Source organism: Metopolophium dirhodum, chromosome 1 (genome assembly GCF_019925205.1).
Source record: "Metopolophium dirhodum isolate CAU chromosome 1, ASM1992520v1, whole genome shotgun sequence".
NCBI lineage: Eukaryota > Metazoa > Arthropoda > Insecta > Hemiptera > Aphididae > Metopolophium > Metopolophium dirhodum.
The window spans coordinates 61,566,696-61,699,250 of NC_083560.1; the positions used below are offsets into that span (position 1 = coordinate 61,566,696).

Genomic DNA, 132,555 nt, shown 5'->3' on the forward strand with positions numbered 1-132,555 from the left:
ACAGTCTTGAATGAATGTATTGTATGAAGATTTTGAAGCAAAGGCGTGCTCAGGAATTATTGATGGGGGGGAAGGGGGGGTAGATATTTTTTAAGCAAAATATTTGTTAAGTTTAGCGTTATAAATCTAGTTTAGAGCCCACACAAATTTTCAAAATTTTTTTTTACACCATGTTTTACATTTTTGAAGTCTCCTTCGAGAAAAAACATTTTTAAAGAGCAGCTATAATAATTACAAATTATGATACATGAATTATATAAAACGTACATTTTTAAAAATGTTAAGTCATTATAAAGTAATTTTTGTTATTTTTGTAGTCATTTTTTGATGTTTATAACTTTATAAGTAATTAAAAATTTTTTTTGTGTGTATTTTTAAAGATTTTTAGGTCAAGTCTTGGGCCCTAATAATAATAGTTGGATTGTTGAGAATTAGGTAAGTACTAAGTACAATATAATTATTTAAAAATAATTTATCATTTCACATTTTTCTTCCATTGGGTCATTGAATGTGCAAAAAAATGTTTTGTCCTTATGGAGTAGGAGTAACTCTTATCACAGTGGCTCGTATTCTATTTACGAGCACGGACTAAGATATGACTAATATACCTTAGTATATCTAAGTCCGTGTTAACGAGTGATCGATCCAGTTTATTTTTTATCTCATTGATTGTATCTTTCGTATATTTAGTATTTTCCTGGGTTTATTTCGTTATAATAATAAATAAATAAATGATAAAAAATTAAAGTATAATGAAAAGAATACTCAAAAGAATATGAATATCATACTACCCAATTATTAGTACAAATTAAGATTTTTTTTAAAAAAAGTACAGTAAAAACAAAATACATAAAAAATAAAAATTCATTAAATAAATGTAAAACATTAATTTTTTTTTAATGCATTTTTTAAACTAGTAAAATTATGTTTCAATACCACTTTTTGTTGAATTGATAAATATTTGTTCAATTTCCTTATAATTTCGTCCAAGCTGGGTAGCTTCTTGCATGATTCTATATTCAACAACATGTTTAGAATAGTACCCCACAGTTCCTTGTCTATGTATCTGTACAATGAAAATATCAATTTGATTAAAAGTTAATGGATGATTTTGGATCTGATTAAAGGGATATATACATTATGTGAGTACAGTGTGATGAGATATACCCATTAAAATGGTTATTGTGAATACAGTAACCTAATAATGTTAATGAAGTGATCATTGAGAAACTAAGTTAACAAACAAATATAATTAATACCTTGGGAATGGTTTCAATGGCACCCATAATTTACGTATTTTTTGTGTTTTCATGTAGTCTGACATGAGAACCATGTAAATAATTCCAGCCAATCCAAAATAATCGGTCTACAATAAAATAAATATATTTTATATTAAAACAAAAAAAAAATAAATGTTACAATAAAAATATATACCTGATATGTCCAAGGCAATTTTTCTCTCATTTCGTGGCAAATAAAATCAGCAGTTTTCACAGTGTGTGTGAAGGTAGTATCAGGAGGGAATAAAGTCATATCAATACTACGACCAAAATCGATTAACTGCACACAAGGTTGATCACATTCAGTAGGTCTAAAAAGTTTTTTTATTTAAATAATTTAAAATAATTCTATAAGGTACATAGATGAAACTCACAATGATTTCACAATGACATTATCCGGTTTTAAATCGGCATGAATGATTTGACATTGGTGAAGGTATTTGAGTGCTGATGTCACTTGTAAAACGAGCATCGCACCAACAGTTATAGGGATGGAGCGGTTCTGTAAATTATACAAACATTTTTGGTATTATAAAGAATCATCAAGAATTCAACAAGTGTAATGTTTGAGATTATACAAGCTATAGTTCAAAGAAATAAAACTCATTTGGGTTATAATACATATAATTTCTTTTTGGACTTACCATCGCCGTTTTGTAAGCTACAATCACAGATAATAATGTCCCATGAGTAGCAAATTCCATAGAAATTATTGATCCATTTTTAAAAACATACATCTGATCCATGTTTATGAAATAAGATACCTTAAACAAAACAATAATAATAAAAAAAAATACAAAATATACACAAAATATATGTGCATAAAATAATACAAGTCGTTTACTTTTTCAGAATCTTTAAGGCGATGCTGAACTTCTTTACTTATATACCATTCCCAAGCACACGCGGGTTTTTGAACTTTAAGCGCTTTATCTACAGCATTTTCATCATCTGGTCTAACTTTCACTACACGTGCATATGATCCTTTACCAATTTCACTGAGGAGCGTCATTTTATTATGACCTAGAAGATATGACATTGATGTTAATATTAATGTCTTAACTTTTTTATTTTTACAAGTAATACACAATCTGCACTTATTTAGTACAATAAGAATACGTGAGAGGAGAAAAAGAACAATATAGAAAGCACAGAGAAATCCACCCATTAGTAGTGATGGGAGTTTACATTACTTCCCGGAGTTACATTCGATACAGTTACAATAATGATACAATTCCAAAAATGTCATTACTTTTTTTTTTATACAAAATAACAATTTTAACTTAAATGTACTCTAAACTTACGGGTTGAAAAAAACTATTTAATAATAAAATAATACTAAATATTTTTATAATATAAAACTATTATTTGGTTTAATAATTAGGAATATAAGTAAAGGAAAGTAGGAAAACATTAGGCTAATAATACATTTTAACTTGTTGTTGACCAAGGAACTGTTGTAAAAACTGAACAAATTTGTCGGAGAGCATTTTGTGGTTTATAAATTGAACCAATGTAACGACTATAATAATATGACATACTGATTACATCTAAGGTATCGTTACTTTGTAACAAATACACCAGTAATGACCCATCACTACTAATTAGTGACACTTCTTAAAGTTTCTTAACATAATCATATAAATTGAACATACCCAATTTGAATTCCGATCGCATAATTGGCAAGTCTGATTCCTGTTCTACATAACCAGACTTATGATGTTCTTTAGGAAATTTAATTACTCTTTGTAATAATTTGGTTATTAATTCATCATCAAAAGGATTAATTGAATCACCTTAATAAAAATAATAATCAGCTATTATTTATTCAGAATATTATTTGCTGTTATTAAGAGCATTGTATATTATTATTTTAACACAACATCAAGATAACATTTAATCTCTATACTGTAGGTGTGTAAATAGTAAAATATTAAATAATATTTAAATATGAGTATTTAATAAACATAAATGGAGATAAAATTTTAAAATTTTATACAAAATATTATCATACCAAAATCAATTAAAGATTGTTCTACTTTAGTAACCGAAGAAGAAATAATTCCAGATGAAGTGCTGCTATTACGTTCTTTAGACGCTTCCAAAATCATACTCAAATTTTTTCCCAATTGAAATTCTTCAGTTTCATTGTTTTTATTAGGTTCAATTCGCCTATACCAATTAAAGTAAAAAATGATATTTTTGTAAATATTATATTAAGTCATTCTTAACATTTCTCTTAATTAATTTTACATACATTAGCGATTGTTGTTGATTTTCAATGACAGTATTAGATTTGGTTCTTCCTGGGGCCAATGGTGTTGAACTAGACAATAGAAAAGCAAATGCTTTTGTTGAGCAAGTTATGTCATCATCATTTACTTCAATCTAAAAAATGAATACAATATTTTAATAAATACAAATAAATTAATATCTATGAACTATTTGTTAGACATTGAAATATCATTGACTAAAAAAGAATGTGTACAATTTACATACGACGAATACATATTTATCTTTATCTTTAATTGGTTTGTGTTTAAAAAACTGAGTTTACTTATTATTAAAGCCGGTTACAACTTTAAATTATTTGTCGGATTTTTGTTATAAATTCATTTTCCTGATTCCTTAAAAATCATAAATTTTTTTTTAGCAATTTAAAAATATTATAAATGCACTGGTACACAATAATAGTCCTATGTGTTTGATGTTCAAATGTTGACAAAATGGAATATTCTAACTTACAATAACAAACTGCCCTCAATCAATTTTCAAGTATTTTGTAGCAACTTAAAAAAATATTAATTATAAACACATTTGTCATAATAATTTTTTATACAAAACGAAATATTCAAAATATTTAGAAAATTTTAAGTTATCTATTAAACTATTTTAACACTAAAAATGTATGAAGAATGTGCTATTATGTCTCAAAAATTTTTAGTTCAAAACACTAATAAAAATGAACATTTAATTATTGTTGTACGTACACTAAATTAATTTTATTTAAGGTCAGGAATGCAATCTCTGTTTTCACAAATTTTTTTTTTCAAGTTGTCATTTCTGTTTATGTGTAGTTCCCGCGAAGATGGTAGTAACTGTATTTTATTGTATAAAATGTTTTTGATTGTTTTATGCTACTATCAGTATCGCGGGATGTACACAAAAACAGTTTTGAAAACTTGAAAAAAATTGGTGAAAACATAAATATGACCTTCTTTGCTTTGGCGGGCGAAATGCAGATTATAGTTTATGTCCATAAATAAAACAATAATTAAAATAAAGGATATAATTTCCAATTTGATTAAAGAATATTACAGTCGTTGACAGATAAATTGAGACGGCGGCGGTGGCGCTTTTCAGTAAGTGTAGCCCTGGCAGTGTGGTGCAAACGTCACACAGTTGGCTACGACGCGCGCAGCCACCAGTTTGAACCCGGCTCAGTGCCAAAAATTTTATTTATTATTATTAATTAATTTATATTATTTTACAATTTCTTCTTTTTGTTCTTAAATAAAAAATTATTATCAGAATATTAGATTTTAAATTAATATCGTAAAATAATTTTTGTGACAATTGTTGGTTTATTGATGTATTTTGGGTAATAATATTCAAATACAGAGAACCACTGGTTTTGCGTTATCGTGCCGCCGCTGCCGTCTCAATTTATCTGACAACAACTGTACTACATTTTTATCTATCGACACATAGTTTATAATATTATAACATCCAAGTTCATCAACCACCGACAAGTAATCACATAATATGATGTCAATTTTTGCATTTATTATTAAATAAATAGCAAAACATATAAATATGTACTAAAAATGTTTGGTATTTAAGTCATTCTAGCATTAACAGTTTTACAAACATATACACTAATGTCATGTTTTGAGCCCTGTCAATTACTTTAAAAATCATTTTTTTTAGGTTTTGATAAGAAAAAAAGTATTTAGTAGAGGTTAAGAGTAAAGGTTTAATAACTTCTGTATGTATATAAAGCTAACTTACACTTTGAATTTTTTTCAGAGGAGACTTGCCTTCATTACTTGGATTAATAGAATTGTCATTAGTTTTGTTAACATGTTTTTCAGTATTTTTGGTATCATAACTTTCATCCTCATAGACTTTATAATTTTGAACTCTAATAGGCTGTTTAAAATTTTTATTATTTTTCAATTCTACTTTTGATTTTTTTTTGCTGAACACATTTTCATCATTATCAACATATACGTCTGGGATTTTGAAATCTTTTCCATTATTTTCATCATTATCAACATATACATCTGGTATTTTAAAACTTTTTCCATTATTTTCATCATTATCAACATATACGTCTGGTATTTTAAAACCTTTTCCATTATTTTCATCATTTTTATCAATATACACTTGAAATTTATTATTTTCTACTTGATTTTCATCATTGTGTTCAACAAATACAGTAGGTTCTATATGAGCGTTTGCTTGATCGTCATCATCTGTATAAACATTGAAATTTCCTGAAATTCTAGCCATCTCTTTTTGTTGTATTTTAAAGATTTTGTCATCAGCTGATGTTTTGTTATCTTCATAAACCATAAAATCTGAAGACAAGGGCTTGATATTATTATCTACTTCTTCAAACGCATCAAATGAAATTGGTTTTCGATTTCTTGAAATTAATTCTGGCTCTTCGTCTTTATCTAGGTATATCAAAAATAGTTAGCTCAATAATGGCTTTATAATTATAACTTAAATATGTTACCTGCACATGGACTATTCCACATTTGTTGAACTAAATCAATTGCGACTCTTGTGTTGACAGTGACAGACTGACTCAAATTATCAGGCTCATTGTTACGCAGCGGTAGTGGAACCTAAAAGTTTCATAGTAATTTAGTTTTCAATATAAATTAAATCAAGTCTTTAATAGTTAATAGTTTATAAATTTAACATCAATCTAAATATAAAAAAATAGTTTTAAGTTTTTATGAAATAAATATTCTAAAATTTGTGCTAGTTTTTAGTATTTATATACCGTGTGATTTTAAAAATAATGTTTCACATTTTTGTAACTTTAAGTTTTGATTTCTGAAAGATATTAATTTATGCAATTGGTATATCTATGTTTATTTAATTTCCGCAGTATTTAAAATCAGTGGCGTGCTAACATGGTAGGGGGAAATAAATGGGTGTAGCTGAGGCCAAGTTAATAGTCAAAATATATTATACATTATGTTTATAGACACCATACACTGATATTAGATATAATTCCATAAAAATGTCATCTAATCAAGGCTGGGCAAGTTAATGATTTTTTTAAACTCAGTTAAGTTAAGTTAATATGTACCAATAACAAAAAATTAAAAGTTGAAAGTTAATTTAACTATAGGTTAACTCAGTTAAGTTAATACCGAGGTTAATACACACTTTTTTTTTAACTTTTTATTAAGTTGAAAAAAAGTTAATTTGTTTATACAACACTAGCGTACTTAATTTTTCCCAACCCAAAACTAAATCATAGGATATAGTGTTTATATACTTCATACAGTATTTCCATATAAGGTAGATTCGAATAATATATAAATTTTTAACTTCAAACAATTTACGATACATATTTTTTGACATGAAAACGAAATAGACTGAAATAGTAAAATAATATAAAATTAAAAACAAAATAAATTAACTTAACTTACTTCTTAAAATGAAAAATTAACTCGTTAATTTCACGTTAATTAAGAAAGAACTTTAGTAAGTTAACAGTTAGGTTAATGAAAAGCCAAAAGTAACTAGTTAAGTTAAAAGTTAAAATTAAATTAACTTTTTAACTTAACCTTAACTTTTTAACTCGTTAATGCCCAGCCTTGCATCTAATATGCTGATGTATAAATACATAAATGTAATAATAATAAATATACACAAATATATATGCAAATTAAAACTATATTGTAGAAATAAAAAAACACAGTAATTATTAATTACCTTAAATTCATCATTATCTTCTGGCAAAATAACTTTTTTCAAAGGTTTCACAATTTTTTCTTTTAGTTGGGATTTTGCTGAACCATGTGATAGTTGTTTTCCTTTTAATGATTCTATATTATTTTTATCCACAATTTTAAATAATTAATTAGTCTCAATTTGTATTAAAATATTAAAAAGGTTTTAAATACTAACGCTTTTCTTTTTCTTGTTTTAAGTAGATCTCGTACCTGATTTCTTCAAGTTGCACATCTCTACCAGCCGCATACACCTAATAAATAGTAAGATTGAATAAAATGTACCTAACACTAATATAGGAATACATTTTCATAATTCTTAACCATATGGAAGATTATGATTTGTTAAAATTGTTTAGTTTCAAGCTTATCAAATAAATAAATATATATTGTTTTATTTTTTTACTTGGCAATTTTTATTCAAATAATTAATACATACATATATAACTCGAAACAGAAAATATTTTATTTATTTGATGCCAAATAATAGACAAAAAGCTAACAAGTGTAATGAATATACTATTATCAGATGAAGTATAAAACTAATTAATAATATTTACAGTATGTTATGCTTGTGCTCATACATGCTAACATAGACGAGGAAAGCGGTAATCAACAAAATTATGATGTGCTTGTATGTTCTAATTAAGACTGTTTATTATATTCAAGATGGCTATCGCGCTGTGCGTCGATACCGATAACATAATATTATAATGATATTATAATATATAATAATTAATTACATACGTACATGACACAGTGGTTTATCTGGTAATATCTGGATAGTTAAATAATCTATGCCATACTAAGGTTTGTTGTTATGTTAAACATAACAAAAAAATCTTTTGATAATATGTTTAATACATAACTCAATAAACATTTTTTTGCTATAGTAGCTCTTTAGTAAGATTTTTAACAAATAAATATTTAGAAAAATTACTACAATGCACACATAAAAATATTTTTACAATATTTTAGCACAAAATCGTTTAAAAATCATTTTTAACTGATTTTTGTGAATTTTCAATAAGTATTGCATGTGGAAGATAAATAAAATAAATATTTAAGTAGAATACACCAAATATAATATTTTCACTCACTTTATCTTTACAATACATTGGCCTCTTAGTAGGATCTGGTTCTTCAAATACAGCAACTTGACAGGAAATATTAGTATTTCCTTTTATACTACGTAATGCATTTGGAACTGTAATACCAGATAATTTTGTTACACATTCCGAATTATTATCCTGGTGAACTGTAATTTAAAACATTAGAAAAATTAATTTTTATAGTAATATCTTAAGAAAAATCAAATGTAAAATATTCTTTATATAAATTATCTTATTTTATCCAGGGTTGGGTATTTATGTACAAACATTTTTTTATATATCAACAATGTATAAAGGTTTTTTTCTGTGAATGTCAATAAAAATTTTTTCGTTGTGTCAAAAAGCTTGAAAATTTAATACAAAGTTCCTCTTAAGATTTTATAATAGCAGTTGCAAAATATTTAACACATATTATGCATGATTTTTATTATAAGCATTTAAAGTTGAAAATTGTACGAAATTCATCATTATCTTGAAAATTTGGTAGTTATTTTGTACTTAAAAATTTATACATTTCTATAACTAAGAATTAAAAACTTTAAACAAAATTTCTCATAAGTAGTAATGTCCATGTTTATATCAACAGTTTATATAGATATCATTCAATTCCAAATTTGGACGAAAATACATTTTTAATAGTGCTCGTTATTTCACGTGTACACGCTTTCACGTGAAATAAAGGTTTGATTTATGAAACCCGTTGCTTAAAATTGTCCGTGAATTTATAATATTATTCACGTGAATCCGTGAAATATTATATTCACGTGAATCCATGAATTAATATGTTCACGTGAATCCGTGAATTTGTGTATTCACGTATTTTACTGAGTTCTCTACTTTTATTCGTAAAACAAAGATGATCATATAACATAAATATAGATTAAATTATTTTAATCATCAATAACATAAAGTATAAATATTAACTAGATTAAGTATGCTCATCAAATAATAATAATTAATGTTTTACGTTAGAAAAACCTAACCTATGGACTAACTTAAGACAATTTGATATGAATTGACAATAATATATAAATAATAAGATAATAATAAATTATTATAAATAAACAAAAAAATGTAATAAACAAAATAAACCAATACCTAAATAACTTAATAATATTAAACTAATAATTTTTTATTTTGGAACAAAAATGTCAGCATATTAACATTTTTTGTCAATAAACAGCTTCTTTTAGATGTCACTATATTTCCAGTAGTGGAGAAACATCTCTCGGAGCTCACTGATGTAGCAGGAATAGCGAGATATTGTTTTGCTAATATTGCAAGAGTTGAATATTTATTTTCTCTCAATTTCCACCATTCATATGGATTTTGATCGAAACGTAATGGAGGTTCAGCAATGTAAATTTGAAGTTGATTAGTTAAATTATCATCAGCTGTTATTGTATTTCCGTATAAATACTCAAGATCACTTTGAACTGGTGGGATTTGTTCTAAATTAATTTCTTGTTCGTCAAATCTTTCTAGCAAATCTTCTACAGCCATACAAATTTTTTCTCTCATAAAATTGGGTTCAAACTCAAAATCTTTATATCGAGGATCTAGAAAGGATGCAATTTGTCTGACAGAGACAGAACTTGTTTCATTACGTTCAAAATTGAATCGTTCTTTAATTTCAAATATAATTGTATTTTTGAAATCAGTGATATATTGATCATCGGCTGCTTTATGCTTAAAATGGCAATCCAATAATTTTGATAATAATGGTATAACCATTGACGCTGGCGAATGGTTCTCCGAACAAAATAGATTTGTTACAACATATAACAGCTTGAGGAGACTTATGAGATTTTCTATTTTTATCCATTGGGATTCAGTTATTTCTAATTTTTGCGCAATGTAAAAAGACGTGACTGTTCTATCTGCCAATACATTTGAAACTGGACTTCTGTTTTTTAAAAGGCGGTCTAACATTAAATATACTGAGTTCCATCGTGTCTTACAGCATTTCACTAATGATTGATGTAGAAGTCCTAGCTGTTTTTGTTTGTTGAATAATGACTGTTTGGCTACATTTGAGTGTTTGAAATGTCCAACTACAGCACTACACTGTTTTATTATATCTGAAAATATTTCTTGTTTTATTGCAACATTAATGGCTAATTGTAAACTGTGAGCTGCACATGTCACATCCATATTTTCATTGTCTATTGTAATATTTAGTAATTTTACAGCATTTACTATGTTTTTTGCGTTATCTGTAATTACAGTACTGACTTTACCATTAATTTCCCAATTTTCCAAAATACAAGTTAAATTTTCGGCTAGATTTACTGCTGTGTGACGTTCTGTCATTTCTTGTGTGGCTAAAGTAAATGACTTTGGTGACCATTGGTTATCGATTATGTGAGCAGTTAACGATATATATGAGTTTTGAGCTATTGAAGACCAACCGTCTGTGGTGCAAACTACACTTTTCACATTTTGCAATTCATTTTTTATTTTGTCCGCAACGTTTGACTTCAATGCATGTAGTCTTTTTTTCATTGCTTGATCTCTACATATTTTATAATCAGGCTCCACAACAGCCATGAACTGACAAAATCCAGGGCTCGAGCAAAATGATAAAGGTAACTGATTCATTGCAATTAATATAGCCAGTGCTTGATGAATTTGTTCTGTTTTTTCATAATTACATTCACGATCACTATTAGACCCACATTTTATAGAAATACGACGACGCTTTCTAGATTTTGATTCCTCATTATTTTTTAATCTTGAGGAAGATGTAGTAGTATTATTAACTAGATTTGTGTCATCATCTTGATTGATGGAAGTTGTATTATTTTCATGTTCAGAACTACCAGACCTTATAACTTCTTGGGTATCATTATATGGATGATTAGACCCCAATTGAGACCTACAATATGTATTTATTGAATATTATATATTTATTAATAAATTACTTGCATCCTAGTCAAACAATAAAATAATAATTTTTTTTTAAAGTTAAAATTTTTTTTATTAAAAGTGTTAAATGCGAGAATTCTATAATATTACAAAACATGTTTTGTAACCTAACAATTATTTGATTTTAATGGCTTGAAAAATAAAACATAATTTATTACGAAATTGTACATTTATTAGAAAATTATATTATATTATATTGGAAATTTGTCTTGTATATAAATTATCAAACATTTCTGAAAATGTACCAAACTAAAAACTGTAAGGAGTATATAAAAATATATTTGTATTTCTGTATTTACACATTTATAAAAGAAAAAATCGGGAATTTGCTCTGCTGTACATTGGGGGTGAGTCGACCTCGGTCATAGAGTAGGTCACTATAATGGATGTGTTAAATTTGAATGCAATGATAGCGGTATCATTGTATACGAAAAACAATTCTGAACGGAGACGATTTGTCGGTTTCGGATATTTTATTTATTTATCTTATAAGTTATAACTAAAACCTTTTGATAGAAAATCGTGAATTTTTAAATTTTTAGTATCGTAAACGTTGAAAATTTAGACGCTTGTAATTTTTTTTTTATTGACTTACACTCGATTTTTTCATAATAATTGTGAGCAAAACTTATGGATAACCTAAATTAAATTTTAAATTCTTAGGTATGAATACAAAAAAATTTATGAATTTTGAGCTACAAAATAAATACAAATTTTCGCGATTTTAACATATTTCGTAAACATTTTTAACTTTCTACCTAACTTTTTAATTAATAAATAATTAAAAATATAATTTATTAATTACCTCTTTCTTATAGAATCTTCTGAAGGTTTAATACCATGAAAATGTTGTAAATGCCTTATTAAAGACCCAGTAGTGCCGCCTACACAAGAATATTCATTATTGCTTTTATCGTCACATAAATCGCAAAAGGCGCGATCACCTTCACGTTTAGCATAATCCCATACCCAACTTTTTCTTTTCGCCATTTTGTCAAGAAAACTTTTGGTGTTTAATGAATGCGATCACTTAATGGTTGAACGCAAACTAAACGCGTCGTATACTTGTATACTACCTTAGTATCTTTTTATCAACGACAATAACGTCGTAGTTACGTATATAATTTTAACGTCCAATAAAAAATATGCTATCAGTGTATGTGTGAATTCTATTTTTGCAACCGGACATCGTGCACAAAAAAATTTCCCGAAACACCACCAATCTTCGACCAGATAAGATAAGACACACGCAACGGGCACTACAGAGTTCAATACAAGATCATGAAGCTAATCAATAAAATTATAAATACATTTGTTCGCCTCTTCACGTGAATAAACTAATTCGCGTGTTCACGTGGATATGATTCAGATACGTGTTCACGTGATTAAGCTTTCGTTGATTCACGTGTATTAACCATACGTGATTTAATTTGTTTCATTCACGTGATCACGGTATACGTGAACACGTACAAAAACGAGACCACTAATTTTTAAGAGTTATTCGTAAAATATAAAATATTCCAGGCTGATAAACAGTCTCTGCTTAGAACCGTTGTTTGTATATAATGAGATATCATTGAATTCAAATTTAATACCTTCATTATAGTGACCTACTTATAACCTGCTGTACAGCAGAGCGACACCCACTTACCCGCTTTTTAATTTTTATACTAGAAATAAAATAATAGTTTAACTATAAAATGTTGGAAACAATAAGTACTATAGTACTATTCATACCCAAGATTATTTTCATCAAATTCAGTATTATAAGTTGATAAAATGATATATAAGTAAATGTAACTGACCTTCAAAGTCAACAGTTGATACAGGTTTAGGAGCTTTCGAGCGAGTCTTCTTAGGTTTGGTCCATGGTCCAGGGTTTACTGTATTTTCTTTGTTTACTCCTTTTTGAGCAAGATCATAATTGCTAGTTGCAATTCCATGCAATCCATTTTCATCATTATCCTATAGTTATTATACAAAATCATAAATTTGTTTTTCTAAGTTTTGTTTATAAAAACTTTACCTCAAAAATCCTAAGAACAGTGTTTTTTCCATTGACATTAGTTATTTGTGGTACTTTTCCAATAACTCCACCAAAACCGTGCCTAACACCACTATGCGTTTCAGACTTTTTTAATACATTAAATGCGTGTCTCTTTTCAGGTTCTTGGTTCTTATCGTCATCATTTGTTAACTGTCCATTAATCATTCGCCTAGCAACGCTTAATTGGAATTGGCTAAAAAATTATTTAAAGATATTAAATTTATTTTTTATTTAAATTAAATAAATGTAGCTTACAGATGAGCTTGTTCAAGTTCATCAACTGGTTCAGCCTTAGCTTTAATTCCCAGCAAAAATATTTGATCCACGCGTTTAAAATCATTGTATCTATCCAATAACTCTGCCCACGCGCGATAAAACAAAGCACACATCGTACCTATACCTTGGTTGTAAACCGTTTGATATAGTTCAATAGCGTTTGATTGGTTTTCAATCTAAAATATTGACAAATTATTTAATTACCTCAAATTTTGTTAATACATATTTTTTTACAAGCTTATTCTATGAAATAAAATGGATATTTACAAAATTAATTAGAATTGTAATAAATCTTGGATCCTGTTTGTACTTTTCATCATTTTTGAATTTCTGTACAGTTTCTTCAATAAGAGGCAACAAATTACTCTCCGGTCCATGTTTTAAATATATTTGTTCCAGCCACTTTATATACTCAAAATGTGGAGCTAAAGGATCATCGCCTTCATATGTACGAATGGCATGATCATATTTTCTTATAAAAAAAAATATTTATAATGAAATATTGTATTACATTTTTTTTTTGTTAATATATAATTGTTTGAAGCAAAAAATAAAATTGGTAATTTTTATGTTTTAAAAATAAACACTGTGTCTCAATAGTTTGGATGAATTCAGACAAGTGTCCAGGTTAATATAGGGTTTTCAAGAGTACTCAAATGATAATGAACATTAAATGTTGATTCTCCACTTTTATTTAATAGTTCTGATTAAAATATATCAAAAAAGAAAATATACATTGGTAGTATGATGTAAAAATTGGTAGTCCAAATATGGAGTAAGTTAATTTAAATAAATAATCTAGTTATTAATAACAAATTAGTATTATTTTTTTCTGTGGTAATCCCAACTTTTAATTTAAAAACATAGAATGTAAACATGAGATTCCAGATAATTCCAGATAATTCTTAGGTTAATTGAGTTTCTACTATATTATTATGTACTAAATATTAATATAAGATGTAACTGCATCTAAAACTTTTCATTATTTGAAGGCTCAAAAAATGAATTATTGGGAATCTATTAAAACGAATTAGAACAAAAAACATACTTAAATATAAATATTATATAGGCACATAATAAATAATAATTTAATATAAATATTACCAATATAAGTCTTTAGTAAAATATTTTCCTTTTATTAAACTTACTCTTTCTCTTTATTTAATTTTTGTTGAATTTCCGTATTAGATTGTGCTTGTAAAGCAGTTTCTAACTGAATAGGTTTTCTACCTTGTCTTAGTGGTCTAATATTTTCTTTAGTCAAATCCAATGCATCAGATGTATCTACAGTATTCATTGTTTTCTATAAACAATATTAAACTAAATTAAGTAAATCATACAGTCATACAGATAATAATATCTAACACTGTCATATGTATTAAATATATTATTGGAATAACAAATCAAAATTAATAACTGACAATAAACATGGCAAAATTAAATTTTTCTAATCAAAACATTTTTTTTTTTTGGGGGGGGGGGGGCACTTAAATTTTTCTCTAGTCTTTGAAATGCTAGAATACCTAATTATGACCCCTTTGTTCACTAAGTGTATCTACTCTTTTTATGACTATATATTTATGTTAACAACTATGGTGCCTACATTTAATATAACAATGTATTAATATTATTGTAAACCATAGGTTAATGTATTAATATAAGCAATAAGCATATTAATATATTTTTAATATATCAAAATGTGTTGTAAACAAAACATTCCATTTTTTGTTCGAATATTATTAAAATTTACTAACAAAAATAATATAAGACTATATTAGGGCTGTTGTAAGATGGTCGTTTTTTGTGCATTTAGACCAATAAGCGGAAAAAAAATATACTTCCAGAAGTTATTTTAATTTCGAAAAAATATAAGAATTTCTTTGTTTTTTTTGTCTGTGTTTTGTAGGAAGCAAATTTTTTTTTAGTAATATTAAAGTAAAAGTGAATTTTGAAAAAAAAAAGAAAATTAATTTGTTACTAGGTACATAGGTACTAATTAAATAATACTACAAATCAAAAATCCATTTCCTACATAACCTAGAAAAGAAATTAAGGAATACAAATATGTTTTCGAAATTAAAATAGGGCTTTTGGTACTGGATGAATTTTTCTTCCTCTTTTCGGGAGTTTTGAGGCACATGGGGGTTGAACATTTTTTTATCACAAAATATAGTGACGTGAATGCGCGTATGTACGTTACTGAGGTCCTAGAATCTTAGCCGTTGTTTATCTTTTATTACATAAAGCGTTTGGGGAACTCAGACACACTAATGATCAGTCACTACACACACAGTCATCCTGGCTACGGCACTGATGTTTAATATAATATAAATATTATCTTTGAATGAAAATATGTACACGCACTATAAAATGTCTACGTTAATGGCTGATTTTCTGTTAACTATCATAGACCTGGTCCTGATAGTGAAGGTCAATCAAGTTTCTACTGTATAAATTAAATATTAACAATTTTAAGAAATAAATTATGAGCATGCATTAACAAATAGTTAAACATCATATTATTAGTATAAAAATAATATTAACACCTATTATAGTAAAATTAAACAATTGTTAAACAATAGGTACTAAACAAAATAACCAATAGAATTGTTGCATTAATTGTGAGATATAAAGGTACATAATAATAATAGGTATTCCTATGTACTTAATAAAAAAAAAATTGAGTTAGGTATGGGTATTGAAAAATAAAAAGAGGGGCCGTGGCCTTCCCGCTTTTTTTTCCAATGTATGTATAGTATGTATGTGTAAGTGTTTATATAATATATATATATGTATAACATACACCTAAGCCCCCTTGAAAATTTCTGCAGGCGCCCTAGGCTCTCCGGCAAAGTCAATAGCAATTAATACAACTAATAAATTAGGAATAACAGTTTTATCAAAATAAAATTAATTTCAAACTATTCATTGACTTTTTATGTAAAGTAAATTTCATGATTAAAATGTAAAGGAAAATTATTTAAATACGATTCCTATATAAAAATAATGAAATAGAACAATCCGGATTTTTAGTTGAGGAATTTTTAATGACTTAAAATATAAGGATTTAAATTTTGATAAATCAATATACTTTATAAATTAACCAGAATGATCTTGTTTGATAATTATTTTTATTTTCTAGTGAAAATGAGGATATTAGTAAGTATTTGTTGTCCCTATATACAATTATAATTTTTTGTGAACGATTGTTCAGATAAGAGGAGCCACGGAAGAAGTCCCATTCCATATCAAATATCAACAAATCAGAAGTTGAATGTTGATGAAACTTTGAAGCAATAATTTGCAGGTTTATTTTATGCATGCGAGGAGAACTCACCAATGACTGCCAAGTTTTTTAGCAAAATATAAGCGATCAAAGTAAGGATCAACAAACTTGGTTTTAACCGAGCTTTGTTTGAGACTCAAACATCGTTCACTATTTCAATTTCAACACTAATAGACCCAGTGGCGAGACTGTTACATAGGTTAGGTCGTCAGCAAAGCCAATTATTATTTTAATAAATAACTTTTATTAAGATTCTTGATGTGTAATTAATTGAGATTTCGACCGTTGTGTTACAACATATCGTTGTTTTTGGCAATAGCCCCGGGGGGGGGGGGGGGGGGGAATTATTCTAAGCGCGCTTATTCCTAGGAATCGATAAGTTCGTAACAGTACGTTTGGTAGTAGAAGATTTAACTTGCTCAAGAACAATAGATCGCGCAATGTAGACTGTGCGTGTGTAGATCTTACCTCAGCGACGGGAAGAATTTCCGAGTCAGTGATCATCGTCAAAATGTCGCCGGCGGACAACGCGAACGAGTTTCCAATCGGCGGCGACGGTGAAATACGCGATACGAGAAAGATGACTTGGAAGTTGAATTCGGATAGCTACGTCTTGTGGTAGGACAATTTATTATATTATTCAAACGAAACGGATAACGGCGAATCGCCAACCGACGCCGACAAGAGCGCTCCGTTTGTACCGGACGACACGGCGGCGGCAGCGTCGACGACATTGTACCGCGGCGGCGTAACGTATTTTGACGTATTCGGCGTCGCGTCCCACTGTTGCTCACCGTTTCGTCCCGCCGGTTTTGGAGGCGTGAGTGGTGAGTCAGACACTGACGTAGTGACGTCCATCCGTCGAGGCCATCGTATTTATAATAATAATAATAATAATAATAATAATAATAATTAATAATTTAGTTGTAGACTCATCGCCCATCGGTCATGTTCATGCTGCCGCTGCACCGGCGCACCGCCTTCCCGCCTTCCTGCCATCTCGCACTCACTCACTAACCTACTAGCGGTGCATATTATTAATATTTATTAGTGTCATACTAACATTATGTTCTATGGCAATATGGCCACCCGGGTGACAATGGAAAATTCTCAGATCATAATATAAGATATGCAATATTAATGTTATATTACAATGCATACAATCTAAGGGCAAATCGGAATATTCGGAAAAGCCAAAAGGCCGTTTCCGAACATGGTCCGCCATTGCATTCGTTAGACCATGACTAAAATCTAAATAATTTAATCATCATTTAAGCGATCGTGTACAGCTCTACTCCCCGATTATGAATTATTAATTAATCGCATAATTATAATAATTATTGTTACGGGCTATGGCCGGGACCTGCGGGCGGCGATTACCGAAGAGTGTCCGCTAAGTCGACGTTACGTATTATAATTTATATTTAATATTAATTATTGGGAAAATAGGTACTTATACGATATACCAATCATAGATAATATTATATTATACAACAACTATGATACCACAGAATAAGACGATGATGATACCAATACCAATTTTTACGGCATTACAATTATACACAAATATATTATATACATATATACAAATATATCATTAAGAAATAATATCATCATGACGTCATCGTTATTATTACTATTATTATCATTATTATTATTATGCGATAATTTCCACCTCCACGATCACATTTTATTTCGTTGTACTGTTGTTGTAGGAAAAAAAAAAGTAAAATTTACGATAATCCGTGCTCGAAACGCTGTGTTATCTCGTCGAAAGTAAACAGCTTGCAGTCAGCAATTATAATAGTCGTCACTCATTGAACTATTGAAATATTCCTACCTATTGTATCTATTATAATATTATTGACATTCATTGGCGGCGTTCACTGATCGTATGAAACGACGAAACCAGTCGGGGAAACGTTCGACGTAATTATTATTTGCTCACACAATTGTAACTATTCTCGTCGCCGTGTTGCGTTAGCCGGCTGATCGTTTTTTTCCCACCTATACCTAGTTAGTGAAATAATAATTAGAGCGGCTATTACGTCGATTTATTTTTTTTTTTTTTTGCAGTTTTTTTGCATCTCGAAAATTGGATAGTTTTGTATCCTAGATACGATTACGGTTTTTTTCTGTCTTACTGCAATAATGTCATCAAACGTGGGCGATGGAGTGTCGGATGCCGTGGATGGAGTTTACGACTTGTACAGTGTGAGCTTCTGGCTTAAGGTGTTATTGAATGGCAGTCTGGTTGCCATTATTACGTTTCTGTTAATGAAAATATTCATGAAACGCAACGAGCCTCAAGTCGAAGAAGAGGACGATGTGACGCTACCAAAAATGAAAAAGAGAGATTTCACCATCCAAGAGCTGCGCGAATTTGATGGCACCAAAGGTGACGGACGCATTTTGGTAGCGATCAATGGCAAAGTGTTTGACGTTACTAAAGGAAAACATTTCTATGGACCCGGTATGATTGTTCAAACTTTACACTTTCTTAAATCCAGTTAATTTAAAACGGACAATAAAATTCTTATCTACTTCACAGGTGGTGTTTACTCAACATTTGGTGGACACGATGCTTCTCGTGGTTTAGCTACATTTTCAGTTAGTGGTAAAGACGAATATGATGATCTAAGTGATTTGAATTCATTAGAGATTGAGTCTATGTTGGAATGGGAGACACAATTTATGGGTAAATATAACATTTGATACTCGCTACCATTTTAGATAAATTATATTAAAATGGTGAATAATAATAATATTCATATTTAAAAATATACAACACTAAGTACCTAGACTTTCTTCACTTTGCTATGGATACATAGTTATGTAGTTAAAAGTTAAAACAAAATGATCATGATTTATATTAGATAAATTGTGTATTAGGCAGGTACCTACATGCTTTTTTTTTATTACCAATCAATATGTAGTTCGATATCAAGTAGGTACTCAACTAAAGGTAAATAGGTTACTATAATATTAGTTACCTACTTGCAATATTGTTCTTATAATTTTGATTTCAAAGTGTGTACTTATACTATACAATGTATTAAGATAAGTAAAAACTGTAGTATTGACTAATACTTGTTAATGATTATATTATAGGTGTTATATTATGAATACATAATATGTAATAATACATTACTGATTTTTAGTTTTGAATTTAATGAATACTTTTCCTTTTTATTAATGGTAGTGATACTTTATTATTATTACTTAAAATAATATTTCACTAGCAATTTCTAACTTTCTATCTTTTGTTTAGAATAGAATCATATTTTTAAATCGCATAAAAACAAAACTAACTAATACCTATTTCTATTACTGTACTCAAAACTTTTTTATATAATGATTTAAATGTAACTGTGTTTTTAATTTCCTACAACGGTTAGAATTACCTAGTATGCATTAATTCTGAAAGATGGAAAAAAAACCATGTGGGTACCCACCCAAATCCTTCCTTACCCACCGTTAAGCATTGTCTATGCATATTGTACCTCTAAAGTACAGTAAATATAATTTATTAAATGAATGAATACACAAAATATTAGCCTAATTGTTAACAATACCTTTTTAGTTTAGAACATGTATTGTATTTCTTTGGTTATTTATTCATTTTTTAATCTTAATCGAATCTCAATGATTTTTTGTTGTTAAGTTGTTTTAATTTAAAAAAAAGATTATACCTACATAAATTATATATATATAATACATTTTATATGTACTTACATACTATACAATATTTCATTTTAGGAAAGATATGTTAGGTATAGGAAATAATTCTTTTCACTGTGTTTAATATTTGTTATTCTGTAAAACTTTTTCTTATTGACATATTGAAAATACACAAGTAAAAACTTTTTAATAAAAAAACATAGGTCATCATGGGTCATACTGATAACTTATTCATTTTATGATAATTCATATATAATATAATAAACACAGTATTATTAATTGGCGCATACAAGTGTAAATATGATTTATATTATTTATTTTAAGACAACTCCTGTTCAGTATTATCGTGCTAATATTTGATAAAATATATTATACCTTTAAATATTTTATTTTGTAGTTCCTGCAGTATCATAAATTATGTATTGGCTTAACAAAAAAAAATGTTTACTTTAAATAATTGACCCACTTAAATAGTAATTATTAATCTACTTAATACAGTAACATCCTGAATTTATGTATTGAACCTCAGCCCCCTCCCCCTTTATATAATTTATTAGTTAACTTCTAATATCAAAATATTAAATTTAACAACAGGGAAACACATTTTTTACTATTCATATCATATTGTATAGCAACAGATTTTTATAAGCAACATATATATATTTTATTTTTTACATATCATCTTATGTAATTGCCCGTGCAGCCATAATATCCATACCTATAATTGAATGACTATTTCATGTCACAAGTTTTTATCTTACAAATTAATCAGGTTTAATTTATGATTATTATTACTGTAACTATTTTCTAAGATCACCATAAACTAAATTATATTAGGTAATAAAATGTATAGTGCCATACATTTCTTTTTCAATAGTTTAATTACAATATTACTATTTAAAATAATAAAAAAAAACTATGAAGTAGGTATCCGCTCTGCTGCACTTCGAGTATACCTCGTTATTGAGTAGGTCATTATAATGGATGTATTAAATTTGAAATTTAATGATTAGGTAGGTTGAGTTATTATTTGCTGAAAACATTGCATTTATTTTATTATTGATTAAGTATTATAATAGTATCTATAATTCGTTTCTATTATTTATTATTGTTTTAACTTTTGAGTAAAACCAGACTTACCGTACATAGTACAGTGTAAATACTAAATAGGTTTGTGATAAAAATTGGTAATAGCTTAAAATTAATCCAAATATTTTGTAAATGTTTTTGTGTATAGTACAATATGATAAGAAGCATAATATATAAAAGTATCAAGTCCCAAAAGTAATATTTTTGAAATTTAATAAATTAACTAAAACCATTTAAATAAATTAAATAGTTTAAATATCCAATTTTATTAAAATTTGAACTTCAAATTTTAAAAAGGATTGTACAAATACCTTTTTTGGGTTTCATTAAGATCTACTTAAGAGGAACCTTTTATTACATTTTTAAATTTTAGCTATAAATATTGATATTTTTTTTGGTATTTTCCTTTTATATGGAAAGATATCCCTTGTACTACGGCTGTTATTGCGACTTCCACCCAAGATTACCTCCGTTATCACGACTACCAAAATGGAACTTCCTGTTATACGAGACTACCTTCTTTGATATTTTTTTTAATAATATGTATTGTGGGGATGGCCAGAATGAAATAAAGAAAAAATTTAAATACATAGTAATTATTCGTAATGTATTTTACATGTTACACGCCAAAGTGCTAAATTTGCGTGGCGTACGGAAAACAATAAAATAATAATAATATTACAAAATGGTTAATCCAAAAATAAAATAAATATAATCGCAGCTTATGGATATCGTTTAGCTATAATATCAGCTAAATATGATAGGTAATCGCGATAACGGAGGTAGTCTTTGGTGGTAGTCGTGATAATAGCCATAGTCTTGTATAACAGGAAAGTATAATTTCGGTAGTCTTAGATAACAGGATTGTGATGTTGTCAAAAAACAGGGTAGTCTCGTATAACATGAACATTTAAATACTTTAGTGATTTTGTCGAATTTAGTCAATATTTGAACTTCAAACACTTAAACAAAATATCTTACCATGTATTTTTAAATTGGTATAGAAACAACTTCTAGTGGAATTTTGTTCTAAATTTTCAATACTGTTGACCAAGCCTACACATTTTTTTAATTATTAAGAAAAATACTTTAAATTTCTCACTTTTTACACCTCAAAGTACCAACTAGATTCACTTTGAAACCACAGGAAAATATCTAAGTTAAATTTGAAGCATTTTCGAAAAATAATGTTAAAAACAGAAAACATTTTAAAAAACTTCTTTGTAAATTCAGTACATACATATCACAGCTCTGTTAAAAACAAAAAAAAACTTTGCTGTTTAGTAGATGTTTAATGCATCTCATCATTGAGTAATAAGTCACAGAAATGTATGTGATAAATTTGAATTCAATGATGAAACATTAAATAGGAAAAACGATTCTGAGCAAAGACGGTTATAGATATACCTATAATTTATAATATATTTATGTTTCTGTTAAATTAATTTATTTACTATTAGTAAATTAAGTAAGTAAATAAGTTAGGTTAAAAAACACATATAAATATTGTTATTATGTGTATACAATTTTATTATATACTTTAAAAGTTTGAAATACCCATGAACAATATTTTTAAAATATTACAAAATAACTAAAATCGTTATTTATTGTTCCAATATCTAATTTTGTCAAAATTTTAACTTCATGTCTATATGTAAAAAAAACAATATTTAAATATTTTTTAGGTTTTTTTTGTTTATAGTAAGAAAACTTGTTTTAAATTGTCAAGCCTTAGCTATAAATATTTTATATTTTATAAATTTTTAATAACAAAATTGTCTATGAAAAGAATTTTAGTGTGTCAGTACTCACGCCAGAACGTAGAGAAAATTCTATAGTGGTAAACGTTGGTAATGTTTGATAACAGAAATTCGGACCCTCAGTTTGCCAAACAATTAAGTATTTCCAACGCCATGATCCGGCGTTTTGTTTGTTCAGTTCCAATACCCGTGGCTGAGTTTATTTTTACTTTTTCCACTTTCCGCTTTTTAATGCGAGTCTCATGGGCCCTTTAGTTTTTTATTATTATCAATACTTAATTTTACTTACTTAACTATGATTTTGACTTAGTTTATTAATCAAAAGTATCTATATTGATTTTATTTAAAATTAGAACTGTTACATAATATGTCTTGAAGTATATACCACAGTTAATTTACATACCGCACCAAGCGCTTACAAATTTCGTTTCAAATGAGTTTGTAGTGTTTGTACTGCAAAACGTTTTCCGTTATAGAATTTCCTCTAAAAAAATGTTTGATTAATTGTTGTTCGTAGTTCGTAGTGTTCGTACTCTTACGTACGGAGGATCAAATTACCGTAATCCCCGCCAAATATTGTACCATTGGCAACACTGCCGAGTCTGAACCCGGTAGCATGACAGTCGACAATCTACTTTTTGTACAGACTAGGTAATAGAAAAGTGGTATAAGGCAATGATTTCACGGCTACGTCGTGTGTCGTGTCGTTCGAGGGCTTGGTTATTATATATGGTTACGACTGATAACCATATTGGTTATAAGCCGGATTCAAAGCTGTGTCGTGTCGATCAAATCGTATCGTGATTGGACATTTTTTTTCTTGGTATCATGTTATAACAAAGTTGCAACCGAGTATACCAAGAATTAACTACAGCTCAACTTTTTAACCGGTTGTAACTTGTAATCGTATAATTACCATGACATTATGACACATGACGTAGCTGTGAATCCAGCTTTAAAAAAGGACTGCTGCAGCTGTCGCCTATGAAGTATTCACTTCAAAAATAATAACTGCTTATTATATAAGTATCTAAAATAATTTAAAATTGCTATAAAAACCATTAAAGGAACCTTGTATTACATTGTCAAGCTTTTTGAACCAGCAAAACAATTTTTATAGACATTTTTAGGTAAAGATATTGAAAATATCCTTAAATAGCTCAAAAAGAATAAAAATATTTCAATTATTTTATTTTGTATAGGAAACACTATTATAAAAATTTGATCTATCTAAGGTACTTTAGTTTTCTAAGTTACATCAAAAATACATAATTGATTTTGTCAAAAATTAGTTATGATTAAAAATTTCCGTTACTTGAAAGTAACTAACCTATTTTCAATTTTATTACTGACAATATGTGAACTATTACAACAAATATTTTGTATAAATTTTGTTTCTGTTATGGTAATATCCAGGGCTAGGAACTTTATGCGCTAAAAAACAATGAAATATGCGGTATAATATGCATTTATTATTTTAAAAAAGATGTATTTAAAAGCATAATTATAGAGAAAAAAAAGTTATTTTTGAATCATAAATATTTTATTTATATTTTTCTTTTGATAATACTGAATCTGTAAACCTGGCCGGTCATTACGGTCATTAAAGGCCAATTCTTATTTCTTAGTAAAAACACTATAAACCATACGGGCGAGCGTCGCCGACGGCAATAGTGATAGCTATTGGTAAAAATAAATATTTTATTCTTGAAAACATTTTAATTAAATAAGACGATTATAATTTATAATATTTATAAACATTTACACAATATTTCAACTATTACTCGGTATAGTATAATTCAAAATATAGACTAGGAAACCGTGTGCGGCGGCTATTTATTTTTAAATTATTTAATTTACAATATTCAACTATCAAAAACTTGTTTGTTGTAGATTTCTTATAAATTTTTACCATAAAATGCTTTTATATACTCAAAATCTTTAAATATGCATAATCATATAAATTTAGTAAAATATGCAACATAAATTGTTGTATTTCAACTGTATGGTTCATGAAACGAATTTGTATCGAATCAGATTTGAAATATGCAGCTTCCTGAGAAAGATGCAAATGCATAAAGTTCCGAGCCCTGGTAATATCCCTGTTAACATATTATATTAGGTATAGCTTTTATAAATATAGCTTATAATTAACAATATTATATATTATAAATAATTTACTCTTATTTCAATTTGATGAACTCGAAGTAGTTAATTTTTAAAAAGAATTTTCCCATCACTGTATTTTTGTATACTTAGTATTTATTTATTATAATATTCTATTTGATTTATGTGTATTTTTATTTTATTTAGAAAAATATGATTATGTTGGACGTCTATTGAAGCCTGGAGAATCTCACAGTTACTATACTGATGAAGAAGAAACCCCAACCAATAAACTCCATCTAGAAAATCCAAAACAATGTGAATCTGAAAAACCTAAAAACTATGCCGGAGGAGATTCTACAAATATAAATGAATTACCAAAAACTGAAACCATAGATAACAATAAGGAAACTGTCGACAACAATTGCAGTGGTAGTCTATCTTCAGATAGTAATGATGAGAAACCTGAGGCCACTAAAATATTGAATAATCCAACCAAAGAAGATGAAATTCATATTTTAGAAAAATAGTACAAATTATTTAAATTAACATCGGTATTTATTTTCAACTATTGGGGACTTTGAACGGTTACATCCGTTACGGTGATGGGATTCATTATATACTGTAAGGGTGTTAAAAGTTTTTTGTTTTTGTACTTAATAATATGACTGAAATCAACAATTTTATTATTATTGAATTTTAATTCTTTTTTTTTCGTTTTCTGAATCTTTATTATTTGAACAAAAATGAAGGTAAAATTATCTATTTAAGTTCAAAATAATCAGTGTTAGTGTTTAAAAATTTTGAATGAAGAATAATCTGGTTTTGTTCCTTTATTCAATTTTTGTTGAATACAATTGAAGGAATTACATTTTTATTTTTTATAACTATATAATAAGTATAATTAATATTGTAGTCGTTTTTATCTTTTAGTGTTACCTGATTAATTCAAAATGTACCATTATGTTACAGGGAACACAAAATATTTTTTTCTAAGAACCTAGGAACTAAGTTTAACTACATTAAATTTTATGCCAGAATTATTTTGATAGGAAATATTTTTTAAATTTTGCTAATTTACACATGGTATAATTGTACAGCCTGCACGTATTTTTTGTCTTACTTATAAAGTTTATATAAAAAAAAAATTACTGCCCATAATGGTGTAATAATATTTTAATACATAAAAGTAACCATTCCTTGAAACAATGTTGAAAAAAGTAGATACCTACATCATTTTTGTTTATTTTATAACAATTATGTTACCTTAATCCTAATGGAATTTTCTTATATGCATTCTTATGTTTTTGGTGTGTTTTAATTGATAAAATAATAATTATATATATACGTTTTCTTACTATTTTCCTAATAAGTCAACACTTCTGCAATGTCAAATTATTGTTTGTTACACAATATAAAGGTTTCTTACCAATAAATACTTCATTTGTTTTTTATATACTTATTCATTTCTTTATCTAAGTTTCAAATTATTATATAATCCAATTACAATAAATTTAATTGAACAAACATTTAAACAATAATTTCATATCATTTTTACACAATTATTAAAATTAAATAATTACATTTTTATTTTATTAGGTAATGTCATGATATTAGTTGTATTAATAGGTGAAACATAATTTGGTTTTTGGGAAAATACAAAAAAGAATATAAATTGACCAAGTTTTATACTTGGCGACACTAAAATTAAGAAAACTTAGTTTACAACAATCTATATTACCTATCATCATTGAAAGTTTAGAAAAAAAATAGTATGTCATTTTTTTTCTATCCGATAAACTAATAATATTAAATATTTTTAATAATGACTGATAATGAGAATACAACTCATGAGTAATGTTGAATTTGAGGGCCACATAATGTAAAGTATACAATTATGGATATTATCTAGACATTTAATTTAATATTTTAAACATGGAGACAAAACAATATATTTGTATTCCTATTTCCCTTAAAATTATATAGAAAATAATGTTTTTTAAGAAAACAGGAGTAAGGTTTACTTTACAAGTAGTCTTTGTAGTTACAGCTGTACAGTTAGAGTCAATTGTATCTCGTCATTGAGTAGGTCGCTGTTAAATACTATTGTATGTTAAATTCAATTCAATACTTAAGTCATTGTATACAAAAAAAAAAATCATTGAGTGTGGAGACTGTCTGACAGCCTATTCTTCTAAAGCAGTGGTTCACGTTACAAAAAATATAATGTGATGTAAATTTTTTTTAAATAGTAATTTGTGTTAAATTGTTACAGTTTTAAACTTTTACTTAAAATTGATCTATTATAAACATTATAAGCCTGCTATTTCATTATTTTTTATTTATTCATTCTAAATAATTAATGTTACCTACTAAACACGGGGCCTTCATATGGCCTTCTCATTGTTCATTGAATAAAAACCACTTCAAATTGAAATAGAAAACTGCATATTCTTATTTTGTATCTTAAGCACGCTTTTATTTGGTAGGTAATATACTAACATGTACATCATAAATAATTTTAAATATGTAAGCTTTTGGTAGATTATTATTTTACAACACTTAAGCTGAACAATGCAAGTTTTTCAAACATATATAGTTATGGTGATTTTAATAAATATTTTTAATATTCTTAATTATCTCAGTAATAAATGAAAACAATATCAATATTGTATTTACTTAATCTAGTGAAAGCTAAGAGATGAGTTATTTGAAAATAATATACTATATATTAATGATAGTTAAAAATAAAACTGGTATTTTTAGCGAGATTATGTATGTTTTATTGAAATTTAATTATATTTGAGGTGTAACTAATAATAATACTTTAAAAATCATTAGACTGAAAGATGTGGCACTAAATTATTGAAAAAAAATGCTCATACAAACAAAATTAATTAATAGTACTAACTAGTAAAAACCTATCACATGGATATTTATTATAAAATATGGCAGAGTTTATTGCAACTATTTATATTATAATAACATTAAACACTTACATGACGCTTAAAATCAAATTCAAAAACATTATAGGATTTTTGTAATTAGTTATTTAATAATATACATAATTCTTATATCTTTATTAAAATGTTATTACTTAAAATGTTTAAAAAATTCCAAAAGAAAAAAAATAAATGACAAATATTACTTATTATTAATTAACATACTTTCCTTAAATAATAGTTAAATTAGAATTTGATAAGTGTAAAAGAGTCAACTTAATAATGCTGTTAATGCATCAAAAAATTTTGGCCGGTCTTTAATCTGCATTTTAGCAATGGATGAATCAAAATAATCTAGTGAAATATCAATATTCGATTTATCGGCTCCTTGCTCAAATGCTTTTCCAAAAAAACTGAAACATTTAAAATCATTATAATAAGAACAACTTTTAAATTGTAAATTACATGAGTGATAAATAGTATTAAAACTAATATTTATAAATAAATTATATTCACTTTTAGTTTGTCAGGAAATAGTTAAATGTATTAATTTAAATATTTTTTTTTCAAATTAGCATTTAATTATCAATTAATTAAACAATTATGATACATACATTTTTTGGTAAATAAATAAAATTGTCACTACTGAATATATGGAAACAATCATTATTGAGATCATAAGTAATAATTGCAGGGACAACTATCTTATTACAGGCATTTAATATTTTGATATGGTTTACAGCTTACTTTAATGTTTTGTAATAATAAATACAAATATAAAATTGGATATCAAATAATATTAGTTATTTTTTATCATTTATCACTGCTGAAATTCAGAACTATAATGATACTTATTAAAAAAATACAATTTTTAAATGTTACCTTCTAGGCAATGATTCTGTAATAGGAGGAATACCAACTATAATACAAGTATCTTGGTCTGCATCAAGAACTGCTGAAGCAATTAATGGTAAATGAGTATTTCTATTTTTATGTAATGATGCAACTTGAGCCCTCAATGCAAATGATGCTAACATAATTAATAACTGGGGATCGGAATAATGCCGTGAATTTAATGTACCCTGCAACAAATAATAATTTAATTTTACTTAAAAATTAGACAAGTGAATACCGCTGTCCACTATGCTGTACAGTAGGTGTCAAGTAGTCACTGTACATTTTAATTCAATGATATATCATTGTATACGAAAAATGATTCTGAGCAGTCCCTCAGCTTTTATTAATTATATTTCATAGGTTTTGATATTGCTGTTAAATCAATTTATTTCAGTATTAAAGTAGGTTGATATAAATTTTATCGAAAACATTGCATTATATTACTAATATTTAGTTATTATAATAATATATTTATATCATATTATATTATTTAAAATTTAAATTAACTTTTGAGTAAATACCGCCTTACCCTAGATAAGTGTGAATTGTTCATGGTAAAAATTGGCAAAGCTTAAAATTAATCTAAATATTTTGAAAATGTAAACGTTTTTAATAACCAATTTTGATATCACACTATATACACTATACCTAGTCAAATATATAATATATAAAAGACCTTTTGAGTCCCTACAGTAATTTGAAATCACAATCAAATAACTAATATCATTATTCTTTGTTTAGATTTGTAATTTTGTCAACATTTGGACTTCACAAGCTTATGAAAAAGAAAACCGTGCCTATGTACCTTTAATATTTTTAACCCCATTAATACAAATAAATAAAACGATTCTATAAATATACATTTGTATTTTCTGACGCTTTTGAATACTACTTAAGATTTTTTTTTTATCTAAAACCCCCTAAAATACCAAATGGATTCACTTTCCTACCAGAAAAGATGCTGAAGCTGCAATAAAACATTTTTACTTCTTTCAAAAATAATAAAAGAAACCTACATCATTGTAATATCAATAAATTCATCCGCTCAGAATCTAAAGTTATAAAAAAAAAATTTAGAAATTATATTACTTAAGTTATTTTGCTACAGAAAATTTGTTACCTCTTGGACAATTAGGTAATAAAATGGACCAGCTAATATCACTTGTCTCATATCCAATGCTGCTTGTATATGCCTAAACATATTAGTCAATATCCATTTGGCTCTTTCGATTCCTTCGTCTAATAAATTTTTTTTGGAGCTACAATATTATATCATATTTAAATTTTAGTTTGTTATAATGTGCAAAATCGAAACTGTATTTATTACAAATACATACCGAGATAATGAATCCATTGTATTGTAAAAACACTCTGTAGATGATTTTCCGTGAATCTAAATTTTTTTTTAATGTTAATGTAGTTCAATAGTACAGTATTTATAACATTTCTTCATAACTTACATTACTTTCCAAAGTAGCAATCATTGAGTAAACATAATCAGCACTTTGGTATCGGGTTTTAAAGCCTTGATGTAATATGAATGAAGGATAAGTTAAGTTTAACAAATTATGAGTATTGGAAATTTTTTCCATCATCCCAAAAAATTGTTTTCGCAAATTTAAGTCCATAGAACGGTACATTTGACGACTTTCCGATAAAGGTAACCTATTATTATTAATTATAACATAAATTTTTTTATTTAACTGGAAATTAAAGTTACTATAGCTAATAATTTATTAAAATAAAACTACGACAATAGATTTTATTAAAATTATTTCAGTATACTAATTATAATCACCCCATCTCGGCTAAAATTTGTTTCAATCTTTTTTCTCCTTTTACGGTCCAAAGTTTTAAAGATACAGATGTAAACATTGAGTATCGAAGGCTTGATTCAATTGTCCAATGCCTGTATAAGGCTAATAACAAACTGTGAATTATATTATCATTATTTTAATATCTGTATTTAAGGATATTAATAGTTCAGTATTTCTCACTCTTTTCCAGATTCAATTCTTAAATTTGATGAATCGTTTGAACGTACTGTTTGTGACAGAGAATTCAACTTGTTATGATTAACAGTAGATTCACAAATACGACCAATGTGATCACCAATCAACTCAACTTCTTTTAAGTAAAGCATATTTTCAGTTTTACCGAAAATGAATTGCTCAGTTACACCAATAATACCCCACCTGAAAATTTTTATTTTAAATATTCATATTGATAAATACTCTAATTGACTAAAATTTAATAATTTTTTTGTTAATGGATAAATAATTTAAAAAATATTATTTCTTCTGATCCCACAAACTCTAAAAATGTTAAGCTTACCATAATACATCAACAGATTCTCTATGTAATTTCCAGGCGAGATCATACATTAATATAGCAGTCTAAAAAGCAAAATTGAATAATATATAGAATCTTAGTTGAACCTTTAGTAAAAAACAAAAATTATTAACAAACCGATCTTCCATAATATGAAAATTGAGTGTAATCAAATAAAATCTTTTTTCTTTTTTCTTCCCAATTTCTTCTTTCTTTTCTTTTTATGAATGCATTTTGTTGAAGCTTTCTCCTTTTATTTTGACGATTCTCAATAGCATCATTACCTGAGTCTTCATTTAGATCATCAGAATTAGAATCTTCTTCAGATGACTAGAATTATATATTTAAAAAAAAAATTAATATTACCTAGGTATGAGTTTAAGTTTTTTAAGAATACATTTTATTTTACCTCTTTATCAATAAATATATCATCATACATAGGTATTTTTTCATCCTCTTCAGGAGTAGCGAGAATTCTTATCTGAAATACAAATTTATAGGTACCTATTAAACTATTCGGTAAACATTAAGTAGTAATATTTACTTGTGAACTACTGTATACATTGCAGATGTCTGTTGGTCTATGACTATCGATAATAAAAAAAATTATATCTTCTTCTGGTTCTAAAATATCTATTATATCTAATGAACCACCACAGTTTATTAACACTATATGCTTAACCTATAAATTGGAAAAAATATATACAGTAATTAAATAGTTTTTATTTCCTGACTGAAAGTAAAGTAAATTAAAAAAGTATAATGAAATTGAATCACTTACATCTGCTTTCTGTTCTTTGTAAACTTTTTTCAATTCAGAAGTAGTTTTTACAGGCACAAGTACGTACATAACATTATCAAAACGTAATATATATTGAAATATTTTAGCAGCACATATTGCATCCACATCATAATTTACCAAAATTAAAATTTTCTAAACACAATAAATAAAAACAATTAAACAATAATAATAAATTTCTATTTTAAAAATTGACTTTTACCAAAAGTACAAAACCACATTCAAGGATCTTTTGATTTTTTATTCTTAATTTGTTTGTACTAGACACAGTAGATAATAATAATATAGTTTTTTATCAAAATATGTACAATAGCTTTATGTGTGTTAGACAATAGCATTAACCCTTACACTTCTCCAGACATACTATTTAGTCCAAAACATTTATACCATTCACTGCTCAACCCAGGGGCGTATATAGGATTTTCTTGAGGAGGGGGATATCAAAATTTTTTAGTGTTGATGCAACCTTTTGTTAGTTACTCCATGTAAGGCTAACAATAAAAACAATAATATTGATTTTAATTTTACTCTGTTTTATTAATTTATAAAATAAACTCTAGTTTTCTGTTTTTTAAGCACAACTCATCAATTACTTCATCTGTTGTAATTTCGACCTCTCTGTGACAAGAAAGCATGAATATTTATATTAGCATTTTCTATACACCATAAAATGTTGAAAATATTTTGACTCTTTTTGAGCTGTTTACGGACATTGTCAGTTTTCAATTTTTTTAGTTTTTTTTTCTATAAATATCAATAAATTTTTATTTGTTGGGTAAAAAAGCGTGAAAATTTAATATAAGGCTCCTGATATATCGTTCTAATAGCAGTTGAAAAATATTAAAAATACATAGGCACAATTTTTTTTTATAAGCATTTAAAGTTCAAATTTTGACAACATTTATCAAATTTATAATTTATTAATTATTTTGTGGTTAAAAATGTATAAATTTTTAACTTTTATGGCTAAGGATTGAAAATTTAAAACAAGGCTCCACGTAAATAGGTTATATATAAATTACTTTATTCACAATAATATCATCAAATATACTTGGTAAAATCATAGGCTGACTCGTTTTCCCTCAGAATCGTTTTTCTTATACAATGATATTATATCATTGAATTCAAATTTAACACCATCCATTACAGTGACCCACTTGTAACCTACTGTACAGCAGAGCGACATCCACTTATCCACCTTTTTTAATATTTATTTTAAAATTTACGAATTCCTTATCGTTTTCTGTCCGCTGTCGCAATTAGTTTCGTGTTCTACGTATATAACAGTATAATAGGTTAGGTACTAGCGGGTTTTACCCGACTTCTCTCGAATATAGTCCTATTTTAATTTTGTTGTTATTGTTGGGTAATATCACTCGCAGCCCACAGGATAACAAAATTATAAAATATAAATAGCAACAGTACTGCAGCTTAAACTTTATACCTAAACTAAAAAAAAAGGTCAAGGGAGGGGATCTATCCCCCATATCCCCCCCCATAAATACGTCACTGGCTCAACCCAAACTATTACGTCCCTGTATTTTAGCATAATCTCATTTTTCAGTAACCGTACAAGTTTTGGAAACAATGTTTTGCATTATTTTAAACTTAAATAATTAGATCATAGTATAATATATATATTAGATCTTAAAATTAAGTCTAAAAAAAAATTTATAAATTAAAAAAAAAACATTTAAGGGCGTTGGATTCAGTGGTTTTCTGTCTTTGTCTAACACATGTTCAACATAAGAATAACGACCTAAGCGACTGACAAAAATTAAGGTACTTCTTGTTGTTCAATTTAAAAAATGAAAAAATGGTTGAATTGGTTTACAAGTTTGCTTTGCAATGGTCGAAGTACTTTTTTAATTGTGGAAATATTTTGATGAGAATAGATATTTTTAATTTTTTATAAATTTTATTAAAAAATATTAAAAATAGGCATCGACCAATGCAAAGTAAACTTGTATACCAATTCAAACATCTTTACATTTTTTAAATCAAACAACTAGAAGTACCTTAATTTTTGTCAGTCACTTAGGTCGTTATTCCTATGTTCCACGTGTGTTAGACAAATACAGCAAATCACCGCATCCAGCACCCTTAATATTTTATTTTACGTACCATAAACAGGTTGAAGTGGATAAATAGTATAATTTTAATTAATTTGAATTCTAAATCCAAAATGTTTAACTGATAGAGCTAGTCATTAAACATCAAACTTTTGCCATATTATGCAAAATAAATAAAATTAATGTAGGTATTGTTAAAAAATATCATAAGCATTGAATATTTTAATTTAACTTTCCTTGATAGCAAAAATATTATTTTTTTAAATTGTCTGAATGTATCTATCTAATTAAATTTTATTATTTAAAATTAATAGATGATAATTTATTGTATAATACTTGACTTAAGTCAGATTGAAGAATTTTAATCATTATAGTGTTTAGAATTAAAAAGAACATAAATTTAGTTAAATCATTTTTTTTTTAACTGACAGGTAGGTTGATACATCAAAATGACTAAAAAAATAAGATAACTTCACATACCTAGAATCATTGGTTGAACAAATTATAAATTAGATTAAATGATGGTCGAGTAATCTAGTTTTATGTTCCTCAAAACCAAATTTAGATATAAGTACAAGGTACTGAGTATAATAGTGTTTCCTATTTCTATTAACACACAATATAATATGAATAATATGTGAAGAGTGAAGTTAATATCATATTATGCCCTGCAAATATATTATTAATTTTTTATAAAGTATAAATGTGTAATAATATAGGTATTAATATAATATTAAAATGTGTAAGTAATCTAACTATTCAAAACTACATGTTATATGTTAATTATCTTTACCAAATCAATATAGGTAGGTACCTAGTAGGTATATGCTAATGTAGTTATAGATAGCAAGTCAAACATATACAGATTTTAAAAATATCCACTAAAAGAAATTTGGAAAGAAATCAGTTAACTACCTCGTAATTACTAATGTGTATACTATTATAAATATGTCATATTTATTTTGATCTTTAAGAACTGATATTTGATGCTAAATCAAACTTACAAGCACTGGAAACTGCCTACAGGGACACAAGTACCTTTGCTTACAACTCAAATTGTATATACTATACAATATACTATACAATTGTCCTACTATTTTAGATATTAACACTCCTAACAAATCTATCCTCAATCTATTCACTCCCATCAATGAACTTGAAATCACAAATCAAATCTCAAAACTAAAAAATGGTTCTTCGCCCGGTTTAGTTGGTATTACGGTCAACTTATTAAAAGAAAATAAACTTGCACTAGCCTCTCCCTTAAAACATATTTATAATCTTAGTTTTTCAAATGCAACAGTACCAGATTTATTCAAAATGTCCATCGTCACTCCAATTTTCAAAAAAGGTGATACAAATGTAATCAATAACTACCGACCGATCTCAATGATTTCAAATATTGCAAAAATATTTGAAAAAATTACTAAAGATAGACTTGTTACATTTCTAGAATCAAACAACTATATACATAAATCTCAATATGGTTTCCAAAAAGGTAAAGGCACGGATCAAGCCATTGCTAAAGTGACTCAATTTGTTTATAAATCATTAGATGAAAGTAAAAAATGTGCTACGGTCTATTTAGACCTTGCTAAGGCTTTCGACACTATTGATCATAGCATACTTTTACACAAGATAGAACAACTAGGATTACGTGATAGAGCTTTACTACTACTCCGTTCATACTTAAGTGATAGAAAACAGTGTGTTAAAATAAATGAATCTATTAGTTCTTTAAATATTGTAAAGTGTGGTGTACCACAAGGTACAGTTATCTCCCCGATACTTTTCAACATACAGCTAAATGGTATTCACTCTCTCCCCTTAAAAAGTAAAATAATCTGTTATGCAGATGACACAGTTATGCTATGTTCAGGTGACTCATGGGACGAAATATTTAATATGATAAAACTCGATTTAAAATTGATAAAACAATGGTTAACTGAAAATAATCTATTTTTAAATTTAGAAAAAACATGTGTTGTACCTCATGCCTTAATAGATAATAGACTACCTACTGAAACAAAAATAAAAATTCATAATGACACCTGTACACAGTTAGAAAAAAATTGTTTTTGTGAATCAATAAAGATTGAACATAATTTTAAATATTTAGGTATTGAAATCAGTAGTAATATGAGATGGAAAACTCATATTGAACAATTACGAAAAAAGCTTCGAAAAATGATGTACATATTAAGAAACTTAAATAAAGTTCTTACAATACCAAAATTACGTCAAGTTTATATAGCGTTGGTGGAATCAATAATATCTTATGGTATAATAGGCTGGGATGGTGCTTTCGAAAATACTATAAGTCATCTGCAAATCTATCAAAATCAAATTATTAGGCTATTGTTAAATAAAGACCGTATGTACCCAACAAAAAATGTATATACTGAATTAAACGTCCTTCCTGTAAAAAAAATATATTTAAAAATAACCGCTATATATTTAAAAAAACCATAATCTATTGCAACCAATAATGCACGGAGTCAACACAAGATATGCGAAAAACCATTTTCTCATAGAAAAAAACAAAAAAACCACAACTAACAGATATTTTGAAATAGTTAGTACCAAACTGTATAACGAAATACCACCTTCTATAACAAACCTCCCAATAAATTTATTCAAAAAAAGCATTCTACAGTGGCTATTGAATTCTCCTTACAAATATAATGTGTAATGATATCACTGTACTTATTTAAACTGTTCAATTCTATTATTAAGTAACACAAATTGTCCACACTTTAGATCTTCATACGCTAATTTAATTTTGTAATTTGTAATCTTTTCTTTCCTGTAATCTGTATACGCAATTTATTTTTCGAACTCCTGGGCCCCCACACGAGTTTTCTCAGTGGGGCCCAGTATTTCATATGTATATGAAAATTAAAAATAAATAAATAAATAAATAAATAAAAATATAGATGGACCCAGGGTAGTTTAGGTTATCTAGAGTCTAGACTACCCATCTGGGCCGACTACAGCATGTTGTCATTTTTTTTTCACCAAATAGGCAGAAAAAACTTTAATTTGGCCCTGGGTAGTCCTTATGCCTATGGATTGAAAATGAAATCCAAAATGCCTTTGGTTTGTCGTTTAAAAGCTAGTAAAAACGTCGCATGTTTCCCTCCCATAAAAAAAAAATGATAAAACAATACGATCATGCGCGCATGGTGTTACCGTATTACCATGTGCTATCGTAAGCACGATTTAAGGTATATCTTAAATCGTGATCGTGCACAAGACTATATGAACGATTTAGGATAGATCCACTTACATTACTGGAAACGACGTCGTAAAACCCTTTCACAAGATCGTCGACAAACATAGTCACTAAACTGCTCGACACGCTGACGTCACGTTTAAAATTCAAAATAATATAATAATTATGATGCACAGCTTGCACAGTATCGCACGTCGCACGCTATGATTTAATTAATTCAAAAGTTTAAAGCGACAAATGAAAATAATAATTATAATAATAATTATTAATGAGTAGGTAACAAACCATCAGCGTGACCTAACCTAATAATATTATTCGAACGAATTATAGATAAACCGGTGCAGGCATATTATTGTGAACAACAATTGGTACGATGATATTATAACTTTTCGCGGTCAGATATTTCGGTAGGCGCGTGACGTTTGCGCGAGCTTGAACCAAATCCGGATTTTAACGACCATGTTGTTTACATCATGAAGTTGGGCGCGAAAAACGTATAGCGGGTGAAATACAAAAAACTATATAATTAAAATTTAAAAAACAAAATAAACGCCGTAAGCCCGTAATCGTAACCCGTAGTAAATTAATAACTAATAGCCAATAGGCACCTAAGTAATAATTAATAACACTTTAACAGTGTGGCGACGTCATCAAAGTTTATCGGTCTCCCGAAATAACTAATAAGTATAAGCATTATAAGCACCTGCGCCTCGTACCTACCTCGTATAAATTGCCATTTGACACACCACGTTACCACGATTACTTAAATACAATTAATAAATAATAATTGATATTAATGAACACGATTACACAAATATACGATTTTGACTAATATAAATCATAGATTGCTGACATGCTGTTGTAACGTTGTGTAAGTTGTTGTATATTATTACAATATTATAGTTGCTTAATATATTGACTAGATACCTACTGCTACAGTGAGTCTGTATTCAAACAATGTTACCTATTGCTATTTTAAAATATACCAATATAATAAATTTGTTTTCGATAGATATCACCATACATTTAGGTATATTATACATAGCTACAAATTCGCTAGATTAAACCGGTGTGAAAAATAATGCACCGGGATGTTTGGACCATACCGTTTACACGGTTCAGAATCCCGCACCGTTTAACGAATTTGTGGTAGACATTCGCTAAACTAGACCGGTTTAAAATTATCCCACATTATCCCGCGCCGGGATATTGAAACATGTAAATGATAATATGGTCCAAACATCCCGATTCCCGGTGCATTATTTTTCACACCGGTTTAGTCTAACGAATTTGTAAATATATGTGAGTAATGACACATTATAGCCATATGGGAAAATATAATAAAATCAATTTCATATTATCATTTTCTTGGCAGGTGGTGAAGACTGCGCATATTTATAACAAACAAACCCATTGAGCGAAGCCCAGCCCCCTTATTTTAGTTTAAGCAATTTTCTTTATTATTATTATAAATAATGGTTTTAAGTCAAAAATGTCATAAAAAAAATATTTAATCAACTAAATACAATTTGCAGAAAATGCTGATACAGTAGATCGGTTTTTCACTTGTTTAATAGTTTAATCGTTGTATAATATATATATATTAATATATTATGGAGAATTCAAATATTTTTTTTTAGTTTTAAAATTAAAATAAACATTGTAACAGTGGATTTTTTAAGGAATTATCACTGGGCGACATTAAAAAAAATTTCATGCTGACTATCAAAATCAACATATTATGAGCTTGTAAAAAACCATGTGGTACCTATATTATAATTTATATTATATTGAAATTTAAAGGAGGAGAAATTTACTATACCTATCACAAAAGTTTAACGTTTAGTACTTATAGATTTTAGTACATTATTATATTAGGTATTCATTATTGCATTATTGTGTTATAGGTTTAATAAAGTAATTTATATATAACCTATTTACGTGGGGCCTTGTTTATAATTTTCAATCCTTAGCTATATAAGTTGAACATTTTATAAATTTTTAACTACAAAATAATAATTAAATTTTAAATTTGATAAATTTTGTCAAAATTTGAACTTTAAATGCTTATAAAAAAAAATTGTGCCTATGTATTTTTGATATTTTTCAACTGCTATTAGAACGATATATCAGGAGCCTTATATTACATTTTCAAGCTTTTTTTACCCAACAAATAAAATTTTATTGATATTTATAGAAAAAATAACTAAAAAAATTGAAAACTGACAATGTCCGTAAACAGTCCATAAAAAAATACTAATAAAATTTGAAACTGAAAATGTTCCTAAACAGTTCAAAACAAATCAAAATATTTTTAAAATTTTATCATGTATAGAAAATGCAAATATAAACAATCGGTGAAAATTTCATGTATATACTTTCATTTATTTAAGAGTTACACTAAAAACCAAAATCGATTTTCTCGAAAAAATAAAAATAAAAAAAAACACATCATTATAAAATCAATACATTCGCTCAGAATCTAAAATGTTTTTTTTGGTGGTTTAAAAGACTATTATTATTTAATATGTATTACCTACCTGAAAATACTAAATAATTAAATAAAACTAGAATCGAAAAAAACCGAAATAAACCGAAAAATTCTCTTCCGACAAATATCGGTTCCGGTTCCGGTTTAGGTTCCTAAGAAAATCAAAAAAGGGTTTCTGTAAGATTCCTATTACCTATTACCTATACATATTATTCATTTGTATTCTGTGCCGATATTTTTCAATTATATGGGTACCTCTTTTAGTTCATAGAAGTTTATTATATTATAAAATGTATCGCTATTCACTATTCACCTGACTTGTTTTATAAATATTATAATATAAAGTTCTTTGTTTCTTATTGTTTGTTCTTTATAATATAGTTTTTAATTTTTTCTACACAACAAATATTAAATTAGTTAATAAGTAAATAACGATGTCTATATATTATTTTATATTTTTTTATTTATTGTTTATTGACAATATTTGTTAGTTTGTCTACGTTGTATAGTGTATAGTATACGTATACTTATTACCTATATGGGTTATATATAGTATACGTATATTATACAATTATACATATAATACGCTTCTTTATTGTACGTTTTATACGTTACAGTTTTTATTGATTAGTGTTGCGTTGAATGACTGTTGTCTAATTAAATGATGTAGCTGTTATTGAACTAATAATACCAGACATAATCCAATATTGTTATTTGGTTTATTGTTTTTCTGTCAACAGTAGGTATGTTGTACTATTTTGAATTATTGATATAATACTATGTAACTTGATGTAAAAGATTGTAATTTATATTAATTTTAATTCATTATAATTAATTTTTATTATAAATAATTTTAATTTCATAAGGTTAAGTAAGATTTATGTTAGTGCACTGTTTGTTTTCTCTCTTTAGCCCATTGAAACATACACAAAACGCATTCACGATTCACGCAAACTCATTTTTATTTTAGAATTCGTTTAGATTTTTAGGCATACAGTATATCCCACTGTTTGCCCCTGTCAGTAGAAAGTTAAGTTTTGAAAATTCATAATAATTGATTACCTAGCTATATATATTATAAGAACCATATAAGAAAATAGAAATAATAATGTCTTTAGAAAATATTCAGGCCTACAGGCTAAAAATCAGCTACACAGATTTGTTGATCATTAATAATTGTTTGCAAAATTCGTATTATGAATCTTAAAAAGGTGAGCAAGTCGCATAGGCGCAAATAGCGTTTGGTATTTGGAGGGGGGCTAAAACCTTACTTTGATAATATTGAATAAGCTTAAAACAAAATGTAGGAAATGTTTGGGGGGGCTATGGACATTTTTGGAGGGGCTTAGCCCCTAAAGCCCCCACCCCTATTTGCGCCTATGGCGCAAGTGGGTGTCGCTCTTTTGTACAGTAGGTTACAAGTGGGTCACTAGAATTGATGGTGTTAAATTTGAATTCAATGATATAATATCATTGTATAAGAAAAACGATTCTGAGCGAAAATATAATGATCAGTCAGCCTATGATATTATCAAGTATATTTGATGATATTATTGTGAATAAAGTAATTTATATATAACCTATTTACGCGGAGCCTTGTTTTAAATTTTCAATCCTTAGCTATAAAAGTTGAACATTTTATAAATTTTTAACTACAAAATAATTATTAAATTTTAAATTTTAAATTTGATAAATTTTGTCAAAAATTGTACTTTAAATACTTATAAAAAAAATTGTGCATATGTATTTTTAGTATTTTTTAACTGCTATTGTAACAATATATCAAGAGCTTTGTATTAAATTTTCAAGCTTTTTTAACTAACAAATATAATGTTATTGATATTTATAGAAAAAAAAATTAAAAACAATAGAAACTGAAAATGTACGTAAACAGCTCAAAATAAGTCAAAATATTTTGAAAATGTTATGGTGTATAGAAAATACTAATATAAACATTCAGTCAAAATTTCATGTATCTACTGTAATTTTTTTTGAGTTATACCAAAAACCAAAATTTAGTCAAAAATTCCCGTTTTTCCTTAGTTTTTCTTTTGTTTTTCACGGCACTTTTGAAAACTACTGGAAAATTTTTACTTTTGTCGGAGCCGATGCGTGTTTTACTACAAAAACATGTCTTACCTGTAAAACTCTCACGCTTTGTAGATTAGTATCGGGTTTCGTTAGTTTTTTTTGTTTAAAAAAAGAGAACATATTCAGGTCGGATTAAATCCCGATTTTAAAAATTATAATTATTCAAGCTAAAATATGCATTTGAATAATGTACAATATTTGTTCTTTTTCTAAACGTTTTTTCTACCATGACTTAAAGTAAAATGAAAATTCAGCGTTGATCGGACAGGAAAAATGTTCCCTTCTTTTAAATAAAAAAAAAATAATAACGAAATCCGTCTATTCTACCGGGTGGAGAGTTTTTCCTGTGAAATAATTTTCGTTAATTGTATATACACCTATCAACCCCCCCCCCCCCTAAATAGGTATATAGCTATAGATTAGTATAAAAGTATTATATTATATTATAATTAAGGTAATAACTAAAATATAAAATAGAATTTTCAAATTTTATAGGATTTCGGAAAATTGGAAAAACTAGCACCGACACCCTTATAACTACGAGATAATGATATAGTAATAGTATGATAATAAATAATAATATTATCTAGCTATAAAAAAATATAAATATAAAATGCATTTAAAGAAAACCAATATTTATTAAAAACCCAACAGGATAGTAACCTTCTACCGCGTTCGCTTCACTGCAGTTATAACATTCAAACTTATGTAGGTATCGTTACTAACAACTAACATAATAAAAATAATAATAATTTGGTAAAATAGGTTATTATTAATATTTAATAAGTCATAGCTAATAACCTATACCTATTTTCCTCGACACACCTAGTAAAGTTGTAACTTGTAATCATATAGGTACCTACCTATAATATATCATAATCCGCAGTCGACAGGTGTGTGTTAATTGTAACTTGTACTCTGTAGTCGTGTAGATCACATTGCATCATAAACTATTTAGAGTGAATATTGATATAGCCTCACAACTATAGTAACAAGTCACAATAATACAATATCATTCGATATAAATTATTGTGTAGGTATAATACATATATTGTGTAATATATTATTTGTACCTATAATATACCTATATAATATAATGTACATATCATATTTCACAATTGCATTGTGTGCAAGGTAGACTTATAAATTATAATTCTTAAAACTGCAAAGTGCATTATATACCTACCTATTTATTATATTTATAATTAAAATGATTTCAACCTAATTATAAATACTTATTATTAAAAATAATATAAAATATAGATAATAATATATACCTAGATGACTATCAGTGGCGTGCACCATAAAACAAATTGGTGTTGCTCAAATAATTTTAGGTGTCTTATTTACCCCTCATATTAATTAATATTGTTATACTGACCTATAAAATGTCCTATTTTTTCTATTAATATACCCAACCACACATAGGTATTAAGGTGTTGCCTGGAGGCTGGAATCCATTAAAAAATATAGTAATTACCATTCAAAAAAATAAAGTTGATTTTGCTATTGGCACACCTGCGTGTTTAAAAATTTTGAAACTTATAAAAAAATTGCCTGTTAAAAATAAAGAAACACATCTTTTTTCGTTTTAGCGAAATTCTATGTCATCGATCCATAACCGTTAAAAAAAACCCCGCGTACAATAACATAAGATACACGCCCTGTATATTATAGGTACTATATATATTATATATCAGACCATTAATAATATTTTTTTTCTGCATTACCTAATATAATTATAAACAATATTATTAATTGATAATTGACATTTAATACTTATAAAGTTATAATAAACTAACAGGAAAGCTTAAACCGAACCGGTCAATAGTTTAAACTAATTTTCTCTCAGATAGCTTAAACATAATATAGGTAGCCATTAATCACATTCTGATCACTCACATAGGAAGCAAAATATTGAGAGATATATTTAAAAATAAGTTCAAAATCAGGAAATACTTGACCCCGCATGCGGAATTCCGTCCCTTCAGAAATGTACTCTCAGTTAAGCCATTAACTATAATTTATTATTTAAAGGTACCTATACTTTAACAGTTGAACTTCGTTAATAGACAAGAGTCTAAACTAAGTCGCAAGGTTTTGCTTAGTAATGTACATTATATGGCTACGATTTTCATTTTTCGTTTTATGTCAGCTATTATAGACATTTGACATTTTCAATTTTTATTTTTTATTCTATACTATAATTGAGATCACGAGTGTTTACTGTTAAAATAACCACCAGACATCCAGTCAGGGATCGAAACCGTTTGAAATTTTAGTTTTTAAGAACGGCTTTCTAAATATTCTGGTTTTGGTTTAGGTTTTACGATCGGTTTTTGAAAATTTTCGGTTTTGATTTTTGGAACGGTTTTCGAGAATAGAGAAAGAGAATAGAGAATAGACTATTAAAAAGGTGGATAAGTGGATGTCGCTCTGCTGTACGGTAGGTTACAAGTGGGTCGCTGTAATGGATGGTGTTAAATTTGAATTCAATGATATAATATCATTGTATAAGAAAAACGATTCTGAGCGAAAACGGTCAGTCAGCCTATGATTTTACCAAGTATATTTGATGATATTATTGTGAATAAAGTAATTTAAATATAACCTATTTACGTGGAGCCTTGTTTCAAATTTTCAATCCTTAGCCATAAAAGTTAAAAATTTATAAATTTTTAACTACAAACTAATTAATAAATTATAAATTTGATAAATGTTGTCAAAATTTGAACTTTAAATGCTTATAAAAAAAAATTGTGCCTATGTATTTTTAATATTTTTTAACTGCTATTGTAACAATATATCAAGAGCTTTGTATTAAATTTTCAAGCTTTTTTAACTAACAAATATAATGTTATTGATATTTATAGAAAAAAAAATTAAAAACAATAGAAACTGAAAATGTCCGTAAACAGCTCAAAAAGAGTCAAAATATTTTCAACATTTTATGGTGTATAGAAAATGCTAATATAAACATTTAGTGAAATTTTCAAGTATCTACAGTCATTCGTTTTTTAATTACAATAAAATAAGAAAATCGTTACATGAGAAATCGAGTAAATATCAAATGTTGTAAAAATATAAATTTCAGACGCTCATAAAAATTTAATTTAAGTTTCTTCTAGACATTTTTTTTTTGATAAAGGTAGACAAACTTATGAGTAATCTTATATTACATTTTCAAATCTTAGATTTGAAAAGAAAAATTTTTATGAATTCTCATCAAAATAATTTGCTATTTTTCGTGATTTTTCCGTATTTTGTCAAAATTTGAACTTTAAATGCTTATAATTAAAAACTGTGACTAAGGATTTTTAATTTTTTTTCATCTGCCTTTGAAACAATAACCTAGGAGCCTTCTATTAAATTTTCAAGCTTTTTTACTCAACAGATAACATTTTATTGATATTTATAGAAAAAAAAACTAAGAAAATTGAAAACTGACAATGGCCGTAAACAGCTCAAAAAGAGTCAAAATATTTTGTAAATTTTATGGTGTATAGAAAATGCAAATATAAACAACCAGTGAAAATTTCATGCATCTACGGTCATTTGTTTTAGAGTTACACCAATAACCAAAATCGATTTTGTTAAAAATCGATTTTGCGTAAAAATTCCCGTTTTTCCTTAATTTTTCTTTTGTTTTTCACATCGCTTTTGAAAACTACTGGGAAATTAAAATTTTGACCTCCCCAATGCACCAACGATATTCACTTTCCCATCGAACAAGATACTGAAGTCGAAAATCGAAGCATTATTTCGACTACTTATCGTGTACACAGACACAAAAATAAAAAAAAAAAAATAAAAAAAAAATAAAAAAAAATAAAAAAAAAAACACACATCATTGTAAAATCAATACATTCATCGTTTCACTCAGAATCTAAAATAATAAATAATAAATGCTGGTATATGCCATATGGTATTTTCGGTAATATAACGAGGCACAGTATTTTCAGTAATTACCGAATCACGGTATACCAGTATTCTGAAATACCGAAAATACCGCCAGCCCTAGTGTCCCCTGATTCACAAATGCGTATACCAAATATTATAATGTGTATTTGAATCTTAACAGTAGTCAGTATTCAGGCAACCTTTTTAAATAACAATATTTTAGATTCTGAGTGAAACGATGAATGTATTGATTTTACAATGATGTGTGTTTTTTTTTTTATTTTTTTATTTTTGTGTCTGTGTACACGATAAGTAGTCGAAATAATGCTTTGATTTTCGACTTCAGTATCTTGTTCGATGGGAAAGTGAATATCGTTGGTGCATTGGGGAGGTCAAAATTTTAATTTCCCAGTAGTTTTCAAAAGCGATGTGAAAAACAAAAGAAAAATTAAGGAAAAACGGGAATTTTTACGCAAAATCGATTTTTAACAAAATCGATTTTGGTTATTGGTGTAACTCTAAAACAAATGACCGTAGATGCATGAAATTTTCACTGGTTGTTTATATTAGCATTTTCCATACACCATAAAATTTTCCAAATATTTTGACTCTTTTTGAGCTGTTTACAGCCATTGTCAGTTTTCAATTTTTTTAGTTTTTTTTTCTATAAATATCAATAAAATTTTATCTATTGAGTAAAAAAGCTTGAAAATTTAATAGAAGGCTCCTAGTTTATTGTTTCAAAGGCAGATGAAAAAAATTAAAAATCCTTAGTCACAGTTTTTAATTATAAGCATTTAAAGTTCAAATTTTGACAAAATACGGAAAAATCACGAAAAATAGAAAATTATTTTGATGAGAATTCATAAAAATTTTTCTTTTTAAATCTAAGATTTGAAAATGTAATATAAGATTACTCATAAGTTTGTCTACCTTTATCAAAAAAAAAATGTCTAGAAGAAACTTAAATTAAATTTTTATGAGCGTCTGAAATTTATATTTTTACAACATTTGATATTTACTCGATTTCTCATGTAACGATTTTTTTATTTTATTGTAATTAAAAAACGAATGACTGTAGATACTTGAAAATTTCACTGAATGTTTATATTAGCATTTTCTATACACCATACAATTTTGAAAATATTTTGACTCTATTTGAGCTGTTTACGGACATTGTCAGTTTTCAATTTTTTTAGTTTTTTTTTCTATAAATATCAATAAATTTTTATTTGTTGGGTAAAAAAGCGTGAAAATTTAATATTAGACTCCTGATATATCGTTTTAATAGCAGTTGAAAAATATTAAAAATACATTTGCACAATTTTTTTTTATAAGCATTTAAAGTTCAAATTTTGACAACATTTATCAAATTTATAATTTATTAATTATTTTGTGGTTAAAAATTTATAAAATGTTTAACTTTTATGGCTAAGGATTGAAAATTTAAAACAAGGCTCCACGTTAATAGGTTATATATAAATTACTTTATTCACAATAATATCATCAAATATACTTGGTAAAATCATAGGTTGACTGACCGTTTTTGCTCAGAATCGTTTTTCTTATACAATGATATTATATCATTGAATTCAAATTTAACACCATCCATTACAGTGACCCACTTGTAACCTACCGTACAGCAGAGCGACATCCACTTATCCACCTTTTTATATATTCATAATAACATAATATAAATAATATAATATTGTAATTTTTGTTATCTGTTAATTGATATCATATATTTCGGATTAAGATTATAAGAATGGCTAGGCCATGCCTATACTGGCTTCGCTTTCGCTGGATTCACTTTATTCTTAGTTGATAAGCCCGATGTCCTATCCATTATTATAATATTTATAACTTAGATAGAATGGACTAGAAGTCTGGAAACGATAGCCTAATCTAGGGCTGGTGGTATTTTTGGTATACCAATAATTACTGGTAATTTAAAAATACCGTATAACCAGTAATACCGTAGATACCGTAAGTAAACAAATACCGGATACCGGTATCAACATTTTAAATACCGCCAGCCCTAGGACACACTGAGGAGACTGATGATAATGACTTAAGCGATTGATGACTGCGAGATAGACGTGGATCAGTCGTATATGAAATAATTTTAATAACATTAATAAATAATAATATACAAATATACTTAAATATATTAATAGTACATATATTTATATGAATTTTGAATCATTAAGTATAGTAATAATATTATAAAATATAAATAGAATAATATTCGTATTACCTAATAATATTTCGTAATACTCAGTTATAGCATAAGACTTCAAACAAAATATTTTCTTCGCATAAAAATACTCGTTTTAACTATAGAATTATAAATTATATAGGTAATTAACTTTATAAAATTCGAAGAACCCGATATTAGTTTTACATTTTAAAAGAACGGTTTTTAAATTTTATGGTTTTGGTTTGGGTTTTCTAACTGGATTTTAGTTCTCAGTTAAGGTTTATTATCCGGTTTTGTAAAGCTTTTAGTTTCGGTTCCGGTTACTGTGTTCGAATATGAAAAAACCGCGGTTTTATCCGGTTTTTCAGAAAAGAGAGTAAGTAGAGCCTTAGAGGCAAGTATAGCCGTTTAGGTATAATTTAATAATTGTGAAACCAATATAGTAATAATAGGAATTCATTAATATAAATTATATTTTTATATCATTAGGTAAATATTAATAAATGGAAAATTAATGTATTTATAGGTAGGTAGATCTAAATTTTTTCCGGGTTAATCGAGGACGGAGGAGGAACTGCGTTAACATTACTTCTCCTTAGCTAGATCCACCTAAATACATAACAGAGTTTCAATTTTTAAAAAATGTTTAGTAATTTACATCGATTTTATATTTTTATCTATAAAACTAATTTTAATAGGTGTAAATTTACAATACTACTATATTATTATGAAGACTCAACAAAACGCTTTAAATAATTAAATTTGTTTAGTTAAAAAAATAGTCAATTATAAGTAGTGGCAATAAAACTATTTATCCATTTAGGTATCGAACTCTGGCCTCAGGGTAAATTGACGTGTTAGGTACGATGACGAATGGATAATATAAAAATAACTTTGATTATTTGACATTATGCCGATAGGTACTCAATAATTTTATAATACTAACATAATGATATTAGTAACATTTAATTTCTCGAGTTTCAAATTAGTTTGATAAGTGATACCAAATTTATTTACAAAAAACGAAATCAAGATTAGCCAATGTAATATTTTGAACTGTTGCCATAACGATTAACAGAAAGCAGTAGGTAAAAATATGTAATATTTTAACAGATACATTGAATAACACATACCTATTCTTAGGTGTCATTTGATATTATGATGTTTATTTGATTTTGATTTGTTTTTTTTATAATAGTTATTAATCAAAACACAAAACTTATGTAGTATGGGTAAGTTGGCGTTCGCCATGGACAAATGGTCAGGTATAGGAAACTCGTAATACGTATTATATTATCGAACAAGGTTTAAGTAACCACTACCCGCATTTCCAGTTAAATAATCTTAAATCGGTAAAATCGACGTCCTATTGTTCGACGTTCAGTACCTACGAGTTTTGTCGTCGTAAACACCGTTTGCATAATGCATTTTTTAAAATATTTTATCGTAATTCATATAATTTTATTTATATTCAAATTATTAAAAATAAAAATAGGTTTAGGTCATAAAAGCATTTTTTTAGGGCATTTTTCGGGGTTTTTTAGGGTATTAAAATCCTAGCCCTAATTATATGTATTTAAATGTATAATGTATTATAATATCTAGGCGCGTATTGTTACTACGTCAACTTCCCCCATCTAAATGTAAACTTACACAAGGGTTGGGCAAGTTGACGCCTTTTAAATTGAAAGTTCTTTTAAACTTTGACCACTTAAAGACTTAAAATTAAACTTCCGTATTAATTTTATATAATTATGTTTTATATTATTATATGTGTATAAGAAGATATTTTTAGCATAATTGCTGTTTTAGTATTCTTAAAAGTATTTTAAAAAATAGTTCACCTTATTAAGTGCGCCAACTTCCCCTGACTTCCCCTAGGTAGGTACTAAATATTATTTAATTTTGTGTACACAATAAATTGTTAGAAAGTATTTAAAATAGGTAGGTAGATGGGTATTTAATTTAATTTGGTAGAATCTAAATAGTTATATAATAGTTTAATAATACAATCGGAGCTCAGAGAGAATTGTCTTGAGGTGTCTACTTAAAAAATAATTATTGAGTGTCCTGCGGGATAACAGAGTAACAGACTATAGCTGTTATAACAATTATAACTTATAAAGGCTAATATGATATATAAATTAAAAGACGTAATAATATCAATATATTATGAGAAAAGTAGTGGATATTAAATTTAAATATCTTGTAATGGTACTTAACATTCGCCAACGACCATACCACGTTGAATACACCAGTTCTCGTCCGATCACTGAAGTTAAGCAACGTCGGGCGTAGTTAGTACTTGGATGGGTGACCGCTTGGGAACACTACGTGCCGTTGGCATTTTTTTTTTTTTATTAAATCCTATTTTTGATATTTTTAAAAATTTATTATAAACGTGAAACTTTGTGGATATAGTTAAATTTATGGTTATTGGGCTAGACCAACTTGTCTGCTTTTTTTAAACTAAAAAACACAATTTTCAAATTCGTTTATTGTAACTTCCAAAGAAGATTAGACCGGTTTTTTTAAATCACCATATAAAGCATGCAAAAACACACATTTTGAAAAAAAAATTTCACAAAATTTGCTTAGGAGCTAATATCTGCATCCGTTCCAATATTTAATATTTTCATCTAGTTATCTCACCAATTTCTATGAAAACAAATACGTAAAAGTAAAATAAACAAATAACAAATGTTGGTAAGTGGAAGTCGCTCTGCTGTACAGTAGGTTACAAGTGAGTAACTGTAATGGATGGTGTTAAATTTAAATTCAATGACATAAACGTATACAAAAAAACGATTCTGAACAAATACCAGTCAGCCCATATATGTGTAATAAGTATTAAACATTAGTACAACAGTAGGTATTAAATACATTTTTGCCAAAAAAAAACATTTTAAAATGTCATTGTGTGTATAAATTATAATAATATAATATACTATAAAAGATTCATATACCCGAATAATATTTTTAAATTAAAACAACAACAAACTATATTTCTTTTTTTGAATGACGAGATGCCTGATGCATTAAAATATGGAGTTCCGAACGAATAGTAGGTAGGTAGTTAATTTGCTTATAAGTATTATCAAAAGTAGGTATCTATGTAGATTAGCGGAGTAGTGGACCAACAATTGGCATGGTACATTGGTAGATGCCCCTTTGCCACCAAAATCCGCTCATCAAAACTTCAAATATTTATTTAGTTATAAGCTATAACTAATTAATAACTTGTTAAAAACTATAGATTTTACTTAATATAATATTATAATAACTTTCAAAAAGTTATTCTACTTTGGAATATTAACTTTAAAAAAGTGGATAAGTGGGTGTCACTCTGCTGTACAGCGTAGGTTACAAGTGTCAAGTGGGTCACTTTAATGGATGGTGGTAAATTTGAATTCAATGAAGTAGGTTAATTTGATGATATTATTGTGATTGAAGTAATTTATTTTACTATTAGACTTAGACGTTAGTAGGTATGGCAGTAGGTTAAAATCATTTTTTTTCGAAAAAATTGTATTTTAAAATGGCATTGTGTCTATTAATTATAAAAATATATTTAAAAAGTTTCAGATACCCGACAAATAATATTTTTAAATTACAACAAAATAACTGAAATTATAGTTATTCTTGATCTTAATATGTAGGCAATTTCGCCCAAATTTGTACTTAAAATGTCTAAATAGTTATATATAATAGTTAATAATAACTATAATAATTTATATATATTATTTAGATTTTTTGGTCACAGTATATGAACTATTTATGAGGATCGTTGTTTTAAATTGTCGATCCTATTTGTTTTAAAATAGCTTATACATGACACACAAGAAACATGGACACAGGAGGACCGGCCACACCAAAATTTATTTTAGTCACTACCTATTATAGTAAATCACCTAACCAAATTAAAACCGAGAATTGAGAATGTTTCTATATTATACCATATTATGTCTACATGGCAAACAAAGCAGAAAGTTCATAAAAAAAAGTGCCTATGGTAGCAGTACGTCATCTCCTCGTCTCTTGCCGTTAATACACTTTGATTGTAACCATAGGCTCTAATAACGTTTGAGATTTAGGGAAGGGGCTGAACCTTACTACAATAATATTATTATTGAATAATTAAAAAAAATGTAGGAAAAGTTTTGGGAGAGTTTAGCCCATCTAAAGCACCCATCAATCTCCGCCTATGGTTGTAACGCATATTAATATTTAGGTCGAGCGGTAAAGAGACTTAATCTCATTGCTATATATATATTTATATATTGTAATAATATAGGTACACCGCGCGGTCCGTATAGATTGATGCACTGATATGGAGTTTTGCAATGGCTATTATTGTTGTAGCTACTTGCTATAATAGTGCTATAGAATAATATTATAATAGGTAAATGCTTTTGAGTTTTGATTATTTTCGCGACGAATAGATATTATGTTAAATATTGTACGTATAGATCGTAGCGAACGCAGCAATTTAAAACGGTCCAATTCGTAATTGACTTCATAATAGAAGCTACCTTCTACAATATTACAATAATAATACATAATATAATGCCTAAGAATATAATAACGACAAAGATGGTATAGAGGGCAGAGGCAGACAGGCAGTGGTGCGTTTTTTTTTTTTTTTATAATAATATTATATTATATTAAAGAGACGGCAATAAACTGTACACAAACGGTACCGCCGGTAGGGTTATTTATAAGTGCGCGTATGACCGCGCTATAATATATAACACTGCGAGCGACGAAAAAAAATTCTCCTTACACGCGTATTATTATTATACGCATTGGTCGTCCGAGCGAAAACTGTGTTTCGTATTTGTATATTATTATTTTTATACACTCTCTCGAAATAATATACCGCCGGTATACGCGCCAACCGACCGGTCGGTGTAGAAACCTCTCGCTCGCTCTGTATGCCACTTGTGTGCCGTGTGCCAATGACACACACGGACTGCACGGCCAACGGTCATCCCTTCACCGCGACAGGCGACAGCGACGCCAAAAGGCCTGCGGGACCGTAGTCAGTCTGTATGGTCGCGACGTGCCAACGATATCAAGACTGCGTAAGGGGCGTCCCTAGACCCGTTTGTATGGAGGTTGGAGGGGGGGGGCAAAAATTAAAGGTTTGAACTATAGGTCTTTGTATAATATATAATATTAAATGGCTCATTATAAATTATATCAGGGTTTTTTTTAATGATTTTTTCTGACTTCAAACTTATTCCCACTCTTGGGTTGTATTTAATATTAGTTATAAGTATTTTAATTGTATAGATTGATTATTCAGTTCTTGACCGCTTTTCTTATTTATAATTAAATTGTTCATATTATGTTATATAACTCTTTACCACCACCACAAGCTTAATTTAAAAATGTTGTCATAATAGTAGGTATTGGTAATCAATGTGATAAATAAATTATTGGTTATTTAATATAATATAAAGCGACAATGTGAAAAGAAGTTTAGATTTTGTTTATTTATTATTTAATATATTGTAATATTTATATTTATAAAAAATATGTCTGAAGGGGGCCTGGGCCTCTAGGCCCCCCTGGATACGTCCCAGGCTTAAAGGTGGTAGATATTTATTTTTGTTTTAAAAAAAAAAAAATTTAAAAAATTGTATAATAATGAATAATATAAACAATTTTTAATTTTAATACAAACATTTTTTTTAATTTTGAAGTTTACTCAATTATTGTTTTATAATATACAAATGAAATTCGTTTTTTGCACTGCACAAAGTAACTGCACACTAAAAAAAACCTTGAATTATATGTTTGTACTTTGTTATAATTATAAGTATATTTTAAGAGGACGTCGTCGTACCCTCACGCGCTTTATCCGTCTTATACAAACTACGATCGTCAAATATTAGGTACGTTCAGAATCATTTATGATCAATTTTACTCTGTTTGTTTTTTAATGCTAAAGTTAAATTTATCTATTGACTATTATCAAATATAAAGCTAAGCATATTATTTAGAACTCCACGTATTTTAATTTTGAAGCAAGTCATGAGTATTTAAAAAAAAATTATAATTTTAAATGCTCATAGTCATAGCTATTTTTTGAATTAAAACATCAAAAAATATCTAACAGAGGGTCTTGTAAACGCCTATAGGCTGCTGAAATCCATATATGATTTTATTTCTTTCATCATGTGTGAAATCATCATGTGACCACAAAATGTAGTATACAATTTTTGGGAAATAAATTTTCGTAGAGTATTTCTTACGTATTTGCCTTTCTTGGTTCCCACTTCTCCGGACTAGAAAGAGGGGTGAATTTTCACACTTCAAAATATGCATTTTAAAAAATCACTCGACACTCACATACTTACCTGTTAAAATTATATAATATAATATTATAATGTTCTATAATAAATGTTAACGTGCGAGGGTTTGCTGGAAATTAGAATAGACCACGGCAGCTGTCCTTGTGCAGTTGTGCAAATTGAAAAATGCGAGGCCTCCGTGATCCCGGGTCATTGCTAAATTTACTAATTTTAAGAATACATCATCTTCACAAAGATCATGAATAGTTAGAATGAATTATTATTTCTTATAAATTATTATAAATTTCATTAATAAAGCTATAAGCCCTTTGCGAATGGATTAATAGCACATCACTGGGTTACGTCCACCGCCCGGAGCCCACCCACATTGCTACGAAACGTTTTAAATTTTATCACATGAATGCCGAATACCTTTATTATATAAAGTCTAAGTATTAAATGACGGAACATTTTTAATCTATAGTGTTGTATAGTCGATATCAGTGATATTGCATAAGACTGTAAGACCTAAGCAGTAAGCATTATAAAATAATAACGCCAATGCAACGACAAATCCATGTTCATCATGACAGTGTGCAGTGGCGTACTTGCCAGCGCCCTGCAGCGGATGATGAATGGATCACCCTTCTCCCACCACTTGAGGTCAAGGCTTGATATTTTTATTTGTAGGTAATATAGGTACCTTTATTTTATTATTGTATATTATAATTTTTATATTTATAACAAAAGGTATAAAATTGTTAGATTAGTATTATAGATAAAATAAAAATTAATCTAACTGCTGAATAAAAAAAATTTCAAAAAAGTTGATTCATGTTGGGCGTGGAGCGCTTCCCCTGTGTTGTAATGCGTAGGAACTAGGAGTTGTATTAAAAACTATATAAATCATCCCCTCTACCATTGGTCGTGCTTCAGATGGGCCAATGCGTCGTCCGCCATCAAGACGATCGAAACGATTATTATGGTCTGGGGATGTTTTCGGACAATCGATTTATCGTCCGCCGTTTCGTTGGCCCACGTACACCCACACAGACATTTTGTTATATAGTAATATATATAATATATAATATTATACACTTCACCCGTTTAACTATAGTGTCGAGAAGTAGCGAAATTGGGGCAACAGCTGATCGGATTTTATTCGCGTGGATTCGGCGCGCACGCGCCCAAGGGTTAGGGATCGCGCCTGCGTGACCGTGCCTGATAACCCGTCCGGCCGGGTGGAACCGAGGAAATAGGGAAACGAGTAGAAAAAAAAATCGCGCTCAAGGCACAATCAATGATCGTCACATCTGCCGTCTTCCAGACCGGCCGTCGAGCTACGCTTTCCGTTTCAACGTCCATACCGTGCCAACATAGTGCTGCTGGCCAGGTGCGGCGGTAATCGGTCGGCGTGTGAAACAATTTTAATAATAATATCATAATAACATAATCCGCCCGCCGAGTGCAATCTGACACCCGCGCGCGCGTGTCCGACGGCCAAAGCCGCCGCCGCCGCCGTGCCGACTACGCGATCGTCGACGCACGTCGTTAAGTCGCGCGCTCCGATCACGCAGTAACTAACGACGCGACGATACGGACGGACGGGTCGATCAATACCACCGGGCGCCTAGGCAGCGTAGTAGCGTCGCGTCGTACATCACAACAACCGCGGTCGTCGTCGTCGTCCGTTGTTTTTCACCGTGTAACGTTGCGTACCGCCGCCCGCCAACCCGCTCCACCCTTGCCTAGCAACTCCCCAACAACGCTCCCGACGATATATAATAATAATAATAATAATAATATTATCGATATTATATTCGTTCCGCCGCCGCCGAGGGTGTTCCGTCGGCCCGCCACCGTATCTCTTCCACGTCTTATCATGACGGCTGTTACGTCGGCGACGACGTTACTCAGCCGTATCGATACCGTCACTGTTGTCATTATTACCAACGAAGTTGGTCGTACGTCGGTCGTGGCTGCCCAACGGCCGTCTCGCTGAAACTGTCTCCGTGCCGGTCGGACCCGCAGACCGACAGCAGCTGCCCGCGGTCGCGGTGACCGGTCAGTCCCGGTCGTAGTCGCTGTCCACTGTTCCCCTGTAAGTATTAATATTTCATAATACATGGTATAATGTTTATCTAACCCGCCCTGATCCGTCTTCGCCTCCCGTCCTACCGATCCGTACTATGCCCACCGACGATCATACGTTATCAATTTATCATTTCGCCGATCGTGTCGTGTCGCACGACAAAGACCATAGTCCGATCTATAATACTATTGTACGTACCTAGTTTGGATTTCAAAATAGTTTGACTTGTCAGTTGTCGTGTGTACGCCGGTGGAAAAATTGTGTGCTGTGTAGTTGGATTAATAGGCAGTTAAGCCCATAATATTATGTAGCCTGCTGCTGTGGGTTGAGAATAGTGATGCCGCATTCCATTCTACCCGAGCGCTGAACAATACCTTGTGCTACGGGTTCGGGTTCCATAGGATTGGTGTTGTTACCACCGAAGACAATAAACAAACATCTATAATATGTTTGTTTGCTGACTCCAGGAGGATTTCTGATAAAATCTTCCTAGAAGTATAATAGGTACCTATTTATGTACCTGTGTATATTTTTTAATTTAGGTAGCAATTATGATAATAATTTGATGTTACTTAAGAATTTATAGATGCAATTTTTTAATCGCACTTTTAGTTTAAAACTTTAATTAGGTACTTAGTTTTTTGTGTAATTGATGTAATTAATGGTTTTCTACCTACCTACATATTATACATAATATTATGGGTTAGGTGCCCTTATACAATATAAATATATTTTTTTTTATTACATTTTGGTTTTGTTCAGGCAAAGTTTTGCATTAGTTTTATAGGTGCCAAAAAAAAAAATCTCAGAAAGTTATGATATTATGTTTAATTGTGTAGGCCAGATGGAAAGATAATAACCCATTAACATATGAATTGGTTTTTCTGCTACATAATTTGTATAATACATTATACATATAGGAGGTACCTTCATTATTATTGATTCTTTTTTTTCCAAATATCCATTAGGTACAACTCATACTTACAGACGAAGGAATTCATTTGAGGCACGTGCCTCAGTTTAAAGGGTGGTAGGTAAGTGTCCTGGAGATTCGGGGCATTTCACATGTAATAAATATTTTATTAACTACACACCAAGACTAAGCCAATCTTTCTCAGTTACCATTTACGTAAATACGTAATTACTAATTTAAGTATTTATAATCTCTAATATAAATTATTGTGCCTCATAAGTTAATGAAGTTTGCCACACCACTGCTTACAGTTATACTGCATTTTTTAATCCAGTTTAAGGCTGAGCCACATTACTTTTAATAGCTCTATTCGATTTTTTTAGATATTGGCTGGTAAATGCAATCGAGTTATGGAGGAGTCTATTGCTAGTAGGACCTCACTAATACAACTCTCGTTAATCTAACAACCTCAGTAATCCGACACTTTATTTAATCTTAAATAGGTATTCTTTAAAAAGTTAAAAAATATAAATTGACAAGTTTATCCAATAAAACATACATACCTACATTACATATTATATTACCATACATTTTCACTGTTACATTTATAAATTATAAATTTAATATTCATACATTGATGTAGGTATACATTTTGCATTAATAATATGTTGATTTTTTTTTGGTCAAACACTCTATAATCCAACAACTCCGGGTCCTTTATAAGTCTGCCTAGTGAGGTACTACTGTTTATAATATAGAATATTAGATAACATAAGTGTACTGAGACAAGTGACTGACAAGTCATGGTTCAGGTAAATGCAGTCACAAATCACAATTTCTAAGATTCTTAAAAAATAGTAATTGTTTATGGATTAAGGATCTAAATTACACATTATTTCAGTACTAATAACACTTCATTTAATTTATGTATATATTTATTGATTATATATTTACAGTTATAAGTAAAGAATAACTAATGTAATTTTCTTTTAGAAAATATATTTAATTTACCGTTTACGGGTAAAACTACGCCTATAATATATATTTAATATGTACCTACACAGGTATATTTTACATACAAATTATGAAATACAATAAGTAGGTTAGGTTAGGTTAGGTAAACCTAATCTATAAAGTTATAGAATGATGCAACTCAAAGTTATAATTTAAAAAAGTCATGAAATTAAATTCTTTATTACTAAGCATATGATATACCTATTAAAAGGAACCTTTTATATAAAGGCCATGCCAAAGTTACTGAACAATTTTTCTTTAAAATTTAAATCACTTTTTTAATTTTAAATTAGTGCAAAATGTATGCATATAATATTTATTATTTATATGGAAATAAAATACATACAATATAGTTATAAAATATTGAACTGTGTAACTACCTACCTTATAGGTTAAATACTACAATAATAGGTATAACATAAATATCAAATTATATTATTGTAACTAATGCATAACAGCAACGGTTTTAATTCATTTAAACTCAATTAAGTATTTACTTAATTGAGTTTAAATTCGTTGGTAGATTAGGTAATTACGGTTAGGTAGGTAATACATTTTATAAAAAATTTAATTTATTTTCACACCAAGTATTTTGTTGTTAATTTTATCTAGTCATATTATGTATTAATTTAAAAGGTTTTTTGTTACTTAGGTAGTCAATTCAAATAAATTATCTTTATTAAACTTAAGTAATCAATGGCAATACATTTTTGACAGTTAAGATAAATATTATATTATACGTACCTACCTATCGAAGATCATCTACAAACAAATTATTAAATTTAACTAAATAATTTGTATTGAAAATAAGTTCTAACTTTGTGAATCTGTTCAAGCATTTAATTATATTTTAGGTCTGTCGTATATATTTTTAAATGATAGTTTTATTTTTGGTTGAACTAAAATTCAATACATTTGTCCTATTGACCCCACAATGTCGCCAATCGACTTCTACAGGTATCTATTCTTTTTTTTATGACATTCTTTACGGCATAGTGATGCTTCAACTAGTACTTATACCAATAAATTATTATATTTCTCTAAGCTCAATATCATAGAAATCCTAGAAATTTTGTGAAACTAATCTTAAGAAATAACATTTTTTTTTGCAATATTTGCCTTTTCAAAGTTATTAAATATCATATTTATCTGTCATAATATTAATGACAATAATATTATTATAGACATCTTATATTTCACAGCAATAAAAATATTTGTGAGATGAATCCGGTATTAATGTGTATCAATATCAGGCAGTTATATTAGCATTATTAAATTACCTACTATTATGTAATACATTATTTTAGGTACATAATATATGATTACAATTGTTTTCTCTCTTATGAAGTTATAATCTAATAGTTAAATTTAATAACACATTAAATATCAATTAAAATTAAAAAAAACAAAAATTCAATTCAAATTTAATTATTTGTAAATAGTTAAAACTGTATTAGTATATCTACTATATTATCATGATCTAGATATATCATATGAACATGCTCTGTGTACCTAATTATTTTCTCCATTCTTATTTTCGGGTAGGTATGTTATTTTTAAAGAGGTCATTCTTACAGGATACTTGTAAGTATACTTTATATTAATACTTAAGTATACAATAGTGTAAACTACCTTAGACACTTATAGAATTTCTTACTTCAGTTATTTTTATACTAATAGATTTACCTACCTATGTTAAAAATAAAACTATTTCATTCTTCAATAATTATCTAGAAAATTTACTTTTATTCTGATACATCTAGAGTCATAATATACCATGATAATTTAAGTTTCCTCATAATAATGGCGATTAAATTAAATTAATAAATAATATAAATTAATTACCTATCCTTCCCGTATTGGGTTTGAGGTTAGACAAGTATGTAGGTAAGTAATAAACAATAAATTTAAAATTGATTATTTTTGTATCCTAAAAAAATTTAAATGGAGGTTTTTAAATGTTTTAAACCATACATTATCTCAGATTTTAGCTAAATAAAAAAGTACAACACACTTTTTCATCTTTACATATAAATTTTAAATATAAATGCTTTGTATTTTATTTTTAGTTATTGACAGTTATTTAAAGAAATAATATAGTCAATAGGTTATAAATTCATAATACTATTAAACTGAGAATATCTGAGAATACATTTTTTTAAAGATATATTGAGAATGAAGAAAAACATTTAGTTATTATTATATTCATATTCATATTCAAGAAAAAAATATTCATATAATTTAGAAGCATTATAAAAATATTCTTTACAGCTAAAGGTTATTTAAAAATTAAAATAAATTAGGTATTATATAGGTATCTATTTTATTAAATTAATTAATTTTTAGATAACATTTAATTTGAAAGGAAAAAAAATAATGTTAGAAAATTTAAAATTTAATTTAATATTCTAAAAGTCTATTAGAACCATAATTAATTGTATATTTGTGTATTTTTTTGTGGAATCATACACCAATTATTTGTATTTTTAGACAAATGTAACTTGATACCATTTTTTAACCTTGTGTAATTATTATATTTCTGTCTCTTTCAGTAATGACCAAATATCATTGGTAAAAAACGGCGAGTAACAAATCATAGTGTAACTTGAGCATATATAAGTTAAGATGTCTTCCGAAGATCTGTTACAACCAGGACATATAGTTAAAGAAAGGTGGAAAGTTGTAAGTAAACATTTTGTCTCCCACTTATTTTCTGTCTCTATTTATAATTTTCATTGTCCATCTTGTCAACACTACTCTATTATTTTTTTTTCTAAATAATGTTGGTATTATTATTATTATTTTTTTAATAATTCAAACTAGAAATTTATTTTAACTCACTTATATAAAACAAACTTATAGTATAAATTGTAGACTATAGTGCAATGATGTTAATTTTATCGAAATAAATGTTAAGGAATGTATAGAATGTAAATGTTTTTATTTTAAATACAAGAATATACAATTACAAAATAATTTAAAAATATATTTGTTTTTTCATGGTAATTAAAAACAGTTAATATATATTAATTTTTAATGTTGGTACATCATTGATATTTTTTTATATCTTGATTAATTTTCTAATTACATAAAAATAACAACTACCTAATGTAATATAATGTAAAAATAATGAAACTCAACTATATTTCAATTTGACATACTTAATATATAAATAAAATATATCCATGCATTAAGTATACTTATAAAAAAATTAATTACCTAACGTAATAAATAAAAAAAAGTCTAAGAATTATATAGAATTGTTGATAAAATTATTACCATTTAAACATTTAACCAATACTGATGTATTTAAATTTTGGACAAGGTCCAAATTATTGTTATAGCTCTCCTTCATTACAGAAAACATTATATGAAGATAGTATAATAGCCTGTTAGTGTAAATAACACTTATTTTGTAATAATTTAAGTATTATTTATTTTTAAGATATTTATTTTGTTATATAGTCTTCAGTAATTGAGTATCATAAATTATAATAATTTATTTTATTGTTAAAAAAAATGCCATACACTCATACCAGTGGCGTAACCAGGAATTTTGTATGGAGGGGGGGGGGGCTAAGCCTCACAAAAAAATACAAAAAATACAAATACAATATGTCTTTTCTTTACACTTTTTTTTTTTTTTTATTAATCTTGTTAAAATTCTAAGGTCAGCACAGTCAATGATAGAGAGGGGGTGACCATATTTAAAAAATTAAAATACAGGACTAAAATATTATAATATTATTATTATATAATGCAACAATAATAATGGTAAAAACCTCAGTAAAAACAAAAATCCAAAAATACAATTGAAAAGTATAGATTTTTATATTAATCTAATCAATTTATTTCATTTGTCATTTCAAAAATTTCAAAAATTATAAATTAACAGTAAGGCAAAAAATGGGATTAATATGGGACAGACTTGAAATTACGAGACAAAAGGCGTCGTGAGAAAATTTTGTGAGGACAACAAGACACAAAGCCGAAATAAAGAACAATCCTGTATAAAACAGAACGTATGGTCACTCTATTATAGCCCCCTTAGCCACCCCCCTGGCTACACCACCCATAAGAAATTTGATAATTTAGAATATAAATTATTACATCTTGTTTTAATAAGGTAAATATTTTTAAGATTATTGACATTCCTAAATTATATCAACTACTCCTATTAAAATATTTCTAGTTGAAATATAACTATTTGTTGAATAAATTAACCATTGTACCTATACCTACATTTTTTTAGGTTTAACAACTTGATTCTGTATCTAATTTTTTTTTATTACTATTGTACTTACCAATTAATTATACATGTTTAGGCAAGAAAAATTGGCGGTGGTGGATTTGGAGAAATATATGAAGGTCAAGATCTTATAACAAAAGAACTTATAGCTTTGAAAGTAGAATCAGCTCGTCAACCTAAACAAGTCTTAAAAATGGAAGTAGCTGTATTAAAAAAATTACAAGGTAGATAACTTATTTAAGTATATATACCTACATGTCTTCCAAATTATTGATTCCAAAATATTAAGGTTAATAATAAAAATAATGATCTATTTGTAGGCAAATAAAAATAATAAGTAACAGTGAATTTTACATATTCAATATTTTTGTATATATAAAACAAAAATAATTATACCATTTAATGAACAGCAAAATTTATTAATTACTATCAATTTTGCTATATTTCTTTTCAAACTAATAATTAAATTATATTGTAGTAAAAATTGTCATAGTTTTGTATTTTATTTATATTATGACAATGTTTTTATAATTGCCTATACTGTAACAGCTAACAATAATAATGTTGAGCTGTTGATGTCTTCAAATTTTATAATAACCAGTACTAGGGACTTGAAGAACCATAAACAGCAACTAAATATGCTTAAAAAAAACTGTAAATAATATGTTTTGACATGCAATAAAAAAGATAAAATATTTGAAAAAACAATTTATTGAAAAAGTGTATAATGTATGATTTTTTTTAAGTATTTAAATATGTTTCTGAAAAATATAATCAAATAATCAAATTATTTGTAATTTAATTAAACAATTTGTACTTTCACAATTCCTCATTATATAATTATTAATTATATATTAGTTAATATTTTCAAATTTGATCGATCTTCTGTTACTGCTTAATATTTCATTGTATTTAGAAAATTAACGTTCTACGTCAACTAATGCGATGGGAGCATACTTATAATTCATTATATTGTCTTCACTGGAAATGTATTCTGGGAAGCCATTATAGTTTTTATTTTCTATGTTACTCAGTAAGATATTAAATATCTTTTTCAGAATTGATAGACCAACATTTATTTCCAAAACTGTTTTCAACTTTGTATTTCTTTTTTGACTAAACTTGTTGTGGTTTAAATGTTATTTCAACTTTCTCAATTATTTGAATTGAGTCAGATAGTAGCTAACCCTGCCTTAGAGTGGACCCCATTGAAATTTCTTTTCCTTTATAGGTAGTTAAAAAATTATTAAATCTATCATGTGAAACTTTTTTAAGGGTATATTAGAAGATATTAAAGCATTGCAAAATATCTTAATTGAAAATAGATTTGTTACCTACTTAAATTTTTAAGAAGCTGCTGCCGTGTTTTTTTTTGTTGACAATAATTGCTTTTTCGTTGTTGGATGTTTGGTCACATTAAATCATTAATCACAATTTATTTTAATGTCACAATATTTACCAAAAAAGCATAGAAAAATCATATGAATATGTATCTATACCAATCTCATTTACATAATTTCTAAAACTTCTAATTTCTTTTCTTTAGGCATAATCAACAAATTATAAACATAGCATAAAAAAAATGAACAATAACACTGCTAAATAATGTAATTCTATAATATACAATAGCACACACGTCTTGTATAGTTGTAAATACTTGCAATTGGATTTTATTAAACACAATATGATTAGAAAGTAATTAGGAAAAAACCAATATACGGCAATCACATAAAATTTACTTTCTGAAATAATTTAGTCGTGTGGCATGTATACATTTACATCAAAAGGTGGACGCATAACTGTCCAAAACAAAATGCGTCAAGGCATGATCATAACAAGAAAAAACAGCATTATCTTCACAAAAATATTTTAAAAAGAATGAGTTAAACCCTAAATTATGCAAAATGATGCATTAAAAATGTTTGTTCTGGACTAATTTTAGTATAAACTTAATTAGTAATTTACTCTGTTTTGTGTCAAGTTCTAGAAAAAAATATTCAAATGCTATAAGTTTTGTGCCCTAATTAATAACTGAAACTCAAAAAGATCTAAGTATGATACATACAATTACAAATATTGTTTTGTCTTAACATGAAACTCATTTTTTTTCCAATTAGCTTTACAGTTGTGCAAAAGAATTATGAAAATATTTAAATTCTTTTGCCCTAGTAATAATAATATTATAAGAATATATTTCAAATATGAGTCTTAACTGTGCCACTGTTCAATATCTAGTACTGTGTTTGAAGTGCTTGTACATATTTTTGCCAAATTAGATCTTATTAGTTCTTTATTCCTCTCTGAAAAAATTTAAATATTCTTTTTGTTATAATTGTTAATCCATTAAAATATAATTTGTAAGGATCAGCCATAACTTAGGGCTTACTATTATTTTGAAAAATATAATTTTATTTATATTCATTTTACCTAGATTTGTTTTTAATATAATAGGTTTACTTGATAATTTGATTATTTCTATTCATATAATATCATCAAATGTCATCAATATATAATATATATTATATATCAATATATATTCTTATTAATGTAGATTTTTTTAATTCTATTAATATAATTCCTAAAACATTATAGTATAATATAGAGACATAAGGTGCCCGGTGCCGGGTTTTCAAATTTTCTACAGTTCTATACAATTTGAAAATTATATTTTATATTTTAGTTACCACTTAAATTATAATACTTTTTTACATATCTACTTTCTGATACCTATTTAGGGGGAAGGGTAAGAGGGTTGATACTGTGTATTATATCAAAATAAAAATGACTAAATAATTTTCAGACTTTGTAGAATTGTAGGATTTTGATAACAATTTTTTTTATCTAAAAGAAGAAGTCTTCCTACAGGCCGCATTGATCTCCAATTTTTTATTTTATTTCAAATAATGGTATAATATAATTTGTAGCAAAACCTTAAGACTATTATTTTTGAAGATATATTATAAAGTTTGAGATTAAAATATTGAAAAACAGAGTTAAATTTGGCTTGTTGAATATTACCCTGTATTAGTTAAAAAAAATTTCAAATTTTGTTGATTCTACTGAACAGGACATTATTCCCGGAAAGCGTATTTTTATGAACAAAATTACATTGGCACAGGGCGCCTTAAAAAAACTTTTTCTTATACAAACGCATAATACTAATATCAATACAATAATTATATTATTTAATATAATTTTAGGTAAAGAACACGTATGTCGTTTTATTGGCTGTGGAAGAAATGAACGTTTCAATTATGTTGTAATGCAGTTACAAGGAAAAAATTTAGCTGAGCTGAGAAGAGCGCAGCCGAGAGGTGCTTTTTCCTTATCTACCACTTTAAGATTAGGTGTACAGATTTTAAAAGCCATAGAAAGTATCCATGAAGTTGGATTTTTACACAGAGACATAAAACCTGTAAGATTACTTTAGAAACTTTTAAGAGATAATATAATAATTTTTACAAATTTTATTTAATTATTGTATTATTTTTTTATTTAGTCAAATTTTGCTATTGGAAGACTTTATCAAAATTCCCGTTGTGTTTTCATGTTGGATTATGGTCTAGCTAGACAATTCACAACTGCTAATGGAGAAGTAAGAACTCCTAGAACTGCAGCTGGCTTCCGTGGTACTGTAAGATATGCTTCATTGAATGCCCACAAAAATAAAGTAAGTATCATTAATTTGTTTTGTACCTATCTACCTAAATCATAAAACCCCATTCATAAAATTAAATAGTTTTCAAAAAATATATAAACTGCATAAATTGTATGGTATGATCTAGGACTGGTGGTATATTTAGTATACTACTTTTTTGATTATCGATATTTTAGTATATCAAAAAGTACCGTTAAGTAATTACTTACCAATACTGTTAATCATGGGGAACAAAAGTAGGTAACGAAAAGCACTTTAATTGATGGTTGTGCTTTAACCAAACCAGACGAAAATTGGTTATTCCTTGAAGCTACTTTTATTTGAGAGTATGGAAGTATCAAAAATATTGGTTAAGTATTAACATAAATAACAACATACCGGTATTGATATATCAATAACGCCATCCCTCGTGTAATCTTAATTAGCATTTATTACAATCTACAAAGTAGATTTGTTATTTTATCAGAATCTAAGAATTATAGCAATTATTTTTATATATTATATTATTATTTATATTATACATTTTAAATGCTAATGATAAGATATTTTCACAAAAAAAAAAATTATAATTTTAAATTCCTAGCATTTGTTTTGTTTAGGAAATGGGAAGGCATGACGACCTATGGTCATTGTTTTATATGTTGGCGGAGTTTGTTAATGGTCAGTTACCTTGGCGGAAGATTAAAGATAAAGAGCAAGTCGGTGTTATGAAAGAAAATTATGATCATCGCTCACTTCTTAAACATCTTCCATCAGATCTGCGTCAGTTTCTTGAGCATATTCAGGTAAAATACTAAATATATATTAGGTACCTAATTTATTTAATGCTGTTTAATTTTTAATTGTAAATTCCCTGTTTGTCAATTATTTTTTAAACTTAACTCAAATTGCCCTTGATTAGAAAAAGCTGTGTGGGTCACGGGACACCTGGCCAGAAGCTACTTTTTGTTTTCAACTTTTCATAATGTGTACTTATTTTTATTAAAATATTAAAATACAATTTTTTTTTTAGTAAATTTAAACTATAATGGTTCTGTTAGATTCTCATATTATTAAAACATCATACTGTTATTATTTAAACTCTATATTACCAAATAATAATTTATTAAAAAGTGTTAAACACAAGTAACTTTTTATTGATATGTGCTCTATAGTAGGGATACATTTTAATCCACACGTGGCACATTTCAATGAGTCTTTATATTAAAAAATTAACACACTTAATAAAGTATAAGCAATTAAAGATTATGTTTGTACCCTCACTCAGTAAATAATAAACTTTCAATATAATAATAATGTATAAATCATGTTATAATAAAAATAAAAAGACTAAACAGAACAAATTCTTGCTCTATTAAAAATTAAATATAAAAGTACTTATGGTAAAAGTAGGTTGTTGCATACCTACTTATAAAAAATAAAAATAATAAATTAAATTAATTAGTCTTAAAATTAGTCCATAATCAGTATTTCAAATGTACCTATATAACCCCACAGTACAGATTTTAATATAATATTTATCAATAACTGTATAGTGAAGTATTGACAAACCGTCCGTATTTTACTTGAACTTAATTTCTTACCAAAATGAATACGAAAGAACCATTTTAAATAAACAAAATAGGAAATATTTAATAATATATTTGTGACAATGTTTATAAGTCAAATGACCAATTGGCCATGGCTAAATATATTTAGCCATGCAATTGAAAAAAACACAGAAAGTAAAGATGCAATATAAATAACTAATTATTCTTATCAGCAATTGCTTGACATTATCTTGCTTACATTTCATGAATTTCGAAGGAGTTTATAATATAATTTTTATATCACGTTTTTGGTATATGCTTGTTAGTTCATATCTCTCCAATTTTTTTCTTCTACCACCAGCGCCCAGTATGTTTTATGAGAAACATGGCTTCAAAAATGTAGAAGTATAATATACAAGCATTCGAATATCTTGTGAGTTTAAAATTTTGAAATTTCTTAAATGTTCAAGTATACAATTAATAGTTAAAAAAAAACCTCACAACATTAAAAAAAATCTGAAAAGTTATCTTAAACTTTGTAAAGTTGATAAAATTTTAATTAATTTTTTTTCTTTAGTCTCTTGAATATGCTGACAAACCAGATTATAATATGTTAACGGGTCTTTTTGAACGATGTATGAAAAGACGTGGTGTTAAAGAATGTGACCATTTTGACTGGGAGAAAACTACTGAAACAGTTCAACCGGCAGTTACTGTTAGTGTTATTACAAATAATACCACACCAGTTATTTCTAGGCCAATCACTTGCACATCCTATGGTGCAGACATCAACAATCAACTAGTCACTTCTACTGTAGATAATGGACAAGAAGAAGAACCAGACAATAAAAAAAATACTCCAGAGGTAATTATTTGTTACTAAATATGTCATTAAATCAGCAGTTAAAAATTTAACTGTTTTGAATTTTTCCTGTTCACAGGAGCAAATACAATGTGATAATAATATAATTTACCGACGTGCCCAAAAACTTGAATCTGATGCAAATAATTCAGGTTCTAATAAAATTATTTCTACTGATAAAAATTGTAATGCTACATCTAGCACACCATTAGATCATTTACCAATTCCAAAAAGTACTACTTTTTTTAATTATAAATAATAGATTTCTATGTAACTATAATTTTTACTTATTGCAGGTTCTCCTAAGAAAGTAGTTCAGCGAAGAGCTGTTTCTATGCCTGGTTTGGAAAGAGAAACAGAAATGTTAAATGCTGCTAAGCGCAATTCTTCCCAAACTAACTGTACAGTTGATTCTGGTTTTCCACCAACGCCATTAAATATTGAAGGTGTTCCTAATTCAGATCTGGGTAATTTGAATACTTCAGTTATTGCAACTCAAGAAGCTAATAAAGGTAAAATTTAAATTAAAAAAAAAAAAAACTTTGTTACGAGATTTTATATTTTAATTTTGTCTTAGTTACAACAGCTAGTTCTCCTGTGGTTGAAGCAGATAGTATTGTAAATCAAATAAAAAAAGAACAACGCAGTTTACATTTTGCTAGGCGACAAGCTACTCCTAATAGGCAAATCTTAAAATCTTCTGCCACTACTGCCAGGGATGTTACATATACTCAATTTGCAGTAATTGATGATGATAATTTATCTGCAATGCAACAAGTGACACGTGGTGGAGGAGGTAAACACGTTTGATTTTACAACGTTATTCAAATTATTTATGCCAAGTTGCATAAACAATTTATAAATATGATGGCTCACTAAAATGTAATGGACCAATCATCGGCCACTAAATAATGTTTAAAAACCTTAAGCAAAATATCAATTTATTAAATCTTGAATGATTGTTTATACAAAATGGCATATTAATTATACTTTAACGTTTGTATGTAGGGCTAACTCTTATGTCACAATGGAAATCACAATTTGATGACTCTGAAGAAACTGATAATGAGTGGAAGGCAGAAAATCTTCAAAGCCCTGAACATAGATTAAGTTTGCATGGTGTCTCTTTGGTATGTATTTCACATAGTTGCAAGAACATTTTTTTTTTTAAATAAAATAAAATTGTTTTAATTGTATATAATATACAGAGTGGAAAAGATAACATTTATCCTCAATACCCAAACAATTGTAAGACACCAGATAAGACATCTGGTAGAGATCAGTTAGCACAATGTTTTTCAAAATGCACTGATAATCTGATACATAATTCACTTTTATCACGAGCTTGGAGTGAAATACAAATTGCTACAAAAATAAGGTAAGTTAACATAAAAAATACATTTTAAACTGTTTTCATTTTTAATATATTGTTATAAATATCTATATTATGTTTTTAATTAGAACAAACCTTGAACCACCCTGGTTACAAGAAGCCGTCTTTGATGATATTGTGTATGAACTTGATACAAGTAGAAATATAGCTGTAAGGAACACAGAAAAAAGTATTACAAAGAAACTACAAAGATCTATTAGTCTAGCTGTAAGTTTACTCAGTAGCATGTGCCAAGCTTGATGTTATCGTGGCAAAAAATAAAGTTTGTATTTGTTTGTGGTTTATAGAACATTAGTTTGAGCATTATTCCTAAAAAAGAATTTCAAACTCAATTCATACAACAAACAAAAATGAAATTAAAAGTTCCTTCTCTACAAGTTACCACTAACACAACCAGATCTTCCAATGACGGTGATGAATTATCGGGAAAATTATTTGCCGATGAATCACTAAAAAATGGTGAGTGCTACATGAATGTTCTTCCCATGTTTAGGAAATGTTCAGTTTAAAAATACTTTGATCAATAATAAATACATTTTAAATTTACATTATTTGTGTATTGATATAAATTGTTGGTAGCTGTAAATAAAACATGTTTCATATTACTTTCAATTTACAATTATGATAATTTAATATACATTAAATCAATCCTTTTTTCAAAACTTCCTTAAATTTATTTAAATAAGAAATAAAACATAAATTAATTAAAATTAAATGTTTTTGTTTGTTAAACAGTAGTTTTTTTTATCAAGTATTGTTTACCAAATAATTTCTTTTAGTATAGTGTAAACGATATCTTTTGATTTCTTTTACTTTCTAAAGTATCTAAACTATTTTAGTATTTCTAAATTCTAGAATTCCTACTTGGTATTTGAAAAACCAATGTTGCTATGTAAAAAATCTTCTTTTGACATAAAAATATAATTTTATTTATATAATACACCCTTTGGTCAAATTGAAATCATTTGTATAAATTACGGCAAAAATAGGGAATGATGTATCTGAAAATTGTCCAATGGAAACGGTATCTGGAAAATTGGAAATAAGAGTCGTTGATCGACATCTAAATGATAATGATAATTATTGTGAAACAACCAGCTCAAAACCAAATGTGTTTACCGAGAAAGATGACGAAGGTCCGTTCTAACAATTGAAAATTAATAACAAATACCTAACAGCAATTTATGAATTTAATATGTTGTAGCTTACCATATTTTAATTTTTGATTAATATTGTCATGAAATGAGTTTTGTTAACAAATTTAACACCATTAGATGCCTGGATATTAAAATTGTTTTTATGTTATAATTAACTGTTTTTAGTTTTAATTTTGTTGTAATTTATGTAATAACTATACAAAACTACAAAAATAAATCTGTTTTATTTGTTTACAGCTCACCGAAAATGGGCTAGAAACAGAAATAGTAGTGATATTATGAATATAAATGGGAAACATTTTGATGAAAACGAATTATCTAACATTAGTATAAAATCATTTTCCTCTTCCGATCAAAATAACAAAATCTCAGATCATAGCAGGTATATCTAAATTAACTAAAATAAACATAAAATATTTAACTACTCATTTAATTGATTTAAAGCAATTAATATTTTTTTTTAATTGTATTAATATTGGTGGTTACAAAATATGTTGACTGTTGAACAAATTCTTTTATTTGTTTTACTATGTACACAATTTCTTTTATAAATATTTTATTTTTTACTCATAGTATTATTATTTGTACAATGAATATAAATACCTTTCATATTTGTTTATTGATGAAATAATTTTATAACTCATTAAAAAATGTGTCATTCTAGAAGTAAAAAACCACCTCAACCTATAATTCTTAACAAAAACAGTAAAATTCCATTACCCGTCAACCAAAAATTATCAGAATCAAATGAAATAAATTCAGCAATGTTCAGGTATATAATAAAATAAATATATTTTTATAAGCAATATTCAGTATACATAATTAAGTTTTTGGTTTTAAAATTATTTATTTTTTTAGTGACGAATCAAAATCTAGTGCAACTAGTAATAGTGGAAAACAATTACCAGAAGCCCTTTTAAAATGTCGTGGCCAAAATTTACTTACAGAAGTGCGTAGTAAACCACCAACTTCTGAAGAAATTGATGATCAGTATACTCCTGGTCTTAGAAGACGACGACAACTTCAAGATAAATATGTAACTGACCCATCCCAATTAAATTTACGATTTCAAAGACCTCAAATGCGAAGGTCGAGAGAATCATACTATAGATCTAGGTAAATATAAATATGTCTGCATTTTACAATATGTTAAATAGTCATTGAGTTAAGAATTGTTTTTTATTTCATTATCTCTTTACAATACCTTTAATTTTTTGAAATGTACTTATTTTAGTAATTTTTATCAAAATGTTTTATTCTAAATTTCACAATTGGTAATCATTAATCAATATTTTATAATATTAAATTGCATGATAGTCATTTATTATTATTATTGTTATTATTACTATCTTTTGGTACATGTTTAAACTGTTTAATAGTAAATTAGTAATTATCATAATTTATATTTTTATAGATTTTCTGGTAGTCAAGATGATAATACCGGATTATTTTCAAATTATAGACCTGTATCTGGTTCATCTAGTAGAAGTCTTGAACGTAATTATGAGTCTGATATTTTATCATCTCCTACCTTGATACCACCACCGAGTATGTATTCGTCGGATGTCCAAACTCTTGTTGAAAATAATGCTAGGTATGTCAAATAACTTTTATTTTTATTTATTTGGATATTATAATGTATGAAATTATGAATTGAAATATCAATTATTTTTTACAGATGTCGCCGGTATCAAATTTTTAAACCTACTGAGCTTGCAAGAGATTAAAATAGTATATTATAAATTTATAGATTATATTATTATATTCATTTTCATTGAAGGTATTTAAACTATTTTCAACGTATTTGAATAATTAGTTTAAACTTTTAATCTCGCATAAATTGTGTTTATGAATCATATTGTATTTTATTTATTTTAACGTAATTATATAATATTATAATTTTGTTTTTTTATTTAAGAGATGCCAATTGAGTTCTTAAACCCAAATCCAAGAAAGACCAAATTTTCTCTGTGGCTTATTTTCATACTACAATTTTCCATTTAACTCAGTTAAATTACTTTCTGCAACTACCTATTTTTCTAAACTTGAATTTAGTTTAACCACAGTTCTTGAACTTTTTTTTTACCTGGTGATTATATTTCACACGTGCATTATACAAAATGTAAAATAATAATTAATCATTTTAATTTAATTTAATATTAACAATATTCTATTGTATTAGTGTCTTAAATTTAAATTTATTTACATACATATATCATCGAAAACAACATTAATCTAATGTAATAATCGTAAAACTTTATTCATTAATTTTTTTAAAATAAAATATTGTTAATGGAATTTTAATTTAGTTTAAAGTCTAAATTGTTGTACGTACACCATTGCATCTCATTGGTATTTTTTGTGTGTTGTATACGGTTTCATTTTATTTTTTTCACATCTTAAACAGCTTTATGTCATTGTGTTAATTTGTTTATTTATTTAGTACATACATAATTTATTCAAATATTGTCAACAACCCCTAAAGGCTGTGATAAAAGTAGTATTCTAAGGTTTTAACCTGCTCTATAAATATTTCAAACAGCGCACGGTGATAACATGTTTTTGATAATACAAATTTGTTTATGAGAAAAAAAAATTAGCTCTACATTTAAAAGATCTCTGACCTGTACGCATACCTACCAATAAGTTAATACATAGAAAATCCATTTAAAAGCTGCTTCTATAAACGCACTATTGTCAAGTTCCTATTTGTTACTCGACCTTTACTTATATTAGTATATCTGTCAGTACCTATGATGCTACTAAATAAAGACGTCAAACTCGCTAATCAGATTATTGGTTACCAACGTTTATTTTTTTTTTTACATTTAAGTTATTCGAAAACATTAAGTAAGATTAAATGTATTTATGTCATATTTGGATACTTGCAATACAATTCACAATACTTTTTGTTGGTTGTACTGTTAAATAGAATATAATTGCTAGGAAATAATCTGTTAAGAAGACTGAATGTTACTGAATATTCAAACCAAAAATGTGAATAATGTAAGTAATTCACAACTTCATAAATCACTACAAGTCTTACACAAAAAAAAAATAAAATTAAAATAAATAGCCAATAAGACTTGAATTTTGAGTTTGACAATCTTGTTTACAGTCTTTAATATAAGCTAAAAAATGTATTAGTTAATTGTATTATTTAGATTCACACCAATTTTAGAAATATTTATACAATTATATATGTGTAATAATCTATTAAATTGTTAATCAAGAAATAATTGTATACACTATTGAAGACTATTTGCGATTATTAACTATGTTATCGATTTTTGTTTTTTCTATTTCTTATAAGATGTAATAATGTATAATTACCAAAAAACCTAGTCATTTTTATTAAACAAATTTAGTAATTTATTGTGTCACTGTGGTGCTTCTAATCAACTATAGTTAAAATTTAATTTAATTTAATTTTGTTTTTAACTGATTGGTGTTTTTCTTTTTTATCTAAACTAATAGTTACAACTCTAGTTGTAGAGTATAGAAGAACTAATTAATTATCCACCACAAAACTTTTTGCAGGATTTTATCTTTTATAATTTTAATTTTATAGCCTTATTTAATAAAAATAAACATTAAATTGTTGTTGAAATGTAAAAAGAAACATTTAAATTACATAAATTGTATTGTTTAGATATAAGCTACTAGCATTTGACTGATGGATCAGAGATGTATTTTTTTCTTTAATTTATTGAAATGTTAATAAGAGCTTGGAGACTATTATTATTTATCTTTTTTTGTTTTTGCTTTTGTAGTAATTTTCAAACTATTAGTTTTGCACTAGGATTACTCAAATATAATTCACAGAATATTGTTTTTGTGATTTTTCTCATGTCATAGAACATTTATGAAAATAAATACACTTTCATTACATTAAAATTATAATATTTATATTTATCATTTTAATATTACCTCATATGAAAATTGTGTATATGAACACACTGGTTTTGTAAATGCATTATGTTTAGCTTTATTATTTTAAGTGATCAAATTTTTATTTTTTTGCAATAAATAAAGTAGTCAAACAATCATTAAGCTTGATGAAGTTATTTTTTGTTTACTAAACATATAGGATTGTAAAAGATAATCTAGATTTACTTGATACAACGAGGTAACTCAAATTTTATTTATTAGATTTCAACATCATAAGCATTTCTATTATTATTATATTTTTTATCTTACATCACAAATATGCTTATTCTGTAATCATATTTAATTATTATATACGAATAAATAATAAATAATAATAAACAATTAGTATAAATATTATTTTATTTTCAATTAACGGACAGTTAGTCCAATTTACAATGTCAACAATAGATACAATATACACAATAGATATATAAACTAAATAACTAACATATTTTTTTTAAACAATTGAGATAAGATAAATAATTTATAAATATAATAAATATACATTTATCATTTAAAAAATTCTTTATTGTTAATTTTATTCCCAATGGATAATAAAATGTTGACAGGTGAACATGTCATATAGCTTTATGAATAATATTAAATATGAGTTTTGAATGGCTATTTATTTTAAAGGGAATAGTGAAAAGTCATTATTATTCTTATCAAGTAATTTAAATAGAAATTAAATATAATGAACGTTTCTTTTATTCTTGAAAGATTTTAAATTTTAATAATTGAGAATGTCTTCATTGCCATAGTGACTGGGTCTATACGAATTGCATTTAAAACAAAGAATAATAGAAGCGAGAGATCATATTTATAAAATGAAAGAGTCATTAAAACAGGAGAAATTTGGATTGGCTATCCCAATTAAGGAGACAGCATTTTTATTCATTGTGTTTACATGGGGTTTAAATAAAAGTTTTTGAATCTAAGATTACTCGAAAATTTTCAATTAGGGTGGATCAAAAAAAATTCTGACTAGATGAAATATGGTTAGGTACTGAAAAAGATGCTTTGACATTTATTTATTCTAAAGAACTTGCTAATTGATATCCGCGAATAAAAGAAAATTTCAGAAAAAAGTTAAATTCTTCAAAATATCAATTGAAGACATACGGGTTGTATGTGGAAAATCAGAAACATCTGATTTTTGTGGTATAAATTTTTACTTTTAGTAACAACTAGTGTAAAAGAAGGTTTACATTTGATCCAAACTGGTATGGTGTATTATCTATAAAGGCCGGATTTCTATGTTTTTACATATCGTTACTGGGTCCATGCAGATGTCCATGAATTTGACCCACCCACTTTCTATGATAAGACCCAAACCAATACCAAAAGTTAGCAAATAGTTAGCAAATAATAGCAAATTTACTATAGAAGTTAGCAAATCATTATTGAGGCAGTTATAAGCATTATTTATTTGGGTGGGCCAAGTTCAGGTAACCCACCCACTTTGTCCGATCGTCTCCAAACAAACGCCGGTAGTTAGCAAACAGTTAGCAAATAATAGCAAATTATTAATTATTATTTTAGCATGACTCTTTTATATTATTTTTAGATTATGAATTACGTTAATATCCATAATAAAACTCATATACTCATATACGATATTAGTTATTACTTATTAGGTGTAATTTTTAGTGTTTTATAAAATAGATACGTGTATGAGTATGATTTTTCGTATCCTTGGTGATATGACAACTTCTAAAATATTCTCAATCTGCTTGAGTAGCGTACATAAGCCTTTTTTATGGGTGGGGGGTTACAAAAATATTTTCATATCTACATTATATGGGATTTGACCATGTTATAAATAGAATAGTTAATACCTACTTCACTTTCGCGAACTTTACGCCCGTATATTATTTGGCTGTAATAATATTATATACTAATTAGTGACATAAAGCAAATAAACGTGTTGTGTTATCTAAAATATAAACGACAAATTCTTCCAAATTTAAAAATAATTGCAGCCTACCCTGATAGTTAATTGTAAATATGAGCTGATTTATGTGGTATTAATTTCTACATTAGGTAAACACAAGTGTATAACTGTTAGTCAACATTGACCCACGATGGTAATGTGTGTAATTTCTATTTTAAACGAGAATTTCATCAAAATTCAAAAATAAAGGCAGCCCACTCTTATGGATTACTGTTAAACAAGCTCATTTATGTGGTTCAAATGAGTACTTTTACTTAAAACTAGTGTAAAAGAAAGTCAGCATTTAATCTACATTAAGATTTATTATTTTCCTTATTATTATCCTTAGGATAAACGTTAAATTCTTCAAAATTTGAAAAAAGAGACATATTTCCCCATTGGAAAATTGTTAGGATTAGTCGATTTCTATAGTTCCATATTACTTCTTTGGACAAAAAAATGTTTATCGGAAAGTCAACATTCCATCAACAATTATATTTAGTGATAATCATTGGAAATAAGTGTAATTTTTGAAAAATTTAAGTGGTGACAGACCAACTCTAGTTAAAAGTAGTTAATATCAGCTGATTTTTGTATTTCTAAATTTTACTTTAGGTAAACAAAAGTGTAACAGTTTGCCAACATTTGACCTACACTGGTCTTTTGTATTATCCAAAATATTAACGAGAATTTCTGTTAAATTTAAAAATAATTGCAGTCTACCCCGATAGTTAATTGTAAATATGAGCCGATTTATGTGGTATAAATTTCCACATTAGGTCAACACAAGTGTATAACTGATAGTCAACTTTGACCCACGATGGTAATGTGTGTTCTCTATATTATAAACGAGAATTTCATCAAAATTTAAAAATAAATGCTGATTTATGTGTATACATTTCTACATTACATAAACACAAGTGTAACAGTTTGTCAACATTTGACATAATATACTGTAAATGTGTTTTATCTAAAATTTAAACGAGAATTCCTTCCAAATTTAAAATTAATTGCAGCCTACCCTAATAGTTAATTGTAATGATGAGCTGATTTATGTGGTATAAATTTCTACATTAGATAAACACAAGTGTATAATTGTTGGTCAACTTTGACCCACGATGGTAACGTGTGTAATTTATATTTTAAACGAGAATTTCATCAAAATTTAAAAATAAAGGCAGCCCACTCATATGGATTATTGTTAAACGAGCTGATTTATGTGGTTCAAATTAGTACTTTTACTTAAAACTAGTGTAAAAGAAAGTCAGCATTTAATCTACATTAAGATTAATTATTATCCTTATTATTATCCTTAGGATAAACGTTAAATTCTTCAAAATTTGAAAATAGAGACATACTTCCCCATTGGAAAATTGTTAGGATAAGTCGATTTCTATAGTTCCATATTACTTCTATGGGCAAATAAATGTTTATCGGAAAGTCAACATTCCATCAACAATTATATTTAGTGATATCCATTGGAAATAAGTGTAATTTTTGAAAAATTTAAGTGGAGACAGACCACCTCTAGTTAAAAGTAGTTAATATCAGCTGATTTTTGTATTTCTAAATTTTACTTTAGGTAAACAAAAGTGTAACAGTTTGTCAACATTTGACCTACACTGGTCTTTTGTATTATCCAAAATATAAACGAGAATTTCTGCCAAATTTAAAAATAATTGCTGCCTACCCCAATAGTTAATTGTAAATATGAGCTGATTTATGTGGTATTAATTTCTACATTAGGTATACACAAGTGTATAACTGTTAGTCAACTTTGACCCACGATGGTAATTTGTGTTCTCTATATTATAAACGAGAATTTCATCAAAATTTAAAAATAAATGCTGATTTATGTGGTATACATTTCTACATTACATAAACACAAGTGTAACAGTTTGTCAACATTTGACATAATATACTGTTAATGTGTGTTATCTAAAATTTAAACGAGAATTCCTTCCAAATTTAAAATTAATTGCAGCCTACCCCAATAGTTAATTGTAATTATGAGCTGATTTATGTGGTATACATTTCTACATTTCGTAAACACGAGTGCAACAGTTTGTCAACATTTGACCTACACTGGTCTTTTGTGTTATCTAAAATATAAACGAGAATTTCTTCCAAATTTAAAATTAATTGCAGCCTACCCCAATAGTAAATTGTAATTATGAGCTGATTTATGTGGTTTACATTTCTACATTAGATAAACACAAGTGTATAATTGTTAGTCAACTTTGACCCACGATGGTAATGTGTGTAATTTATATTTTACACGAGAATTTCATCAAAATTCAAAAATAAAGGCAGCCCCCTTCTATGGATTATTGTTAAACGAGCTGATTTATGTGGTTCAAATTAGTACTTTTACTTAAAACTAGTGTAAAAGAAAGTCAGCATTTAATCTACATTAAGATTTATTGTTATCCTTATTATTATCCTTAGGAAAAACGTTAAATTCTTCAAAATTTGTAAATAGAGACATACTTCCCCCTCGAAAAATTATTAGGATTAGTCGATTTCTATAGTTCCATATTACTTCTTTGGACAAAAAAATGTGTATCGGAAAGTCAACATTCCATCAACAATTATATTTAGTGATAATCATTGGAAATAAGTGTAATTTTTGAAAAATTTAAGTGGAGACAGACCAACTCTAGTTAAAAGTAGTTAATATCAGCTGATTTTTGTATTTCTAAATTTGACTTTAGGTAAACAAAAGTGTAACAGTTTGCCAACATTTGACCTACACTGTTCTTTTGTATTATCCAAAATATTAACGAGAATTTCTGCCAAATTTAAAAATAATTGCTGCCTACCCCAATAGTTAATTGTAAATATGAGCCGATTTATGTGGTATAAATTTCCACATTAGGTCAACACAAGTGTATAACTGATAGTCAACTTTGACCCACGATGGTAATGTGTGTTCTCTATATTATAAACGAGAATTTCATCAAAATTTAAAAATAAATGCTGATTTATGTGGTATACATTTCTACATTACATAAACACAAGTGTAACAGTTTGTCAACATTTGACATAATATACTGTTAATGTGTGTTATCTAAAATTTAAACGAGAATTCCTTCCAAATTTAAAATTAATTGCAGCCTACCCCAATAGTTAATTGTAATTATGAGCTGATTTATGTGGTATACATTTCTACATTAGATAAACACAAGTGTATAATTCATTGTAAATCATCAAAATTTAAAAATAAAGGCAGCCCACTCTTATGGATTATTGTTAAACGAGCTGATTTATGTGGTTCAAATTAGTACTTTTACTTAAAACTAGTGTAAAAGAAATTCAGCATTTAATCTACAATTATATTTAGTGATATCCATTGGTAATAAGTGTAATTTTTGAAAAATTTAATTGGAGACAGATTACCTCTAGTAAAAAGTAGTTAATATCAGCTGATTTTTGTATTTCTAAATTTGACTTTAGGTAAACAAAAGTGTAACAGTTTGTCAACATTTGACCTACACTGGTCTTTTGTATTATCCAAAATATAAACGAGAATTTCTGCCAAATTTAAAAATAATTGCTGCCTACCCCAATAGTTAATTGTAAATATGAGCTGATTTATGTGGTATACATTTCTACATTAGATAAACACAAGTGTATAACTGTTAGTCAACTTTGACCCACGATGGTAATGTGTGCACTCTATATTATAAACGAGAATTTCGTCAAAATTTAAAAATAAATGCTGCACATCCTTATGAATAATTGTTAAAATGAGCCGATTCATGTGGTATAAATTTCCACATAAGGTCAACACAAGTGTATAACTGTTAGTCAACTTTGACCCACGATGGTAATGTGTGTAATTTATATTTTAAACGAGAATTTCATCAAAATTCAAAAATAAAGGCAGCCCACTCTTATGGATTACTGTTAAACAAGCTCATTTATGTGGTTCAAATGAGTACTTTTACTTAAAACTAGTGTAAAAGAAAGTCAGCATTTAATCTACATTAAGATTTATTATTATCCTTATTATTATCCTTAGGATAAACGTTAAATTCTTCAAAATTTGAAAATAGAGACACACTTCCCCATTGGAAAATTGTTAGGATAAGTCGATTTCTATAGTTCCATATTACTTCTTTGGACAAAAAAATGTGTATCGGAAAGTCAACATTCCATCAACAATTATATTTAGTGATATCCATTGGAAATAAGTGTAATTTTTGAAAAATTTAAGTTGAGACAGACCACCTCTAGTTAAAATAGTTAATATCAGCTGATTTTTGTATTTCTAAATTTTACTTTAGGTAAACAAAATTGTAACAGTTTGTCAACATTTGACCTACACTGGTCATTTGTGTTATCTAAAATTTAAACGAGAATTCCTTCCAAATTTAAAATTAATTGCAGCCTACCCCAATAGTTAATTGTAATTATGAGCTGATTTATGTGGTATACATTTCTACATTTTGTAAACACAAGTGCAACAGTTTGTCAACATTTAACCTACACTGGTCTTTTGTGTTATCTAAAATATAAACGAGAATTTCTTCCAAATTTAAAAATAATTGCAGCCTACCCCAATAGTGAATTGTAAATATGAGCCGATTTATGTGGTATAAATTTCCACATTAGGTCAACACATGTGTATAACTGTTAGTCAACTTTGACCCACGATGGTAATGTGTGTAATTTATATTTTAAACGAGAATTTCATCAAAATTTAAAAATAAAGGCAGCCCACTCATATTGATTAGTGTTAAACGAGCTGATTTATGTGGTTCAAATTAGTACTTTTACTTAAAACTAGTGTAAAAGAAAGTCAGCATTTAATCTACATTAAGATTTATTATTGTCCTTATTATTATCCTTAGGAAAAACGTTAAATTCTTCAAAATTTATAAATAGAGACATACTTCCCCCTCGGAAATTTATTAGGATTAGTCGATTTCTATAGTTCCATATTACTTCTTTGGACAAAAAAATGTGTATCGGAAAGTCAACATTCCATCAACAATTATATTTAGTGATATCCATTGGAAATAAGTGTAATTTTTGAAAAATTTAAGTGGAGACAGACCAACTCTAGTTAAAAGTAGTTAATATCAGCTGATTTTGTATTTCTAAATTTGACTTTAGGTAAACAAAAGTGTTACAGTTTGTCAACATTTGACCTACACTGGTCTTTTGTAAAATCTAAAATATAAACGAAAAATTCTTCCAAATTTAAAAATAATTGCAGCCTACCCTGATAGTTAATTGTAAATATGAGCTGATTTATGTGGTATTAATTTCTACATTAGGTAAACACAAGTGTAAAACTGTTAGTTAACTTTGACCCACGATGGTAATGTGTGTTCTTTATATTATAAACGAGAATTTCATCAAAATTTAAAAATAAATGCTGATTTATGTGGTATACATTTCTACATTACATAAACACAAGTGTAACAGTTTGTTAACATTTGACGTAATATACTGTTAATGTGTGTTATCTAAAATTTAAACGAGAATTCCTTCCAAATTTAAAATTAAATGCAGCCTACCCCAATAGTTAATTGTAATGATAAGCTGATTTATGTGGTATAAATTTCTACATTAGATAAACACAAGTGTATAATTGTTAGTCAACTTTGACCCACGATGGTAATGTGTGTAATTTATATTTTAAACGAGAATTTCATCAAAATTTAAAAATAAAGGCAGCCCACTCATATGGATTATTGTTAAACGAGCTGATTTATGTGGTTCAAATTAGTACTTTTACTTAACTAGTGTAAAAGAAAGTCAGCATTTAATCTACATTAAGATTTATTATTATCCTTATTATTATTCTTAGGATAAACGTTAAATTCTTCAAAATTTGAAAATAGAGACATACTTCCCCATTGGAAAATTGTTAGGATAAGTCGATTTCTATAGTTCCATATTACTTCTTTGGCCAAAAAAATGTTTATCGGAAAGTCAACATTCCATCAACAATTATATTTAGTGATATTCATTGGAAATATGTGTAATTTTTGAAAAATTTAATTGGAGACAGATTACCTCTAGTTAAAAGTAGTTAATATCAGCTGATTTTTGTATTTCTAAATTTGACTTTAGGTAAACAAAAGTGTAACAGTTGGTCAACATTTGACATAATATACTGTTAATGTGTGTTATCTAAAATTTAAACGAGAATTCCTTCCAAATTTAAAATTAATTGCAGCCTACCCCAATAGTTAATTGTAATTATGAGCTGATTTATGTGGTATACATTTCTACATTTCGTAAACACGAGTGCAACAGTTTGTCAACATTTGACCTACACTGGTCTTTTGTGAAATCTAAAATATAAATGACAATTTCTTCCAAATTTAAAAATAATTGCAGCCTACCCTGATAGTTAATTGTAAATATCAGCTGATTTATGTGGTATTAATTTCTACATTAGGTAAACACAAGTGTATAACTGTTAGTCAACATTGACCCACGATGGTAATGTGTGTAATTTCTATTTTAAACGAGAATTTCATCAAAATTCAAAAATAAAGGCAGCCCACTCTTATGGATTACTGTTAAACAAGCTCATTTATGTGGTTCAAATGAGTACTTTTACTTAAAACTAGTGTAAAAGAAAGTCAGCATTTAATCTACATTAAGATTTATTATTTTCCTTATTATTATCCTTAGGATAAACGTTAAATTCTTCAAAATTTGAAAAAAGAGACATATTTCCCCATTGGAAAATTGTTAGGATTAGTCGATTTCTATAGTTCCATATTACTTCTTTGGACAAAAAAATGTTTATCGGAAAGTCAACATTCCATCAACAATTATATTTAGTGATAATCATTGGAAATAAGTGTAATTTTTGAAAAATTTAAGTGGTGACAGACCAACTCTAGTTAAAAGTAGTTAATATCAGCTGATTTTTGTATTTCTAAATTTTACTTTAGGTAAACAAAAGTGTAACAGTTTGCCAACATTTGACCTACACTGGTCTTTTGTATTATCCAAAATATTAACGAGAATTTCTGTTAAATTTAAAAATAATTGCAGTCTACCCCGATAGTTAATTGTAAATATGAGCCGATTTATGTGGTATAAATTTCCACATTAGGTCAACACAAGTGTATAACTGATAGTCAACTTTGACCCACGATGGTAATGTGTGTTCTCTATATTATAAACGAGAATTTCATCAAAATTTAAAAATAAATGCTGATTTATGTGTATACATTTCTACATTACATAAACACAAGTGTAACAGTTTGTCAACATTTGACATAATATACTGTAAATGTGTTTTATCTAAAATTTAAACGAGAATTCCTTCCAAATTTAAAATTAATTGCAGCCTACCCTAATAGTTAATTGTAATGATGAGCTGATTTATGTGGTATAAATTTCTACATTAGATAAACACAAGTGTATAATTGTTGGTCAACTTTGACCCACGATGGTAACGTGTGTAATTTATATTTTAAACGAGAATTTCATCAAAATTTAAAAATAAAGGCAGCCCACTCATATGGATTATTGTTAAACGAGCTGATTTATGTGGTTCAAATTAGTACTTTTACTTAAAACTAGTGTAAAAGAAAGTCAGCATTTAATCTACATTAAGATTAATTATTATCCTTATTATTATCCTTAGGATAAACGTTAAATTCTTCAAAATTTGAAAATAGAGACATACTTCCCCATTGGAAAATTGTTAGGATAAGTCGATTTCTATAGTTCCATATTACTTCTATGGGCAAATAAATGTTTATCGGAAAGTCAACATTCCATCAACAATTATATTTAGTGATATCCATTGGAAATAAGTGTAATTTTTGAAAAATTTAAGTGGAGACAGACCACCTCTAGTTAAAAGTAGTTAATATCAGCTGATTTTTGTATTTCTAAATTTTACTTTAGGTAAACAAAAGTGTAACAGTTTGTCAACATTTGACCTACACTGGTCTTTTGTATTATCCAAAATATAAACGAGAATTTCTGCCAAATTTAAAAATAATTGCTGCCTACCCCAATAGTTAATTGTAAATATGAGCTGATTTATGTGGTATTAATTTCTACATTAGGTATACACAAGTGTATAACTGTTAGTCAACTTTGACCCACGATGGTAATTTGTGTTCTCTATATTATAAACGAGAATTTCATCAAAATTTAAAAATAAATGCTGATTTATGTGGTATACATTTCTACATTACATAAACACAAGTGTAACAGTTTGTCAACATTTGACATAATATACTGTTAATGTGTGTTATCTAAAATTTAAACGAGAATTCCTTCCAAATTTAAAATTAATTGCAGCCTACCCCAATAGTTAATTGTAATTATGAGCTGATTTATGTGGTATACATTTCTACATTTCGTAAACACGAGTGCAACAGTTTGTCAACATTTGACCTACACTGGTCTTTTGTGTTATCTAAAATATAAACGAGAATTTCTTCCAAATTTAAAATTAATTGCAGCCTACCCCAATAGTAAATTGTAATTATGAGCTGATTTATGTGGTTTACATTTCTACATTAGATAAACACAAGTGTATAATTGTTAGTCAACTTTGACCCACGATGGTAATGTGTGTAATTTATATTTTACACGAGAATTTCATCAAAATTCAAAAATAAAGGCAGCCCCCTTCTATGGATTATTGTTAAACGAGCTGATTTATGTGGTTCAAATTAGTACTTTTACTTAAAACTAGTGTAAAAGAAAGTCAGCATTTAATCTACATTAAGATTTATTGTTATCCTTATTATTATCCTTAGGAAAAACGTTAAATTCTTCAAAATTTGTAAATAGAGACATACTTCCCCCTCGAAAAATTATTAGGATTAGTCGATTTCTATAGTTCCATATTACTTCTTTGGACAAAAAAATGTGTATCGGAAAGTCAACATTCCATCAACAATTATATTTAGTGATAATCATTGGAAATAAGTGTAATTTTTGAAAAATTTAAGTGGAGACAGACCAACTCTAGTTAAAAGTAGTTAATATCAGCTGATTTTTGTATTTCTAAATTTGACTTTAGGTAAACAAAAGTGTAACAGTTTGCCAACATTTGACCTACACTGTTCTTTTGTATTATCCAAAATATTAACGAGAATTTCTGCCAAATTTAAAAATAATTGCTGCCTACCCCAATAGTTAATTGTAAATATGAGCCGATTTATGTGGTATAAATTTCCACATTAGGTCAACACAAGTGTATAACTGATAGTCAACTTTGACCCACGATGGTAATGTGTGTTCTCTATATTATAAACGAGAATTTCATCAAAATTTAAAAATAAATGCTGATTTATGTGGTATACATTTCTACATTACATAAACACAAGTGTAACAGTTTGTCAACATTTGACATAATATACTGTTAATGTGTGTTATCTAAAATTTAAACGAGAATTCCTTCCAAATTTAAAATTAATTGCAGCCTACCCCAATAGTTAATTGTAATTATGAGCTGATTTATGTGGTATACATTTCTACATTAGATAAACACAAGTGTATAATTCATTGTAAATCATCAAAATTTAAAAATAAAGGCAGCCCACTCTTATGGATTATTGTTAAACGAGCTGATTTATGTGGTTCAAATTAGTACTTTTACTTAAAACTAGTGTAAAAGAAATTCAGCATTTAATCTACAATTATATTTAGTGATATCCATTGGTAATAAGTGTAATTTTTGAAAAATTTAATTGGAGACAGATTACCTCTAGTAAAAAGTAGTTAATATCAGCTGATTTTTGTATTTCTAAATTTGACTTTAGGTAAACAAAAGTGTAACAGTTTGTCAACATTTGACCTACACTGGTCTTTTGTATTATCCAAAATATAAACGAGAATTTCTGCCAAATTTAAAAATAATTGCTGCCTACCCCAATAGTTAATTGTAAATATGAGCTGATTTATGTGGTATACATTTCTACATTAGATAAACACAAGTGTATAACTGTTAGTCAACTTTGACCCACGATGGTAATGTGTGCACTCTATATTATAAACGAGAATTTCGTCAAAATTTAAAAATAAATGCTGCACATCCTTATGAATAATTGTTAAAATGAGCCGATTCATGTGGTATAAATTTCCACATAAGGTCAACACAAGTGTATAACTGTTAGTCAACTTTGACCCACGATGGTAATGTGTGTAATTTATATTTTAAACGAGAATTTCATCAAAATTCAAAAATAAAGGCAGCCCACTCTTATGGATTACTGTTAAACAAGCTCATTTATGTGGTTCAAATGAGTACTTTTACTTAAAACTAGTGTAAAAGAAAGTCAGCATTTAATCTACATTAAGATTTATTATTATCCTTATTATTATCCTTAGGATAAACGTTAAATTCTTCAAAATTTGAAAATAGAGACACACTTCCCCATTGGAAAATTGTTAGGATAAGTCGATTTCTATAGTTCCATATTACTTCTTTGGACAAAAAAATGTGTATCGGAAAGTCAACATTCCATCAACAATTATATTTAGTGATATCCATTGGAAATAAGTGTAATTTTTGAAAAATTTAAGTTGAGACAGACCACCTCTAGTTAAAATAGTTAATATCAGCTGATTTTTGTATTTCTAAATTTTACTTTAGGTAAACAAAATTGTAACAGTTTGTCAACATTTGACCTACACTGGTCATTTGTGTTATCTAAAATTTAAACGAGAATTCCTTCCAAATTTAAAATTAATTGCAGCCTACCCCAATAGTTAATTGTAATTATGAGCTGATTTATGTGGTATACATTTCTACATTTTGTAAACACAAGTGCAACAGTTTGTCAACATTTAACCTACACTGGTCTTTTGTGTTATCTAAAATATAAACGAGAATTTCTTCCAAATTTAAAAATAATTGCAGCCTACCCCAATAGTGAATTGTAAATATGAGCCGATTTATGTGGTATAAATTTCCACATTAGGTCAACACATGTGTATAACTGTTAGTCAACTTTGACCCACGATGGTAATGTGTGTAATTTATATTTTAAACGAGAATTTCATCAAAATTTAAAAATAAAGGCAGCCCACTCATATTGATTAGTGTTAAACGAGCTGATTTATGTGGTTCAAATTAGTACTTTTACTTAAAACTAGTGTAAAAGAAAGTCAGCATTTAATCTACATTAAGATTTATTATTGTCCTTATTATTATCCTTAGGAAAAACGTTAAATTCTTCAAAATTTATAAATAGAGACATACTTCCCCCTCGGAAATTTATTAGGATTAGTCGATTTCTATAGTTCCATATTACTTCTTTGGACAAAAAAATGTGTATCGGAAAGTCAACATTCCATCAACAATTATATTTAGTGATATCCATTGGAAATAAGTGTAATTTTTGAAAAATTTAAGTGGAGACAGACCAACTCTAGTTAAAAGTAGTTAATATCAGCTGATTTTGTATTTCTAAATTTGACTTTAGGTAAACAAAAGTGTTACAGTTTGTCAACATTTGACCTACACTGGTCTTTTGTAAAATCTAAAATATAAACGAAAAATTCTTCCAAATTTAAAAATAATTGCAGCCTACCCTGATAGTTAATTGTAAATATGAGCTGATTTATGTGGTATTAATTTCTACATTAGGTAAACACAAGTGTAAAACTGTTAGTTAACTTTGACCCACGATGGTAATGTGTGTTCTTTATATTATAAACGAGAATTTCATCAAAATTTAAAAATAAATGCTGATTTATGTGGTATACATTTCTACATTACATAAACACAAGTGTAACAGTTTGTTAACATTTGACGTAATATACTGTTAATGTGTGTTATCTAAAATTTAAACGAGAATTCCTTCCAAATTTAAAATTAAATGCAGCCTACCCCAATAGTTAATTGTAATGATGAGCTGATTTATGTGGTATAAATTTCTACATTAGATAAACACAAGTGTATAATTGTTAGTCAACTTTGACCCACGATGGTAATGTGTGTAATTTATATTTTAAACGAGAATTTCATCAAAATTTAAAAATAAAGGCAGCCCACTCATATGGATTATTGTTAAACGAGCTGATTTATGTGGTTCAAATTAGTACTTTTACTTAACTAGTGTAAAAGAAAGTCAGCATTTAATCTACATTAAGATTTATTATTATCCTTATTATTATTCTTAGGATAAACGTTAAATTCTTCAAAATTTGAAAATAGAGACATACTTCCCCATTGGAAAATTGTTAGGATAAGTCGATTTCTATAGTTCCATATTACTTCTTTGGCCAAAAAAATGTTTATCGGAAAGTCAACATTCCATCAACAATTATATTTAGTGATATTCATTGGAAATATGTGTAATTTTTGAAAAATTTAATTGGAGACAGATTACCTCTAGTTAAAAGTAGTTAATATCAGCTGATTTTTGTATTTCTAAATTTGACTTTAGGTAAACAAAAGTGTAACAGTTGGTCAACATTTGACCTACACAAGTCTTTTGTAAAATCTAAAATATAAACGACAAATTCTTCCAAATTTAAAAATAATTGCAGCCTACCCCAATAGTTAATTGAATTTATGAGCTGATTTATGTGGTATACATTTCTACATTTCGTAAACACAAGTGCAACAGTTTGTCAACATTTGACCTACACTGGTCTTTTGTGTTATCTAAAATATAAACGAGAATTTATTCCAAATTTAAAATTAATTGCAGCCTACCCTGATAGTTAATTGTAAATATGAGCTGATTTATGTGGTATTAATTTCTACATTAGGTAAACACAAGTGTATAACTGTTAGTTAACTTTGACCCACGATGGTAATGTGTGTTCTTTATATTATAAACGAGAATTTCATCAAAATTTAAAAATAAATGCTGATTTATGTGGTATACATTTTTACATTACATAAACACAAGTGTAACAGTTTGTCAACATTTGACATAATATACTGTTAATGTGTGTTATCTAAAATTTAAACGAGAATTCCTTCCAAATTTATAATTAAATGCAGCCTACCCCAATAGTTAATTGTAATGATGAGCTGATTTATGTGGTATAAATTTCTACATTAGATAAACACAAGTGTATAATTCATTGTAAATCATCAAAATTTAAAAATAAAGGCAGCCCACTCTTATGGATTATTGTTAAACGAGCTGATTTATGTGGTTCAAATTAGTACTTTTACTTAAAACTAGTGTAAAAGAAATTCAGCATTTAATCTACAATTATATTTAGTGATATCCATTGGTAATAAGTGTAATTTTTGAAAAATTTAATTGGAGACAGATTACCTCTAGTAAAAAGTAGTTAATATCAGCTGATTTTTGTATTTCTAAATTTGACTTTAGGTAAACAAAAGTGTAACAGTTTGTCAACATTTGACCTACACTGGTCTTTTGTATTATCCAAAATATAAACGAGAATTTCTGCCAAATTTAAAAATAATTGCTGCCTACCCCAATAGTTAATTGTAAATATGAGCCGATTTATGTGGTATAAATTTCCACATTAGGTCAACACAAGTGTATAACTGTTAGTCAACTTTGACCCACGATGGTAATGTGTGTAATTTATTAAACAAAAGTGTAACAGTTTGTCAACATTTGACCTACACTGGTCTTTTGTATTATCTAAAATATAAACGAGAATTTCTGCCAAATTTAAAAATAATTGCTGCCTACCCCAATAGTTAATTGTAAATATGAGCTGATTTATGTGGTATACATTTCTACATTAGATAAACACAAGTGTATAACTGTTAGTCAACTTTGACCCACGATGGTAATGTGTGCACTCTATATTATAAACGAGAATTTCGTCAAAATTTAAAAATAAATGCTGCACATCCTTATGAATAATTGTTAAAATGAGCCGATTCATGTGGTATAAATTTCCACATAAGGTCAACACAAGTGTATAACTGTTAGTCAACTTTGACCCACGATGGTAATGTGTGTAATTTATATTTTAAACGAGAATTTCATCAAAATTCAAAAATAAAGGCAGCCCACTCTTATGGATTACTGTTAAACAAGCTCATTTATGTGGTTCAAATGAGTACTTTTACTTAAAACTAGTGTAAAAGAAAGTCAGCATTTAATCTACATTAAGATTTATTATTATCCTTATTATTATCCTTAGGATAAACGTTAAATTCTTCAAAATTTGAAAATAGAGACACACTTCCCCATTGGAAAATTGTTAGGATAAGTCGATTTCTATAGTTCCATATTACTTCTTTGGACAAAAAAATGTGTATCGGAAAGTCAACATTCCATCAACAATTATATTTAGTGATATCCATTGGAAATAAGTGTAATTTTTGAAAAATTTAAGTTGAGACAGACCACCTCTAGTTAAAATAGTTAATATCAGCTGATTTTTGTATTTCTAAATTTTACTTTAGGTAAACAAAATTGTAACAGTTTGTCAACATTTGACCTACACTGGTCATTTGTGTTATCTAAAATTTAAACGAGAATTCCTTCCAAATTTAAAATTAATTGCAGCCTACCCCAATAGTTAATTGTAATTATGAGCTGATTTATGTGGTATACATTTCTACATTTTGTAAACACAAGTGCAACAGTTTGTCAACATTTAACCTACACTGGTCTTTTGTGTTATCTAAAATATAAACGAGAATTTCTTCCAAATTTAAAAATAATTGCAGCCTACCCCAATAGTGAATTGTAAATATGAGCCGATTTATGTGGTATAAATTTCCACATTAGGTCAACACATGTGTATAACTGTTAGTCAACTTTGACCCACGATGGTAATGTGTGTAATTTATATTTTAAACGAGAATTTCATCAAAATTTAAAAATAAAGGCAGCCCACTCATATTGATTAGTGTTAAACGAGCTGATTTATGTGGTTCAAATTAGTACTTTTACTTACAACTAGTGTAAAAGAAAGTCAGCATTTAATCTACATTAAGATTCATTATTATCCTTATTATTATCCTTAGGATAAACGTTAAATTCTTCAAAATTTGAAAATAGAGACATACTTCCCCATTGGAAAATTGTTAGGATAAGTCGATTTCTATAGTTCCATATTACTTCTTTGGGCAAAAAAATGTTTATCGGAAAGTCAACATTCCATCAACAATTATATTTAGTGATATTCATTGGAAATATGTGTAATTTTTGAAAAATTTAAGTGGAGAGAGACCAACTCTAGTTAAAAGTAGTTAATATCAGCTGATTTTTGTATTTCTAAATTTGACTTTAGGTAAACAAAAGTGTAACAGTTGGTCAACATTTGACCTACACTGGTCTTTTGTGAAATCTAAAATATAAACGACCATTTCTTCCAAATTTAAAAATTATTGCAGCCTACCCCGATAGTTTATTGTAAATATGAGCTGATTTATGTGGTATACATTTCTACATTTTGTAAACACAAGTGCAACAGTTTGTCAACATTTAACCTACACTGGTCTTTTGTGTTATCTAAAATATAAACGACAATTTCTTCCAAATTTATAATTAATTGCAGCCTACCCCAATAGTTAATTGTAATTATGAGCTGATTTGTGTGGTATAAATTTCTACATTAGATAAACACAAGTGTATAATTGTTAGTCAACTTTGACCCACGATGGTAATGTGTGCACTCTATATTATAAACGAGAATTTCGTCAAAATTTAAAAATAAATGCTGCACATCCTTATGAATAATTGTTAAAATGAGCCGATTCATGTGGTATAAATTTCCACATAAGGTCAACACAAGAGTATAATTGTTAGTCAACTTTGACCCACGTTGGTAATGTGTGCACTCTATATTATAAACGAGAATTTCGTCAAAATTTAAAAATAAATGCTGCACATCATTATGAATAATTGTTAAAATGAGACGATTTATGTGGTATAAATTTCCACATTAGGTCAACACATGTGTATAACTGTTAGTCAACTTTGACCCACGATGGTAATGTGTGTAATTTATAATTTAAACGAGAATTTCATCAAAATTTAAAAATAAAGGCAGCCCACTCATATAGATTATTGTTAAACGAGCTGATTTATGTGGTTCAAATAAGTACTTTTACTTAAAACAAGTGTACAAGAAAATCAGCATTTATACTACATTTAGATTTATTATTATCCTTATTATTATCCTTAGGAAAAACGTTAAATTCTTCAAAATTTGAAAATATAGACATACTTCCCCCTTGGAAAATTATTAGAATTAGTCGATTTCTATAGTTCCATATTACTTCTTTGGACAATAAAATGTTTATCGGAAAGTCAACATTCCATCAACAATTATATTTAGTGATATTCATTGGAAATAAGTGTAATTTTTGAAAAATTTAAGTGGAGACAGACCAACTCTAGTTAAAAGTAGTTAATATCAGCTGATTTTTGTATTTCTAAATTTGACTTTAGGTAAACAAAAGTGTAACAGTTGGTCTACATTTGACCTACACTGGTCTTTTGTGAAATCTAAAATATAAACGACAATTTCTTCCAAATTTAAAAATTATTGCAGCCTACCCCGATAGTTTATTGTAAATATGAGCTGATTTATGTGGTATTAATTTCTACATTAGGTAAACACAAGTGTATAACTGTTAGTCAACTTTGACCCACGATGGTAATGTGTGTAATTTATATTTTAAACGAGAATATCATCAAAATTCAAAAATAATTCAGCCCACTCCTATGGATTATTGTTAAACGAGCTGATTTATGTGGTTCAAATTAGTACTATTACTTAAAACTAGCGTAAAAGAAAGTCAGCATTTAATCTACATTAAGATTTATTATTATTCTTATTATTATCATTAGGATAAACGTTAAATTCTTCAAAATTTGAAAATAGAGACACACTTCCCCATTGGAAAATTGTTAGGATTAGTCGATTTCTATAGTTCCATATTACTTCTTTGGACAAAAAAATGTGTATCGGAAAGTCAACATTCCATCAACAATTATATTTAGTGATATCCATTCTGCCGTGCTAAGCGAAAAAGCATTATCTCCAATTTTAGTCGAAATTGAGATATTGCTACATGGGGGTTAACAATGTGGTTTTGTACCATTTTTCGCAGTAAAAAAGCAGTATATCCAATATTTAACATTGAAAATAAGCATTTGAAATTAAGAAAATAAACAGTAAGTCCATAATTTTTGTGAAACTAGTAGCAAAAATACAGTAGATCCCAATAAGTAGCAAATAAGCAGTAAGTGACGTGGAGTTACTGTTATTTCGCTTATTTTCAAAACATTTTAAACAGTAACTAAAAACACAGTATCTCCGTATAGTATATTTGATAATATTGGTGTATAAATTATATTCTGTAGTCACAACCACGGTTTCAGATTTATATTAAAGGTATATCAATCATGGTCACACAGCTAATATGTCCATAATCAATTTGATGGAATACTGAATTATTACAAAATTCAAATGCATCACTAAATCATTATAATTTTGTTACTGTAATATCGTTGACTCTTTGTAGATTTTTAAATTTAGTAAAAGTATAAATATAAAATATAAGACCAATGCTTAGTGACATTGTTCATATAAAGGCAGAAATAGGGTTGAATTATTTGCTTTACAAAACCGACTACAGTGAATATTGTCCATTTGGAAAACTTGATTTTTTAAAAAACAACATCATTAAAAATGGAATTTCAAAACCAGACCAAAAAACTAAAGTTCTTGGTATTTATCCAATCAAAAAGGAAAGTATCATAAAAACATTAGTTCCTTTAATGCCAGAAACAAGGAAACAATTCTGGCTAGATTTTCCATGTGCTATGGAAGCACCAGATTTATACAGTGACTACGAAAATTAAAAATATTAATATAATGATAGTTATTATTATAAAAATGTCAGTCTGATTAAATTATTTTTAATTATTTTAAAAATTATTTTATAAATTGTTAATTTAAAGTAAAAAGTACTTACTTGCTCAAAAGTGTTTGCAACTTATTTATTTATATAATAATATGTATATTGTACCAAATGTATTGTATAAATATGTTATTAGTTATTACTATTTACTACTAAGTTAGTAATTACTTTATAGATTTTTCTATTAATTTTCTTTATAATATTACATAGGTAGTTTAAAAAAAAAACAGTATCTCCCTATTATAATAAATTTTGTTAGAATAAAATATACAGTATCTCCATAGAAATGGATATACTGTAAATTTGCTTCTGATAGTGCTTATAAAATAAGCAGTAAGTCCATTTTAATGGTCAAGGAATTTACGAAAATATTTAGAAACTCATAAAATCAATTCTATGATATAAAATTAGTATATACACGTTTATTTTAGGATCGTATGTTAATTATACTTGGTGCACGGATCAGTAATGAGTCTAAACCTGTTTAGTCGATTTCCCAACATTTTGCTTAGATGGAGATACTGCTTTTTCGCTAAGCACGGCAGCATTGGAAATAAGTGTAATTTTTGAAAAATTTAAGTTGAGACAGACCACCTCTAGTTAAAATAGTTAATATCAGCTGATTTTTGTATTTCTAAATTTTACTTTAGGTAAACAAAATTGTAACAGTTTGTCAACATTTGACCTACACTGGTCATTTGTGTTATCTAAAATTTAAACGAGAATTCCTTCCAAATTTAAAATTAATTGCAGCCTACCCCGATAGTTTATTGTAAATATGAGTTGATTTATGTGGTATACATTTCTACATTTTGTAAACACAAGTGCAACAGTTTGTCAACATTTAACCTACACTGGTCTTTTGTGTTATCTAAAATATAAACGAGAATTTCTTCCAAATTTAAAAATAATTGCAGCCTACCCCAATAGTGAATTGTAAATATGAGCCGATTTATGTGGTATAAATTTCCACATTAGGTCAACACATGTGTATAACTGTTAGTCAACTTTGACCCACGATGGTAATGTGTGTAATTTATATTTTAAACGAGAATTTCATCAAAATTTAAAAATAAAGGCAGCCCACTCATATTGATTAGTGTTAAACGAGCTGATTTATGTGGTTCAAATTAGTACTTTTACTTACAACTAGTGTAAAAGAAAGTCAGCATTTAATCTACATTAAGCTTCATTATTATCCTTATTATTATCCTTAGGATAAACGTTAAATTCTTCAAAATTTGAAAATAGAGACATACTTCCCCATTGGAAAATTGTTAGGATAAGTCGATTTCTATAGTTCCATATTACTTCTTTGGGCAAAAAAATGTTTATCGGAAAGTCAACATTCCATCAACAATTATATTTAGTTATATTCATTGGAAATATGTGTAATTTTTGAAAAATTTAAGTGGAGAGAGACCAAGTCTAGTTAAAAGTAGTTAATATCAGCTGATTTTTGTATTTCTAAATTTGACTTTAGGTAAACAAAAGTGTAACAGTTGGTCAACATTTGACCTACACTGGTCTTTTGTGAAATCTAAAATATAAACGACAATTTCTTCCAAATTTAAAAATTATTGCAGCCTACCCCGATAGTTTATTGTAAATATGAGTTGATTTATGTGGTATTAATTTCTACATTTCGTAAGCACAAGTGCAACAGTTTGTCAACATTTGACCTACACTGGTCTTTTGTGTAATCTAAAATATAAACGAGAATTTCTTCCAAATTTAAAATTAATTGCAGCCTACCACTACTGTTAGTCAACTTTGACCCACGATGGTAATGTGTGTAATTTATATTTTAAACGAGAATTTCATCAAAATTTAAAAATAAAGGCAGCCCACTCATATTGATTAGTGTTAAACGAGCTGATTTATGTAGTTCAAATTAGTACTTTTACTTACAACTAGTGTAAAAGAAAGTCAGCATTTAATCTACATTAAGATTCATTATTATCCTTATTATTATCCTTAGGAAAAACTTTAAATTCTTCAAAATTTGTAAATAGAGACATACTTCCCCCTCGGAAAATAATTAGGATTAGTCGACTTCTATAGTTCCTTATTACTTTTTTGGACAAAAAAATGTTTATCGAAAAGTCAACATTCCATCAACAATTATATTTAGTGATATTCATTGGAAATAAGTGTAATTTTTGAAAAATTTAAGTGGAGACAGACCAACTCTAGTTAAAAGTAGTTAATATCAGCTGATTTTTGTATTTCTAAATTTGACTTTAGGTAAACAAAAGTGTAACAGTTGGTCAACATTTGACCTACACTGGTCTTTTGTGAAATCTAAAATATAAACGACAATTTCTTCCAAATTTAAAAATTATTGCAGCCTTCCCCGATAGTTTATTGTAAATATGAGCTGATTTATGTGGTATTAATTTCTACATTAGGTAAACACAAGTGTATAACTGTTAGTCAACTTTGACCCACGATGGTAATGTGTGTAATTTATATTTTAAACGAGAATATCATCAAAATTCAAAAATAATTCAGCCCACTCCTATGGATTATTGTTAAACGAGCTGATTTATGTGGTTCAAATTAGTACTATTACTTAAAACTAGCGTAAAAGAAAGTCAGCATTTAATCTACATTAAGATTTATTATTATTCTTATTATTATCATTAGGATAAACGTTAAATTCTTCAAAATTTGAAAATAGAGACACACTTCCCCATTGGAAAATTGTTAGGATTAGTCGATTTCTATAGTTCCATATTACTTCTTTGGACAAAAAAATGTGTATCGGAAAGTCAACATTCCATCAACAATTATATTTAGTGATATCCATTGGAAATAAGTGTAATTTTTGAAAAATTTAATTGGAGACAGACCACCTCTAGTTAAAAGTAGTAAATATCAGCTGATTTTTGTATTTCTAAATTTTACTTTAGGTAAACAAAATTGTAACAGTTTGTCAACATTTGACCTACACTGGTCATTTGTGTTATCTAAAATTTAAACGAGAATTCCTTCCAAATTTAAAATTAATTGCAGCCTACCCCAATAGTTAATTGTAATTATGAGCTGATTTATGTGGTATACATTTCTACATTTTGTAAACACAAGTGCAACAGTCTGTCAACATTTAACCTACACTGGTCTTTTGTGTTATCTAAAATATAAACGAGAATTTCTTCCAAATTTAAAAATAATTGCAGCCTACCCCAATAGTGAATTGTAAATATGAGCCGATTTATGTGGTATAAATTTCCACATTAGGTCAACACATGTGTATAACTGTTAGTCAACTTTGACCCACGATGGTGATGTGTGTAATTTATATTTTAAACGAGAATATCATCAAAATTCAAAAATAATTCAGCCCACTCCTATGGATTATTGTTAAACGAGCTGATTTATGTGGTTCAAATTAGTACTATTACTTAAAACTAGCGTAAAAGAAAGTCAGCATTTAATCTACATTAAGATTTATTATTATTCTTATTATTATCATTAGGATAAACGTTAAATTCTTCAAAATTTGAAAATAGAGACACACTTCCCCATTGGAAAATTGTTAGGATTAGTCGATTTCTATAGTTCCATATTACTTCTTTGGACAAAAAAATGTGTATCGGAAAGTCAACATTCCATCAACAATTATATTTAGTGATATCCATTGGAAATAAGTGTAATTTTGAAAAATTTAAGTTGAGAGAGACCACCTCTAGTTAAAATAGTTAATATCAGCTGATTTTTGTATTTCTAAATTTTACTTTAGGTAAACAAAATTGTAACAGTTTGTCAACATTTGACCTACACTGGTCATTTGTGTTATCTAAAATTTAAACGAGAATTCCTTCCAAATTTAAAATTAATTGCAGCCTACCCCGATAGTTTATTGTAAATATGAGTTGATTTATGTGGTATACATTTCTACATTTTGTAAACACAAGTGCAACAGTTTGTCAACATTTAACCTACACTGGTCTTTTGTGTTATCTAAAATATAAACGAGAATTTCTTCCAAATTTAAAAATAATTGCAGCCTACCCCAATAGTGAATTGTAAATATGAGCTGATTTATGTGGTATTAATTTCTACATTAGGTAAACACAAGTGTATAACTGTTAGTCAATTTTGACCCACGAATGCCCATCCTTATGAATAATTGTTAAAATGAGCCGATTTATGTGTTATAAATTTCCACATTGGGTCAACACAAGTGTATAAGTGTTAGTCAACTTTGACCCACGATGGTAATGTGTGTAATTTATATTTTAAACGAGAATTTCATCAAAATTCAAAAATAAAGGCAGCCCACTCTTATGGATTATTGTTAAACGAGCTGTTTTATGATGTTCAAATTAGTACTTTTACCTAAAACTAGTGTAAAAGAAAGTCAGCATTTAATCTACATTAAGATTTATTATTATCCTTATTATTATCCTTAGGAAAAACTTTAAATTCTTCAAAATTTGTAAATAGAGACATACTTCCCCCTCGGAAAACAATTAGGATTAGTCGACTTCTATAGTTCCATATTACTTTTTTGGACAAAAAAATGTGTATCGAAAAGTCAACATTCCATCAACAATTATATTTATTGATATCCATTGGAAATAAGTGTAATTTTTGAAAAATTTAAGTGGAGACAGAACACCTCTAGTTAAAAGTAGTTAACATCAGCTGATTTTTGTATTTCTAAATTTTACTTTAGGTAAACAAATTGTAACAGTTTGTCAACATTTGACCTACACTGGTCTTTTGTGAAATCTAAAATATAAACGAGAATTTCTTCCAAATTTAAAAACAATTGCAGCCTACCCCAATAGTTAATTGTAATTATGAGCTGATTTATGTGGTATACATTTCTACATTTTGTAAACACAAGTGCAACAGTTTGTCAACATTTAACCTACACTGGTCTTTTGTGTTATCTAAAATATAAACGAGAATTTCTTCCAAATTTAAAAATAATTGCAGCCTACCCCAATAGTGAATTGTAAATATGAGCCGATTTATGTGGTATAAATTTCCACATTAGGTCAACACATGTGTATAACTGTTAGTCAACTTTGACCCACGATGGTAATGTGTGTAATTTATATTTTAAACGAGAATTTCATCAAAATTTAAAAATAAAGGCAGCCAACTCATATTGATTAGTGTTAAACGAGCTGATTTATGTGGTTCAAATTAGTACTTTTACTTACAACTAGTGTAAAAGAAAGTCAGCATTTAATCTACATTAAGATTCATTATTATCCTTATTATTATCCTTAGGATAAACGTTAAATTCTTCAAAATTTGAAAATAGAGACATACTTCCCCATTGGAAAATTGTTAGGATAAGTCGATTTCTATAGTTCCATATTACTTCTTTGGGCAAAAAAATGTTTATCGGAAAGTCAACATTCCATCAACAATTATATTTAGTGATATTCATTGGAAATATGTGTAATTTTTGAAAAATTTAAGTGGAGAGAGACCAACTCTAGTTAAAAGTAGTTAATATCAGCTGATTTTTGTATTTCTAAATTTGACTTTAGGTAAACAAAAGTGTAACAGTTGGTCAACATTTGACCTACACTGGTCTTTTGTGAAATCTAAAATATAAACGAGAATTTCTTCCAAATTTAAAATTAATTGCAGCCTACCACTACTGTTAGTCAACTTTGACCCACGATGGTAATGTGTGTAATTTATATTTTAAACGAGAATTTCATCAAAATTTAAAAATAAAGGCAGCCCACTCCTATGGATAATTGTTAAACGTGCTGATTTATGTGGTTCCAATTAGTACCTTTACTTTAAACCAGTGTAAAAGAAAGTCGGCATTTAATCTACATTTAGATTTATTATTATCCTTATTATTATCCTTGGGAAAAACGTTAAATTCTTCAAAATTTGAAAATGGAGACATACTAAACCCTCGGAAAATCATTAGGATTAGTCGATTTCTATAGTTCCATACTACTTCTTTGGACAAAAAAATTCGTACCAAAAAGTCAAGATTCCATTAACATTTACATTTAGTGATATCCATTGGACGGGAGTGTAATTTTTGAGAATTTTAATTGCAGCCTACCTGAATAGTTAATTGTAATTATGAGCTGATTTGTGTGGTATAAATTTCTACATTAGATAAACACAAGTGTATAATTGTTAGTCAACTTTGACCCACGATGGTAATGTGTGCACTCTATATTATAAACGAGAATTTCGTCAAAATTTAAAAATAAATGCTGCACATCCTTATGAATAATTGTTAAAATGAGCCGATTCATGTGGTATAAATTTCCACATAAGGTCAACACAAGAGTATAATTGTTAGTCAACTTTGACCCACGTTGGTAATGTGTGCACTCTATATTATAAACGAGAATTTCGTCAAAATTTAAAAATAAATGGTGCACATCATTATGAATAATTGTTAAAATGAGACGATTTATGTGGTATAAATTTCCACATTAGGTCAACACATGTGTATAACTGTTAGTCAACTTTGACCCACGATGGTAATGTGTGTAATTTATATTTTAAACGAGAATTTCATCAAAATTTAAAAATAAAGGCAGCCCACTCATATTGATTAGTGTTAAACGAGCTGATTTATGTGGTTCAAATTAGTACTTTTACTTACAACTAGTGTAAAAGAAAGTCAGCATTTAATCTACATTAAGATTTATTATTATCCTTATAATTATCCTTAAGAAAAACGTTAAATTCTTCAAAATTTGAAAATTGAGACATACTTCCCTCTCGAAAAATTATTAGGATTAGTCGATTTCTATAGTTCCATATTACTTATTTGGACAAAAAAATGTGTATTGGAAAGTCAACATTCCATCATCAATTATATTTAGTGATATCCATTGGAAATAAGTGTAATGTTTGAAAAATTTAAGTGGAGACAGACCAACTCTAGTTAAAAGTAGTTAATATCAGGTGATTTTTGTATTTCTAAATTTTACTTTAGGTAAACAAATTGTAACAGTTTGTCAACATTTGACATAATATGCTGTTAATGTGTGTTATCTAAAATTTAAACGAGAATTCCTTCCAAATTTAAAATTAATTGCAGCCTACCCAATAGTTAATTGTAATTATGAGCTGATTTATGTGGTATACATTTCTACATTTCGTAAACACAAGTGCAACAGTTTTTCAACATTTGACATAATATACTGTTAATGTGTGTTATCTAAAATTTAAACGAGAATTCCTTCCATATTTAAAATTAATTGCAGCCTACCCCAATAGTTCATTGTAATTATGAGCTGATTTATGTGGTATACATTTCTACATTTCGTAAACAAATTGTAACAGCTGGTCAACATTTGACCTACACTGGTCTTTTGTAAAATCTAAAATATAAACGAGATTTTCTTCCAAATTTAAAAACAATTGCAGCCTACCCCGATAGTTAATTGTAAATATGAGCTGATTTATGTGGTATTAATTTCTACATTAGGTAAACACAAGTGTATAACTGTTAGTCAATTTTGACCCACGATGGTAATGTGTGTAATTTATAATTTAAACGAGAATTTCATCAAAATTTAAAAATAAAGGCAGCCCACTCATATAGATTATTGTTAAACGAGCTGATTTATGTGGTTCAAATAAGTACTTTTACTTAAAACAAGTGTACAAGAAAATCAGCATTTATACTACATTTAGATTTATTATTATCCTTATTATTATCCTTAGGAAAAACGTTAAGTTCTTCAAAATTTGAAAATAGAGACATACTTCCCCCTTGGAAAATTATTAGGATTAGTCGATTTCTATCGTTCCATATTACTTTTTTGGACAAAAAAACATGTATCGAAAAGTCAACATTCCATCAACAATTATATTTATTGATATCCATTGGAAATAAGTGTAATTTTTGAATAATTTAAGTGGAGACAGACCACCTCTAGTTAAAAGTAGTTAATATCAGGTGATTTTTGTATTTCTAAATTTTACTTTAGGTAAACAAATTGTAACAGTTTGTCAACATTTGACCTACACTGGTCTTTTGTGAAATCTAAAATATAAACGAGAATTTCTTCCAAATTTAAAAACAATTGCAGCCTACCCCGATAGTTAATTGTAAATATGAGCTGATTTATGTGGTATTAATTTCAACATTAGGTAAACACAAGTGTATAACTGTTAGTCAACTTTGACCCACGATTGTAATGTGTGTAATTTATAATTTAAACGAGAATTTCATCAAAATTTAAAAATAAAGGCAGCCCACTCATATAGATTATTGTTAAACGAGCTGATTTATGTGGTTCAAATTAGTACTTTTACTTAAAACAAGTGTACAAGAAAATCAGCATTTATACTACATTTAGATTTATTATTATCCTTATTATTATCCTTAGGAAAAACGTTAAATTCTTCAAAATTTGAAAATAGAGACATACTTCCCCCTTGGAAAATTATTAGGATTAGTCGATTTCTATAGTTCCATATTACTTTTTTGGACAAAAAAACATGTATCGAAAAGTCAACATTCCATCAACAATTATATTTATTGATATCCATTGTAAATAAGTGTAATTTTTGAAAAATTTAAGTGGAGACAGACCACCTCTAGTTAAAAGTAGTTAATATCAGCTGATTTTTGTATTTCTAAATTATACTTTAGGTAAACAAATTGTAACAGTTTGTCAACATTTGACCTACACTGGTCTTTTGTGAAATCTAAAATATAAACGAGAATTTCTTCAAAATTTAAAAACAATTGCAGCCTACCCCGATAGTAATTGTAAATATGAGCTGATTTATGTGGTATTAATTTCTACATTAGGTAAACACAAGTGTATAACTGTTAGTCAATTTTGACCCACGAATGCCCATCCTTATGAATAATTGTTAAAATGAGCCGATTTATGTGTTATAAATTTCCACATTGGGTCAACACAAGTGTATAACTGTTAGTCAACTTTGACCCACGATGGTAGTGTCTAATTTATATTTTAAACGAGAATTTCATCAAAATTTAAAAATAAAGGCAGCCCACTCCTATGGATAATTGTTAAACGTGCTGATTTATGTGGTTCCAATTAGTACCTTTACTTTAAACCAGTGTAAAAGAAAGTCAGCATTTAATCTACATTTAGATTTATTATTATCCTTATTATTATCCTTGGGAAAAACGTTAAATTCTTCAAAATTTGAAAATGGAGACATACTAAACCCTCGGAAAATCATTAGGATTAGTCGATTTCTATAGTTCCATACTACTTCTTTGGACAAAAAAATTCGTACCAAAAAGTCAAGATTCCATTAACATTTACATTTAGTGATATCCATTGGACGGCAGTGTAATTTTTGAGAATTTTAATTGCAGCCTACCTGAATAGTTAATTGTAATTATGAGCCAATTTATGTGGTATAAATTTCTATATTAGGTAAACACAAGTGTAACAGTTTGACAACATTTTACCTACACTGGTAATGTGTGTTATCTAAAATTTAAATGACAAATTATTCCAAATTTAAAAATAATTGCAGCCTACCCCAATAGTTAATTGTAATTATGAGCTGATTTATGCGGTATAAATTTCTACATTAGATAAACACAAGTGTATAACTGTTAGTCAACTTTGACCCACGATGGTAATGTGTGCACTCTATATTATAAACGAGAATTTCGTCAAAATTTAAAAATAAATGCTGCACATCCTTATGAATAATTGTTAAAATGAGCCGATTCATGTGGTATAAATTTCCACATAAGGTCAACACAAGTGTATAACTGTTAGTCAACTTTGACCCACGATGGTAATGTGTGTAATTTATATTTTAAACGAGAATTTCATCAAAATTCAAAAATAAAGGCAGCCCACTCTTATGGATTATTGTTAAACGAGCTGTTTTATGTGGTTCAAATTAGTACTTTTACCTAAAACTAGTGTAAAAGAAAGTCAGCATTTAATCTACATTAAGATTTATTATTATCCTTATTATTATCCTTAGGAAAAACTTTAAATTCTTCAAAATTTGTAAATAGAGACATACTTCCCCCTCGGAAAATAATTAGGATAAGTCGACTTCTATAGTTCCATACTACTTCTTTGGACAAAAAAATTCGTACCAAAAAGTCAAGATTCCATTAACATTTACATTTAGTGATATCCATTGGACGGCAGTGTAATTTTTGAGAATTTTAATTGCAGCCTACCTGAATAGTTAATTGTAATTATGAGCCAATTTATGTGGTATAAATTTCTATATTAGGTAAACACAAGTGTAACAGTTTGACAACATTTTACCTACACTGGTAATGTGTGTTATCTAAAATTTAAATGACAAATTATTCCAAATTTAAAAATAATTGCAGCCTACCCCAATAGTTAATTGTATTTATGAGCTGATTTATGTGATATAAGTTTCTACATAAGGTAATCACAAGTTCAACAGTTTGTCACAGTGGCGTATTTTTTTTTTTTTGGGGGGGGGGGGGGGTTGTCCTCCATGTCTGGACACCCTCCGACTTTTTAAAAAAAAAATCTTAATATATGGAACTTTGATGTTATCATTTATTTTATAGTATACTTTTTTTTTTTTTTGTTATAAAATAAATTCTAATTTTTATATAAACGCAAAACTAAAATTAATTTGATTAGATTCGATGCCACAGAGACTTATCTAAAATTTATCAGGGATATCCAGAAATTATTTGAATTTGACCGGGTCATTACGAATCATGATAATAAGAATACCTGCAGGCCGCAGCGAAAATACAGTAGCAACGAAAATATTGTGATCGCATGTAGTATATTATTTTAATCTAGTTTACAGTTTATCAGTTTGGAGAATTTTATTATGAATAATACGGTATTTTAATATAGGTGCGGTTAAATGGTTTCAAGTCGGTAGTCCTATTATTCGATTTTTAATAAATTTTTGAAATCAAAATTTGCACAACTACCGGGTGATTTTTGAGAGATCGGCCAGACTCCAGTCGTCAAACGTACTTAAACAATTTAAATTCACAATTGTTATTACCTTATCCACTGTTAGTGGGCATTAACAGTATTTTGTGACACTTGTAAGAGTGCAGAACGCAGTTTGTTTTGTGTTATCGAATGATGGTTCTTTATTCTTACGTAAAATAGTCAAAACAGTTTATTTATGCTATACAGTTTTTCTTTTAGTTTGACAAGTGCTCTTCGAGCTACAGATATTTCGGTATAGAATTTTAAATGGTTTTTACAATATTTTCTTTTGATATAATTTGCTCGTTGAGCTACAAATATTTGATACGTTGGTTATTGACGAGTGGTATGACTCACGTGGGTGCCGTAGGGTTGATGGATCGGGCAGTTGAATACCCCAGACCAAAACAGCCGACTCGGTTGGTGGTGTTTGGCGGGCGTATATGAACGGGATGTGGCTATCGGGCGTTGACTCGTCCTCGATGCACAACACTGGTTCCTCCTATGGTGATGCGTTTTCCCGTGACAGCGTGAATGAGCTAGGTGCGGCGCGGAGTGGTGGCTGCGATGACAGCGGCGGCAATAGCAGTTGGAGATGACTGGTTCGACGGTGGCGCGTGCGGGTGGCGGCGACGGTCGCGGACAACGACCACTGCTGTTTGGAATCGGTAGCTTGAACAGTACGCTGCTAAGACGTACCACTACCGACTCCGTACAGAGAGTGTTGTGGGGAAGCTCTCTCCAGTGCTTTAGGCGTGAGTAGCTTGATCAGTACGCTGCCAGGGCGTACCACTACTCACACTGTCAAGGCTGGAAGAGGGGTGTGGAGGGAAGTTACTTTACGTTAAAATAATAATATTAGAGAATGAGAACGATGACGGGAACGAACGATTGATACTGTAGGCTCTGATCTGGCCTGTATAAATGTAGTGTGACACCTATTGCCGCTGGTTGGTGTGCTGAATTATATTGACCACATTTCCTTAGGTTTCTGCGTGATGCGTGTTGGTTCTCACGTGGGCGGCTAGGTTATATCGATGTAGCTTTTGATGATTTTGTTTACTTTTGTATTGTTGACCTCAACTCGTGCTTTTCCGTGTCGGAAAGTCCTGTACAGTTGTCCGGTCTTAGAGCGCGTGTGCTGCCGCGCGCTCTGTACGGTGTCAGTGCGTTTTTATGGTTCGACGCACTTTTGTCTTTATTCTATATACGTGTTGTTTTACGGGTAAGAAAAGTAATGGACAATATAGTATATCAAGTTATTAAGTACCACAACACTTTACGCGATCATTAGTTGCATTATCGATGAGTAAAATGTTGGAAAGTCATGATTAGGTCGGCTCGGTACCTTTTCATTTGACACTTGTTATGTCCGGTAGATGGCGCGGGTTGTTTCGTTTATTCCTATTAATTCTGTCTCGTTACACACTTTGAGAACGATTCGACCGTTTAATTGGCGTGTAACACCAAAAAACTAATTCTTGCCATCGCATTTAAAAATATAAATATGTTGTCAATACCCCCCTCCTCCCTTTGACAAATTCGTAGATACTTGTTTTTTCCTAAAACGTACTTAAACAATTTAAATTCACAATTGTTATTACCTTAACCACTGTTAGTGGACATTAACAGTATTTTGTGACACTTTGAGAACGATTCGCCCGTTTAATAGGCGTGGAACAACAAAAAACTAATTCTTGCCACCGCATTAAAAAAAAAAAATCATTGCGATTTAATCATTTTTAAAGTTCCGGCTAGAAAGGTTCGTATTTATTAATGTAATTATTTATCAATAATTGATATCGATTTTTGGTCATATCGTCACAGGTTTATTATACAATAGTTCAAAATCAACAAATAAGAATTTTTATATTTTTAAAATAATATCTTATAATGTCAAATTCAAAAGCAACAATTTTGTGCACAGTCGACGATCAATGCCTAACCGAATATTTGGATCCCATACTTGGATTTACAACACATAAATCGGGAGTTGTGCCAGTGGCTATTTGCTCTCTACAGGATAAAAAATTATTGAAATTACAAAAATCTAAATATGAATTATCACTTTCTCCTTGTTCTAGATGTGAATACCAGCCATGTAATAGATACCCAAGGGATGAAGACTTTGGCGTCAACGTGGTGGCTACGAAAACTATTTATATGGATAACACATTACCAGAATTATACGGGTCCATGGCACCTGTTGAAGAAGATTTTTTTTAATAGTCAAATACGACAATATTCAGTTGTGAGGTCAATATACACAGGTAGGGTTGTGATTTTGAAATATTTCAATGACATTATGAAAAATATTTAATAATCCCACTATAGGTATCATCCCACTCTAAGTATCATCCCACTATAAATACAATCCCCCTGTCGTCTATATAATCCCTTAGTTAGTATAATCCCATCGTAAATACAATCCCACTATTACTTAATCCCTTTGTAAATATAATCCCAATATAAGAAAAATCCAGCTATTATATAAATCCCACTATTAATATAATCCCATTAATAGTATTATCTAGTGATGGGCACAACCGAGTGAGAACTATCGAAGTTCTCGATAGTTTAAACTATCTAATTGCTCGGTTGTTTTATAAAACTATCGAAAAACTATCGAACTATCGATTTTTTTTTTAACTCGATAGTCAACACTAGTTGGTACTAGACGTGTATTACTATTTACTACCGAATGAAAATTATCGATAGTCAAAACTAGTCAGTGTTAGATGTATGCAACTACCGAAAGAAAACTATCGAGTGAATTTTTAAAAACAATCGATGAATAATAATATCTATTCAATTAAAAAATCACTTGGTAGTTTTTGAAACTATCGATAGACAATCGATAGTTAAAACTAGTTGGTTATGCCCATCACTAGTATTATCCCATGAAATGTTTACAGGCCAAACAAAATTATGGCTTGGGCCCGCGGCATTTTTGAATCACGATTGTGAGGCGAATACAGACATAATGTCATTAGGAAATGAAGGAGCTATTGTAAAAGCCAATACAAAAATCAAACTAGGCCAAGAAATAACAGTAAACTATGGGCCACACTATTTCGGACAAAACAATTCAGAATGTATGTGTCACTCGTGTGAGATTAAACAAACAGGACATTTTCAAGAAGCAACAGAACAAGGTGCCTGTTGCATAAATCCGAATTCAGACTGCAGTGAAGATAATTCAGAAAACGAACCCAGAGAAGATGTGTTTACATGCAATTTATGTGGACAAAATTTTTTATACAAATGTTGGCTAAGTAGACACATTGCTTCACATATAGCCCCAATCCACACGTCATGTGAACAATGCGATCGGGTTTTCAAAAGAAAAGATACACTACAAAGACATATCAAAACTGTTCATCTAAAAGTGAGTCATTCTTGTGATATTTGCGGTCAAAAGTTTAGCACAAGTCACAGCAAAATAAGGCACATCGACAGGGTTCATATCGAAGAGGATACCACAGTCCACTGTCCAAAATGTCCTATCTTCTCTGGGTACGATTTCTGAATTATCTTCACTGCAGTCTGAATTCGGATTTATGCAACAGGCACCTTGTTCTGTTGCTTCTTAAAAATGTCCTGTTTGTTTAATCTCACACGAGTGACATATACATTCTGAATGTGTAATTTATATTTCAAACGAGAATTTTATCAAAATTTAAGAATAAAGGCAGCCCACCCCTATGGATTATTGTTAATATGAGCCGATTTCAGTGGTATAAATTTCCACATAAGGTCAACACAAGTGTATAACTGTTAGTCAACTTTGACCCACGATGGTAACGTGTGTAATTTATATTTTAAAAGAGAATTTCATCAAATTTTAAAAATAAAGACAGCCTGTCCTTATGAATAATTGTTTATATGAGCCGATTTATGTGGTTGAAATTAGTACTTTTACCTTAAACTAGTGTAATAGAAAGTTAGCTTATGATCTAAATTAGAATTTATCTTTATCCTTCGAGAAAACGTTAAATTCTTCAAAATTTGAAAATGTAAACATACTACCCCCCCGGAAATTTATTAAGATTAGTCAATTTCAATAGTTCCATATTACTTCTTTGGACAAAAAAATGTGTATCAGAAAGTCAACATTCCATCAACATTTATATTTAGTGATATCCATTGGAAATACTTGTAATTTTTAAAATTACAATTGGAGACAGACCACCTCCAGTTAAAAGTAGTTAATATCTGCTGATATTTTTATTTCTAAATTCTTCTTTAGGTAATTACTAGTGTAAATGTTGATTAATATTTAACCCACGCTAGGAATGTGTGTTATCTATATTCTTAACGAGGATTCCATCTCAAAAATTTAAAATAATGACAGCCTATCCCTATGGATAATTGTTGATATGAGCTGATTTACGTGGTTTAAATTAGTACTTTTATTTAAAACTAGTGTAATAGAGAGTCGGCATTTGATCTACATTAGGCTTTATTGTTATCCTTGGGAACAAAGTTAAATTCATCAAAATTTAAAAACGTAGACACACAACCCCCTGGGTAAATCATTAAGATTAGTCGATTTCTATAGTTCCATATTTCTTTTTTGGACAAAAAAAGTTGTATCAGAAAGTTAAAATTCCGTCAACATTTATATTTAGTGTTATCCATGAGAAAAAAGTTGAATTTTTTTAGAATTAAAAAGAAAACGTCCTACAAACAAAGAATAACGTTAAATATTCGCCGAATTATGCATTTATAAATTCTACGTTAGGTAAACACATGTGTAACAGCTGGTCAACATTTGACTTACGCTGCAGGTCTTGTGTGTTATCTATATAGTAAATGAGAAATTCTTGAAAATTTAAAATAAAGGCAGCCACCCTCATGGTTAATTGTAATATTAGTTGTTTTTTGTAGTACCAAATTTTACCTTTATATAAAAATAGTTAACCTGAAAGCTAACATTTAATTTTTTAATTATGAATTTTTCTGTTAGATTTTTTATTTACAAGTTATAAAATATTGATATTTTATCAATTTTTTTATTCATCATAGTTTTTATTCAATTTAGAATTTTTTATTTAATCTGTATTTCTTATCAAGTATAGACTTTTTTGGAAATATCAATTTTTTATCTACTGATTTTTATCAATATTTTTTTATTAAATATAGACGATAATATCAGTGTAAATTACATACGCACTTAAATCTCCCATTTCTGTGATTAAATGTTACCTACTTAGCCAGTTTTCAATTTAAAAACTTATACCTGCTTACCAGATACATACAAACTGTTGTACCTATTTTAATCTATTATTAGTTGTTTAACTACTAAAGAAAAAAGGTAGGTTTAATGAATTAAAATATTTATAGATTTGGAATTATTAATACACACCTACGTAAATATAATTATATTTTATCGTTTATCTTTTAACAGTAGTTCACTTTAAGACATGGATACATGTATTACGTACCCTATCAAATTTGTATAACATAGGCACGTTTATAATAATGTGGAGATATAACTAATTAGGCAATTATTATAAAAATAATCCAACTATAAAAGTTTGGTCACATGTCTCTTCTCGGAAATGTCTCAATATTCGTGAGAAAGGATGTGAATCAACCAGAATATCAAATTATGCAACGAGACCCAAATTTTACATCATGCCAGATATTCGCCACTACTATGACTACCACTCTTGAGGATAAGATCATATATATAAGGGAGACCATGACAAGATCTGCTCGTCAGACGGTTAGCGACAAGCAAGAAACTTGGAAGCCGGTTGTAAAACTACTCACAGTCTTAGCTATCACTTCGGAGTCGTAACACTGCTGACCACTTTATCGTAACTTATTATTGTATTTTTGTATTAAATATATATTTAATATACACACATTAAATCTGAATACTTTACGTCTTAATTTCTTGAGCTTATGTATATATCGACACAATCTCGATACAATATGGTAATTATTTCGTATTAATGAAATCCGTCGTATTAAACTACTATAGTTCAAAAATCATAACAATTGGTGTAGTACAGTAGGTATTATTAAACTAAATGTACTTGTATTTTAAATGTATACTTGAATAGTTGAATACAATAAAGGTACAGTGTTCTTAGTTATTTTCACAAAATGTATGTTAATATCTGGTATATATCATATACATCATTCGACATTTTAATACGAGATTACTTTTATCGTTTTATTATTATAATAAAAGTATATCAGTATTATTCAATTTTTAATACTTTTTTTTTGATCAATACTTTCAAATTTAAAACATTACCAACATCGGTGATAATCAATCGTCTTTTCCATTTATTATCTATCAAAATAAAAAAAGAAAATAGTCTTTCTAATATTTTTATGAATAAGCATATAGTCGTATGGTTGATCGTATTGCGGGTACGCTAATATATAAGTAATAACTATTACCAATAAGCTAAAAATAGGTTTCGTAACATTGTGGGAAAAAAAATGATTTCTTTTTAACTTTTCGTTGAATATTGTTTTTATTATTATTTTTTTTTTTTCGTTTTCTAGTCATATTGTATTATTGATTCTAGTTGACTTAATATTAAAAATATATTATTATTTTATCAGTCATTGATGGTAATTAATTATCAGTATAATAATATATTAAAATTATTAAACTATTTCCAAATATAAAACTAAGAGCCGGTACACACGACCGATATTTCATCGTACGATTTATTTATCGTATTAAAATATTATCGTACGATATTATAAATAACATGGTTATAAATTAAGCTGTTCACACGATTACGATAAATTGTCGTACGATAAGATAATCGTACGACGCCTTGAAAACTGTCGGTCACATTTTGAACTTCTGTCCGATAAAAATATCGTACGACCAAAATATTTCAATCAAAATGTACATAAAAAAAACTGATTAGAACACACGAACGATAATATTTATCGACTCAAAACATAGAAAGTGTTTAGTATCCATCATGTCTTCGGAGGACGAATGTGATTTTTTCTAGTGGAGTCAACTCTCCAAAATCAATTGAATTTGTGGAAGACGATTTAAATATTGATATCGAGATTCTTATCAGCGAAGTCCAAGCAAGGTCTTTACTTTGGGACAAAAGTTTAAATAATTATTCTGATAGGTATTTAAAAAGAGCTGCTTGGAAAGAAATTTTTATTTTGTTATACCCAGATTACGAAAAAGTATCAAGTCAACATCAAACATTAATAGGCAAGTACTAATCAAACATTATAATACAAATAATATAATAATGTATGATATAAAATTATATATTTTAAAATATAATTTATGTATTTATGTAGGTAAGTAGGTACCTAAATAGGTACATATTATAATAATAATTGTATCGTACTGTTTATAGAATGCAGCTCTTATGTTTCATGAAATACCAACAGACCGCGCCACGCATTGGCTAAAATAAATCGGAGCGTGTTTATTTTGTCACAAAACGAGGTGTTTTGTGCCATATTACTTTCTCAACGTATTGGTTACTGGTTAGGTTATTAGTTATTACCAAATATTCAACATTATACATTTTAATGCAAACATAACATTGATAAATCATCATATTCTAAAAATCTATTGTTGGGATATTTATTACTAAATCGCTATTTTAAGAAATTGGGAACATTTGTTTTTGAAAGTTTAGTTTTTTGTTTTTCTTTTGGAAGGGAATTAATACACCTTTGTTTGCCAGCGACACCGTGTAGATCAATATACATACTTTATTGGGGGGGCTTACTACAAAAAATTATTTGAATTTTATAAAATCTATTAATCATTTGATAACATTAATTTCTCAATACTAAATGATAGTATCAATCAGAAATTAAATTATTTAACGTAGTTCGCTATATTATTTGCGTATTATCATGTTGATAATGATAGTGTACTAGATATTTACAATACAAAATTGTTTGATCTTCTAGCTCCAATATGATGATCAATATTGTATATAGTAGTGCATAATGCATAAACATAAAGGTCAACTTAAATATTATTTTAAGAAAACGTTTCTATTATTCTCGGATAGTTTCCTATTCCTCTAATAGTCATAATATCCATGATATATTATGTATTGCACCTACTAAAATATAACGATAAGTTTATGCAATTATTCGATGATGAAGGAATATTTTTAATAACCCACAATAATGTTTTTTCTTACGTTGACTAAACTTTAAAAATAATTTGTGACAAAATGCGACGGTAGTTAAATGATACTAATAGTCAATAATTGGTAAGTTGGTACTGACTCAAAAAGTTGCAAAAGGCGTAAATAAACTATTTCTAATTCTTTTAGATTCTGAGCGAAGCGATGAATGTATTGATTTTACAATGATGTGTGTTTTTTTTTTATTTTTTTTTGTGTCTGTCATCACCTATTAGGACAGTAAAAGTGCTTGAATTTTCTTCAACAGCAACTTTTCTGATCGGAAAGTGAATCTAGTTGGTACTTTGGGGGGTAAAATTTCTCAGTAGTTTTCAAACCCGACGTGAAAAACAAAAGAAAAATTAAGGAAAAACGGGAATTTTTACGCAAAATCTGTTTTCGAGAAAATCGATTTTGGTTTTTGGTGCAACTCTAAAACAACTGACCGTAGGTACATGCAATTTTGACTGAATGTTTATATTAGCATTTTCTATACACCATAACATTTTCCAAATATTTTGACTTATTTTGAGCTATTTACGGACATTTTTAGTTTCCATTTTTTTTAGTTTTTTTTTTCTATAAATATCAATAAAATTTTATCTGTTGTGTAAAAAAGCTTGACAATTTAATAGAAGGCTCCTAGGTTATTGTTTCAAAGGCAGATGAAAAAAATTAAAAATCCTTAGTCACAGTTTTTATTTATAAGCATTTAAAGTTCAAATATTGACAAAATATGGAAAAATCACGAAAATTAGCAAATTATTTTGAGTTGAGAATTCATAAAAATTTTTCTTTTTAAATCTAAGATTTGAAAATGTAATACAAGATTTTCCATAAGTTTTTTCTACCTTTATCAAAAAAAAAAAATGTCTACAAGAAAGTCAAATTAAATTTTTATGAGCGTTTGAAATTCATATTTTTACAACATTTGATATTCACTCGATATCTCATCATGTAACGATTTTCTTATTTTGTTGTAATTAAAAAACGTATGACTGCAGATACTTGAAAATTTCACTGAATATTTGTATTAGCATTTTCTATACACGATAACATTTTGAAAATAATTCGACTCTTTTTGAGCTGTTTACGGACATTGTTTTAAATGACAGTTTTAAATTTTTTTAGTTTTTTTTTCTATAAATATCAATAAAATTTTATTTGTTGGGTAAAAAAGCGTGGAAATTTGATATAAAACTCCTGATATATCGCTCTAATAGCACTTGAAAAATATTAAAAATACGTAGGCACAATTTTTTTTTATAAGCATTTAAAATTCAAATTTATAATTTCATAATTATTTTTTAGTTTAAAATTTATAAAATGTTCAACTTTTATAGCTAAGGATTGAAAATTGAAACAAGGCTCCACATAAATAGGTTATATATAAATTACTTTATTTACAATAATATCATCAAATATACTTGGTAATATCATAGGCTGACTGACCGTTTTCGCTCAGAATCGTTTTTCCTATACAATGATATTATATCATTGAATTCAAATTTAACAACATCCATTACAGTGACCCACTTATAACCTACTGTACATCAGAGCGACATCCACTTACCCGCCTTTTTAAATTGTGTTTATTTCTGTACTTAACACGTTTATTCTTTTGGTTATATTTTTTAGATTAAAGTAACAACATAAGAAACTGCTGTTCTTACTATTACTTTATTTTTTTAAATACTTAAAGATTGATATTCAGAAGTCTAAAGAAACTAGTTTTATTGTACAGACTTTTTTAAAAATGAATATTTAGTTTTGAAATTTAAAAGTTTACAAATAATATGTAAAATTAAAAAATAAATCAATAATAATAATCTACATTATTTACATATTTTTCATTTTCTCTGGGTTAGGTTAGGTGATTAAAAATAAGTCTTATTATGGTTAAAATGTTTCAATGGTTATTGTTGGTAATTTCTTATGGTAACAAATAAAGACACAAGTCACTGAAAAATTCAGATAATACTTATTCGAAGTATCATGACGTACTCTACTTCAAGTCTATGCAAAATAACAAAAATATATATAATTTTGAAATCAAATCATTCTTTGTTCTTATAGTATAATAATATTATAGCTGGCTATATACCGAAATAATAATTATTATGCGACAAGCATTTACGATTGTATCGATATTGTATACTTCAATCTGTAGTACTGTATAGCTATAGCGGAGGCCAGAGACTGCAATGATTACCAAAATATTAATAAATTATGAGTCGTACACAAATACACAAACGCACACACATAAAATGCAATATTTATTGAATTGTTAGGAAAAAAACAAAACATATTATATTTTAACACAAAAATGATCGTGTTCAAAAAATGTCTGCAAGTAAAATATCCCATTTACACGTGGATTAACGTGCCTTATAGTATACATTTAAAAGCAAATAAAATAGATGGTTTAATTTATAGTAGTCGTGTCCTTCATCTAGTACTGTAGAAACCAAGTTTTAACTAAATACATTATATTATAAAATGTTAATATTTTTCAACCAATTATGGTGTATAAGTTATACGGGTAATCAACTACATTTTAATTTTCTAAAAGTATACAAAACAATAACAATAATAATAAAACAGTTTCCGTACTCAATTTTTCATTCAAAATTAGGGTGGTTATTGATGAGTTTAAAAGTAAAGATATATCGAATAGGTATAAGGTACATTGACAAATCAAGAAGCCTCGAAACATGAAAAACTCACCACGTATTACACTCATGGCTCCTATAAATCGTTTATATTAACCCGCATGCTATTGTACTGATAGGTACGTATAGAAAATTAATACCGCTTTCACTAACGCGACTTAAATCGGTGAGGGGGAGATAAATCATCGGCGGTGGTGGCGGCATAACATTCGTAATTCGATCTGAAATATGATCTATATGACGTAGAGTTTTTCTCCATCTACGCCGGGGGCTTAAAGGGATTTTTTTTTTATTATATATATTTTTTTATATTTAATCCAAGGCAATGTCTCGAAATCTACGACGGCTGCAGGGACACACACACACACACACACACACACACACACACACACACACAATACACAGTGAATACACAACGTGGTGAATGTTCAGTCTTCACACGAGATCCACACATGGTTATTATTGTTGTTGCCGTCGATGAATATCTCGAAAACAACCGTCTGCCTGTTTGTGTGTCAGTTCGTCAGATTAAATTGCGAAGAAAAAAATACACACTGACGCATGATTGTGAGACTGACGCGCTAGTACCTGTACGTTTTCTTTAGTCCTATTATAATTGTTATTGTTATTATTATAATTCATATTATGTATAGCCAGTAGGCACCCAGCTATATCAGCGCGTAACAACAATGCAAAGACTGTTCGTGGTGAAGTCGGGATTGAATAAAAGGCGCGACGACAACGGTAGGTATTAAAATAATATGAGAACGAGACATGTATATAATACGATGTATAATATGCAATATGCATACAAAATACAACTAGAACCGCCTAATTTAGTGTTTTGACTATTCTTATTTTATTATACCTTATACCTAAATGTTATATTATATTTGTTATATTCCTAATAAAATAAAAACATCTATTATTCTCCAAAATGTGTTTGGTGAAATTATTTAATTTAAACTCAATAGGGCAATCTTTGTCAGAATTTAATAGCCGTTCAATGCTTATAAACGTGGGTAGTTAAGAAAACTAAAGAAGAATATTATAAGAAAAATCACATATTTTATGAGCGTTTTATTGTAGGTACATCATGAAAGAGTTTCCAAAATGTAAAATATAATCGATAATAGTCATTTACAGTAAACATGTCTAGTCGATAGGCTTTACGATATTCTTTTAGGTAGGTAATAGAAAAATATTTTTTGGAATTTACAATTAAATAATAATATATTATATTGTATTTTGATGAATATTTTACTCTAATAACAAAGTTTCCGGGGCGCCCGCAATGTGGGGGAATAGTGCTAATCTACCCACTGAAAAAATTAAAAAAATTTAGCATTGTAAATATTAAATAATTAGTAAGACAATTTTTCCCTTTGTCTCTCTTGGTGATATTATCGTCATAAAAGAAAAAGCACTTGTCTGTAAAAGTGTAAAATGATTCAGCTGAAAAAACGTTCAACTATTTATTTCTGAATATTTGGTACTAACTATTTTCGGCATAAACGCAATTTAGCATAGCTATACACGCTCATATTTAATTTTGTTTTAATGTTTTAAAATGTAATTGTTTTTCAGTGTTTCAAGTAAGTACCATATCAAAATGACAATATCTGACTATTTTAGCAAAACAATATTAACTAATAAAAAATATAAAAATTACTTTTTAAAAGTTTTATTGATCCTACCTTTATTTTAAAAAAAAACCTCACTGAAAATTAATGAGTATGGGTATTGCTTTTAAACTTAATTTGTTTCTTGAATGATGAACTCCCTGTAATTATTTTCCGCGGGCATACCAAGAAAGTTTACTTTGAAAACAATCTGAAATATTTTATTTTTCTAAGATAGACAAATGCAAAAATAAGATCACCCTTTATAGAGTATAATCTGCACAATGAGTATAAAACAAGTACTACCACAACCCAACAACTAAAGAGCATGGACCAGGATCTTTATCAACGGTTTTCTACAACTGAAGCCTACTAACTGATTCCGTGTACAACTAGTAAAACGTTACTAGGTAACTGAATCTTAAGGCGTCCGAAGCAATTATGGAGTAGAGAATGGTTAAATTTATAAATAAATAATAATAATAAAATAAAAAGTGTAAAGTGTCACCATTAGGTGTTGTCTTCCACTAAGTAGTTCACCTATCACATATTCTAAGCGTTCCCTAGGGTACATATTGTACATAATATGTTTTAAAAATTGAAAAACTAACTAAACCTAATGCGATAAAATCGAGTTGTATTGGATTCAATAAGAAGTTTTTATTAACAATATTAAATAATATATTATGCTATCTAGCGAAAATATAATCTCACTACCTCGTACAAATATCCGTGGTAACAATAGCTACGCCAATGCCACAAATACATCTAAAAACAGAATAAGTAAGTAAGTAAATAAGTAAGTAAGTACTAATATTTGTTATGCATACATCGAACTCACGTGTTATGAGTGACACGCCCTCGTGTGGTTCATGAGTGTGTGTGTAATGTCATGGATTTGGTTGAGTATCGAAAGTTATAGTAATATAATTGTAATGTACTGTGAGCGATGCTAGTAAATTCGAATAACGAGGGACTTTTTTTTATATATATATAATTATTGTATTGTTCTATGTGTACGATACCACTTAATATTATAGTCTTGAGTCTTATATGTTTAGTTAGAGTATTTATTTAAATATTTTAACTCTCCCAGGTCCATGAGAAGTTATTCTCATTAATATTTGTTATAATTTGAGTACATTTTACTAATATTATTTATTTTTGAAGGCTTTTTACAATTGTTGGTTATTATCTTCATATAGGTGTGTGTTAAGGTGTTTGGTATCGAATCGAGAAGTTAACGAGAAAAGACAACGTAAACTACCCCAATGGCCAATATAAATTATATTCATAGAAAGTCGTTATGTATCACCGTATAGTGTATACTGTATGCGTAATAAAATACAGCTGATTTGTCATGAAAAAGATTTAGTTTTTAATTTAACTAATGCGATTGTGACGTGATGATAACATGTACATTATTTAAATTAATACCATGTATGCGATGCCTACATTGGCTTAAAGTCGTGTCATATTAGTTTACTACGTAGATAATACCTATATTATAATTTAATGATACTTATACGATGTATAATAATATAATATTATATTATATATTTATTATATATATATAATTTACGAATTTACGAACACGCATGAACGTATCTGCTTAGTCATATAGGTAACATATATTGCAGAGTAAGCCAATTATACTAATTCTAAAATTAACAATTAGATATATTATACGAAATTTCATTTAATATTTTAATGGTTTGTATAAATCATACAATTTTTTATGCCAAGAAAGCGTTTTATTGTAAAGTAACGAATAATAATAAATGATACTTAACCGGGTGCATTCGATGTTATAAAATAATATGTACCTGCTTATTTTAACGACCAAATCGATATTGCCTATAAGTTTAACCAGTATAATGATGACAATAATTTATTATTAATCGGCTCAAATTAATTTTCAAATTAAATTCAACTCTCGGCGACTGCTGCAGCAATAATAACATTATATCCACTATACAGCGTAGAAATTGTATGACATTCTTATCAATATCGTGAAACTTATCCTACGGAGGATGTAAATCATTTTTGGAGTATCTCATTTACGAAACATTGTCGCCGAGTAATGTTTTTGCCAAACGACATACAAAATAAGGTCCTTTTATATTGTTTAGTGAATTGTAGCGAGGAAAAAAATGGCAAGCAAATGTAAATATTGTTTTGTAAACCCGTAATTGAAACACCTAAAAACTTCATAATAAATACTGAGGTTAATGTCAAATAATATATTTAAATTGCCTGAGCGGAGAAAAAAAATTGATTTTACAATTACATATATATGTGTATTATATACATCGTCAGTAGACCGAGAACGAAATGATAATATTTATTTGTTCAAATATGTAAATTTCGGATGTGTTTTTATTTTATTTTGTTTATACATTTTTTTTTTACCTCGAGGCTAGCATAGATAAACAAATACGTTATTTTCTCAACGTGCAATAGCAACACCATTTTTATCTGTCAGAATTTATCTCGCGAACATCGTTTGTGTTCTGAATGTATAAAACTCTGGTTAAAGTCCAAACCACCGTCGCCGGTTCTCGCTAATAATATATAATATACGTATATATTCACTAGTGCATCACAAAGTTTTCCTCTCGGTATCGTCTTCAACCATAACGTGCATCTATATATGTATACGACTGATGTCCTAACTTTTGCCAATTATACACACACACACACACACACACGCACATACACATACATATATTATTATTATAGTTTTGTGTATGATTATAATATTGTATATTATACGCACCTACACCGACCCCACGTGCATGCAACGCGTATTACGCATACGTTTCTGTGCGTTAATATAATTAATTATTATTAAACGCCGCCGTTTAAAAGCCCGCACCGTAACGTAAATAAAAAAAGACATTCAGAGAGACATTCATATTTTTATTTCATAAAATAGAAATTCAGATCTCGACGGCTGGTTTTTCGTTTTAGACAACTTTTTATTTTTTTAATTTTTCAGCAAATTGCCGTATGCATTATGATTTTATTTTTATGTCATAGATACTTACAATATATGTACGGGATTTTTATTTTTATTTTTTTCCAGTTACGGTTCCTTGGATTTTTAGTGTCAACAACGATGTTTATAATATTATGTATTTTGATATTCTTTTTATTTTTTTTTTTTTTTTGAGAATTGTTTTCCCCGCTTGGAAACAGTGAATTGTGGTGAGCTTAGCTCAGTACGCGCATTGTATATTATATAAAATATACATGTATATTGTATAGCATTTGTGAGGTTTTGCTTTAGATTTTGCAAAAAGGTCTAATACGAACACAATGGTCATTAATGTGACCGACGAGTGTGTGCGTATAGACGGTAGATAAATCTCTCTCTCTCTCTCTCTCTCTATATATATATATATATATAACTATATAAGTACTGGAACACTGTGCATCCTTTTTTTACGGCACCGCCTATATTATGTTGACAATGTTTTTCATGTATTTTCTCTGCACCGAACGCTGAATGGCCTGAATGACAGTATAAATATCATTGTAATCAAGACTTGACGTTTTCATTAGATATAATTCAAACTGCATTCTATTTCTAAAAAGAATTTGAAAACATTAATGCTTCTCTTATTTGTTGTATACTAACTACCCTTCTCCATTTCATCTTCTTTTATTTTTATTATTATCGAAACCACCTACCCGACTTACAAAAGTTGATTACTTTTTAAGGTCCCAATTTAAATGTTGAAAACGGATTTCTTATAAATATTCGTGTTGTTTAAAGTATATTAGTTACTGTAAGACAAGCATAATTTAATCAATCGTTGGTTGTCAAGATAATTATTTGAATGTAATTGTGCCGTAATTACTAGAGAAATTAAATTATGGCAGAAAATGTCAGTCATATTTTGGAAACAAATTCCACACAGCTACTTATATAAAACGATTGAACTGAATTTTTTGAGTGAAATTGTTGTTCCAGAAAAACTTTTTAATACGTAGAACTGTATAAACTATATAAGTATAAATCAAAAAATCGATATACAAATATACAATACATATACTACATTGTGTTCTTGATAATAGTGTGAAATTGTATAACTGTAAAAGGTAAAATATTCTATTATACAAATACAATATTATAAATCATTATTTTTTCTTAACAGACAGTATACCTTGGACACGTTTCCCAAGACATAATGAGTTATTATAGCTATAATAGTCCATGCAATTTATACTAAATAGTATACCTACTAAACTCTCAATGTTGATTTTCATAATCAAATTGCCAAATTGTATGCGATTTATTTCGATTGGCTATCTGCAGAAGTATTCAAAATTAAAAAGTTACAAAGAACAGTTTTGTATGTCTTCAAGGTTGTTCATTTCACAATAGTATACAAACGTAATTTAAACTTGATGAGTTTAATTTACTTTACGAATAACGTCCGATTTTCATAATTATTAGGTGAAATAGAAAAATAAAACAAAACTAAAAGTCGCAATTTAAGAAAAATTGGATAATAATCAATGTTTGATCGGTGGTTGAACAGTCATTCGTTTTGCAGTTTTTGGTGATCTTTAATTAGGAATAGAATAACCAGCACGTGGCATAAAAAGTTTATTGTTAACGAAGACTGAATAATTTTATTGTTACGTAATAGTTTATATAGTTTAAAAAGAACGCTTGAATTACAAAAATATGAAAACAAATATGAAAATGTTCATGTAAAATATCAAATATAGGTACCACCAATAATTATTTAAAAAAAACGGACCAAGGTAATAAGTTTTTGTATAATATTTGGTGCATAGCCATGTCCTATATATTATATACGTTTCTACCAAATAGCCGCCACACACACACACACACACCTCATACATACATACATACATACATACATACATACATATATTATATATATGTGAGTGTGTGTGCATATACCTAGGTCGTGTAGTGTTTTATATGTTCTCAGCAGTCGTTGCATGCTTTACAATGTTGTAGGTACCGATGAAATTTATCGGATCTATACATTGTATAGTAGAAACACGGGACTGTTTGAAAAATAACTCTGTGGAAAAATAGTGTTTTGAGAAATGGCTTTTAAGAACAAGTACGACCTATAGTAATCGGTTTCACGTTTTATATAATAATATGGCACATGTGGCGCAATACTTACCTATATAACTACAACCAAAGGCAAAAGGAGAAAAAATAGAATAGAAAAACTCGTGAACGACGGTTTTTTTTTCCATTAGTTTTAAAAACAAAGTACTCTAAGGACCATTTACTGAACGATTTTTTCCCCGATACAAATTATTAAACCTTGAACAATATTACAATATTTAAAGTTCATTTAATACAACACACAACAACCATTTTGACTCCAAATACCTGCCTATAACTTATATTGCATAATATTATGTGTTCGGAAAATAATATTAGTATAGGCACTGGCAATGACTGTATAGAATATAAATTGGAAAAAAGTTTGCATTAATGGAAGGTACTAGATACCATATTGTTATGCACTTGACCTAGGCAAAGATAAAATATTAAAATGTATTATTAAATAGTTAGGTATACCAAAGTTAATAAACTAATATTATTGGAATGCAGTTTTTGATAGGCTACTGATACAGCATGCCTGAAAATTCCTTAAAATATTATCTAGGGATCTTTAACTATACGATTTTTAGGGGCGTAGAGCCTAAGCCTTAAATCCTTCGAAGTAGACTTTGAGATTAAAGTCTTTGCAAGCCTACAGTATAGTCGTCAGTTTGTCACGTTCTCGCCTGATATAGTAGACCGGTGCACGGCAACGTATTATACTTGGAAGACGAATTTTAAAACTTTAAAGACTTTAAAGTTTATGTTTCCACATTATTATTGTTATTAGATTTTTCGTAGAAAATAATTATTACAAAAATGCACATTATATAACAATGTTAACTTTTAGTTTTCATATCAGGTAAAACTGCTAACGTTAAATTGAATCAATAATAAATTAATATATTATGTTACCTAGTAAAATAGTAAAATACAATATATTTTCATATAACATAATATATTAATATGTAGTAAGCACATGCCGATAACACGTGATAAGTCATAGTTACTTTATTAGATGAAATGAAATAGTAATTAGTAGGTTAAATGTTATTCATCAATAAAACAAGTCCAACTGGGTAAGGAATAATGGCAGTGTAGCTTCATACAAAAACCGTATACTTATACACATATATAAGTTACAACCCCTTATTCATTAGGAACAAAAACCGATAACAATATGAGTTAGTTTGTTTCTTAAAAATAATATAATATACTTACTTTTGTTTCATTTTTATATTCCACTGGCGTGAATAGCACTTTAAACATTTGACAACTGCATCCATTATCGGATCCATTAGAAATACTTAGAATTATGACAGTCAATATTTTTTAAGTGACTAATACAAAGTTTGAAGTCCAAATCGGAAATGAGTAATACCGTAGATTTAAAAAGTATAAGTTATTATATACTAGGTAGTAAGTGGCAAATATGTCATGAAATATTTTAGTATTTTAATAAATTTTGTTTTATTTTTAAATAAGTTATATATTTGATATAATTGTCATAAATCACCTTCATAATTGTATGGTACCTAAATGTATACCTGCAGTTGTATACTAGAAACATTCTGCTTTGTGTAATACGACGTACCTACCTACCTAAGTATTTTCGTTTTATTTAAAGACATGATTAAAGGTATTTTTTATTAATTTTGAAATCAAATTAATATCCACATCTTATAATTATAATATATGGTGTAATAATGTAATATACATAGTGTTTGAAAACGTAATCAAATTTAAAAAAATTAAATATTTCAAATTTAAATATACGTCTTAAGTAGTGTTTCATGAAATTTAAAAAAATTGAATATGTCATGAAATATTTCCGTATTTTAACAAATTTTGTTTTATTTTTAAATAAGTATTATAATTACATATATTTGTCATAAATTAACTTCATAATTGTATGGTACCTATATATATACCTAACTTTTGGTATTATACATTTTAAATAGTATTCAAAATTTTTAAATGATACAATAAGTAGGTATACAATAGTTTACATGTATATTGTAAACCTACTGAATTCTTACATTAGAATTTAGAACACTGAACATTGTGTTAAAAAAAAATAATTAAATTGTGTTTTTATATGTGTTAAAAAAAATTTCAATGTTTCACGTTTTTGTGAAATATTTTAAAATTAAATATTTCATACTTCAAACACTAATCTGAGGTAATGTTCGTTGCTAAATATTGTATGTATTATAAAAATTATAAATCCATTTTCGTCAACATTTAAAATTCAGACGTTCAAAAAAAGTATTTGTGACATAACACCCAACTATTTTTTATAATTCATGTAAGCGATTCTGAATATATGAAACCTCGTACATATACATTTTAAAATCTTAGGTATGAATATTAAAAAATAAATGTTATTTCATGTAATTTGCTGGTAGAGAAATATATTACTTATATTATATTTCGAACCAATTACACTACTTTGATTATTTGATCATGATAACTTTCGCTTGTATAATATAAGAACTGGATTGTTTTGTTTGTTTGATTTATTTGCTGCCCGCAACTATTTTCGGTATCATCAAGACGATGAGCAATTCTTAAATTATTTTGATTTAAAAAAAATAAGAAAATTCTTAACACAAAGTAACCATAGCAACCTATGCTCACTTTATATATCAACAATGTCGTACGCTAATTAAGTTTTTTACATTTCTGTGAAGGCAATTAAAATCTTTATAACTTTCGGAATAGTTTTCCAATAAAGGATGTATTAGATATATCGCCAAACACAATCCCTATAAAAACCGAGAGGGTATATATATATTGCCAATATTTGTGTAAGGAAAGTCTTATACATATATAATATATTAGGTATATTATATTATGAGCATGTAATACAGTCTATTTTCAGTATCAAAAACAAGCCATGTTATATTGATCGTAAAATATAGAAAGGATTTAGAGCCAAAACATTTTATTATCTAAATAAAAAAGACCGCAATATTTTCAAAAGCATTCCATGGATTTTTATTTAAAAGAAATAATTTTTAAACAAGTTTCAGACTAAAGTCGTTTAAAATAACTTTTACAGATAATTTACATTTCCAAGGATTAATAATAATATATTAATATACTGATGAGAGTCGTATAATAAAACAGTAATAAATTACAAATTATAATTTAAATCGTAGAGCGTATGAAAAAATATCGTTAAATAGCATTTTTATAAAACCTATGGAAAATAGTAAGCTGCGATAAAAAAATAATGGTAATTTAATTTTATTATCTGGTGCAGTCTGTGTTCTATACTTAAATTGTGTCCGACAGAAAATCCGTCAAAATAAATTTAAAAATTAAGTTCTTACTAAATAGATGTTGATAAACAGGCCGTAATCTGAACATTATTAAGTTATAGTAGATTGTTCACCCCTTCGAGTGCACTTTCATACTATATGCGAAAAAAAAATATACATTACATATTTTGATTGGCTGATGTGGATACAAATTATTTCACTTTCATACATTTTTTAAATAACAATTTTAAACGTGAACTCAGTGCTGCAAATACTACAATATAATTAGTATTTTTCTAAAAGGACAATATACATATATCTACTTTTATGGAATTAAAAATCATTTTTAACACCAGGTATAATTTACGGGTATGACAGACACGAAATATATTTTTAAATACACAAACACATTGTTGATTTCAAATTTGTATATTATTAATTTTTTCTGTTAATACTGATTTACAATATTTATAGGTACATGACTTGTATCGTACAATATATATTTCACTCGAATATGAAATGTTGAAACCTATTCTAATACATATTAACTTATTATTGATGAAAATATTTACGTTTCCGTATTTTTTTTATGTACTTACTAAATTGTATACGTTTGTCAACAAACGAGAGTCGAAATTACTGAAACTTCCATCATAATCATATCTACAAAAGTTTAAATGTAAGCTATCTATTTCTGTCGGACCCCAGATATAACCTTGAATGAAGTTTTATTATTTGTGTTTAAACTGTAATCGAGTGCAAAGACGAATGGAAATTACAAATATTATCAGCTATATCCGGATGTAAAACAATAAATAATTATCATATCATTAAGAGCTATCTATAATAATTATAAATTATAATATTCGCGACATATCATAATACCATAAGTACATACTGCATTAGTCTACATATTATTAAAAAATGTGTATGTATTTGAACATCATTCAAAAGAATATACCTGACATAATACATAAATATTATTATTATTAATCTTTTTGAAGATGATGGGTACTATACAAATAAATCTATGCCGTGGTGTAGCTAAATTGCCTATCCAAAAAGCCGTGTTACTATAATTGTATTACTAAATCCTATTTACATTATTTGAACAATAGGTATATTATCACACTCATAACATTACTTATAAGTTATAGGACACCAAGATAACGGGTAACATATACACATACCTATTCGGTGCCATGTAATTATATTAGAGTCCAAGCAGAGTGATGAATGTATTAGATTAACAATGATATGTGTGTTTTTTTGCGATTATAAAGACTTTTTATAGCGGAAAAATAGCTCAAACATCAACATCGAAGGTAGTTTTTTGTAGTAAATTGGACCTCTTTGGTATTTGTAATGGAGTTGGAGATTTAAAATTAAAATATTATAATGAAAAATTTAAAAAAAAAATATCTAAAAACGGAAATACCATTATGTTATAATATTTTCATTTTAGACATTTAAATTTTTTTCAATAAAAGTTTTTAAAAATGTTCCACCTATACAAAAATATTCCTCATCACAGACTCATATGTCATATTATGTTGTGCTTACTAAAATAAATGAACATAATTTAGAATATGAAAAAAAACATATAAACATTTTATTAGCGACAATATTCGTGAAAATAGCGAAAATCGTAAAAATGTGCTAATTATTTTTGAATTCATACAATTTTAATTTTAATTCTTATCACTAACATATGTAATACAAGATTCCATATAAATTGCCGTAAGTAGAATAAAAAAAAAACCAAATAAAATTAGCATTAAGTTAGAATAGTTTATTTATGAGCGTTTATAAGTTCAAATTTTGATAACATTCAAACGTATAATAACGATTTATCCAAAAACGGTTTTTATAACTTTGTTATTATTTAATCAAATGTAAATAAATTAATATTCTACCATTACCTACTTAAATTATTATTTTCTATACATTATGAAACGTTTAAAATATTTAAATACATTTTAAACTATTTATAAGAATTTTAAATGTTATAATTTTTGTTTTGTAATGTTTACAAACATGTGTATGCTCGTTAAAAAGTCTTAAAATTTAACAAAAAGTTCCTAAGATTATAAGATGACATTAAAGTCAACATTATTTTCAACAATATTTAGGAAACATTATTTTATAAGCGTTTAAAAATAAAATTTTGACAACATTTCAAAAATATGTAAATTATTTTATAGTTAATAATAACGCATAAAGTTTTAAATTTTAATAACAAAAAAGATGAGCATCCACATATAATACCTACATAAAATGAAACTCTCAAAATATTTAGATTAGTTTAAAGCTATTTATATCAAGAACATATTCACATTGGTCAGGTATGTCGGTATTCACTTATAAATTAATAACATCTATAGTAATAATACATGATATATTGTTATACTTACTATATTATTATAAAATATGTGATTAGTTCAGCTTACTGTATTCCAATAATTAGAAAAAAAAATTACTTATAACAGTATAAAATATATATAGAAAAATATCCTTAGACACATAGCAGACCGTCTCCGTTTAGGATAATTTTTCATATTGTTTGCAATGGTTCATCATTGAATTCTAATTAATCCCAAAATCAATTACAATGACCTACTCAATTGTGATAAACACTCGATACTGCCTTTACAGAGGATCGACATCTCCGGTTTTTTTATTTTATTGAAACGTATCAATTAAATGAATAATAATATAATTTAATAATTTGAATGTTGCCCTATTATTATTTTGTATATTATATTTATGTTATGCTGAAGTTTTAAAAGTGGGAAATATGCTTATTGTTCGGATTATCTATATATTACTAATAGTAGACATCCTACTTGAATAAAGTACATACTTTACAATTAGAATAAAAGTTCCAAAGATTTACTGGCTATTATATTTATTGGCCATTAGTAGATGGATAAAGTATAACTATCGAGAGAAAAACAGATTAAATCACATACGGGCGACGAGCACGGGTCCCAAGGGTTCGCAAAACGTACGGTGATAAGATGGACTTAGTTATACCTAATAATAATAGATATCCCACCAGCCACCACACAAAAATACTTATTTCATGTGTTGGCAGTTGGACATATTTATATTGATTTACTTATTAAAATAAATAATATTATAATAACACATAATAAAAATAAACTAAATAATATGTAAAATTTGATGCAAATTATATTAATTTATATTATTTATTTCAAATAAATAAACAAATATTATATTATGGATTATCATAACACGATAGCTTAATTTGTATTAACTGGATTTATACCTACATGATCTACTTTCTTATTGTTTTCCTTTGTGACTAAATTTTTAAAATATTAGTTATGCTCACATTAGCCAATTTTGAACTATAGCCATCATTGAACATTTATTATTAAAAAAAAAAAAATTAGATGGTGTCTAGTCGTTAAAAATTACATTTTTAAAAATGTATATATTATTTATCATCAAAATATTTTAAGGTTTTACCACGGACTAAGATAGTAAGATTTGATGGACTGGAAATGAGCAGCTTATCCATGGGCACGAATGTATGTAGCTATAAGAGAGTAAGAGACAAATGCGGGGGGTCGCTATGGGGACCGAGAGTTTACGTCATCTGTATAAAACACGGAATGAGATACAAAATATGGCACCAAATAAAACAACCGGTAGAGCTGAAAACATTTTTTCCCCAGTGTGAGGAACCTTTTAGTAATTGTCCCCCGACCCTCGCTGATCATGTCATTTCAAATCCATTATATCTTAGTCCGTGGTTTTTACTTGTTTGATGGTAACATATAGTTTTAATTTCTCATTCCACAGTAGAAAAATTGTTTTAAGTATTTCGATACCTACATAAAAATTTGGTTTGGGACGAGAAGTTTATGAGACATAAGTATTTAAAGTTTAGATAAGTGAAATGGAGTGATACGTGGTTACCCCGCAAAATGTTGGTCCACCGCTCCACTCATCTAAACGTTAACTACTTACAAGTAATAACTACTAAACGACTAGTTCTATATTCAATTTTTAAGTATCGAAATACTTAGAAAAATATTCTGCTTTTGGATTTGAAATTAAAACTTTATGTTGTTATTCAAAAAAGTAAAAACTTAAAAATTTTGATGATAAAAGTATTGCAAATATATATATTAAAATGTTGTTTTTAACAAATAGACACCATAACATTTTTTTTTTTAAAACATTTATACTTTTTGAAATAATGAGTGCTCAATAATAAAAGAATCACGGTACACGTATACATATATATTATTGTATAATTAGGTATTTAAAACGTCAAGTCTGAGAACAAATTTAAAATAAATGCTCAAAAAAAATGTAAAAATATTATCTGTAAATAGTTACTAAATAGTGGCCTAGAAAGATATAATTTTAATAAACATCAAATATAAGTACTTGAGTTTCATAATTTATTTAAAAAAGAATTATTAGTTAAAACTGACTGTGAAAGGATATTATAACATCGTATATAAGTCTAGTTTTTAACATTACCAATCTTCGTTTATTATATAATATTCAGTATACTATGATATGTAAATGCATTTGTGAAGTGCTTTTTTGTTACGTTTTTTAAAGAAAGAAAAGGGACTGAAAGTGCTCCTGACGTGAATTACAAAATTGTATTAAAGTTATTTTTTGCGAATTAATAATGATAATTACTTTAATAAATGTCGATAAAAACTTTTCAGTCAGCCAATGTATATTAATATAATTAAACGAAATACTCCGTGCGATGGTATGAGTTGGGGGGGGGGGGGGGGGGCTCTCGTAGCAAGTATAATAATAATATTCTGTTAAGTGTGCCGTCCATAAAAACTTGGGCCACTGTAATAAGTTCACGGACTTTACTTGTATAATGCAATTGATTAAAAACGCGTTATTCCAAAGGATTGAAACTCAAAAGCGTATAATAATGCTCGTTACGTTTTATGCAAGATTCTACGTAAATCTACAGCGAAGCCCTGGAGGCGTCTCCATAGTGTTAGAGCTGAAAGGTCTTTGCCACAGTACCCAGCACTCTGAGTTTCCATTAGGCATATTACTCTACGGTAAATTGCTTTGTGCTATACAGGTTAGATCACCTCATTAGAAACTAGCGGGGGCTCAGGACGTTTTATATTTTTTTGTATTATTTTCGGAATGATACGGGTTCTATTGTCCGTGGATATTATCTTGGAATACCGTGGTATAAGTAGAACGTCGTGACGTTTGTAGCGATAAGTCCGTCTATAACAAATGTTAAGGCATCTGCAATAGGTACAAGGTGAACTCTCGTAAATTAATAACCAACAATAACGAAGTTGATACTTATAATATTTTAATAATTATAGTAATAATAATAATGATAATTACAACAGCACTAATAATAATAATATAATATAAAAGTGATGGTTTTTTTTTTTGGATAGGTCATGTTCGTAATTGGTTCA

At 27.8% G+C, this 132,555-nt stretch overlaps 6 protein-coding genes and 1 non-coding gene across 10 annotated transcripts; 4 read left to right on the top strand and 3 right to left on the bottom strand.

Moving 5' to 3' along the window:
* Window positions 1–732: 732 nt before the first annotated feature.
* On the bottom strand, window positions 733–17,622 carry LOC132933463 (probable inactive serine/threonine-protein kinase bub1). Its single transcript, XM_060999736.1, has 20 exons — window positions 17,376–17,622; window positions 14,770–14,924; window positions 13,889–14,093; window positions 13,601–13,797; window positions 13,325–13,538; window positions 13,104–13,263; window positions 8,359–8,516; window positions 7,437–7,512; window positions 7,242–7,354; window positions 6,025–6,136; window positions 5,292–5,962; window positions 3,538–3,668; window positions 3,295–3,452; window positions 2,936–3,076; window positions 2,125–2,303; window positions 1,925–2,044; window positions 1,655–1,782; window positions 1,435–1,591; window positions 1,260–1,366; window positions 733–1,066 (listed from the first exon to the last, which is right to left on the bottom strand). Exons 1-20 carry the CDS (start codon window positions 17,409–17,411, stop codon window positions 886–888), a joined length of 3,399 nt encoding a protein of 1,132 aa, XP_060855719.1. The 5' UTR covers window positions 17,412–17,622; the 3' UTR covers window positions 733–885.
* Window positions 9,483–11,057, bottom strand: LOC132933465 (E3 SUMO-protein ligase ZBED1-like). The gene has a single exon (XM_060999738.1). The coding sequence runs from the start codon at window positions 10,969–10,971 to the stop codon at window positions 9,487–9,489; it is 1,485 nt and encodes a 494-aa protein (XP_060855721.1). The 5' UTR covers window positions 10,972–11,057; the 3' UTR covers window positions 9,483–9,486.
* Window positions 17,623–18,616: 994 nt separating the features above from the next.
* On the top strand, window positions 18,617–26,240 carry LOC132933466 (membrane-associated progesterone receptor component 2-like). 2 transcript variants are annotated; one of them, XM_060999740.1, is made up of 4 exons: window positions 18,617–18,923; window positions 18,984–19,380; window positions 19,459–19,605; window positions 25,751–26,240. In XM_060999740.1, the coding sequence occupies exons 2-4, from the start codon at window positions 19,059–19,061 to the stop codon at window positions 26,071–26,073; spliced, it is 792 nt and encodes a 263-aa protein (XP_060855723.1). In that variant the 5' UTR covers window positions 18,617–18,923; window positions 18,984–19,058; the 3' UTR covers window positions 26,074–26,240. The 2 variants fall into 2 exon arrangements, with proteins under 2 accessions (XP_060855723.1, XP_060855722.1); XM_060999739.1 differs by having other exon boundaries at window positions 18,617–18,836.
* A 2,135-nt stretch (window positions 26,241–28,375) lies between these two features.
* LOC132933464 (cell division control protein 45 homolog) lies at window positions 28,376–38,173 on the bottom strand. Its single transcript, XM_060999737.1, has 13 exons — window positions 37,874–38,173; window positions 32,495–32,647; window positions 32,258–32,395; window positions 32,123–32,194; window positions 31,852–32,043; window positions 31,717–31,778; window positions 31,380–31,577; window positions 31,181–31,312; window positions 30,843–31,047; window positions 30,720–30,775; window positions 30,503–30,641; window positions 29,368–29,567; window positions 28,376–28,898 (listed from the first exon to the last, which is right to left on the bottom strand). The coding sequence occupies exons 1-13, from the start codon at window positions 37,922–37,924 to the stop codon at window positions 28,757–28,759; spliced, it is 1,740 nt and encodes a 579-aa protein (XP_060855720.1). The 5' UTR covers window positions 37,925–38,173; the 3' UTR covers window positions 28,376–28,756.
* Window positions 38,174–50,728: 12,555 nt separating this feature from the next.
* LOC132937677 (5S ribosomal RNA) lies at window positions 50,729–50,847 on the top strand. Its single transcript, XR_009663777.1, has one exon. It is a non-coding gene; the product is annotated as a 5S ribosomal RNA (ribosomal RNA).
* Window positions 50,848–56,081: 5,234 nt separating this feature from the next.
* LOC132934788 (tau-tubulin kinase homolog Asator) lies at window positions 56,082–74,455 on the top strand. Of its 3 annotated transcripts, none has more exons than XM_061001144.1 (20): window positions 56,082–56,901; window positions 61,372–61,501; window positions 63,145–63,292; window positions 66,269–66,483; window positions 66,568–66,738; window positions 67,326–67,511; window positions 68,833–69,120; window positions 69,197–69,350; window positions 69,414–69,629; window positions 69,695–69,913; window positions 70,126–70,247; window positions 70,326–70,495; window positions 70,579–70,717; window positions 70,798–70,969; window positions 71,500–71,646; window positions 71,905–72,049; window positions 72,332–72,439; window positions 72,526–72,783; window positions 73,082–73,261; window positions 73,346–74,455. In XM_061001144.1, the coding sequence occupies exons 2-20, from the start codon at window positions 61,445–61,447 to the stop codon at window positions 73,392–73,394; spliced, it is 3,144 nt and encodes a 1,047-aa protein (XP_060857127.1). In that variant the 5' UTR covers window positions 56,082–56,901; window positions 61,372–61,444; the 3' UTR covers window positions 73,395–74,455. The 3 variants fall into 3 exon arrangements, with proteins under 3 accessions (XP_060857127.1, XP_060857129.1, XP_060857128.1); XM_061001145.1 differs by lacking the exon at window positions 56,082–56,901 and adding an exon at window positions 57,046–57,396; XM_061001146.1 differs by lacking the exon at window positions 71,500–71,646 and having other exon boundaries at window positions 56,085–56,901.
* A 34,801-nt stretch (window positions 74,456–109,256) lies between these two features.
* On the top strand, window positions 109,257–109,802 carry LOC132940619 (zinc finger protein 90-like). Its single transcript, XM_061008340.1, has one exon. It carries the CDS (start codon window positions 109,257–109,259, stop codon window positions 109,800–109,802), a length of 546 nt encoding a protein of 181 aa, XP_060864323.1.
* The last annotated feature ends 22,753 nt before the right edge of the window (window positions 109,803–132,555 follow it).

What these genes read in the sequence shown, in the direction of transcription:
- LOC132933464 (XM_060999737.1), bottom strand. Translation starts at nt 37,924, where the DNA reads ATGTTTGTCGACGATCTTGTGAAAGGGTTTTACGACGTCGTTTCCAGT. An exon ending in ACGACGTCGTTTCCAGTAAT is followed by an intron (nt 32,648 to 37,873) that starts GTAAGTGGATCT and finishes TATTGTGTTTAG; the next exon opens with AAAATTTTAATTTTGGTAAA. An exon ending in ACAGAATCATTGCCTAGAAG is followed by an intron (nt 28,899 to 29,367) that starts GTAACATTTAAA and finishes TAAATGTTTCAG; the next exon opens with TTTTTTTGGAAAAGCATTTG.
- LOC132940619 (XM_061008340.1), top strand. Translation starts at nt 109,257, where the DNA reads ATGTCATTAGGAAATGAAGGAGCTATTGTAAAAGCCAATACAAAAATC.
- LOC132934788 (XM_061001144.1), top strand. Translation starts at nt 61,445, where the DNA reads ATGTCTTCCGAAGATCTGTTACAACCAGGACATATAGTTAAAGAAAGG. An exon ending in ATAAAAAAAATACTCCAGAG is followed by an intron (nt 69,121 to 69,196) that starts GTAATTATTTGT and finishes TCCTGTTCACAG; the next exon opens with GAGCAAATACAATGTGATAA. An exon ending in TCATTTACCAATTCCAAAAA is followed by an intron (nt 69,351 to 69,413) that starts GTACTACTTTTT and finishes TACTTATTGCAG; the next exon opens with GTTCTCCTAAGAAAGTAGTT.
- LOC132933463 (XM_060999736.1), bottom strand. Translation starts at nt 17,411, where the DNA reads ATGATCACTGACTCGGAAATTCTTCCCGTCGCTGAG. An exon ending in AAATTAAATAAAGAGAAAGA is followed by an intron (nt 14,094 to 14,769) that starts GTAAGTTTAATA and finishes TTTTTTTATAAG; the next exon opens with AAAATATGATCATGCCATTC. An exon ending in CTCTGAAAAAAATTCAAAGT is followed by an intron (nt 3,669 to 5,291) that starts GTAAGTTAGCTT and finishes TTCATTTTTTAG; the next exon opens with ATTGAAGTAAATGATGATGA.
- LOC132933465 (XM_060999738.1), bottom strand. Translation starts at nt 10,971, where the DNA reads ATGAATCAGTTACCTTTATCATTTTGCTCGAGCCCTGGATTTTGTCAG.
- LOC132933466 (XM_060999740.1), top strand. Translation starts at nt 19,059, where the DNA reads ATGTCATCAAACGTGGGCGATGGAGTGTCGGATGCCGTGGATGGAGTT. An exon ending in AAAACATTTCTATGGACCCG is followed by an intron (nt 19,381 to 19,458) that starts GTATGATTGTTC and finishes TCTACTTCACAG; the next exon opens with GTGGTGTTTACTCAACATTT. An exon ending in ATGGGAGACACAATTTATGG is followed by an intron (nt 19,606 to 25,750) that starts GTAAATATAACA and finishes TATTTTATTTAG; the next exon opens with AAAAATATGATTATGTTGGA.